At 52.0% G+C, this 142,257-nt stretch overlaps 2 protein-coding genes across 11 annotated transcripts; one reads left to right on the forward strand and one right to left on the reverse strand.

Moving 5' to 3' along the window:
* Positions 1-322: 322 nt before the first annotated feature.
* On the reverse strand, positions 323-64,388 carry NRBP2 (nuclear receptor binding protein 2). 10 transcript variants are annotated; one of them, XM_073329757.1, is made up of 18 exons: positions 63,934-64,387; positions 37,323-37,445; positions 36,767-36,868; positions 36,419-36,508; positions 35,284-35,324; positions 35,096-35,190; positions 32,147-32,170; positions 19,250-19,333; positions 18,920-18,975; positions 15,853-15,948; positions 10,413-10,545; positions 10,072-10,174; positions 9,820-9,870; positions 9,118-9,253; positions 4,777-4,830; positions 4,050-4,113; positions 2,971-3,026; positions 323-1,608 (listed from the first exon to the last, which is right to left on the reverse strand). In XM_073329757.1, exons 1-18 carry the CDS (start codon positions 64,042-64,044, stop codon positions 1,540-1,542), a joined length of 1,488 nt encoding a protein of 495 aa, XP_073185858.1. In that variant the 5' UTR covers positions 64,045-64,387; the 3' UTR covers positions 323-1,539. The 10 variants fall into 10 exon arrangements, with proteins under 10 accessions (XP_073185858.1, XP_073185857.1, XP_073185861.1 ...); XM_073329756.1 differs by having other exon boundaries at positions 2,971-3,044; XM_073329759.1 differs by lacking the exon at positions 323-1,608 and adding an exon at positions 1,686-1,817 and having other exon boundaries at positions 2,971-3,044; positions 63,934-64,388.
* Positions 41,939-46,680, forward strand: LOC140906225 (uncharacterized). The gene is made up of 2 exons (XM_073329766.1): positions 41,939-42,212; positions 42,731-46,680. The coding sequence occupies exon 2, from the start codon at positions 43,463-43,465 to the stop codon at positions 44,681-44,683; it is 1,221 nt and encodes a 406-aa protein (XP_073185867.1). The 5' UTR covers positions 41,939-42,212; positions 42,731-43,462; the 3' UTR covers positions 44,684-46,680.
* Positions 64,389-142,257: the final 77,869 nt, after the last annotated feature.

Consider the following 142,257-nt stretch of genomic DNA (forward strand, 5'->3'; position numbering starts at 1 on the left):
AAACCTAGGGGCTGAACTAAAGCTAATTGCTCCATCAGGGATATGAAGTAGGCACCGCACAAAGAAAGCTTTCAGCATTTCCATAGACTCAAGCCCAGACTTGCCCTGGCTTAAGTGGAAAGAGTGAGAAGCCCAGCTGAACTAAGCGTCCAGAGAAAGTTTCTCCATCTAATTTGTTCAGCGTTTCAGTGTACCTGACGTTCTGGATAAGCCACTTGGAACATAGAGGAAGCTACCTTACCCCTTCTTTGTGTAATGGGGAGAGCAGACAATCCACAACGACTCTGAATGGGTCACTCAGTCATCATGTTTCGCAATGGAGTTTGTTCTTTTCAATCCATTTATTGAAACGTCAGTGTCCACAAAGTTAGCACAATATCAGCGCTTGGAAAACTCACGTAATTAAACAGCCAGGACAGCGTGGCAAAGCAGCTTAGCATGGCAAGCCCAGCACACCAGGGTACAGTCTGCACTGCGTGGCAAAGCATACGCAGCCAGTACTAGACAGGGAATCAGGCACGGTGTAAAAAAGTCAGCATGGCCCGTATGGCACAGTGTGAACTGTACACTCAGAGCAGCGAGGTGCAGGCAGAGCAGCATGGCACAGCTTTTGATACACAATTCCTATTTGCATAATATTCCAATCTTGAACCTGACAAAGCAGCAGCTATATTTGCCCCCATTCTCCCATCTAATGATGGAAATTCCACAGGAGAAATGGAAGGAAGAGACATCGAGGCTTTTCCCTACGACATAGCAAAATTTTGGAAGGCTAAGAGACAAACTCTGAAATGACAGAGGCTGTGCTCAGCACCAGGGGTTCTTCTGTTTTTCCATATTTTATGAACCACCTGATGGTTCTGGATTCCTGCAATTTCTTCCCATGCCATGTCAGTCAAGCTCACAATGTCCTCTCCTCAGCCTAGCAGAGGGAGTCCAGTTCTTATAAGGCATTGCAATGGCTCCTTTGCCCTGGGAGAACCCAGCAGAGCAGGAGGAATCAGGCCTGGAAAAGGGGTGGAATGTGGCAGACAAGAAACTACTCAAGATCCTCCCAAACCTGCACTCCCCCCAACCCGACTCACTCCCTGCTGTGACCATTTCCAGCTGAGGAAGCGAAGTGATGGCCCACAGTGAAGGTGCTTCTTGCTCCCAGAGGTAAATTTACCGATTGTGAGCTCTTGCAGCAGCTTTGCATCTTCAAAAACCCGCCAGCCAGAAGCTTCCTGCATGATCCTCCACTCCTTAAACCACCTCACTGCTCGCCCTGGCTCCTTCAGAAGTGGGGACTAAAGAGCACGTTCTTGGCGGGTTCCTGGTAACAATGACGCATGTCTAATGCCTCATGTTTGCTGGTTCTTTCTCTTCTTGCCATTGTCTTTCTGAATCACAGGCCAGATGGACAGTAGAGATACAGACAGGAACAAATGGCGAGGTCACCTCTGCAGCAGAAAGTCTGATCAAGAGCCCCTTCTGGCCTGGGACAGTTCCCATCCTCCTTTGGGGGGCACCTGTCTGCCCAGAACTCATCGGGGTGACTCACAAGGGAGGAGACCGGTGCTTATGGAAAGCATTTTCTAGGAAGTTGGCCAGCATTTCACAGTCATCCTAGGAGAAAGGAATCAGCAGGTTAATTAGGCTTGGTGTAGCTGAGAGCACTCCCCACGTCTAACCCTCACCATCACCTCTCATGTCTCTGTGTTAGCAAGGAGAAGAGCAGGGCTGTGGAGATCCAGAGAGGCAAAGGTCAGATAGGCAGAGCAGCTGATGCTGTAGAGGGGTCATCAGTTTGCCAGGAGCCGCATAGTAACATTCTCCTACCCAAGCGAAGGAAGGGTTGGTTAATTTCCCTGCCGCGGAGGGTCACACACACCTCGACACCCACAAAATCTCCAGCTTGTGAAAGACATTTCTCTCTGCTTCTTAACAGAAAATTGTTTGACTTTGGAATCAACAGATTGTACCAGGAGCCATGTATTTTCCAGAAATGCTCTATCGGCGGGGACTCTTGTTCTCTCCCAAGTCTTCCCTGTTCATTTTGGCAGATGACCTCTGTGCTATATGGTCCATGTGCTTAAGAGGCCGTCCAGGAACGAAGTATAAATGCATCATCTTGTAAGTGCCCGGCAGTGAAAGCTGTTTGCCAAAGGAGCTGACTAACTGCTCGGGTAGGGTCAGGATTCAGCTTGAGGAATTCTCCCAGACTTCACTTACGGTTTCCAAATTCCCAACTCATGGCCAAAACGCGACACCGTTTTTTGGCAAAAATAAGTGTGTCCGCTTCCTCCTAGCCAGGCTTCCTCCAGGATGCTCTGCTACTCGAAGCATCTGCATTCCCCTGGCTCTGGACTGCTGAACTAGCTGGACCCTTCCTAGCTCTGGGGCCACTGAAGAGAAATGTGCTGTGCACAAGTTTGGTGGTGCGGGAACTAATTCCATCTTCTGGCCAGGTAGAAAGCTGCAGTGTAGGCCAGTGACTGCTTTTTGGGGCAGCAGCAGGCTTGGATGCTTCTCTGGGGGAGGCAGGAGGTGGCAGAGAGTCTCATCTGGGCTCTTTGATCTAGGCAGCTTTTCTGGTTTCATACTTCAGAATCATTTTTAAATTTGGTCCCACTCAGTGTGTGACTTGTGCCATGACAGTATGGCTACTCCTGTCATTGCAGCAGCCTGGGGCCAGGCCTGAGCGAAGCAGATAGGCAAAGAATGGCACCATGGTAAAAAGCAGTGGGTTCATCATGCAGCCATAAACTGGCCCTGTCTGACCCTGGCCACAGTCATCAGAAAAAGCTTCTTTAAATGGGACAGTAAGTGAGTGGACTCCCCAGGCCTAGGTGCGCCCCCTCGGCAGCCCTCATGCCCCTGAGGCTTAGGGTGTTGTGGAGAATTAGAGAGCCCTGTGTTAATGTATTGGCAGCAGATCCCTGCCCGAGGGAGTCATGCAGATTCTAAAGGAGAGGGGAGGAGGCTCACCTCATGGATGAATCCGTAGTGCACCAACTCTGAGGCCAAGCCCTTGGAACTGTCAGCTGCAGAAACAGGGTTAACTGTGAGAAAAGGAAATTCGTGCAGCTCGCATTCCCTCCAGAGAGCGCTGCTCCTGGCACACAGCCCAGCTGGAAGCTTTTGCTGACGCATTTGGCTTTGGGAACATAGATGGAGTGAGCCTAGGGCTGGCTGAGCACTAGCCCATGTGATTATGGGGCAGACAGAGCATGTAGGTGAGCACTGAGTGGGCCTCACGCCAAGGGCCGGGTGGAATGAGCTTTGCAAGGTTCCACTCCCAAACCAGGCAAAGTGTAGTCATCTCAGCAGAACGCCCTTCTGACATTCTTGGCTCATTTCGCCTCAGAAACCAAAAAGGGCCTTTTATGATACCAAGCCCTGTGCAGGGAGATCCCTGGCCCTGGGCTTTTTGGCTGTCTGTGAGGCTGGGTAAAGACCTCTGACTGCAGGGTGCTAGATAAAGATGGCTGCACTTTCCTCCAGAGGGCTCCTGTCTTCCCCATGAGTTAGGCTGGGACTGGGCGTGCTCTGAAGAGAACCACCTCTGGGCTCTGCAGCAGAGCCAGGATGAATGGCCAGGAACTTCCACACCCTGCAAGGGCAGCTCACTCAGCCATGGACTTTCCTTTACTAAAGCTGCAGAAAAAGGCTGCTGTCTCAGGGGAGAAACGACCTACTGCTTCCCCTTCTCTTGACAGGTGTCACAGTATTGGGGTGCAGGGGTGAAATTCTAATCAGGATAACGTGAACCTTCCTAATGGCCATTCCACTATGCTCCCAGAGGCTGTGAGCTCTGGACACCCACTGCTCTGGGGGCTCAGGTGGGCAGGACCCTACACCTGGCTGGCAGGGTTCAATCTGCCTCTTCCAGTACAGAGAGGAAAGGAAACCAGGTTGTAAACAGACTGTGAGCTCTTTGGAGTAAGGACCTCGTCCTCCTGTAAGTCTGAGCGTGGCCTTGTGCCATGGGGGCCCAACCCTGCTCAGGGCCCTCAAGCACGACTACTAGATCAATCATAGGTAATGGTAATTATAAATAAACTTACTTGGCAGCAGGTCATAGCTTAACTGTCGGTGCAGCTTGTCCTCCAGGGTTAGCAAGAGCGTGAGCTGCAGCAGGAAGAGAGAGCGTATTAGAAAAGAGCATCAGCTCCTCCTTAGGAAACAAAGGTGCAGCTCGCTCAGCCAGCACCAGAGGCTGCTCGGAGGAGCGGGCAGCCAGTCAGACGTGCCCTTTGAAGGCCCTGCCTGGAATGAATGTGCCCTTTCCTCTATCACGGCTAAAATGGTACATTACACTGGGAGAAGGGTAGGGTCGGAGGCACCCCACCCAGTGCAACAATCCCAAGTCTTTCCCTCTCCAGCCTCGCTCCAGGCTGCAGCGAGTGCTCTGGGAGTTCCCTGCAGAGGATAAAGGGCTCAGGATCCCTCCAAGGATCCCCCAGGAGAATGTTAGTCGAATTTATATGCTGGGGTTCATTTATAGAGCTACAAAGCCAAAAGCAAACATCTCTGTTTGTGAAACATTGATCTGTGTGGCTGTCTCCCTCCCCTCACACCCCATGGCCCAGCTGTCTTCCTAAAAATAGGGAGCTCTTTGGGGCACCCTGCTGCAACTCACTAGCTGGGACTGTTTCTGCACCACCCCACACCGTGGACCCCTGCCTGCTGCTGTAACAAACGTCCTACCGACCTTTGTTCTAGGGACAAGGGGAAGGACAGACCAAGAGGGTCAAGCTCTGGTACTGGCCCAGTGCTGGGCTCATGGCTTACATGCCACTGGGCCTTCTCTTCATTCATCTCCATGCTGCACTGCATCTGCACTACCTAGGAGAGACCAAGACAAACATCAGCCTGGGAGCAGCACTGGGGCACATGCAGTCTCCCCTCCTTCAGCTCGGCCGTATCCCTGGCCAGGCAGCTTGACTCCCCCCCTCTGACTTACATCCCACAACCCCAGCTGCCTATCTGCCACCTAAAACCTTTTCCCTTCCCTCCCCCATTTCTGTCCCATAGGAACTGCCAGACTGGGCCAGCCCAGGGTCCATCTGAGCTGGGCCCTGCACAAACACACCCAGTCATGGTTGTGGGCCTGGCCAAGGAGCCCACAGTTCCAGTGGTCCCCAGAGGTTGAGGGGAGAGGCGAACAACGATACAATATCTGTCAACACAGAGACACCGGCACATTTGTCCCCTCCTGACTGTTATAAAGCAGCTATAGGTGCTGACTCCGTGGGTGCTGCATCCCTGGAGCACCCACGGGAGAAAATTAGTGGGTGCTTAGCACCCACCGGCAGCCACGTTCCCACCCCCCAGCGCCTCCTGCCCACCGGTGGCCCCACGCTGACCAGCTCCTCCTCCTCCCGCCCAGCGCCTTCTGCCTGCCACAGATCAGCTGTTCCGTGGCATGCAGGAGGGGGAGGAGCGGGGATGGGGCGCACTTGGGGGAGGGCGTGGAACCGGGCGGGAAGAGGCAGGGTGGGGGCAGAGTGGGGATGGGAAAAGGTGGGGGTGGGGACTTGGGGGAAGGGGTGGAGTGGGGGCAGGGCCAGGGGTGGGGAGAGGAGGGTTGGAGGTGGGGGCTAGGTAAGGCCTGGGGCAGAGCAGGGTTTGGGGAAGGGGTGGAGCGGAGGCAGGAAGAGGCAAGGCAGAGGTGGAGGCTTGGGGGAAGGGGTCGGGTGGGGCAGGACCTGGGGTGGAGCAGGGGGTTGAGCACCCCTGGGGCGCGGAGGAAACCAGCGCTTAGTGAAAGCAGCAATTATTTAGGCCCTAAAACTCCGATTGACTCACCACCCACAAATTGTTCCAAGCTCTTAATCGTTCCCCCCCATCCCCGCCTCTCCTGCCTCCTTTCTCAATCGCTGTGGACAACACTTCCATCCTCCCCGTCACTCATGTCTGTAAGATGGGTGTCACCTTCCACTCAGCCCTCCCTCAGATCCTCACATCCAGGCCGGGTTCTAATCCTGCCACTTCTTTCTGCAAAACACCATTATGATCTGGCCTTTCCAGCTGCCCGATGCCCCATTCTCAGACAGGAAACAACGTTCAGCACCAGCTTATACTTGGGGCGGACTCCCACTCCTGACTGGGGTGTGACATGATGGCTGATCTCTTTGACCCACTTTGCTGTGGCCGCTCGTGCACTCCGGGACAAAAGCGCTACTGGCCCTTTGGCATGCATGGATGGTCCATGCCGCCAAGGAGCTGAAAACTATGTTCTTACACAATGGAAGCATCTGTGGGAAAGAGTCTGACGCCCTAGGGGCTTGTCTACACATGCAACACAGCAGTGGTGCAGTTGCGCCGCTGTAGGGCTTCAGTGTAGACACGAGCTATGCCAAGGGAACTCTATCTCCCAGAGAGGCAGTAGCTAGGCTGACGGCAGAATTCTCCCGGTCACCTAGCGCTGTCCACACCAGGAGGTAGGTCGGTTTAATTGCATCGCTCAGGGGTAGATTTTTTCACATCCCTCAGCAACGGTTATACTTTCCTAGTGTAGGCCGGGCCTAAATAAATTCAGGAATCCATGAGTGAACCTGCCTCCTTGTCCATAGACACTAGAGCAGGCTCAGTAGACTACTCTCTGGGTCGTTCACAGGTGCCGCGGCCGTAAGAAGGGCCATACTGGGTCAGACCAAAGGTCCAGACCAGACCGTGCATCGGCTTGGCCTGGTTTCCTCCCCATGCCGTGTCCCTGGGGCAACATCGCAGACAATAACCTGTGGTAGAAGAGTGCCCAACCTGACAACTGGAGTCTGGTGTACAATGTCTGGCCTCCCTCAGGACAGAGGCTATCCCCTGGTGGCTGAACTCCACATAGAAGAGGAGGCGGAGGCCTCTAATCTCTGCCCACACAGCTAAATCTCTCATCCAGGCCCTCATCATCTCACTTACCTGCCACCTCCTCTTCTCTGGCCTTGACAGATGCCGTCTAGACTCACTTGTAGCCCTTAAAAACACGGCTACTTAGATTGTCAGCTCTTTGAGGCCAGGCCCTCTCTCTGGTCTGTGTTTGTCCCATGCCTAACGCTGTTCTCAGTGGCTCGTAGGCAGGACGGCTTTACAAACAATAAGCACAGAAGTCCTCTTCCCGGCTTCTCGTTTTGATTCCCCGCTTTGTGTCCCTCTGCTAGTGCCTCTTCCACTTCAAAGACATGCACTATCTGTGCCTTCACTGCAGAGCAGCGGTGGGCAAACTACGGCCTGGGGGCCGCATCCGGGTCTTCAGACATTCTAATCAGGCCCTCAAGCTCCTGCCAGGGAGCAGGGTTCGGGGCTTGTCCTGCTCCAGCGCTTCAGCCAGGGAGCGAGGTTGGGGGCTTTCCCCGCCCCACGCGTGCCATGCCTCTGCACGGCTCCCAGAAGCAACAGCACGTCCCCCCTCCAGCTCCTACGTGTAGGGGCAGGCAGGGGGCTCCACACACTGCCCACAGCCCTGCCCCAAGCACCACCCCCGCCGCTCTGCAGTGAAGGCACATATAGTGCATGTGGCCGGGAACCATGGCCAATGGGAGCTGCAGGGGTGGCACCTGCGGACGGAGCCGTGCACAGAGCTGCCTGGCTGCGCCTCCGCATAGGAGCTGGAGGGCGGATGTGCCGCTGCTTCTGGGAGCTGCTTGAGGTAAGCGCCGCCCAGAGCCTGCACCCCCTGACCCCTCCCATGCCCCAACCCCCTGCCCGTGCCCCAGCCCTGATCCCCCTCCTGCCCTCCAAACCCCTTGGTCCCAGCCCGGAGCACCCTCCTGCACCCCCAACCCCTCATCTCCAGCCCCATCCCAGAGCCCGCACCCCCAGCCAGAGCCCTCACCCCCACCCCTGCACCCCAACCCCTCATCCCCAGCCCCATCCCAGAGCCCTCACCCCCACCCCTGCACCCCAACCCCCTGCCCCAGCCCGAAGCCCCCTCCCACATCCTGAACTCTTCATTTCTGGCTCCACCCCAGAGCCTGCCCTCCCAGCCAGAGCCCTCACCCCCTCCCACACCCCAACCCCCAATTTCATGAGGGGGCCCGCAATATAATTTCCATAGCCAGATGTGGCCCACCCCTGCTGTAGAGTCTTTGATGGCCTATCCCCACTTGCCCCATCTTTTTCATGTGCCATAGACATGTCGACTCCTTCATTCATTCAGGAAATGATGCCAGTCTTGATTGCCCATTTTAGCAATTTCCCCACAAGCCATCTCTCATTACACCCACTGTGCATGAGAGAAGCTCCCCAAAACACCTCTGCAAAGCCACCTCATTGTCCTCTTTCAAATCCCTCCTTAGCACTCCCCCTGCTGCCAGGCCCACAAAAACCTTAGCACTGCTTAGGCAGCTGGTGCGCTGTGACCTCTGCTTTTCATCCTGACCCGTATAGTCTCACTGTTTCCTTGTGCCTGCTCTGCCTGTTATATCCACCTACTGTCTACAGTCTTACACTTGGCCTGTAAGTGTTCTGGGGCAGGGGCTGTCTCTGTTACACATTTCTACAGCACCCAGTACAGCAGGGTCCTGGATCCAGAGCTACCGTAATACAAAGAATAGAGAGGAGTAAGAAAGAGAGTGTCTGTAACCATGCATCCACTCATGCTTGCCCCACTCCCCTTCTCCCTTCAACTGTTTGCTCTGCCCAGTTGGCAAGACTGTACCTTCCACTGGAGCATAAGCCATGTGGGGCAGGGATTTTTCTCCCTTTCTGTGCAGCACCCTGCACAACAGGGGCCTGATCTCAGCTGGGGTCTCACTGTAAAGTCAGTATCAAACAATAATCAATCCCTACCTCCCATCATGCCCTGGGCTTTAGTGCTGTCTGTGGACCTCCTGGGAAATGTACCGGAGACCAGCCCCAGCCCCAGCCCCAGCCTGGCTGCTCTGATGGGTCAAGGCTGAGAACAAAGTGCATTAGCTCGATCCCAAGTGGGGAGCCCACAGCACTCACTGTGGGCACTGGAAACGTCTCTCCCTTGCCGGCTGGAGACCTTGCAGCTGGGCTGGGGGACCGCGCCAGACCAGTGGGAGGGGAGTCCACAGGGCAAGAGCGTAGCAGAAAAGGGCACTGTCTGCCTAGTTCCAGCAGGGGGTGCTGTCCCCAGGGTGGCATTTGAAATGGTCCCACTTTTGCCCTTACCTTCCTCGTCTCCACATCGAAGGGCTCCGGGGTGGGGGTCTTGGCTTTCTGGGGGTCCTCCTGAGGCTGGGAGAGCGCACGCGGGAGCAGCAGGGGCCTGGTGGCCGCGAAGTTCATCAGGGGATAGATCCCGTTCCTGCCACAGAGAGACAGGTCAGGCGGAACAAGCCATGCCCAGGCCCAGCTAGCAAGGGGCGAGGGAGGGGTCATGGCCCCGGGGGAGCTGTGCTCTGCAGGGAGAGGAGAAGCCGGGCCCTGTTGATGTGGGGGAGGCAGCAGGGCACAAGCCCTTCCCCCTCACTCCAGACATGGCTGCCCTACGGCAGCCCAGGGCTTTAGCCTTGGGGGCCCCCGCAGTCCAGGGGCCGTGGACAGAACAGCAGCCAGCTCGGGTCGACCATGGGGAGGGGGACAAATCAGGAACTGACCCAGAAACCACTCAGCAGAAAGGAAACATTTCTGCAAAAGCTTCCCTGCAGTGTTCGAGAGGCTGGCAGCTCCATGCAGCCCAGGGACGAGGCATTGTCTGGCATCCAGGGGTCAGGACTGAACGAAACCAGCCACCCCACTGGTGCTTGCACTAGGGAGCCTGAGCTGAGGCCCTGTCTGTCCAAGCCTCGCTGGCAGCATGTTATCCACACAAGGAGCGTCTGAACAGGCCTGGGTGGTGTCCCACGGATCCCTCAGCCAACCCCAGCTCACCTGACGTCCTCCAGGAACTTATCTAGCTCCAGGAAGGAGACTTCTGAGTATCTGGAAGAGAAACAGGAGTGGAGAGGTTACTGGGGACAGTGGGGCAAGGAGGGGCAGAAAGAGGGGCTGGGGGAGAGGTGGGGCAGTGACACTAGGAGCACCAAGCCATGGTTGCTGGGTGTGGAGGTTGCAGGGTTTCCTGCCCATCCACACTCCCCGCTGCTGCTGCTGCCCCAAGATCCCCCTCCCCAGGGGTCTCACCTCCACTGCACTGCAGGCAGCCCCTCTCGCCGGATCTCCGCCATCACCATGTTCAGGTCCAGCTCCTTCGTCTTCTCCTCCACCACGTTCTCCGGCATCAGGTCTACAGCAAAGGCAAGAGAAGAACCTGTCAGCTGGGAGCACGGCACAAACTCTCCCCGCAGGTAGGGGCCAGAGACTGCCCCTTCCCCAAGGAGGGGCCCAGAGAGCCTCTCCCATGCCCTCGGCTGCGCTGGGGCAGGGATTTGGGTGGCTGCATCTGGTACCGCTCTGCTCAAGACTCAGCTGAGTGCCAGGGTGCTGCGGCTGAGCGTCCCCGTTCCTCGTCCCCGCTCACTCACATTGGCCGTTGATGAAGCAGTGCGCTGCCAGCAGTTTGAGGGAGTGGACCTCAAAGAGCACCTGGTGGAAGAGCAGGTTATGGGCTGTTGGCCGCTTGTCCGGGTTGAGGAGCAGGCACCCCAGAATGAAGTCCTGAGGGGCAAAACGGGGGGGGCATGAGTCCGCGGCAATGCAGAGATCTCCCCCCGCTGCAGCCCCACCACAGCGGCCCAGGAGAGGCAACGCATGCCCGTCCTCTGAGGGCTCCAGGAGCCTCGTGCCAGTTGGCAGCGACACCAGAGGGCTGTAGAGTGCGCAGACTTTGGTGCAATGATCGTGGGATTCGTGGTACCACCTTAAGGTGACGATGTTCCTGGGGGCCCTATTGCAACAGGAGTCTGGGCTCCCAGGAGCGCTGGCTCCTGGTGCTGCTGCGCAATGTGCAGGTGGAGGATGCAGGGGAAATTCAGCAAGCAGACTGCGAAAAGAGTGGGCGGGGGGTGTCTAACAGCCCGTCAGAATCAGCACCTGAGAGCCCTTCCTCTGCGCTCACAGGCTGGGAGACATCCTGGGGTTGGGACGAGAGGAGGATTCAAGACACAGCTGGACGGGGGAGCTGGAAACGCTTAATGGTGGCCTGCAGAGGGGAAAGGCTGGACGCGCGCCCTTTCCTGCTCCTCGGTGGAAAAGAAAGGCTGCGGAGGCGCTCTGCTCGGCGGCACTCTATGACCTCCCTGCTCTGCCCCTCTCCAGCTCCCCTCTCCCCAGAAACTTCTCTGCTGCTTTATCACCATAGGGAAGTCAGGAATGGCAGGTCCTACCTCCCGTTTCTGCTGGAGACCTGCGGGGAAGAGCAGGAGCAGGAGCTCTCAGCCCTAGGTGGAGGAGCATCTGAATCGCTCACAAAGAGCTTTGTACTGAACAGGTGTCAATAAAAGCCGATCAAAAACACCACCTTGAACTGAGCTCCACGGGGTGGCTCGGCGCTGCGTGAAGCAATGCTTCTGTTGGTTTGTTTTAAACCTGCTGCCTGCTCATGTCGCTGGGTGACCCCTGGCTCTTGTGTTCTGTGAAGGGGTAAATCACACTGCCCTGGTCACTTTCTCACCAGCAGTCATGATTGATAGACCCTCTGTCACATCCCCTGTTAATTGTCTCCTTTTTAAAATTGAAGTCCCAGTCTTTCAACTCTCTCCTTCTGCAGAAGCTGTTTCATACCCCTGTCATTGTCTGCACTTTTTCCCATTCTAATATATCTTTCTTGAGATGGGGCAACCAGAATGCACGCAGTATTCAAGGTGTGGGTGTACCATGAATTTATATAGTGGCATTATCATAGAACCATAGAAGATCAGGGTTGGAAGGAACCTCAGGAGGTCATCTCGTCCAACCCCTGCTCAAAGCAGGACCAAGCCCCAGTTTTTGCCCCAGATCTCTAAATGGCCCCCTCAAGGATTGAACTCACAACCCTGGGTTTAGCAGGCCAATGCTCAAACCACTGAGCTATCCCTCCCCCAATTATGATATTTTCTGTCTTATTATCTATCCCTTTCCTAATGGTTCCTAATATTCTTTTCACTTTTTTGACTGCCGCTGCACTAGGGTGACCAGATGTCCCGATTTTATAGGGACAGTCCTGATAGTCTGGGCTTTTTCTTATATAGATGCCTATTACCCCCCAGCCCAGTCCGGATTTTTCACATATGCTATCTGGTCACCCTATGCTGCACATTGCGTGGATGTTTTCAGAGAACTATCCACAATGACTGCAAGATCTCTTTCTTGAGGGGTAACAGCTAATTTCGACCTCATCATTTTATACGTATAGTTGGGATGATGTTTTCCAATGTGCGTTACTTTGCACCTATCAACACTGAATTTCATCTGCCATTTTGTTGCCCAGTTCCTGAGTATCCCTTTTGTGAGATCCCTTTGTAATTCTTCACATTCAGCTTTGGACTTAACTATCTTGAGTCGTTCTGTATCATCTGCAAACTTTATCACCTCACTGTTCACCCCCTTTTTTCAGATCATTTATGAATATGTTGAACAGCACTGGTCCCAGTATAGATCCTTGGGGAACCCTGGTATTTACCTCTCTCCATTTTGAAAACTAACCATTCATTCCTACCCTGTTTCCTATCTTTCAACCCATTACTGATCCATGAGAGGACCTTCCCTCTTATCCCTTGCTTTGCTTAGGAGCCTTTGGTGAGGGACCTTGTCAGAGGCTTTCTGAAAGTCCAAATACACTATATCCACTTGTCCACATGTGTGTTGAAACCCCCAAAGAATTCTAATAAATTGGTGAGGCAGGATTTCCCTTTACAAAAGCCGGGAAAAGCTGGCTCTTTCCCAACATACTGTGTTTATCTACACCTCTAATAATTCTGTTCTTTACTATAGTTTCAAGCAGTTACCTGGTACTGAAGTCAGGCTTACTGGCCTCTAATTCCCAGGAGCCTTTTTTTAAAAATTGGCTTCACAGTAGCTGCCCTCCAGTCACCTGGTCCAGAGGCTGATTTAAGTGATCGGTTACACCCCACCGTTAGTAAGTTCTGCAGTTTCATATCAGAGTTCCTGCAGAACTCTTGGATGAATCCCATCTGGTTCTGATGATAAATTAAACAGTAATAAGTCAATTTGCTCCCAAACCTCTTCTATTGAGACCTCAATCTGGGATAGTTCCTCAGACTGGCCACCTAAAAAGAATGGCTCAGGTGTGGGGATTTCCCCCATATCCTCTGCAGTGAAGACCAATGAAAAAAATTCACTTAGCTTCTCCACAATGACCTTATCTTTTCTGAGTGCATTTTTAGCTCCTCAATTGTCCAGTGGCTCCACTGACTGCTAGGCATGCTTCCTGCTTCTGATGTATTTAAAAAAAATTGCTGTTAATTTTTGTGTCCTTAGCTAGTTGCTCTTCACATTCTTTCTTGGCCTGCTTTATATACTTTTATACTTGCCTTGACAGAGTTTCTGCTCCTTTCTATCTTCCTCACTAGGATTTGACTTACAATTTTTGAAGGATGCCCTTTTACCTCTAACTGCCTCTTTTACTCTGCTGTTTAGCCATGGTGGCATTTTTTGGTCCTCTTACTGTTTTTATTTGGGGTACACATTTAGTTTGAGCTTCTATTATGTGTTTTAAATAATCTCCATGCAGTTTGCAGGCATTTCACCCTTGTGACTCTTCCTTTTAATCTCCATGTAACTAGCCTCCTCACTTTTGTATGGTTCTCCTTTTTGAAGTTAATGCTACCGTAGTGGGTTTCTTTGGCATTTCCCCCACCCTCCAAGGATGTTCAATTTAATTATGTTATGGTTGCTATTACCAAGCACTTCAGCTATATTCACCTCTTGGACCACATCTTTGATCTATTTAGGATTAAATCAAGAATTGCCTCTCCCCTTGTGGGTTCCAGGACAAGCTGCTTCAAGAAGTAGTAATTTATGCTGTCTAGAAAATTTATTTTTGCATCCCATCCTGAGGTGACATGTACCCAATCAATTTGAGGATGATTTATTAATTAATTATTATTATTATTATTATTATTGCATTTTCTCCCTTTGTAGACTTTCTGATCTCCCTGAGCATTTCACAATCACCCTCACCATTCTGGCCACGTAGTCAGTAGTATATTCCTTCTGCTATACTCTTATTATTCAAACACGGAATTTCTATCCATTGAGATTCTATGGTATAGTTTGATTCACTAAAGATTTTTACTAATTTGACTCCATGCTTTCTCCACGCCCCCACCAGCACAACCTACTCTGTCATTCCTGTATATTTTGTACCCTGGTATTACCGTGCTCAACTGGAATATTGTGTCCAGTTCTGGGCACCATATTTCAGGAAAGATGTGGCCAAACTGGAAAAAATCCAGAGAAGAAACAAAAATGACCACAGGTCTAGAAAACATGACCTATGACGGAACACTGAAAAAATTGGGTTTGTTTAGTCTGGAGAAAAGAAGACCGAGAGGGGACATGAGAACAGTTTTCAAGTACATAAAAGGTTGATATACGGAGGAGGGAGAAAAAATTGTTCTCCTTAACCTCTGAGAATAGGACAAGAAACAATGAGCTTAAATGCAGCAAGGTTGGACATTATGAAAAACTTTCTAACTGTCAGGGAAGTTAAGCACTGGAATAAATTGCCCAGGGAGCTTAGGGAATCTCCATCATGGGAGGTTTTTAAAAGCAGGTTAGACAGACGCCTGTCAGGGATGGTCTAGATAATACTTAATCCTGCCATGACTGTGGGGGACTGGACTAGATGACCTCTCGAGGTCCCTTCCAGTCCTGCGATTCTATGTCCAATGAAGTGGGTTTTAGCCCATGAAAGCTTATGCTCAAATACATTTGTTAGTCTCTGAGGTGCCACAAGTCCTCCTGTTCTTTTTGCGGATACGGACTAACACGGCTGTTACTCTGAAATATGTTCCATTGATTATCCTCATTCCACCAAGTTTCTGTGATGGCTTTTGTATCAATATTCTCATTTAATACCAGGCACTTTAGTTCACCCATCTTAGTATTTAGACTTCTACCATTTATATATTTTGTCAATATTCATGTGTTACATTTAAATGTGATACTTGTATGTTTGACTGTTCCTCACTAGCTCCTGCCTGGACTTTACCAACTTCTTTCCTATACTCTTTTCTAGGATACAGAGTTTCCCCTTTGATAAACTCATCCCTAAGAGATGTCTCTGCTTGAACTGCATGCTCCTCTGCGCCTATCAGCTTTCCTCCTGTCCTTAATTTAAAACATCCTCTCCAACCTTTTTAATTTTACGTGCCAGCAATCTGGTTCCATTTTGGTTTACGTGGAGCCCATCCTTCCTGTATAAGCTCCTCCTTTCCCAAAACGTTCCCCAGTTCCTAATAAACCTAAAACCCTCCTCCCTGCACCAATGTCTCATCCGTGCATTGAGACCCTGCAGTTCTGCCTGCCTAATGGCCCTGTGCGTGGAACTGGAAGCATTTCAGGTCCTGGGCTTTAATCTCTTATCTAGCATCCTAAAGTTGGTCTCCAGCATCTCTCTCCTAGCCTTCAGGACCTGCCGCACCGAGCTTGGGGACTCTATATATAATCTCCCTCCATTCAGAGGGTTGGGCTGTAGGGAGATTGGGGCAATGGGGGGACCTGAGCCCCATGGACCCTTAGAAGGAGACTGCAGTGGGGATTGGGAGCCCCATAGTTCCTGAGAGGGAGATTTGGACTGCGAGGGCATGTGGGGGATTCCCAAGCTCTGCAGAGCCTGAGAAGGAAACTGAAGTGGGGGGAGCCCCAAGTCCTGTATGTGTAAGATGGAGGGTTGGGGAGCCCCAAGCCCCATAACAGGTGACTGGGGGGAGCCCTGAGCCCATCAGCGTGTGGGGCGTTGTGGCCAGGACTCTTTGCAATGTCCTTGGTGTTCCCTGGTGGGGCTCAGCCCGCCTTGCTCACCCGCATGTTGGGATCATCCAAGGAGTGCCTTGCCCGAGCAATCGCCTCCTCTGAGACTCGGCTGTCCCCATTGGGCTGGATCTCCAGCACCGCCATCTGCCGGGGAGATCAGAGCTTAGCCCCCGCCCCAACACGGATCCCCAGCCAGACTGGCCAAGCCGCAGCCCCTCTGCTCTCACAAGGGAGCTCCTACTCAAGACATTCTCAGGGCAGGAGGACGGTGCTCTGGTGCCCCTCTGGTGGGATGGGAACAGGTGTCAGGCCAGGTCAGTGACGGTCTCTCAGGCTGGAAGTCTGGGTTCCCCCTAGCTCCACACAAGCTGTAGTCATAATGAACAGGTCGGATTATGAACAGGAGGCTGCCAGGCAGCTCTCCAACACCACATTCTACAGGCCACTATCCTCCAATCTCACTGAGGAGTACCAAAAGAAACTACACCATCTGCTCAAGAAACTCCCTGCTACAGCACGGGAACAAATCTACACAGACACACTCCCAGAGCCCCGACCAGGTGTATTCTGTCTGCTACCCAGGATCCATAAACCTGGAAACCCTGGGCGCCCCATCATCTCAGGCATTGGCACCCTGACAGCAGGATTATCTGGCTATTTGGACTCTCTCTTCAGACCCCACACTCCCAGCACTCCCAGCTATCTTCGAGACACCACAGACTTCCTGAGGCAACTACAATGCATCGGTGATCTTCCTGATAACACCATCCTGGCCACTGTGGATGTAGAAGCCCTCTGCACCAACATTCCACACAAAGATGGACTACAAGCCGTCAGGAACAGCATCCCCGATAATGTCACGGCAAACCTGGTGGCTGAACTTTGTGACTTTGTCCTCACCCATAACTATTTCACATTTGGGGACAATGTATCCCTTCAGATCAGCGGCACTGCTATGGGTACCCGCAGGGCCCCACAGTATGCCAACGTTTTTATGGCTGACTTAGAACAACGCTTCCTCAGCTCTCGTCCCCTAACGCCCCTACTCTACTTGCGCTACATTGATGACATCTTCATCATCTGGACCCATGGAAAAGAAGCCCTTGAGGAATTCCACCGGGATTTCAACAATTTCCACCACACCATCAACCTCAGACTGGACCACAGTGCAAATAAGTGATAGTCACATAAACACCACCCTATACCAGAAACCTACTGACCGCTCTACTTACCTACATGCCTCCAGCTTTCATCCAGGACACATCACATGATCCATTGTCTACAGCCAAGCTCTACGATACAACCGCATTTGCTCCAATCCCTCAGACAGAGATAAACACCTACAAGATCTCTATCAAGCATTCTTACAACTACAATACCTACCTGGGGAAGTGAGGAAACAGATTGACAGAACGAGATGGGCACCCAGAAGTAACCTACTACAAGTCAGGCCCAACAAGGAAAATAACAGAACACCACTGGCCATCACATACTGCCCCCAGCTAAAACCTCTCCAACACATTATCAACGATCTACAACCTATTCTGGAAAATGATCACTCACTCTCACAGTCCTTGGGAGACAGGCCAGTCCTCCCTTACAGGCAGCCCCCCAACCTGAAGCAAATACTCACCAGCAACCAAATACCACACCACAGAAACACTAACCCAGGAACAAATCCCTATAACAAACACCGTTGCCTACTCTGTCCCCATATCTACTCTAGTGACACCATCAGAGGACCCAACCACATCAGCCACACCAGCAGGGGCTCGTTCACCTGCACGTCTACTAATGTGAAGATGCCATCATGTGCCAGCAATGCCCCTCTGCCACGTACATTGGCCAAACCGGACAGTCTCTATGCAAAAGAATAAATGGGGACAAATCAGACATCAGGAATGGTAACATACAAAAGCCAGTCGGAGAACACTTCAATCTCCCTGGACATTCAATAGCAGATTGAAAAGTAGCCATCCTTCAACAAAAAAACTTCAAAAACAGACTTCAGAGAGAAACTGCAGAGCTACAATTCATTTGCAGACTTAACACCATCAATTTGGGCTTGACCAGGGACTGGGCGTGGCTGGCTCACTACAAACACAATTTTCCCTCTCTTGGTATTGACACCTCCTCATCAATTATTGGGAGTGGACCACATCCACCCTGACCGAATTGGCCCTGTCAATACTGGTTCTCCACTTGTAGGATAACTCCCTTCTCTTCATGTGTCCGTATATCTGTGCCTGCATCTGTAATTTTCACTCCATGCATCTGAAGAAGTGGGGTTTTACCCACGAAAGCTTATGCCCAAATAAATCTGTTAGTCTTAACGGTGCCACCGGACTCCTGGTTGTTTCTGTGGCTACAGACTAACACAGCGACCCCATAATACTATTTCCAGTCAGGGCTCCGGGTCCTCTCTCCACCCCATTGTGGGGAGGATGACGCGCTCGATCTGTTCCTGAAGCTGGTTTGTGGGGCCGGGGTCAGGGGGTGGGGCTGCAGTGGGAGGCATTTGCAGCCCTGCTCCCTGGGGCCCCGAGCTCACCAGTACAGGTTGCAGTGGACAGCCACTCCCTGGGTACATCCCCTGGTGGGTGCAGCAGTGCAAGTCCCCCTGGTGAGCAGCTTCTCCCACTGGCCAAGGGAAACCTCACACCCATGTGTGTAACAGGCCCTAAGGGGTAAGACCAGTATCAACCGTGCCCTCGGGCCAGGCAGGGCCTCAGTCTGGACAGAGATGGCTGAGGGAGGCGTCTCACTCTGAGAAGGGGAGTCATAAGTGGGTGGGGCCAGTTCTCCCACCGCTCCCCAGGGCGGGTAGCCGGGACAGCAGGAAATGGTCACCCCAGGAGCAGAGCCTCCATCACAGCCACGGGGGATGGCAGGTCCACAGAGCCTTCATCAGAGAAGAGAGGGCACAGAGCTGCCCTCACAGGGGCAAGTGGAGGGCACCCAGACTCCATTCGACAGGGAGCTCCTGGACTGAGCTGAGATCCCCTTCTTCCTGAAGGGTCAGGGGAATGAATTCACTCTGCCCCAAGCAAGGGAGGACTAGACAACCCTTCGGGGAGTTCCTGGGATCTGTAGGGGGGGTCTTCTGGCTCCTTACCTCCAGGGCGCACATTCCAAAGGAGAAAATGTCCACAGCTGTCCCATCAGCTACATCTGCAAAACCAAACCAGAAACAAACCAGACTGGTGTTCCAAGCCACCACCACTGCTGGGAACACCCCAATACACACCTGCCCTGTGCCCCACACACACACACATACCCCTGCCCCATGCATCAGCATGCCTCCCACATCTTCCCCATTTCCCCCTCCGCCATGAATCTGCCCCGTGGTCCCCTTTTTCACCCTACACACCTGTCCCATGCCCCTCCCCAATACCTACTCCATGCTACCCCTCTGCCCTCTGCTGCAGAGGGGATCTGAACTTACGGCCATACTCTGGGGGGAAGAAATGCAAGTTGCGCTGCTCCTCTCTCTCAATCCTGATGGGGCTTCGGAGGTCATCAGGGATGGCTGCATGAGGAGGACAGAGTGTTCGGCGTAAGAAACCCCTAGCCCACAGCTTGTCCCCCAAGCTGTATTCAAAGATCTAGATACAGGGAAAGAACAGGAGACTGCAGGGGTCTCTGCATTTGCTCCTCACTGCAGCCTGCCCAGCTCCCAGGCAGCCAGAGCCCCCATGGCTCCTGCTCCCTTGGAGAGATTCCTCTCCCGTATCTGCAGGGGCAGAAAGGTCCATGACAGAAAAACCAACTCTCACAAGGAAGAAGATCTTCCCCAAAGGCCTTCAGAGACGTCCCTCCACACACAGTATCAGTACAGGCCCCTCTTGTCTATTGTGCTTAATGGACCTAAATACTTAACCCCAATTGTAAGATCAAATGCAAAAGATACGTGCCAGTTCATAAAATGTCACAATAACCCACTGTGACATTCTATATCTTGGGGGAGCGTGCTGTAACCCCCATAGTCCTCATTTTCAAATAATCATGATCTTATGTATAAAGCAGGCCTTGTAAGGTCTCAGAGGAAAGGTTATGATCTGCTGGAAGTCATTTCTCTGTCCATAGATGTGTGTCATTCATGCATATTGTGACAGGGTCGGGCCGGGTGGCTACAGGAGAGTAATAGAAGGCAGATATATTAGCCCCAGGTTAAGTAGGTCCCTTTTCCCTTGGTAAGGTAACAGGGAAGGTTCCAGAACAATCAGGAACCTTCTGGAGACAAGACAGACAGGCTGATTAGAACACCTGCAGACAATCAAGAAGCTGCTAGAATCAATTAAGGCAGGCTAATCAGGGCACCTGGGTTTAGAAAGGAGCTCACTTCAGTTTGTGGTGCGCGTGTAAGGAGCTGGTAGCAAGAGGCACTAGGACCTAGAGTGAGAATGCGGACTGTTGGAGGACTGAGGTGTACAAGCATTATCAGACACCAGGAGGAAGGTCCTGTGGTGAGGATAAAGAAGGGGTTGGGAGGAGGCCATGGGGGAGGCCAGGGAGTTGTAGCTGTCACACAGCTGTTCCAGGAGGCACTCTAGACAGCTGCATTCCACAGGGCCCTGGGCTGGAACCCGGAGTAGAGAGCGGGCCCGGGTTCCCCCCAAACCTCCCAACTCCTGGTCAGACAGAGGAGGAGTCGACCTGGACTGTGGGTTCATGAAAACAGCCAAGCTGAGGGCTGCTGAGAATCTCCAAGGTGAGCAAATCCGCCAGTAAGTGCAAGACCCACCAAGGTAGAGGAGGAACTTTGTCACAATATGAAGTTATGAGATTGTGTTGTATGGTGGTCACTAAAACATGCTGTAAATTGGGGAATCAGGCAGATATTAGCTTCCCAGGGGCAACAGCAAGAAAAGTCACCAATACCTGGGCAGGGTGTCAATCAACCCACCAAGAGCCATTGTTCAGCAAGGGAGTGACAATGCAGTGACTCACCTGCGTAAGGTCACACCAGGGGAATTGCTCAACCTTGCTGGGAGAGACTCAGGCTACGTCTACACTAGAAACTTCAAAGCACAGTCACGGGAGCGCTCCCACAGCAGTGTTTTGAAGTATGAGTGTGGTCACACGCAAGCACTGGGAGAGAGCTCTCCCAGCGTGCCTGGTAATACACCTCCACGAGGGGAATAGCTCCCAGTACTCAGAGCTTATCCACACTAGCAATTTAAAGCGTTCCAACTTGCTGCACTCGGGCAGGGTGATTTTTCACACCCCTGAGCCAGCAAGTTAGAGCACTATAAAATTTAAGTGTAGACAAGTCCTAAGTAATGCTCACCTGACACTCAAGGGGCGGGGGTGGGCAAAGCCAAGAGGGAAGAAAGGACCTGATAAAAGGGAGAGACATTTGGCATCTTCTCTCTCTCTTCCACCTACATCTACAGATACCACATCAAGTGACTGAAGTGCTGATCAAAGGGGAGAATTGGAGTTGCAACTAGCAAGGGATGTAGATGTAGGTGGAAGAGAGAGAGAGAGGATGGCAAATGTCTCTCCCTTTTATCAGGTCCTTTCTTCCCTCTTGGCTTTGCCCACCCCCACATCAGTGTCAGGTGAGCATTACTTAGGACTTGTCTACACTTACATTTTATAGTGCTCTAACTTACTGGCCCTCAGCAAGTTTGCAGATGACAATAAACTGGGAGGAGTGGTAGATACACTGGAGGGTAAGGATAGGGGCCAAAGGGACTGAGACAAATTAGAGGATTGGGCCAAAAGAAATCTGATGAGGTTCAACAAGGACAAGTGCAGAGTCCTGCACTTAGGAACGGAAGAATCCCATGCACCGCTACAGACTAGGGACCGAGTGGCTCGGCAGCAGTTCTGCAAAAAAGGACCTAGGGGTTACAGTGGATGAGAAGCTGGATAGGAGTCAACAGTGTGCCCTTGTTGCCAAGAAGGCCAATGGCATTTTGAGCTGTATAAATAGGGGCATTGCCAGCAGATTGAGGGACGTGATTGTTCCCCTCTATTCGACATTGGTGAGGCCTCACCTGGAGTACTGTGTCCAGTTTTGGGCCCCACACTACAAGAAGGATGTGAAAAAATTGTAAAGCGTCCAGCGGAGGGCAACAAAAATGATTAGGGGACTGGAACACATGATTTAAGAGGAGAGGCTGAGGGAACTGGGATTATTTAGTCTGCAGAAGAGAAGAATGAGGGGGGATTTGATAGCTGCTTTCAACTACCTGAAAGGGGGTTCCAAAGAGGATGGATCTAGGCTGTTCTCAGTGGTAGCACATGACAGAACAAGAAGCAATTGTCTCAAGTTGCAGTGGGGGAGGTTTAGGTTGGATATTAGGAAAAACTTTTTCACTAGGAGGGTGGTGAAGCACTGGACTGGGTTACCTAGGGAGGTGGTAGAATCTCCTTCCTTTGAGGTTTTTAAGGTCAGGCTTGACAAAGCCCTGGCTGGGATGATTTAGTTGGGGATTGGTCCTGCTTTGAGCAGGGGGTTGGACTAGATGACCTCCTAAGGTCCCTTCCAACCCTGATATTCTATGATTCTATGATTCTAAGAGCAACCAGCCAGCCTGTGGTGGGAAGCATCGGAGTTTGTAAGGGCACTGAAAGTGTTACCATCAGCTTAGAATGCGTTTTGCTTTTATTTCAATTGACCAAATCTGACTTGTTGTGCTTTGACTTATAATCACTTAAAATCTATCTTTATAGTTAATAAATGTGTTTGTTTATTCTACCTGAAGCAGGGCATTTGGTTTGAAGTGTATCAGAGGTTCCCCTTGGGACAACAAGCCTGGTACATATCAATTTCTTTGTTAAATTGATTAACTCATATAAGCTTGCAGCATTCAGTGGGCATAACTGGACACTGCAAGATGGAGGTTCCTAGGGTTGTGTCTGGGACTGGAGATATTGGCTAGTGTCATTCGCTTGCAAGTAGCTGGGAGCAGCTTACATGACAGAGGCTGTGCGTGAACAGCCCAGGAGTGGAGGTTCTCACAGCAGTGCATGGTAAGGCTGGCTCCCAGAGTCAATGATTGGAGTGGCCTAGCAGATCACCGGTCCAGATAACACCAGAGGGGAACGTCACAGTGGCGCAGCGAGCAGGGTATATGTATGGCTTGTTACTCCAAGTGAAGTTCACACTTTAAGCACTGATATTTGTGATTGTAAGTGAGTCTTAAGTGCAGTGGCTAAGAACAGTCAGGAGGAGGTCACAGTTTTGTTATTTTCTGTTTGTGTATTTCGGGTGAGGGAAATAAGCATAAGAAAGCAGAAAAATGACTACCAGTGAGGCAGCTACAAAACTAGAGCTGGCCAGACTGGAAGCAGAAGAGAACGCAAAGGACCGCGAGTTTCAAATGTGGCAGGCAGAAATGAGGCTCAAAGAAGAGGAGGCTGCACACAGAAGAGCCATGGAAGAAAAAGAGCATGAAGAAAGAGTAAGAGAGCGGGAAGAAAGAAAGAGAGAGAGTGAAAACACCAACTGGACCTGCTAGACAAGCAGAACCAGAGCTCCCTGACCCCAATGACTCCCATCACTGCAAAAATCCACAAATGGGAACACTTATGTAGGGGCAAGGTTGCGGAAGATTGGCGAGGAGCTAAGTGGTGGACTGAGTATGTGACTGGATGTAAGCGGAGGATGCAGGCAGTTTCACTTAACTTTGTCCGACAGATCCTGCCAAAAGACATTGTAGCATAGCTCAGCATATTTTTGCCTGTAAACGAGTCAGTTTATGTAATAAGCATAAATCGTACATATAAGAATGTAGCCAGCTGTTGACCCCATGTAGCCCTGAGATAAGAGCAGAGAATATAGTGCTGCAGAGGACTCCCCCCCCGGCGGAGTCCTGCCTGGTCAGCTGTCCCGAACAGCCAGAGTCCCCTGCAGCCCCTCTGCGCATCCTAGGGGCTCCCCGCGCAGATTGGAGCGTAAGTTCTTCCTTCCTTCAATAAAGCATAGTTTACTATTCTTAGGCCTGAGTGTCCTCCTTTCACTGGTATCTTCCCCCCTAGCCCTTGCGGGCACAACTTATGTCCTGCATACAGTGAAGAGGATGTTGTTGCTGAATATCTGACCACCATCGAAAGGCTGTGTGTAATACATGAAATCCCTGATGATGAGAGAGTTCCTACCCTGATTGCGAAATTAACTGGTAAAGCTCAAAACGTATTCAATGGAATGCCTACTGAAGATGCTTTAGACTGTTGTAAATTTAAAGATACTGTTTTGCGAAGTTTTCAGTTTACCCGTTAATCATATCAAGTTAAATTTAGGAATCTTAAGCATATTGGTATCAGTAATGGGGAGTATGTAAACAAAATGAAAGATTTGTTGGGAAAACGGGTGAGGGGTAAAGAGGTGGCAGGTTTGAGGGAATGCTGGATCTTGTTGCTCAAGAGCATTTCCTAGGTGTGTGTCAGGTGGATGTGAAGCAGTGTCTGTGGGACAAAGATGTAAAGTCTGGGGATGAGCTGGCCCTTTTAGCTGACGCCTTTGAACAGAATCAGGCATCTATTGAGGGCAGGCCACGGAAAAAGGGGTTTAAAACTGGTGGGAAGGGAGAATCCCATTTTATCCCTGGGAAGAGAGAAGGGGGCTAGAAGCCTAAACATTCCCTTCCCAAAAACACTTTTCTACTGGTAACTCCTATCCCAAATCTCCTGTAAAAGCAGAAGAGCCCAACAGGTGCTATCAGTGTAATTCCATTGATCACCTGAGAATAAATGCCCTGTTCTAGGAGGAAGCAGGCAACCAATAGCTCATCTGAGTTCTGCTGCCCTCACCACAGAACCCCCCAGGCAATTGGAACCGATCATATTGGTTCGGTGAGGTTAGCCTTTGCAGAACCAGATATGGAGCATGTTAAGGCTGTCCAAATTAATGGCAGGGAGTACTTGGGGCAGAAGGGGCCCAGATCTCTCTGGTTAAGCAGAGTGTGGTCCCAAAGGCCAGTAAGTTGCCTGGCCAAATGGCAGAGATTGTGAGGCTGGGCGAAAGCAGATTCCTCATACCACTAGCTAAAATCCATGTGGTGTGGGAAGGTTTGGAAAGTGTTCTGACTGTGGGGGTAATGGAACATCTCCTATTCAACCTGCTCCTTGATTACGATTTTTTCCGTGTAGCTCAGGTTAAAGTATTTGCCTGCAGCAGGAGGGAGTTTTATGCTGGGACCCCCGAGGGAAAGGGGAAGGTCTCAGGAACTGCTAAGAGAATGGGAGGGAGTCTCCTTGATTCTTCTGCAGCTGGGCGAAGCCACACGCTTACAGGCGGGAGGGTGAGACCAACTCCTGCATTGCAGCTGGAGGCAACACCACATCAGGAAGGGACGGGGTGTGATGCCTGCCAGGGAGAGAACTACCCAGGTTAACTGCCAGCAGGTTGCAGCTGAACCAGAATTCTGCAGCTGAACAAAGGATAGAACCCTTCCCAGGGAGCACAGAGAAATGTGTCTTCGGAGGGAGCCCAGAGGAGGAAACTGTGGAAGGAATAGTGGGGGTACAGGAACGTCTCCTCCCTAGTCACTCGGGGCAGGATGCCCAGGACACTCGGAGGATGGCTGGCTCAGCGTCTGTGCACCCAGGCACTCAGCCTGTGACCCAGATTTTGAGAGGGAACTGTGTAACTGACCTCGTGGAGGGGAGCAGTCACACCGCTGACTTCTGAGGGACAGAGAAAGGGTGGCGGAGGGCGCCCCAATCCAGGTCCCATTTTTCAGGATGCTATTTCTGATAAGTTTTTGGAAAGTAACTGTGTCTCCTTACATCAAGATGCAGCTCCAATGCCTGTGATAACAGAGGAGTTGGGACCAGGAAGTTGCCAGGGGGTCGTTTGTGAGAATACAAATAGCCCAACTGAGGGGGGGGGGTGTTTTCCCACAGGCTGGTGAGAGGCAGGGAGCAGTTATGGGAAAGCTGCTGGGAAAAGGTGAATCTGATCAAAGGTTAAACACTCCTAGCCCAGAGAGCACAGATCACAGCTCTCTAGGGGGCGGGGAGGACTCAGTGCTGGGAGGCGGAAACACAGGGTAACCCCTAAAGGGGAGCTGGATTTCTACATTTGTACAGTCCTGGGGTTGGGAGACCACTCCCCAAAGGGCCAGACAATGTGCAAGATCCCCTGAACACCTACATTGCCGGACCCAGAGGCACCAAAATTCCAGAAACATGATTAAATTAAGAGCCCACACAGAGGGGAACACTCGGGGGAAGGAAAAGCCAGTGACTGATTAAATGGGAGAGAGTCAAAGGACACCATGGGTAATGAACAAACTAAACTCAAACTACACTATCTGAACAGAGGGCGTGGTATCATAAAGATACTTGTAAATGCACATCTGAGATAGACATTTTAGTATTAATGTTAAGTTTTGGGGATAAGAATTTTGACACGGATGTTCAACCTTATGATAATACTACTAGATCGCATGCCCTGATTCTCATGGGTGACTTTAATTTTCCTGATATCTGCTGGGAGAGCAATACAGCGGTGCATAGACAATCCAGGAAGTTTTTGGAAAGCGTAGGGGACAATTTCCTGGTGCAAGTGCTGGAGGAACCAACTGGGGGGGGGGGGCGCTTTTCTTGACCTGCTGCTCACAAACCGGGTAGAATTAGTGGGGGAAGCAAAAGTGGATGGGAATCTGGGAGGCAGTGACCATGAGTTGGTTGAGTTCAGGATCCTGACGCAGGGAAGAAAGGTAAGCAGCAGGATACGGACCCTGGACTTCAGGAAAGCAGACTTCGACTCCCTCAGGGAACGGATGGCCAGGATCCCCTGGGGACTAACTTGAAGGGGAAAGGAGTCCAGGAGAGCTGGCTGTATTTCAAGGAATCCCTGTTGAGGTTACAGGGACAAACCATCCCAATGAGTCGAAAGAATAGTAAATATGACAGGTGACCAGCTTGGCTTAATGGTGAAATCCTAGCGGATCTTAAGCATAAAAAAGAAGCTTACAAGAAGTGTAAGGTTGGACATATGACCAGGGAAGAGTATAAAAATATTGCTCGGGCATGTAGGAATGATATCAGGAGGGCCAAATCGCACCTGGAGCTGCAGCTAGCAAGAGATGTCAAGAGTAACAAGAAGGGTTTCTTCAGGTATGTTGGCAACAAGAAGAAAGCCAAGGAAAGTGTGGGCCCCTTACTGAATGAGGGAGGCAACCTAGTGACAGAGGATGTGGAAAAAGCTAATGTACTCAATGCTTTTTTTGCCTCTGTTTTCACTAACAAGGTCAGCTCCCAGACTGCTGCGCTGGGCATCACAAAATGGGGAAGAGATGGCCAGCCCTCTGTGGAGATAGAGGTGGTTAGGGACTATTTAGAAAAGCTGGACGTGCACAAGTCCATGGGGCCGGACGAGTTGCATCCGAGAGTGCTGAAGGAATTGGCGGCTGTGATTGCAGAGCCATTGGCCATTATCTTTGAAAACTCGTGGCGAACGGGGGAAGTCCTGGATGACTGGAAAAAGGCTAATGTAGTGCCAATCTTTAAAAAAGGGAAGAAGGAGGATCCTGGGAACTACAGGCCAGTCAGCCTCACCTCAGTCCCTGGAAAAATCATGGAGCAGGTCCTCAAAGAATCAATCCTGAAGCACTTGCATGAGAGGAAAGTGATCAGGAACAGCCAGCATGGATTCACCAAGGGAAGGTCATGCCTGACTAATCTAATCGCCTTTTATGATGAGATTACTGGTTCTGTGGATGAAGGGAAAGCAGTGGATGTATTGTTTCTTGACTTTAGCAAAGCTTTTGACACGGTCTCCCACAGTATTCTTGTCAGCAAGTTAAGGAAGTATGGGCTGGATGAATGCACTATAAGGTGGGTAAAAAGCTGGCTAGATTGTCGGGCTCAACGGGTAGTGATCAATGGCTCCATGTCTAGTTGGCAGCCGGTATCAAGTGGAGTGCCCCAAGGGTCGGTCCTGGGGCCGCTTTTGTTCAATATCTTCATAAATGATCTGGAGGATGGTGTGGATTGCACTCTCAGCAAATTTGCGGATGATACTAAACTGGGAGGAGTAGTAGATATGCTGGAGGGGAGGGATAGGATACAGAAGGACCTAGACAAATTGGAGGATTGGGCCAAAAGAAATCTGATGAGGTTCAATAAGGATAAGTGCAGGGTCCTGCACTTAGGATGGAAGAATCCAATGCACCGCTACAGACTAGGGACCGAATGGCTAGGCAGCAGTTCTGCGGAAAAGGACCTAGGGGTGACAGTGGACGAGAAGCTGGATATGAGTCAGCAGTGTGCCCTTGTTGCCAAGAAGGCCAATGGCATTTTGGGATGTATAAGTAGGGGCATAGCGAGCAGATCGAGGGACGTGATCGTTCCCCTCTATTCGACATTGGTGAGGCCTCATCTGGAGTACTGTGTCCAGTTTTGGGCCCCACACTACAAGAAGGATGTGGATAAATTGGAGAGAGTCCAGCGAAGGGCAACAAAAATGATTAGGGGTCTAGAACACATGACTTATGAGGAGAGGCTGAGGGAGCTGGGATGTTTAGCCTGCAGAAGAGAAGAATGAGGGGGGATTTGATAGCTGCTTTCAACTACCTGAAAGGGGGTTCCAAAGAGGATGGCTCTAGACTGTTCTCAATGGTAGCAGATGACAGAACGAGGAGTAATCGTCTCAAGTTGCAGTGGGGGAGGTTTAGATTGGATATTAGGAAAAACTTTTTCACTAAGAGGGTGGTGAAACACTGGAATGCGTTACCTAGGGAGGTGGTAGAATCTCCTTCCTTAGAGTTTTTTAAGGTCAGGCTTGACAAAGCCCTGGCTGGGATGATTTAACTGGGAATTGGTCCTGCTTCGAGCAGGGGGTTGGACTAGATGACCTTCAGGGGTCCCTTCCAACCCTGATATTCTATGATTCTATGATTCTACTTTTCAATTAATAGCTGTAAACAGGTTTAAAACTTATCATAGCAGAAAAACCTGGTTTGCTGTGTGTGAATGGGGAAACTGAGACATGCTGCCTCATGGCTTGATGGCTGGGTGCCTAGAGAACTATAACACAAACTGCCTTTGAGCTAGTCAGTGAGTAACCTGCTTCCAGTAAACTAAGGGGGGAGGTGTGACATTATATACCTTGGGGGAGCGTGCTGTAACCCCCATAGTGCTCATTTTCATATAATCATGATCTTACATATAAAGCATGCCTTGTAAGGGATCAGGGGAAAGGTTATGATCTGCTGGAAGTGATTTCTCTGTCCATAGATGTGTATATCTTTAGTGCATATGAAGTTACTAAAACATGCTGTAAGTTGGGGAAATCAGCCAGATATTAGCTCCCCAGAGGCAACAGCAAGGAAAGTAACCAACGCCCGGACAGGGTGTGAAACAACCCATCCACAGCCCTTGTCCAGCAACGGAGCGACAATGCAATGACTCACCTGCATGAGGCCACACCAGGGGAATTGCTCAACCTTGCTTGGAGAGACTCAGTAATGCTCACCTGACTCTGAAAGGGGGGGAGGGGCAAAGCCAAGAGGGAAGAAAAGACCTGATAAAAGGGAGAGACATTTGCCATCCTCTCTCTCTCTTCCACCTACATCTACAGCCACCACCACCAAGCGACTGAAGCGCTGATCAAAGGGAAGAGCCTGGCTGAAGAGCAACCAGCCAGCCTGTGGTGGGAAGCATCGGAGTTTGTAAGGGCACTGAAAGTGTTACCATCAGCTTAGAATGCGTTTTGCTTTTATTTCATTTGACCAAATCTGACTTGTTGTGCTTTGACTTATAATCACTTAAAATCTATCTTTATAGTTAATAAATGTGTTTGTTTATTCTACCTGAAGCAGGGCATTTGGTTTGAAGTGTATCAGAGGTTCCCCTTGGGACAACAAGCCTGGTACATATCAATTTCTTTGTTAAATTGATTAACTCATATAAGCTTGCAGCATTCAGTGGGCATAACTGGACACTGCAAGATGGAGGTTCCTAGGGTTGTGTCTGGGACTGGAGATATTGGCTAGTGTCATTTACTTGCAAGTAGCTGGGAACAGCTTACATGCCAGAGGCTGTGCGTGAACAGCCCAGGAGTGGAGGTTCTCACAGCAGAGCAGGTTAAGGCTGGCCCCAGAGTCAAGGATTGGAGTTGCCTAGCAGATCATCTGTCCAGATAACACCAGAGGGGAACGTGACATCCATCACTTTTTATCTACTTGGAAATTAACCATGGAAAACAAGTCGAATTGTTTTCAACAAATGAATGATATGAACAAGTGCAAGAGAATCAGACAGAAATTGGATTAGTCCAAACAAAAAGGACCCACTGATATGATTCAAGAACTGCTGAAATCATGCTTGCTAACAATAGAGGATGTGGAGCCAGAAATTAGCCTGCAGAAGAGAAGAATGAGGGGGGATTTGATAGCTGCTTTCAACTCCCTGAAAGGGGGTTCCAAAGAGGATGGCTCTAGACTGTTCTCAATGGTAGCAGATGACAGAACGAGGAGTAATGGTCTCAAGTTGCAGTGGGGGAGGTTTAGATTGGATATTAGGAAAAACTTTTTCACTAGGAGGGTGGTGAAACACTGGAATGCGTTACCTAGGGAGGTGGTAGAATCTCCTTCCTTAGAGGTTTTTAAGGTCAGGCTTGACAAAGCCCTGGCTGGGATGATTTAACTGGGAATGGGTCCTGCTTTGAGCAGGGGGTTGGACTAGATGACCTTCTGGGGTCCCTTCCAACCCTGATATTCTATGATTCTATTCTATGATTCTATGAAATTAATGAACCAGAATTGGTGTGGTGGATATTAGGCCTAATTGGTGAACAAAATAATGAGGGGATGGGCTATGCCACCCCCTTTTTCCCTTTGTGGGGTTCTTAAAAGGAGATTTTGAAAAAAAACCCAAAAACCTCATCGCCCATCCCACCTAGTATCCCAGCTCATCTTGTCTCACCTAGGGTTTCTATATTTCAGGTCCCCAAGGGTAAAACGGCCGCCCCCATTCCACCTCTTCCCCCAGTGACCCCGCACTCACCAGCAGCAGCGGGAATCGGAGCAACGCGGCCCCAGCCTGCTCCACTCCGCCAGCTCCCAGCCACGTCACTCCGCTTCCCGCCACCGGTGAGTGCAGGGAGGTTGGGGAAAGGATGCCCCCGGCACTCACCGGCGGCGGGAAGTGGAGCGCCGCAGCTGGGAGCTGGCGGAGTGGAGCGGGCTGGGGCCGGGCTGCTTTGCTTCCCGCCGCTGCTGGTGGGTGGGGGAGGGATCCCTTCCCCAAGCCCCCTCCCCCGAGCAACACAGCTGGGGCCAGGGCGAGGGAGGCGGAGCAGGCTGCTCCCGGTGCCCCGCTAATCCCCCGGGCCATTCTGGGCCTGTGGGGCCCCCAAAAGTGCCCCCTCACAGCTCCTGCCTCCCAGACCCTGGGCAGAGGGGAGGCCTTGGGCCCCACATAGCCCCCCAGCGAGGGAGGGGGCTGCATAGGGCACCCAAATGGCTAGGAACGGCCCTGGCCACAGCACTGTGTTGGCACCAAGCAATGACCTGTCCACCAGCCTGCCCTGGATCAGGAGAAAAGACCCAGCCAAATGACATTTCTGACTGGTGGGAACCAGGGTCCAAGCACCAGACTCTGTGGGCCACCCATGGCTGACCAGCCATCCCGAGTTAGTTCCACAGACATCAACAAAAGCCGGATTCCCCCCCTTTGCTATCATAGAATCATATCGAACCACAGGGTTAAAAGGGACTGCAGGGGTCACCCAGTCTAACCCCCTGCCACAGTGCAGCATTCGTTGGGTCTAAGCTATCCCAGACAGACGGCTCTCCAGCCTCCTTTTGAAAACCTCCAGCGAAAGAGCTTCCACAACCTCCCTTTCCTACTTCTCCTCCAACTTGTATCAGTCTGTCTGTTAGAAGCAGGAGAAGTGCATACCCTTCCCACATCAGGGCAGAGTAAAGTTAGCCCTTCCTTTTCATCAAGGAAAGATTATTCTGGAAATAAGACGCTCTGATATTTTACTTCCAAAAGGAGAGAGACATTTGATTGTTTTGCATAATCACTCAATTTCAGCTTCAATATGAAATGCTTGTTTAAATTTCTTGTTCTTTCTTGTGTTTGACCAAATAAATGTTCAACTTTAGAATGAACACTTTTGGGTGTTTGGCAAGCAGCCGAGTAAAACCAAAGCCTCCGTAGAACTCCTCCCCCAAACCTGAATATCACTATTTTCATGTTGGACAGTGAAAAAGTTCATAAACACCTCTAACTCTTCTGGCCCTTGAGATTAATACAACATGTCCCACCTGTGGGGTCATGCCCCATCGGGGGGTCAGATTTGAGAAGAGGGACACTCAGGATCTAAAGCTGAAGGGATGGACAGGCTAGGAGAGATGACAGGGGAGATACTCACCATTTGCAAATACCCTGTGCCAGACTGCAGGGTGGGAGCAGGTCCAGACCAGGAAGAGCAGAGAGATGGCAGGAGGGGAGACAGGCGGAAGGGAGATGTTAACTCCAAATAATATCATTCAGTGATGCACCCAGGTCACCCCCCTCACCCACCCAGGGTAGAGCCAGCCACCCACCCACCCTGCCTGCAGGTCACTCCCCTCACCCACCCGGGCCAGAGCCACCCACCCACCCTGCCTACAGGTCACTGCCTTCACCTGCCCAGGCCAGAGCCACCCACCCACCTGCCTGCAGGTCACTGCCTTCACCTGCCCAGGCCAGAGCCAGCCAGCCAGCCACCCAGCTGCCTATGGGTCACTCCCCCACCACCACCTGGGGCAGAGCCATCTAACACACCTGCCTACAGAACACCCCATGCACCCACCTACCCGGCTTCCTGCTGGTCACACACCCCCACTCCTACCCGGGCCAGAGGTCCCCCCCCGACCTGGCTCCCTGTGGGTCACCTGTGACGGGGTCGTCACCTCACACAAGCCAGAAAAGACCAATTTACCTCACATGCTGGAGATGAAGCCCAGGATTATTAAGCTGATGTGAAAGCGGTAGGCAGCTGCAGAAAGGGAGCTGGTCAGGAGGAAGGGGGAAGTCCAGGGGAGAGATAGCCCTGGCCTCATGCCTTGAACTAGAGCAGTGTTTCTCCACCGGGAGGCCTGGGGGTGGTGGGAGAGGTTTGAGGAGCGGAGTCGCAAGCAGGGCTGGCATTAGGGGGTAGGAAGCAGGGCAATTGCCAGGGGCCCCATGCCACAGGGGGCCCTGCAAAGCTAACTTACAGGTTTCAGCCCGAAGCCCCAAGCTTAAGGTAGGGGTAGCAATTTTTTTCTAGTAGGGGGTCACGAGTTTTTTTAAGTCCTCAGGGGGTCGCCAGCACAAAATGATGAGAAACACTGGACTAGAGAATCTGGCAAGAGGTTGAGAGGGGAGAAGTAGCCGCAGGGAGCAAGGGAAGCTGCAGTGGCAAACCCCGAGATAGACCAGGAGATAGAGAGGTGGGGTAGGAAGGAGCTCAGGGAAACAGCAAGAAGGACTGAGACTGAGCAGACCTGGATTGCTAGTCAAAGAGTCCTGGGGCTGGAACCTGGAGTTGTGGGTGGGCCCAGGTTCCCCTACCAGCCAATGGGATACAACTGAGGTCTGTAAAATCACAAACAGTATATGGAGAAAGTGAACAAGGAAGTCTTATTCACCCTTTCGCATAACACAAGAACCTGGGGTCACCCAGTAAAACTAACAGGTTTAAAAGAAACAAAGTGTTTCTTCACACACCACACAGTCAAGCTGTGGAATTCGCTGCCAGGGGATATTGTGAAGGCCAAAAGTATAACTGGGTTCAAAAGAGAATTAGATAAATTCATAGAGGACAGGTCCATCAATGGTTATTAGCCAAGATGGGCAGGGATGCAACCCCATGCTCTGGGGTCTCTAAACCTCTGACTCCTAGAACTTGGGACTGTACCACAGGGAACGGATCACGTGGTACATTGTTCTCTTCACTCCCTCTGAAGCATCTGGCACTGGGCACTGTCAAAAGAGAAGATACTGGGCTAGATGGACCATTTGTCTGACTCACTGTGGCTATTCTTATGTTCTTGCCCAATATTTGCAGATGGATCATCCGCTACACTGCAGAAAAAGCAGGAAGAGTAGAGACAGCGTATTGAGTACCAGAATTAGGAACTGGTGTATTTAAAAGAATATCTGACTTTATAGCTGCCACGGCAGCGGAACCAGTAGCAATAATGTTGGCATTAATTTGTACGTCCAGCAGCAGCAGCCGTTTTTCTGAGTAAGGGAATAAAAAGGATCAGAGGGGCAGCCGTGTTAGTCTGGGTCTGTAAAAGCGGCAAGAAGGGGGTGTTCACCCACGAAAGCTCCTGCTCCAATACGTCTGTTGGTCTAGAAGGTGCCACAGGACTCTCTGCCGGAATAAAAAGGGTGTCTCCGTATGTAGAAGTGATGTAATCAATTAAATGATATACACCATGTAGCACTAGCCTGGATCCCAGTGTATGTCGAGGGAACGGGATGAAATGGCAGACAAAAGAGCTAGGCAAGCATGGTAAAAAATGGAAGGATTGCCATAGAAATATCCTTGAATAAACAGGAATTTGAAAACTTAGGACAGGAAAAGTTAAAAGAGGAATGGCCAAAAATTTGGATCAATGGGAAAAAAAGGCATAAGACTTTCTGAGTTGTGCCCTAGAGTTGAGGATAACAACACGCCTCAGGGTCTGGGCAGGAAAAATGAAGTAATTTTGTTTAGGGCACTACCTGGCCATTCTGGTTTAAACAAAAAATTTTTTTGAATACATGAAACACAAAGATGGACTATGGGAGCACGGGAAGGGAGAGGAAACATCTGATCACCTGTTATGGTACGTCAGGGCTTTGAGAAAGAAAAGGAAAAGCTTTCTGAGAAATGTCAATGTCTTACAGAAAGAAGTTACATGAGGTTATTAAGTACAAATATCAGGAAATGGGGGGTAGCATGAGAAAGGCAGCGGACGGGGCGGAATGAGAGAATACAAACAGCTAGGTATTTAGTAACTGGAGTTGGTGGCAGCCAGTGACCACACAGCTAAGTCTGTTTCGCTGGCTGGGAAGCAGGGGCAGAGAAAGGAGGAAGCTGCAGAGAAGGGGCCTACAGGCACTTGCTAGGGAGAACAGGAGCTGTACAGGTACCAGGAGGAAGTCCAGGGTGAGTAAGCCATGGGGCCATGCCCTGGACTAGGGAGTCTGGCAAGAGGCCAGAGGGGTGAAGTAGCCACGGGGGCAAAGGTGCCTCAGAGCCACCCACTCAACCCCCTGAGTTCACATCTCTTAGCTGGGGGAAGCCTCTTCACAGTGACCATTCACCCTGGCAGCAGAGGGGAAGGGGCCCTCTGCCCGGTACCTGAGCCAATCTTTATGAGGCCATTGTGCTGGATGAAGATAGTGTCACTCGTCAGGTTGCCGTGGATGATGGGCGGATCACAGGAATGCAGGAAGCTGTAGAAAGAGCAGAGCCCCCCTGAAGTGTTACCAGTCTGCTGAGCACGAAGTGGCAAGCCAGGCAACAGCACGGGTGGGGAGGAGGCTCACCTGAGAGCAGAGAGGATCTGTGTGCACCAGCGCTTCCAGGCCTAGAGGAGAGATCAGAGCGCCCTGTCAGATAGGGAAGCCCCATCACAGCCTGCCTAGTACCCAGAGAGGAGAGCAGGATCATTCCCTACAATCTGCTCCACAGGGCTTTGTGTGAACATCCCCTGTGCAAGGCCCCCAGGCCCCTTCTCCCCCAGGGAGGGACCACTCACTAGCAGCAGGGTCCCAGATACGGTCCCTTTGGAGAAGGCCTGTTTCAATCAGGAGACCAGAGCACACAGATGGGCCACCTTAATCTCCCCTACAGCAGCTACCTGAAAAAATCCTAGCTAGGTTGAGAACCTAGCAGGCGTGATTCTTACCTGTAGGAACTGGGGGGCCTGGGACAGCACTCAGAGAAAACAAGGGGCTCAAAACCCATGTGACTTGGTTCTTCTTTGGCCCCATTGCCGGAGCATCACAGACCCCAGTGGATTTATCCTCACCCCTAGGGAGGTATTACCCCCATGTCGCAGGTTGGGAACTGAGGCACCGAGACAAGAGACTTGCCCATGCTCATGCAACAAGTCATTGCCACAGACGGAAACAGAACCCAGGGCTCCTGTGTCCCAGGCCAGTGCCATAACCACAAGCCGTTTTTCAGATTTGAAGGATTGGGGGTGGCCTCTTCCCTTTCCTGAAGTCTAAGGCTGTCTCCACGGGAAGGCTCCTGATTGAGAGTCCCCTCCCTATGGCATGACTCTGGGGTTGCTGAGTTCTGCTCTAGGAGGTGCCAGAGTTAGCAGTGGGTTGTCAGAGTCCTGGCTTTTATGGCTAGATCTTGCTCAGGTTGGACGATAATGCCCCTGGCTATGGGTCCAAAGACTTCACACTGATGAGAGCCACAGGTTCTGCTTAGGGACCCTGGATGTTCCTATCCCCAGATGCCCCTAGGGAAGCTCTGCTTTTAGTCCCCAGTTCTGATCAAGCTGCCACCCCCAGCAGCAAGCAGAGGGTTTGTGCTGCTCACAGGTTATCCCTACATGCCCATCTGTACCTGACGCCTGTTCCACAGAGGGGGTCTTCGCGTCAGGGGCCTGGGGCACTAAGCAACCCGCCCATTACAGACCCTCCCAGACAGGGTGAGGAATCCTACCCGAGCGTTCATGGCCTTGTGGTTTTTCTTGGTTTTCTTCAGGAACTGTTTCAGGCTCCCTGAGGACACGTATTCTGTGATGAAGATCACCTGGTGCAGGGGGAGGGAGGTGTCAGCTCAGCCACTGCCCCAGAGGGTCAGAACAGCCATTAGGTCCCAGGGCTTAAAAGCCGCACCCCTTGGCGCAGCGCTGCCCAGGGAAGAGAGCAGGAACCAGACCTGGATTTCCGTGCACCTCTGGGAAGGGGGAGGAGGAGAAGCACCTGAGCCAGGATCCCCGTCCGGCAGGGCACTGGCATCCCCGCCCTCGGGAAGCTCCCCTGCCCCCTCGCCCCGGTACCCCCTTACCCGGGCCTTGGAGTCCTTCACATCCAGCCAGTATTTATGCAACTTCACAATATTGGGATGATCCACAACCACCAGCTGCTCAAACATGGTATTGATCTTCTCCTGTGGACAGGGGGCAAGGTGAGCAAGGGGGCATCGGCTGGCATGTCGGGGTGGGGCAGAGGCCATGATGGGGAGTGAGCTTCAGGGCAGCAGTCTGGGGGTGCAGGGCACACCAGGACCTACCTGAGGGTGCACAGGGTACTATGGGGCTGTCTGCAAAGGATAAGGGGAGGAGGTACAGGGCACTGTCTCAGAGACAAGGGCAGGAGCGACAGGAGAGCTGTCTCTGAGCATGCAGGAGGCAAGGGGAGTGATCGCTGATGTTATGGAGGGACTGTCTTTTAGGGGAGGAGATGAGCAACATTTCAAGGAGAATGTACAGGCAGAAGGAACGTGAGCTGTAGCCAGCGGGGAGCTGCAGGTCTGGGGTTTCAGGGAACTGGTGAGTGGAGGAAGGGGCTTTTCCAGCCAGCTGTGTCCCCACAGGGCACGGGAGCAGGAAGGAGCCACTCACCTCGTGGGCCTTGAAGGCCTTCTTGTCTGTGAAGTGCAGCTCATTCCACACCACCTCTACGCCCTCCTCCGTGTCCATGGCCAGGAAGGTGCTCTGGATCCCCGGCATGTTCCCCTGGTTCACCTGCAAGGCACGCACAGGGGATGAGACAGCAAGAGGCACTAGCCAGGCCTTCAGGCCCCCAGCGTCTCGCCAGCACACAGAGCGAGCCGGGGAGAGGGGACGGGGGAGCTCGCAGGTCATGTGCAGGCCAGGGGAAGGATGCAGCCGGCCAAGCCCGGCAGTACAGAAAGCTTGTGCATCCCCAGCCAGCCTCCCGCTCCCTTTCCCGCACATGGCAGCCGCCGTGGTGCAGCTGCTCTGGCTCCCAGCTTTAAAACGGAACTGTTCTGCTGCCTCCGGTGGCTGGAACGCAGTGTCCATGGCACTAGGCCTCTATGGCCACAGCCCGAGGGGGGGCTACAGCCACAGCCCGGGGGCTACAGCCACACCCTGGGGCTACAGCCACAGCCCGAGGGCTACAGCCACAGCCCGGGGGCTACAGCCACACCCTGGGGCCACAGCCACAGCCCAGGGGGCCACAGCCACAGCCTGGGGGCTACAGCCACAGCCCGAGGGGGCTATAGCCACACCCTGGGGCTACAGCCACACCCTGGGTGCCACAGCCACAGCCCGGGGGCTACAGCCACAGCCCAGAGGCTACAGCCACACCCTGGGGCTACAGCCACAGCCCGGGGGCTACAGCCACACCCTGGGGGCTACAGCCACAGCCCGAGGGGGCTACAGCCACAGCCCGGGGGCTACAGCCACAGCCCAGAGGCTACAGCCACACCCTGGGGCTACAGCCACAGCCCAGGGGGCCACAGCCACAGCCCGGGGGCTACAGCCACACCCTGGGGCCACAGCCACAGCCCAGGGGGCCACAGCCACAGCCTGGGGGCTACAGCCACAGCCCGAGGGGGCTATAGCCACACCCTGGGGCTACAGCCACACCCTGGGTGCCACAGCCACAGCCCGGGGGCTACAGCCACAGCCCAGAGGCTACAGCCACACCCTGGGGCTACAGCCACAGCCCGGGGGCTACAGCCACACCCTGGGGCTACAGCCACAGCCCGGGGGCTACAGCCACAGCCCGAGGGGGCTACAGCCACAGCCCGGGGGCTACAGCCACAGCCCAGAGGCTACAGCCACACCCTGGGGCTACAGCCACAGCCCAGGGGGCCACAGCCACAGCCTGGGGCTACAGCCACAGCCCGGGGGCTACAGCCACAGCCCAGGGGCTACAGCCACAGCCCGAGGGGGCTACAGCCACAGCCCGGGGGCCACAGCCACAGCCCGAGGGGGCCACAGCCACAGCCTGGGTGCCACAGCCACAGCCCGGGGGGCTACAGCCACAGCCCGGGGGCTACAGACACAGCCCGAGGGGGCCACAGCCACAGCTCGAGGGGGCCACAGCCACAGCCTGGGTGCCACAGACACAGCCCGAGGGGGCCACAGCCACAGCCCAGGGGGCCACAGCCACAGCCCAAGGGGGGGCTACAGCCACAGCCCGAGGGGGGGCTACAGCCGCAGCCCGAGGGGGCTACAGCCACAGCCCAGGGGGCTACAGCCACACCCTGGGGCTACAGCCACAGCCTGGGGGCTACAGCCACAGCCCGAGGGGGCTACAGCCACAGCCCAGGGGGCCACAGCCACAGCCCAAGGGGGGGCTACAGCCACAGCCCGAGGGGGCTACAGCCACAGCCCGGGGGCTACAGCCACACCCTGGGGCTACAGCCACAGCCCGAGGGGGCTACAGCCACACCCTGGGGCTACAGCCACAGCCCAGGGGGCCACAGCCACAGCCCGGGGGCAACAGCCACACCCTGGGGCTACAGCCACACCCTGGGTGCCACAGCCACAGCCCGGGGGCTACAGCCACAGCCCAGAGGCTACAGCCACACCCTGGGGCTACAGCCACAGCCCGAGGGGGCTACAGCCACAGCCCGGGGGCTACAGCCACAGCCCAGGGGGCCACAGCCACACCCTGGGGCTACAGCCACACCCTGGGTGCCACAGCCACAGCCCGGGGGCTACAGCCACAGCCCAGAGGCTACAGCCACACCCTGGGGCTACAGCCACAGCCCGAGGGGGCTACAGCCACACCCTGGGGCTACAGCCACAGCCCAGGGGGCCACAGCCACACCCTGGGGCTACAGCCACACCCTGGGTGCCACAGCCACAGCCCGGGGGCTACAGCCACAGCCCAGAGGCTACAGCCACACCCTGGGGCTACAGCCACAGCCCGGGGGCTACAGCCACAGCCCGAGGGGGCTACAGCCACACCCAGGGGGCCACAGCCACAGCCCAGGGGCTACAGCCACAGCCCGGGGGCTACAGCCACAGCCCGGGGGGGGCAACAGCCACACCCTGGGGCTACAGCCACAGCCCGGGGGCTACCGCCACAGCCCGAGGGGGCTACAGCCACAGCCCGAGGGGGCTACAGCCACAGCCCGGGGGGCCACAGCCACAGCCCAGGGGGCCACAGCCACAGCCTGGGTGCCACAGACACAGCCCGGGGGGCTACAGCCACAGCCCGGGGGCTACAGACACAGCCCGAGGGGGCCACAGCCACAGCCCAGGGGGCCACAGCCACAGCCCGAGGGGGGGCTACAGCCACAGCCCGAGGGGGCTACAGCCACAGCCCAAGGGGGCTACAGCCACAGCCCAGGGCTACAGCCACAGCCCGGGGGGCTACAGCCACAGCCCGAGGGGGCTACAGCCACACCCTGGGGCTACAGCCACAGCCCAGGGGGCCACAGCCACAGCCTGGGTGCCACAGACACAGCCCGGGGGGCTACAGCCACAGCCCGAGGGGGCTACAGCCACAGCCCGGGGGCTACAGCCACACCCTGGGGCTACAGCCACAGCCCGGGGGCTACAGCCACACCCTGGGTGCCACAGCCACAACCCGAGGGGGCTACAGCCACACCCTGGGGCTACAGCCACAGCCCGGGTGCAGCCTCTGGCCAGCCTGTCCCCTGCAGAGGGAGATGCAGGCGCAGAAGGGAGGAATGACACAGCAGTCCTAGGAACTCATTAAGAAGGAACCATGGAGCTGGGCAGGCAGCCGATTGCCCCGCTCCCGCTACAGGCAGACAAAGCGCCTCTGTTATCCCCTAGGGTCTCACAGGCTCCATGTGCTTTACACAAAGACCAGCACAGAAACCCAGGAATGCCGCCAGTCAGCCTGGTCCCAGGGTCAGCTTCCTCCTCAGCCCACAGGCAGCAGGCAGAAGGGCACTGGAGAGCACAGCATGGAGGCTCCAAAACCTGGCAGGGGAAGGGTGGAGGATGCATGGACAGACACTGCCCTCTGGGCCTGAGCTGCTTGATCTAATCTCACGTCCTCCAACAGCAGCCAGAGCTCACTTGGAGGCTCAACCCCTGCTCTCCGCTGGGTGCTCTGGGTGATCGCAGAGGGTCAGCTCCCAGGGGAGTCACAGGGGTTCGGCTGGGAGCACTAGGGGGAATGGGCAGGATGCCCTGTCTAGGGAAAGGCGGCGGGGTGCTCTACATCATCAGCACCTCCCCTGACTCATTCGAGGTGCCACGTTCATTCATACATTTGAACCTGGGATGAATAAACACAGAGCAAGCGACTCCCAGAAAATGGGGACGATGCCGGGAAGTAACAAAGGGAGATGGATGGAGGTGGTGAGGAGCTGTTCAACAGGAGCCATGCAGACTCGTACCAGGCAGCTTCCATCTGCGGGGGCAGGAATCTCCCAGTATCCCCCCCCACACACACACACACACACCCCCCTTCCCAGCCAGTGCAGCTTGAGCAGCTTTGGGGATCCTAACAGAGGCTGTTCACAACTTGGGCTCAGAAAGTAAATGTGGGCCTGGCTCTGCCTGCATCCTAGCAGACAGCCCTCCCTCGGTGACGGGGCCTGTCACACCAGAGCTGGCTCTGCCCTCGTCCCAGTGTAAGCAGGGTCTGAAGGCGTTCTCCCCTGACAGCTAGCTGGGAGGGGGAGAGACTTCAGGAGCAAACGGTATTTACATGAACACACCTACTCTGCTTAGATATCCAACAGACAGAGCGGTGTTGGGTGTTGGGGCACAGATCACTTTAGTACCGAATGCAGGGGTAGTGACATGATGTTATCAATGTTGTTGTCTTTATTGTATGAATAAAGGGGAGCAGAACTGTGCTTAACATGGCCCAAATGAGGGGGTCACCCTCAGCTGGAAGGACCTTGTTAGGCCTGGGGCTCAAATGCCAGAGCCCAGAGAAAGTAAAAGGGGAGGGGACAGGTATCTCAGCTAGGTGGTATGGACTCTCCCTAGGGGTCCCTAGTCTGGTTCCTCTGCGCTGTCCAAAGATAGAGCTAAATGGAGCCTCATTAGGAGCCTTTTGTTATGTTAAGTGTTTAATAACAGCTGAAAACACTTGTGGTGGGGCAGGGTTTCTACCCAGCCTGCTGAGAGCTAAGAAATCACTGAGAGACTGATCTACAGCGGTAGCAGCAGAAGGTGACTGACGGGTGGCCAGCAGGAGCAGCCAGCAAAAGTGGTGAGCAGCAGCTGACAGGGCAGCCAGGTAGCAAGGAGCAGCGGCTGGCGGGGCGGCCGGGCGGCGAGGAGCAGCGGCTGGCGGGGCGGCCGGGCGGCGAGGAGCAGCGGCTGGCGGGGCGGCCGGGCGGCGAGGAGCAGCGGCTGGCGAGGAGCAGTGGCTGGCGGGGCACCGAACCAGAGCAAGTGCTCAGATGGTGGAGCAAGTCAGGTGCCTTCTTCCCCGTGTGGGAGGTGAACTCACACAGATGCACCTCTGCACCCTGGGTCCTCACTGACCAAGGACAGATACTGCGAGTGGGGTATGGTGAGAGAGCAGAGAGGGGCATGGTAAGGGAACTCAAGAACGTGAGGCAGAAGAAGACTCTGCCTCATGCTGTGACGAAGTGGGCCTGTTCTTAATGTTTCCTCCGAATAGTGTGGGGGTGCCTCAGTTTCCCCTAGGCAGTTCTTAAGTATCTAGGTGGTGGGGTAAGGGTGTATGATCATTGCAGAGCCCTAGAGGGCCGGTGTGTGCAGGAGTCTGGACACAGAGAATGGCCGACACCCTGTTTCCTGGTAACTGATGGCCTGGGCCCTTCCCCCCTGCGAGGTGAGAGCTAAAGGGTTGGAGAACAAAGGAATCAGGTGACCACCTGGCCCAGGAAAGGAACAAAGCCCAGAGGAGGAGGGGCTGGAGGGAGTTTCAGTTTGGGGCTGGCTGGGACATGGAGTGAAGTGCAGACGTGGTTGTCTGGCTCACTGCCCCCCAAAATGGACCCAGCTGAGGGGTCCCGTTCTCTGCACCTACAAGCTCTGTGTTAGACCATGTTCCTGTCGTCTAATAAACTTTCTGTTTTACTGGCTAGCTGAGAGTCACGTCTGACTGCGAAGTTGGGGTGCAGGACCCTCTGGCTTCCCCAGGAGCCCCACCTGAGTGGACTCGCTGGGGGGAAGCGCACGGAGGGGCAGAGGACGCTGAATGCTCCGAGGTCAGACGCAGGAAGGTGGAAGCTGTGTGAGCTGTGTGTCCTGCAGACAGGCTGCTCACAGAAAGGCGACTACCCCAGAGTCCTGACTGGCTTCATGGGGAGCAGTTCCAGAGCATCGCCCAGGGACTCCGTGACAACTGGTGGGAGCGGTGGGATGTACTGCACCCCGTGGATGGCACTTCCTGCAGTAAGTGACTGGGGAGCAGTAACACGAAGGGGGATTGCCGAGGACCAGGCCTGCTGAAGGCTCGGAGAGGAGCGGTTTCGGGGGGCGGTTAACCCCTGGGAGTGTGTGACCAGCGAGAAGGACTGTGCAGTAACAGGGTTCCCCTGGGGATTGCAGCGAGCGGTCCAAGGGGCGGAGGAGTCTGCAGCTCGACCCTGGCAAAGAGGTAGTGACCTCGAGAAGGGCTGGCACACGAGGGGTTCTCCCTGGAATCCGTGGGGAGCTGAGAGCACACAGGCCTGTGAGTCCACAACAACTTGGGAGGAGCGGAGTGATGGTCTGTCACCGTCTCCTTAAGAAGGACATTGTAACCCTGTGCAAAAAGAGAGGGTTGAGCATTGGGAAGTTCACCAAAGCAGAGTTCATCGTGCAGCTGGAGGAGGATGACCGCTCTAAGGGACAGATTCCTGACCCCCAATGGGGCTATAGCAGGATCTGGGAGCAGCTGGAGTGGGAGCCAGGCATCCCCAAGACTCCTGTCCCTGACCAGACGAGGTTCTTCACGATCGGGTTCCCCATCGGGGAATCGGAGACGGACGGGATTGGAGCTGAGTCCGAGAGAGCAAGAGGACTGTGAGAGACAGCGAGAGCCCGAGAAAGAGCTGCAGAAGCAGCAGCAGCATGAACTGGCGGTGGGGGAGCGGAGAGGCCTAGGGGACCTCCCCGGGGTGAGTGGGGATAGACCCCGGGGGGCCAGTTCCGCAGGGAACCTCGAGAGTAAATTGCTGCCCCTGGTTAAGGAGCGGGGGGGTGTAGATGCCCACCTCACTGCCTTTGAGCAGGCTGGCGATTTGAACCAAGGGGACCCTGCGGAAAAGCCCCGGTGTCTAGCTCCCTTGCTGGGTCCCAAGTCCATAGACTCCGTCAGCCAGATGGGTGGGGAGGTGGACAGGCTCCCACTCCTGACCCCAACCTATATGTCTGTGTGGAGTTTCCTGGGGCCAGGCCCCTCGGACCCCCAGTGGGAGCGGAAGGTGATGGTTAATGGGGAGACATTCCTGGGGTGGCGAGATCCTGGGACAGAGAGAACTGGTGTCAGACCCTGGGTGGTGCAGCCTCAGATGCTGAGGGGCTGTGTGAGCTGGGTGAGGGTCCCAGGGACGAAGCCCCTCGCCTTCCCTATGGTCCAGATCCCTGTGCAGACCCAGGAGGAGTGGGTCTGGCTGGTCGTTGGGGTGCCCCAGGACACCAGCTGCGAGACCCTGTTGTGGGGTGACTGTGTCTCTTTGGGACAGGATCCAGGCCCTGTTCCTGTAACTGCCAAGGGTTTGAATTTGAATCCAGGGAACCAATCGGCGGAGAGGGAAATGGTCAGTGAAAATGCAGATGACCTGGCTGGCAGCAGGGAGGAGCCGCTAGGCTCAGGATACCTGCCTGCCTGTAACCAGACCCCTGGGGTTGGGTGGGACAGAGAGATGCTCCCTGCCCCCTTGCACACAAGAGTGGGGACTCTCCCTGGCTCTGATGCATTGAGGAAAGCAGTGGCCTGCCCCACTGGGACAGCAAGGGCAGCGCTGAGCACAGTGGGAGCTGAGACCCCAGCAGAGTGGGGGGAGACACAGGCAGGGCAGGGCATCTGTGGGGAGTGGCAAGGTGCTTGGTAAGGAAAGTTTGGATGAGCCTAGGCAGCCTTGTGATCTGATGGCTGTGTCCAGTCAGCAGGGTGGGAAGGCGAGGAGAGCGGAAGATGAGAGTCCCTGGACCTTACCTGTTAGCTGGGTGGAGAATTGGGACAGTGAAGGAAATGGGTCTCTGTCTGTCAGGGGTATTGACTTGCCTATGGAGGGAGCTACCCTGATCTCCAAGCAGTTGTCTGTGACCAGCCTTGTGTGCTGGGACAAAGGGAAAGAGATCCCAACCTGGGTGTCTGGTAAAGGAGAAAGTGTGTCCGGCTCTTCTTGGTCTGTGGAGCAGAGAGAAGGGGCCTTTCAGCCTGTGATGGTTGAGGGTCGTGCAGTTGTCTCAGAGCTGGTTCTGGATTCAGCTAAAGCCCAGGAAGGGAAGGGTCCTAAGTTTCTGTCTGCTCGGGAGAATGGCCCTGTAACTAGGTCGCATCCAGTTAGGGTCTATGTAAAATCCCCGAGACCAGACAATTCTGGTGCTTGTATTTTGCCTGTTGCTAGTGTGTTGTTGGAAAGGGTGGAGCAACTCTGTCTAATCAGGGTGAGATCCTAGCTAGGGCACAAGGAGAGCATGAAGGTGTGTGATTGTGTTACCTACTGAGGGTGTGGAAACCTGTAGCAAGAAGGAAAAGATTCCTGAACTTGTGTGTGGCAAAGGGAAGGAGAATGCTTCTAACCTTTTTTCTAGGAAGTCTGTAAGTTTGCCTCAAAGGGGATTATGTAGGAATCCGCCTGATGGGCCAGAAATGATTCTGGATGTAAGGGAGACCCAGAAAGAGTCTGTTGTTGCTCAGGAAAGTGTTCCCCTAGAGCAAGCCCTAGGTGAAGAGGGTAAGAGCAGAATTTCTGGGAGGGGTGAATTGTTGCATAGAGAAGCCCTAGGGAAAGGAATCCTCATGGAGTCTTTGCAAGCAGTTTACTGCAACTGAAGGGTGTGAAAATGATTTAATCAAGAAAGTTTCAGTTCCTAACAGCCAGAAATTTTCTGTTGTGAATGGATCCACTGACTGTCCTGTTGAAAGATCCAGCGTGGATAGCTTTGAGAAGGTCTCAGATGGAGTGAAAGCTGTTAAGAAAGGTATACTGTCCTATAACCAAGTGGCTGTGTTTGGCCAGCTTGTTGGGGAGACATGGTTGTGGAGAAAGGGATGTCTCCATGCTAGTTCTGTAAGTGAACAGTATGTGGCCCAGGTCAAGATGGGGGCCCTTAACCAAGAGAGCCCGAATTGCAGCCCTCCAGACTGGAGCACTCGGAGAAAACCCAATCCCAGTTTGACCCCCTGGGGTTTTGGGGTGGCCAAAGGGCACGGGCTGCAGAAACCTTCCCACATGCAGCCTGCTAGTGCTATCGACCACCCCCGACCTAAGGGAGGGCGTGAAACGGGAAGGGCCTGGTGTAACTCCTACCAAGGAATGGGAGAGATGCTGGGGCATCCATGAGAACATTGGTGGCTTCGAACTTCCCCAGGTCACCGGGTAAAGTGACCCCGCTCAGTTCGATCTCGAAGGCGGGAGAGATGTGACGAAGTGGGCCTGTTCTTAATGTTTCCTCCGAATAGTGTGGGGGTGCCTCAGTTTCCCCTAGGCAGTTCTTAAGTATCTAGGTGGTGGGGTAAGGGTGTATGATCATTGCAGAGCCCTAGAGGGCCGGTGTGTGCAGGAGTCTGGACACAGAGAATGGCCGACACCCTGTTTCCTGGCAACTGATGGCCTGGGCCCTTCCCCCCTGCGAGGTGAGAGCTAAAGGGTTGGAGAACAAAGGAATCAGGTGACCTCCTGGCCCAGGAAAGGAACAAAGCCCAGAGGAGGAGGGGCTGGAGGGAGTTTCAGTTTGGGGCTGGCTGGGACATGGAGTGAAGTGCAGACGTGGTTGTCTGGCTCACTGCCCCCCAAAATGGACCCAGCTGAGGGGTCCCGTTCTCTGCACCTACAAGCTCTGTGTTAGACCATGTTCCTGTCGTCTAATAAACCTTCTGTTTTCCTGGCTGGCTGAGAGTCACGTCTGACTGCGAAGTTGGGGTGCAGGACCCTCTGGCTTCCCCAGGAGCCCCACCTGAGTGGACTCGCTGGGGGGAAGCACACGGAGGGGCAGAGGATGCTGAATGCTTCGAGGTCAGACGCAGGAAGGTGGAAGCTGTGTGAGCTGTGTGTCCTGCAGACAGGCTGCTCACAGAAAGGCGACTACCCCAGAGTCCTGACTGGCTTCATGGGGAGCAGTTCCAGAGCATCGCCCAGGGACTCCATGACACATGCACTCTGCGGTGGTCGTCCTGCTCACAGTTTATGTTTATGAGTCCTGCTTAATGTTGGGTGACATCTCTCCTTTCATGAATGTTTCTTTTGTATGCTCAGACTCTGCGCTTGCAAGTGGGGACGTACTGCCTCTCAGAGGCACCCAGGGGTGGTGTGTAATTTTCCCAGGTTCCTGGGTGGGGGCTCGAGCCAGTTCTGTGTTTTATCGATGGAAAGGAACCCCTAGTTACTGAACCCGGGCCTGGTTGCTGCTGGCTCCACCGGCAGAAGGGTTACACCAGCCTTCTGCCTCCCTCAGTGATGTGGAGGATGTGGAAGGATTGGAGAGAGTCCAGTGGAGGGCAACAAAAATGATTAGGGGATTGGAACACATGAGTTATGAGGAGAGGCTGAGGGAACTGGGATTGTTTAGTCTACGGAAGAGAAGAATGAGGGGGGATTTGATAGCTGCTTTCAACTACCTGAAAGGGGGTTCCACAGAGGATGGCTCTAGACTGTTCTCAATGGTAGCAGATGACAGAACGAGGAGTAATGGTCTCAAGTTGCAGTGGGGGAAGTTTAGGCTGGATATTAGGAAAAACTTTTTCACTAGGAGGGTGGTGAAACACTGGAATGCGTTGCCTAGGGAGGTGGTGGAATCTCCTTCCTTAGAAGTTTTTGAGGTCAGGCTTGATAAAGCCCTGGCTGGGATGATTTAATTGGGGATTGGTCCTGCTGTGAGCAGGGGGTTGGACTAAATGACCTGAGGTCCCTTCCAACCCTGATATTCTATGGGGCCTGTCACATCAGGGCTGGCTGTGCCCTCATCCCAGCCAGCCACTCTCCCCCTGCGACGGGGTCTGTCACTGTGGGGCTGGCTCTGCCCTCGTCCCAGCCAGCCGCCCTCCTTCGGCGACGGGACCTGTCGCACCAGGGCTGGATCTGCCCTCGTCCCAGCCAGCCACCCTCACTCAGCGATGGGGTCTGTCACGGTGGGGCTGTTGCTGCCCTCATCCCAGCCAGTCAGCCACCCTCCCTCAGTGACGGGGCCTGTCACTCTGGGGCTCACCTCAATGATCCGAGTGAACATTGGCAGAGCCAGGGATTTGTTATTGTCAGCAGCACGGAGCATTTCCAGCTCCCACAGGCTTCAGCTTTAGCTCTGGGGAATACTGTGACAAAGCTTGGCTGAGGGAGCTGGACCTGGGGCTCAGTAAAGTGACTCACAATATCTTAACTGGAAAATTAATTCTAAATGGCCTAGAGACAAGCAACGCCATCGGACGGAGAACTGGATACAAGGCTGTAAACAAGGGGCCTGGGTACACAGCAATACTGGCTCTGTGGGAGGTGTCAAGGGGTGCCCACAGGGATGGAGGCTAGAGCTGCTCTTATATAGCAGCCTCATTAATGGCATCATAGGTCATGTTTTCTAGACCTTTGGTCATTTTTGTTGATCTCCTTTGGACTTCTCCAATTTGTCACACTTTGGGAAAGAAGTGAGTGCCCAGAACGGACACAGTACTGCAGCTGAGGCCTCTCACCAGTGCTGCGTAGAGTGGAAGCAGCCGGGGAGCTACACACAGAGTAAGGATAAAACAAAATATTGAACAGCTGTCTCCTTCCAGGAGCACAGCCCGCCCTGTGCCCTGCTCCCAGAAACACTCAGTCTGTGACCATGAAGGGGGAAAAAATCGGTCTGTAATTTAAATACTGCGTCATGGCGCAGAAAGAAGGTTACAATGGTCATCTTTTTAATCTCATTTCCCAACATTTCAGGGCCTCACTTTGTAAGTTCACTGTTCTGCTAATATGCATTTTTATCTGGAATTAGAGATGCAGCCAGATTAATAGGCTTCACATTCCAGAGCAGGAGGTGGCGGGAGAGTCCCCTTGTTTACAGCTCTGGAAAGATCCTGGTTGGGAACTTGCATTCAGGTGTGAGCCTCTAATGCTGAGCAACTCCCTCGAGTCAAAAAGGGGTTTAAGAGCTCCTGTGGGCTCAGCCAGCCCTGACCCACTGCAACTGCAAGGCTTGTCAATGCTGGAGAAGGGCAGGTCCTCAGAAGGGGGATCTCAGCTCAAGCTGGGAGGCCTTCAGGAGCAAACAGCTAATTTGGAGCTCCCTGGCCCCAGGGACCAGGGGCTGCCTCCTGGGGAAGTGGCTTGAGAACACCAGCTAATTTGGAGCTCCCTGGCCCCAGGGACCAGGGGCTGCCTCCTGGGGAAGTGGCTTGAGAACACCAGCCAGCCAAGCTCTCTGAGGAAATGAAGGGACCTGCTTTTCTTTATTTTTCTTTTTGGAACGCTGGACTCAGGCTATGTCTACGCTACCGCGTAAGTCAACCTACGCTATGCAGCTCCAGCTGCATGAATTACGTAGCTGGAGTCGTCGTACCTTAGGTCGAGTTACTGCGGGGGGCAACGGGAGAGTCGTCTTACCTTACTCTTCTCATCGGGGGTAGAGTACAGGGGTCGACTGGAGAGCGATCTGCACTAGACCCACTAAATCTCACAGCCTCAATCCCTGCCATTGTGTAGACCTGCCCTGCCTTGGTAGTTTGGACACAAAAGTGATGAGGACCTCCACCCACTCCCACGGCCCTTGCTCTGCGTGAGACTGCAGAGTCAAGGCCCTGGAGGTATTTTTCCTTTTTCTGTTGGATTACTCTAACCACCCCCCCTCCCCCGTGACAGGTGCAGTCGTCATCCAGGGAGTAGGGTGGCCACTTGTATGTTCCCGGAATGCTGGTTCTGGGACTTCTGGAATTGGCGTGACTCTGCCCCTCTCAGTGTGACCTCACATACAGCATGCGGGCGAGGTGCACAGAGGGCACCATTTCGGAGATCACGCCGCTCTGTCCCCACCGGCGTGATCTCACGCTCCATCCAACACTACATAACACCATGTCTGCTTCTGTCTCAGGACCAGACAAGGGAGAAACCTCCCAAAAGGCAGGCTGTCCAGTTTATAACCAGACAAATGGCCTCCCTATTAGGGAGGGCGGCTGGCCGGGACGAGGGCAGAGCCAGCCCTGGTGTGACGGGCCCTGTCGCTGAGGGAGGGCAGCTGGCGGGGACGAGGGCAGAGCCAGCCCCGGTGTGACGGGCCCCGTCGCTGAGGGAGGGCTGCCTGTTAGGATGCAGGCAGAGCCAGGCCCATATTTAGTTTGTGCCTGTTTGCTGGTTGCAAACAGCCTCTGTTAGGATCCCCAAAGCTGCTCAAGCTGTGCTGGCCGGGACGGTGTGTGGGGGGGTGCGGGAGGAGAGGGCAATACTGGGAGTGGGAGCTGCCTGGTACGAGTCTGCATGGCTCCTGTTGAACAGCTCCTCACCACCTCCATCCATCTCCCTTTGTTACTTCCCGGCATCGTCCCCATTTTCTGGGAGTCGCTTGCTCTGTGTTTATTCATCCCAGGTTCAAATGTATGAATGAACGTGGCACCTCGAATGAGTCAGGGGAGGTGCTGATGATGTAGAGCACCCCTGCCGCCTTTCCCTAGACAGGGCATCCTGCCCATTCCCCGTAGTGCTCCCAGCCGCACCCCTGTGGCTCTCACTATTGCAACCCTCGGCTATTCTGCAGCAGCTTCAGCTGAGTGCAGCTGTGAGCCATCCAGGCAACCAGAGACCTAGAGGCCAGGACCATAAGCCAGGGACCCACACTCCTATCTGTGCTAGTGAAACTGACGAAGATGGGGCCAGGGAATGATCCCAAAGCCTTCTTCACCACCTCTGATCTGAGTCCCCTAGCCTGCAGGCAGGGCCAGGAAAAGCCACTAAAATTTAAAGTGACGGCCTACAATTTTAACACCATTTTCAGTACACCACGAAAGGAGCCCAGCATAACATCAGCATAGAAGCATTACAGCCTGGGAAAGGCAAGACCTGAAGGCACATGACCGTGGGGGAAAGGGTCTGTCAGTAACCTGGCTGCTGCAGGGTCAGCCTCTTGTGGATGTTGGGGGAGACAACAGGAGTACAGGGTATTAACGGGCCTTGGAGATACCGTGAACAGCTTTGAGGGAAAGCGAGGAAGTGTGAATGAGGAGTGGGAAGGTAGATCAAAAGTTTGGGAGAGTTTGACCCTGAACCTGTGTGTCCCCAGGCAGGGCAGGGAGGAGCAGGGCTGGAGAAGGGGGCCAAAGACCCACTGTGGCCCCAAAGCGGGTGCTGAGCTGGGAGAGAGGGAGTGCTGGAAAGCCCCCAGGCAAGCCTGAGAGCATGGTGGCTCTGATAAGCCTACAGAGCAACTCCACCCCAATCTTAGGCGAGACAAGAGGCAGTTCTCTGTACTGTCACATGAGCCCAGAAGCAGCCTGGTCTCTGCGATAACCCCCAGCTCCTGCCTCAGCCCATGGATGTGATGCTCCTTGACAGCTGTCTCCTGCCTCCCCCTCTGGCCGTGCTGCCAGGACTTGCTCCACCCCTCTGCAGTGAGCTCCGCTTCTATCAATGGCTCTGCAATAACCCCAGGACCTAGGTGCCTCTCTGTGAGGCTGCACAGCCCAGAGATAGGGCAGCCACTGCCAAATCCTAGAAACAGCCTCCAGGGGAGGGACTCTAGAGGGCCCAGCATGCCCTCCGGAGTAGCATGGAGGAAAAGGGGGTTTCACAGACATTCCACGCTGGAGCCCAAGGGAGAAAGCTAATCCATCAACCAGGAGAAGATGGAATTAATCCCTCCAGATGCCTCCCTGAGCAGCCTGTTGCTATGACATACGGGACCTTGACCTCAAACTGTTTCAGGAGACACTTCTGAGGCCTCATCAGCCTAGGCATGCAGCATGGTAAAGTCCCGTCAACACTACACATTACCAAGGTGTAAATGAGCAAATGAGGCACCCATTTTCCAAAAAAAAAAAGCATACGGGGACTGCCACACTAGGTCATATGCTGAGGTAATTCCCAACCTGCGCCTGCCCCGGCAACCAACAGTTCCAGCTGCTTCAAAGGAAGATGAAAATAACTCTGAAGTGGGCAGTTATGGAATAATCCTTTTCTGAATCCTGCCCAGCTCTGGGTCACAATTATACCTTGAGGCATAGAGTTCCACAGGCTAGCTAGAGACTGTTTAAAAAGATTGAGATTGATCTTGGTAATTACCACACGGTACGGCTACCTCCACCCCCTAGCAAAGCAACAGACCAAATCTGTAATGGCCATTGAGAAAGCAGAAACAAGCAGCAATATTAGCCAGGCTGGCCTGCTCTGTGTGGTCACATTACACAGTCAGCAGGCGAAGAGACAACACAAGAAGGAAAATATTTTGATTTCAGTGACGCATTTGATCCTGCATCTCATGAAAACATTCTCAGCAATAATTCAGATTGGCTTGGATACAGCATGGTCATGCAAGTGCAAGGTCCCAAATAAAGGGTAATAAAAACCAGCATAAAGAAAAGGAGTACTTGTGGCACCTTAGAGACTAACCAATTTATTTGAGCATGAGCTTTCGTGAGCTACAGCCCACTTCATCACATGCATAAAGTGGAAAATACAGTGAGGAGATTTATATACACACAGAGACCATGAAAAAATGGGTGTTTATCATACACATTGTAAGGAGAGGTTTCAGAGTAACAGCCGTGTTAGTCTGTATTCTCAAAAAGAAAAGGGGTACTTGTGGCACCTTAGAGACTAACCAATTTATTAGAGCATAAGCTTTCGTGAGCTACAGCTCACTTCCTCAGATGTGATCACTTAAGATGAGCTATTATCAGCAGGAGAGTGGGGTGGGAGGAGAGAAAACCTTTTGAAGTGATAATCAAGGTGGGCCGTTTCCAGCACATTTCCAGGAGTTAACAAGAACCTCTGAGGAACAGTGGGGGGAGGAGGAGGGGGAGGAATAAACAAGGGGAAATAGTTTCACTTTGTATAATGACTCAACCACTCCCAGTCTCTATTCAAGCCTAAGTTAACTGTACCCAATTTGCAAATTAATTCCAATTCAGCAGTCTCTTGTTGGAGTCTGTTTTCAAAGTTTTTTTGTTGAAGAATAGTCACTTTCAGATCAGAAATTGAGTGACCAGAGAGATTGAAGTGTTCTCCGACTGGTTTTTGAATGTCTGACGTCTGATTTGGGTCCATTTATTCTTTTACGTAGAGACTGTCCAGTTTGGCCAATGTACATGGCAGAGAGGCATTGCTGGCACATGATGGCATATATCACATTGGTGGATGTGCAGGTGAACGAGCCTCTGATAGTGTGGCTGATGTTATTAGGTCCAGTGATGGTGTCCCCTGAATAGATATGTGGACACAGTTGGCAACGGGCTTTGTTGCAAGGATAGGTTCCTGGGTTAGTGGTTCTGTTGTGTGGTTGCTGGTGAGTATTTGCTTCAGGTTGGGGGGCTGTCTGTAGGCAAAAAACCAGCACGGTATTGAGCTGAGGGGAGGTGTCTAATGGGGACCAGCAGGGATCGGAGTTAGCTCTGTTGTGATTTAACATCTCCACTAATGATCAGGAAGAAGAGGGGTAAACAGCCTGTTGGTGACATTCACACACAGGCAGTACAGAACTGGGAGGAGCAGCGAATCCAGTGAGGCCACCGAAATAGCAGGGTTAGAGCCAAGGCCAGGAAATAACAGGATGGGATTCAACCTTCAGCAACGCATCCCAAACACCAAGCACCCAAACTCCAGTGGGACAGAGACGCTGGAGAGCAGGAGAGTCCGAGAGAGGGAGCAGGGTGGGCCTATGCTGCAGTTAGACCCCCGTTGGCTCTGGCTCCCGGGGTTCAGGCTCAGTTGAACTGCAGTGTAGCGGGTTTGGGCTGCAGCCCGATCCTGGAACACTCCCCCTCAAAGGGTCTTTGAGCCTGGCCTCCAGCCCGAGTCTGAACAGCTACACTGCAATGAAACAGCCCCTTCGCCTGAGCTAGCAGGCACGGGCCAGCCGTGGGTGTCTAACTGCAGTGCAGACGTACCCCCGAAGGCCTTCCCTCTTGGGGCAGGGAGAAGTGCGTATCTGTCCGGCTCTGAGGAAACACCCCCACCCTAAAGCTCAGCTCCAGGCTATCAATCCGGAGCAGGGGGGCAGAGTCCCTCACTATCCAGTTTTGGGGAGCCCCCAAACCCCTCAATTTCCAGATGGGAAAGTAACATCCAGAGGCTGATGGGAAAGAGGAGCCATCTTCCAGTGGGGCTGGGGCAGCTCCCAGTGATAACCCCACTGCTCACCTCCATCCTTCCCCTTGGTGCAGAGTGGGAGGGCTGGGACCTTCCCTCTTTATATCCTTTCTCCCTGTGCCCCCAGCTGCCGCAGGAGACCTCTCTATTGCCTGGTGGCTGCTGGAGAAGGGGACTGCGCCTCACTCTCTCCCTTACTGGTGAAACACAGGGGGCATGGATTTGCCTGCTCTCCTCCCTTTCGCCTGCTGGTAAGGACCCATGAAGTGGAGGTGGTGTGAGGGGAAATGTTCCCCGTGCAGTGCAGTACAGCACAGCAGCCCCGGCTTTGGGACAAGGACTGGCCAGGGAGCCCCCAGCAGAGGCAACTGGGGTGGCTCCGGGGGCACTGCGAGGGATCTGGCATTGTGGAGACAGCTCTGGGATGGGTGTTGGGAGATGTGGTTAAACAGGGTCTGGGCCCAGCTAAGCACCGTCAGAATCCCAGCTCCCACCATAGAGCCAGGCCCAAGCGAGGAGCCTGCCAAGGGCCAAATCCTAGGGTGACCAGATGTCCCATTTTTAAAGGGACAGTCCTGTTTTTTGGGACTTTTTCTTGTATAGGAGCCTATTACCCCCCATCCCCTGTCCCGTTTTTTCACAGTTGCTGTCTAACCACCCTACCAAATCCCCTGGTGGGGAAGGATGATCCCACCTTGGGATGTCATAGAATCATAGAATATCAGGGTTGGAAGGGACCCCAGAAGGTCACCTAGTCCAACCCCCTGCTCGAAGCAGGACCAATTCCCAGTTAAATCATCCCAGCCAGGGCTTTGTCAAGCCTGACCTTAAAAACCTCTAAGGAAGGAGATTCTACCACCTCCCTAGGTAACGCATTCCAGTGTTTCACCACCCTCTTAGTGAAAAAGTTTTTCCTAATATCCAATCTAAACCTCCCCCACTGCAACTTGAGACCATTCCTCCTCGTTCTGTCATCTGCTACCATTGAAAACAGTCTAGAGCCATCCTCTTTGGAACCCCCTTTCAGGTAGTTGAAAGCAGCTATCAAATCCCCCCTCATTCTTCTCTTCTGCAGGCTAAACAATCCCAGCTCCCTCAGCCTCTCCTCATAAGTCATGTGTTCCAGACCCCTAATCATTTTTGTTGCCCTTCGCTGGACTCTCTCCAATTTATCCACATCCTTCTTGTAGTGTGGGGCCCAAAACTGGACACAGTACTCCAGATGAGGCCTCACCAATGTCGAATAGAGGGGAACGATCACGTCCCTCGATCTGCTCGCTATGCCCCTACTTATACATCCCAAAATGCCATTGGCCTTCTTGGCAACAAGGGCACACTGCTGACTCATATCCAGCTTCTCGTCCACTGTCACCCCTAGGTCCTTTTCCGCAGAACTGCTGCCTAGCCATTTGGTCCCTAGTCTGTAGCTGTGCATTGGGTTCTTCCGTCTTAAGTGCAGGACCCTGCACTTATCCTTATTGAACCTCCATCAGATTTCTTTTGGCCCAATCCTCCAATTTGTCTAGGTCCCTCTGTATCCTATCCCTGCCCTCCAGCGTATCTACCACTCCTCCCAGTTTAGTATCATCCGCAAATTTGCTGAGAGTGCAATCCACACCATCCTCCAGATCATTTATGAAGATATTGAACAAAAGCGGCCCCAGGACTGACCCTTGGGGCACTCCACTTGATACTGGCTGCCAACTAGACATGGAGCCATTGATCACTACCCGTTGAGCCTGACAATCTAGCCAACTTTCTACCCACCTTATAGTGCATTCATCCAGCCCGTACTTCTTTAACTTGCTGACAAGAATACTGTGGGAGACCGTGTCAAAAGCTTTGCTAAAGTCAAGAAACAATACATCCACTGCTTTCCCTTCATCCACAGAACCAGTAATCTCATCATAGAAGGCGATTAGATTAGTCAGGCATGACCTTCCCTTGGTGAATCCATGCTGGCTGTTCCTGATCACTTTCCTCTCATGTAAGTGCTTCAGGATTGATTCCTTGAGGACCTGCTCCATGATTTTTCCAGGGACTGAGGTGAGGCTGACTGGCCTGTAGTTCCCAGGATCCTCCTTCTTCCCTTTTTTAAAGATTGGCACTACATTAGCCTTTTTCCAGTCATCTGGGACTTCCCCTGTTCGTCACGAGTTTTCAAAGATAAAACTGGACTTTGGCTGCCTAGAGCCGACCACGTCTTGTGTGGCATGGAGCCCCTTTGAGCCTGTCCCTTACGCTCTAACTTTCCCTGGCTGTGTCAGCCAGGCTCCAAACATCCCGATCACACCCCAGTGTCGCAGGCCCCTTCTTCCACAGGGTCCCATCTCCCCTTTTCCTGCTGCTGCCCTGCAGGACTCCTGGCTTCCCCCCAGCTCAGAACTCTGCTGACAGGAGTTAGGGTGGCTGAGAGCTTCCCCGGCACGCTACAGCTGGGGAGCCTGTGCTGAAACCCATGCTGGCGAGGCACCCAGGATACAGGACGCAGGCCTGGGCACCAGGCACCAGAGGTGAGGACCTCCTGACCTGGCTCTGGGAAGGACAGCAACAAAGATTGGCCCAAGAGGTTAAGCGCTAATGGTATTTGGCAAACCAGAGGGGACCTGGGGGATTAGTGAGGCTGACACACAGGGGTAGGACGACTGTGGGGAGCCCTGCCAGAGCCTGAAGGATACACTGCTGGGAACGCTTCTGCCCATAGGCACCATCTCCATGGGTGCTCTGGGGCTGAAGCACCCATGGGGAAAAAATGGTGGGTCTGGAGCACCCACTGGCAGTCACAGAGCCAGAGACGACCAGGGTGGGCAGGGACCTCAGGAGGCATCTAGTTCAGCCCCCTGCTCAAAGCAGGACCAATCCCCAGTTTTTGCCCCAGATCCCTAAATGGCCCCCTCAAGGATTGAACTCGCAACCCTGGGTTTAGCAGGCCAATGCTCAAACCACTGAGCTATCCCCCCTCATCAGCTACCCCCAGCGCCTCCTACCCGCCAGCGGGCCCTGCGGATCAGTGCCTCCCCGTCCCTCCCCGTGCCGCCCACCCGCCACGATCAGCTGTTTCATGGCATGCAGGAAGCTGGGGGGGAGGGGGGAGAAGGGAGGACATGGCGCCCTCGGGGGAGGGGGCAGGAAGAGGCGGGGTGGGGCCTTGGGGCAGAGCCAGGGGTCGAGCACCCCCCAGCAGTTTGAAAACTTGGCGCCTGTGTTTCTGCCCTGACCCCGGGGCTGAGGAGATAGACCAGGCAGATCCTTATCCTCTCCTTTGAGAGGGGCCGTGCAGGGAGCCTGGGGCTGGCCAGACCCAGGATGGTGGGCGCTTTCCTGCTTTGCTGGAATGCGAGGTGTTTTCGTCTGAGGGAAAATCATAGTTTTAATCCCAGGTGTGGTTTATGTGGGCACCTGTGGCTCCCGCAGGAGCTGCCAGCCAGCCCCGCGATCAGGGGCAGTCTGAACAGCGCACAGCAGGGAGGTAAAGCCTGCAGAGAAACTGGGGAAGAACCAGGGCAGGGCTCAGTGCCTGGGAGAGGGGCAGGGCTCCAGGACGGTGCCTAGGGGAGGGTCAAAGTCCTTGCAACAGTGCCCAGCTGGGGAGAGCAGGCTCCTATGGTGCCCAGGGTGAGGTAGGCCCAGTGCCCAGGGAACAGCGCCCCTAGGACCATGCCCTGGGAAGCTGGGAATGAACCTGGATTCATTCTGTCCTCACTTTGGTACCAAAGCCTGTGTTTCACACCCTGGCAGAGTCTGCTGCATTAACAGACAGACAGACAGCAGCAGGCTCAGTCTGTCTGCCCCGGTACACAGACCTGCCCGAAACAGACTTTGCCAACGTGCTGATTAAAAGGCCATGCTGGCTAGAGCGTACTACTGCTCCACCGCTCCCCTCGGAGAGCAGCACCCACACTAGCAAAAGCAGCAAAGTCTGAGATAATCTGCCCATGTCTGCCCGGCCTCGGGATGAACACCCCTCTCAGGGACTGATAACGCCAGCCAAGGTCCTGCGGCATGACTACGCAGAGCACAAGGCAAACACCCCCTGCAGCCCCCTTATCGGAGCTGGAGCCAGCTGGGCTGGACAGGAGAGATCACAGGGCCAGCCGCAGGTACTGAGGGAGGGGACTCTGGAAGCCAGGCGAGCAGATCAGAGGGTGGCCAGGGTCAAGGAAACCCCAGGTGCTATTAGGGCATCTCACGGAACCCGCAGAACAGCTACCTCGCTTTGGGGTGAGCACTGGCTTACGGGCCTGCGTAAGGGAGGGGCACCACTTTCAGGGGGGAGCTGCCATTTTGCATTCCGTTTGCAGGCACGATGTTGGAGTCAGTCGCTGGGCACACCTGCTCACACGCACTCCTTTGGCGTCGTCGGTGCTGAGCGTGTTCAGGCCCCTCTATTAACCCCTTATGCTCCCTTTCATCCAACTCCTGTGCCAAACAACAGGCTTTATACATGCCCCCTTCCCCCACCACTGTTAGGGAAAGCTTCCCTTGTCCCGCACTCCAGTGCCATTTGCCTCTGCACAAACACGCCTCCTTCACTACACTGAAACCCTTACGTAAGGGGCCATGAAAGCAGACGCTCCCTTGTGAGGAGTTCTCTGGAAACACCTACTCAGTGTGCCATGGCAGTCAAAAAAAAAAAAAGCTAAGAGAATGTTAGGAACCATTAGGAAAGGAATGGATAATAAGACAGAACATATCGTAATGCCACTATATCAATCCATGGTACGCCCACACCTTGAATACTGTATGCTGTTCTGGTTGCCACATCTCAAAAAAAAAAAAAAAAGATTAGAATTGGAACAGGTATAAATAATGGCAACAACAATGATTAGGGTATGGAACAGCTTCATAGAATATCAGGGTTGGAAGGGACCTCAGGAGGTATCTAGTCCAACCCCCTGCTCAAAGCAGGACCAAACCCCAACTAAATCATCCCAGCCAGGGCTTTGTCAAGCAGGGCCTTAAAATCCTCTAAGGATGGAGATTCCACCACCTCCCTAGGAAACCCATTCCAGTGCTTCCATATGAGGAGAAATTAAAAGAGACAACTAACAGGGGGATATGATAGAGGGGTTGGCTCGCTTGATAATTGCCCTGTTCTGTTCACTTCCTCTAGGGCACCTGGCATTGGCCACTGTCGGCAGACAGGATACTGGGCTAGGTGGACCACTTGTCTGACCCACTATGGCCGTTCTTATATTCCCATCCTGTACCATAGAATCTCTATGGACAGAAAGTCCATGCTTGAATAATAAGAGTACAGCAGTGGGAATATGCTACTGACCACCTGCCCAGGATCATGACAGTGATTGTGAAATATAAGGGAGATTCCAGAGACTAATCCTGCATCTTGGCAGGGGTTAGAACAGATGACCCTGGTAGTCCCTTCTGACCCTATGGTTCCATGATTCTGTGACTACTAAACCAGCCAATGCAATAATAATGGGGGATTTCAACTACCCTCCTATTGACTGGGTACATGGCACCTCAGAGCACAAGGCAGACATACAATTTCTAGACACCATTCATGGCTGCTTCTTGGAGCAGCAAGTCCTGGAGCCCACAAGAAAAAGAGGCAATTCTTGGTTTAATCCTAAATGAAGCACAGGATCTGAGCCAAGAGATAACTACAGCTGAACTGCTCAGTAATAGTGACCATAATTAATTAAATCTGGCATCTTTTTTGGTGGGGGGATACCAAAAAAACTCACCACAATAACATTTAACTTTAAAAAGAGGAATTAACTCAAGAACGAGGATGCTAGTTAGACAGTAATTAACAAGAGCAGTCAAAGGTACAATGCCTGCAAACTGCCTGGAGACCGCTTAAAAACACCTCATAGAGGCTCAGACTAAACGTACATCCCAAATCAAAAAAAGAGGACCAAAAATGCCACCACGGCTAAACGGCGGAGTAATGGAGGCTGTTAGAGGCAAATAGGCATGCCTTAAAATTTGGAAGTCAAATCCTAATGACGAAAATAGAAAGGAGCAGAATCTCCGGTAAGTAAAATGTAAAAGTATAAGGTAGGCTAAAAAAGAATTTGAAAAGCAACTTGCTAAAGATAACAATAGTAAAAAAAATTGTATTTAAGTCCATCAGAAGCAGGAAGCCTGCCAAACAGCCAGTGGGGCCATTGGACGAGAAAGGTGGCAAGGGGGCACTCAAGGAAGTTAAGGCCATTGTAGGGCAGCTACCTGAACTCTTTGCATTGATACCCACATCTGAGCCATTCTTTTTCGGTGACCGATCTGAAGTACTGTCCCAAATTGCTGTCTCACTAGAAGAGGTTTTGAAACAACTTGATAAACTAAACAGTAATAAGTGACCAGGACCAGATGGGATTCACCCAAGAGTTCCAAAGGAACTCAGATATGAAATTGCAGAACTTCTAACTGTGGTATGTTACAAATCACTGGAAACAGCCTCAGTACCAGATGACTGGAAGGTAGCTACTGTGACACCAATTTTTCAAAAGGGCTCCAAACGCGATCCTGGCAATTACAGGCTAGTAAGCCTAATGTCAGTTCTGGGCAAATTGGTAGAAACTATAATAAAGACCAGAATTATCAGACACATAGATAAACATGATTTATAGGGGAAAAGTCGACATGGCTTTTGGAAAGGGAAATCATGCCTCACCAATCTCCTAGAATTCTTTGAAGGAGTCAACAAGCATGTGAATAAGAGGGATTCAGCTTATACAGTCTACTTGGATTTTCAGAAAATCTTTGACAAGGTCCCTCACCAAAGGCTCTTAAGCAAAGTAAGCTGTCATGGGATAAGAGGGAAGGTCCTTTCATGGATCAGGAACTGGTTGGAAGATAGGAAACAATGAGTAGGAATAAATTATCAGTTTTCACAATGGAGAGAGGGGAACAGGTGGGTCCCCCAAGAATCTGTACTGGGACCAGTGCTTTTCAACATAGTCATAGAATCATAGAATCTCAGGGTTGGAAGGGACCCCAGAAGGTCATCTAGTCCAACCCCCTGCTCAAAAGCAGGACCCATACCCAATTAAATCATCCCAGCCAAAGCTTTGTCAGGCCTGAACTTAAAAACCTCTAAGGAAGGAGATTCCACCACCTCCCTAGGTAACCCACTCCAGTGTTTCACCACCCTCCTAGTGAAAAAGTTTTTCCTAATATCCAAACTGAACCTCCCCCACTGCAACTTGAGACCATTACTCCTTGTCCTGTCCTCTTCCACCACTGAGAACAGTCTAGAACCATCCTCTCTGGAACTACCTCTCAGGTAGTTGAAAGCAGCTATCAAATCCCCCCTCATTCTTCTCTTCTGCAGGCTAAACAATCCCAGCTCCCTCAGCCTCTCCTCATAAGTCATGTGTTCCAGACCCCTAATCATTTTTGTTGCCCTTCGCTGGACTCTCTCCAATTTATCCACATCCTTCTTGTAGTGTGGGGCCCAAAACTGGACACAGTACTCCAGATGAGGCCTCACCAATGTCAAATAGAGGGGGACGATCACGTCCCTCGATCTGCTCGCTATGCCCCTACTTATACATCCCAAAATGCCATTGGCCTTCTTGGCAACAAGGGCACACTGCTGGCTCATATCCAGCTTCTCGTCCACTGTCACTCCTAGGTCCTTTTCCGCAGAACTGCTGCCTAGCCATTCGGTCCCTAGTCTGTAGCTGTGCATTGGGTTCTTCCGTCCTACGTGCAGGACCCTGCACTTATCCTTATTGAACCTCATCAGATTTCTTTTGGCCCAATCCTCCAATTTGTCTAGGTCCCTCTGTATCCTATCCCTGCCCTCCAGCGTATCTACCACTCCTCCCAGTTTAGTATCATCCGCAAATTTGCTGAGAGTTCAATCCACACCATCCTCCAGATTATTTATGAAGATATTGAACAAAACCGGCCCCAGGACCGACCCTTGGGGCACTCCACTTGATACCGGCTGCCAACTAGACATGGAGCCATTGATCACTACCCGTTGAGCTCGACAATCTAGCCAGCTTTCTATCCACTATAGTCCATTCATCCAGCTCATACTTCTTTAACTTACTGCCAAGAATACTGTGGGAGACCGTGTCAAAAGCTTTGCTAAAGTCAAGGAATAACACGTCCACTGCTAGTTATCCCTAGCCTGATTCTTGCTTGCATATTTATACCTGCCTCTGGAAATTTCCACTACACACATCCGATGAAGTGGGTATTCACCCACGAAAGCTTATGCTCCAATATGTCTGTTAGTTTAGAAGGTGCCACAGGACTCTTTGCCGCTTTTACAGATGCCGACTAACACGGCTACCGCTCTGATACTTGAAAATGGCAGATGAAATTCAATGTTGATAAATACAACGTAATGCACTTTGGAAAACATAATCCCAACTATACATATAAAATGATGGGGTCTGAATTAGGCGTTACCACTCAAGGAAGAGATCTTGGTATCACAGTTTAGAGTTCTCTGAAAACTTCCACTGCGTGTGCAGAAGCAGTCAGAAAGGCTAACTGTATATCAGGAACTATTAAAAAGGGATAAAAATGAGAACAAATATAATGCCACTGTATAAAGTCATGGTGTGTCCACATGAATCACCACATGGTATGTCGGGTCACCCCATCTCAAAAAGGATATAGTGGAGCTGGAAAAGGTTCAGCGAAGGGCAACAAAGATGATCAAGGTCATGGAACAACTTCCACATGAGGAGAGACTAAAAAGATTAGGGCTGTTCATCTTAGAGGAGAGACAACTCAGGGGAATATGACAGAAGTCTACAAACTGGTGAATGATGTGGGAGAAGGGTTGTTTACAGAGGCCTGCAAATCCGCAAATATCCGCTTTATATCCGCGGACCATTTTTGCAGATCATGATCAGTTGCAGATTCAGATTCTGGACCCATGAAGGGCTCTAGTTATTTACCTCTTCACAAATACAAAAGCCAAGAGTCACTCAATGAAATTAACAAGCAGCCGGTTTAATATAAACAAAAGGAAATATTTTTTCCGCTGAATGCACAACTAACCTGTGGATCTCATTCCCAGGGGATGCTGTCATCGCCAAAAGTATAACTGGTTCAAAAAAGAACTGGCTAACTTAAGGGAGGCTAGGGCCATCAATGGACATTAGCCAGGATGGGCAGGGATGCAGACCATGCTCTGGGTGTCCCTAAATCTCTGACTGCCAGAAGCTGGGAGTGGAAAACAGGGGTGGGCCACTCCATAATTGCTCTGTTCTGTTCACTCATCCTGAAGCTCTAGGTACCAGCCACTGTCAAAGGCAGGATACTGGGCCACATGGACCAGGGTCTGACCCAGGACAACAGCTCTTACGATCTTATCCTCCTGGCTCTCCCGTTTTCACAGCCAGCCCTCCTCACCAGACGGCTTATTCTCCCCCGGCCGCTCCCGGACCCCAGACCTGCCCCTTTGGCCTAGATGAATGCATGCGACTGGGGGAGGGCAAGAAGGAGCCAAGTCTCCCTGGGCAGAGCGCGCAGCGCCCCGGCCGAGTGGCAGAGCAGGAGGCCCGGCGCAGCGGGAAGGAGCCGCGCCCCGGCCATCTCCATCAGCGGGGGCAGCAGCCGGGCCAGCCCGTAACCCCGCGTGCTGGGGCCCCGCGCTCCCCAGCCCGGCTCGGTGCGGGATGCGCCCCGCGCTCCCCAGCCCGGCTCGGTGCGGGATGGGCCCCGCGCTCCCCAGCCCGGCTCGGTGCGGGATGCGCCCCGCGCTCCCCAGCCCGGCTCGGTGCGGGATGGGCCCCGCGCTCCCCAGCCCGGCTCGGTGCGGGATGCGCCCCGCGCTCCCCAGCCCGGCTCGGTGCGGGATGGGCCCCGCGCTCCCCAGCCCGGCTCCCGGCTCAGCCCCGCGCCCCGGCCGGCCCCGCAGCCCCCGCGCCCACCTGCTCCCGCCGCTTCTGCCAGCGCCCGCAGGGGCTCTCCTCCAGCACCTCGCTCTCCTCCTCGCTCTCCTCCTCCTTCTCCGCCGGCAGCGCAGCCTCCAGCCCCGACATGCCCGGCTGCGGCTCCCTCCCCAAGCCCGCCCGCGGACGGCCCGCAGCGCCGAGCGCCCCAGTCCCGCTTCCCCGGCTCCAGGGCCGGCGGCGCAGGGCAGAGCCCGGGCGTACCTGGCACGCCCCGGGGGCCGGCCCGGGCCGCCCCCCGGCCGCCTCCGGGGGCCCCGCACCGCTCGGGAGGCTGGACTCGGAGCCGCCTTCGCGGGCTCCCGGGGCCCTCCCGCCGCAGCCCGAGCCCCCGGGGCGCTCGCACGCGGCGCCAGGCGGCTTCCCGGGGAGCTGGGCTCCAGCCGCCGCCTTCCCAGCCGCCCGGAGTCCTGCGTGTGGCTCTCAGCCGCCTGCTCTCAGGCCTGCCCTGCAGCAGCGCTGGGCGTGTGAACACACACGCTGCCCCTTGGCGGGTGAGGGATCCCCTGCCCCTGCCCCCAGGCCCGGGGCTGCGGGGAAGTGGGCACCGCGCTCCTGTCTTCTCGGGCCCCCAGTCTGCGAAGGGCCGGGCGGAGGCGAGAGCAAGGGAGGGCACGGGGTACCGGAGACTCCCGGCCAAGGAGGGAGAGAGCCTGCCCCGGAGGGACCCAACGGTGTCAGCAGGGAACAGGACAAAGATCCGGTGTCCCTTTCTCTCCCTGGCAGGCAGCACCCACCGTGAAGTCACAGACCACCCCTAAGGCTAGAATGAGGATTTTACTGTTCGTTAAGGAAGGGATTTGCAGGGGAGAGGTGGTGTATTGGAACCAGCGCTCAAGGTGCAGAGCTATCCATTTAAATGTCAGGGGTTCTCCTGTCTGGCTTGCAGCCGAGGCACCTCTGTTGGGAAAGATGCCCTCTGGGCCCAGAAGCAGGCTGCCTGGAAAGAGCCGGCCGGGAACAAGGTGGGGTGAGCTGGGCATCGCTGCCTTTAGGGAGCCGCCTTCTCTGTCTGTTCACCCTCATTGAAACAAAATCTTAAGAACAAAACCCCAAAGTTACAGTCACGGTTGGTTTCGGATCAGCAGCCGTGTGAGTCTGTATCCGCAAAAAGAACAGGAGGACTTGTGGCCCCTTAGAGACGAACCAATTTATTTGAGCATCAGCTTTTGTGAGCTACAGCTCACTGCATCGGATTATTCACAGATACAAACCAAAACCATCCGAACCCTCCTGCCCTGGACTCTTTGTCCTGAAAACTAGGAGGTCAGCCCGGTATGGGGAGCCCCGCTAGGGCCCACCGCTCCCCCGAACTCATTCATGTTCCTCTGCCATCGCCAGCAGCTGAACAACTGCACAACCTGTGCGGCCCTCATTGTCTCTCTCGGTGTCTTTGGGTCCCTGTGTGGTAAGGGTCTGGATTTTAAGAAATAAAGTAGCGTTACATTGTAACCATCCAGAAAGAGTCATTCAGGGCATCTCCACTTGACCAAATTAAATCCGACTAATTTCCATCCGCACCCAGCCGCCGTAGCAACTACGTCACTGCTGCACGCCCCTACCTCGCTCCTTGTGTTCGTGGTGCGCTCCCGCACCAGGAACATTGCACCGAACATACCATCAGTGAGGAGCATTGCATGAAGCCTTCCTGACACTTTTCCTCAATGGCCTCTGAAGCCTCTTTCCTCTTTGCAGCTGGTAAATGGCGAGCTGGCTGCATAATGGGCCACATTCCCCCAGTGTCAGTCTTATGCTGGACCAGTGCAGGACAGCCAATGTATTTAGTGGATCAAGTGCCACTCTCGATTCCTAACCAGAAAAGTCTTAGCCTATCCTGCTGTTCCTCACTTAAATATACAGCACTGTGCTGGGGCAGCTCCAGCTGAAACTCGGGAAGCTCACTTTCACTCTCTTGCTTAGGCCTTGTCTATATGAGCACTTCCTGCATAGCAGGCGGGGGTGTAAATCTGCCTTGGACTAGCCTGCCACCCACTGACTGCCAGTGTCCCTGCATTAGAAGTTCCCTTGGCCCTTTGATCTGCTCCCATTTCAAAGTGCAGTAGATCAAAGCTCACAAGGAACTTTCAGTGGGGGGCAGGAGGAAGCACACAGATAGTAAGCGCGCTTCAGGCTAGCGGGAGGTGGGCTGTTCGGCTAAACTAGCCCCTGTAGTTTTCTCCTTTACCAACATGTGCAAAATGGGAACTACTGGATCTAGTAACTGTGATTGCTCTTTGTCCTCTCTGCAGTCTGTAAGAAACATTCAGCAAACGAACAAAGTCTATCCCTACTTCAGATCCACAAGCACTTTAACAGATTTAATAATTTTATTAAGATGATGTTAAAATTAAAAAAAAATGGTACAGATTTTAAGCGTAGAAGTTTCTGGTAGCTAATTCCCCCGAGACCCTGAGTCTCAAAGTAGGTCTCAGCCTCTCCCCACCTTTCCCTTGCTGGAGAGCAATCGCAGCCTGTTGCTGTTCTGGTTTTTGCCCCTGGAGGCAAGTGCTGCAAACCAATTGACAAGAAATAATTTGTTTCACCTGGGCCATGTCTTTAAATTGAATTTCTACAGACTGAATTTGTAAGACACCTTCATTACTTAGTTGTTAGCCTTAAAGAAATCCAGACTGGTTATTAGCTCATCCACTTTCTCGGTTAGCCGGACCTTCCTGCCTGAAATCCAGAGGCCCAATTTCCAAACCCCGTTTTTCCAATTTGGAGGCATTTGCATATTCTCCAGAGTGTCTCCATTTGAGACTAATTAGGGGATTCCTTTTTCAGTCCCTTATTCCCCAGCAGCATCAGCATGGCCGGGCTAATCACTGTTGTTTGAGCCCGAGTCCACTGTTCTTGTGCAGCTCCCCTTACACATTCAATAGCCAACTCCTGTGTTTGCTGATTAACTGCCCAGGTCTGAACTAAACCTGTCAGGCTGCTCCTTGTGCTTCCAGGCTGTGCCCCTGCTGCGCTGTGCCCCTCTCCTGTTTCCTGAACTTGATGAGGGACTTTTATAGATTCCAAGGCCAGAGGGGACCATTGTGATCATCTGCTCTGACCTCCTGTGTCACACAGGCCAGAGAACTCCCCCAAAATAATTCCTAGAGTAGAGCTTTTAGAAAGACATTCAATCTTGATCTGACAATTGTCAGTGATGGAGAATCCACCATGACCCTGGGTAAATTGTGCCAATTGTTGATTACTTTCACCATTAAAATTTAGCATTATTTCCTGTCCGAATCTGTGTAGCTCCAACTTCCAGCCATTGGATTATGTTAGACCTTCCTCTGCTACATTGAAGAGCCCTTTATTAAATATTTGTTCCCCACATAGATACTGACAGACTGTGATCAAGCCACCCCTTAACCTTCTCTTTGTTAAGCTAAGTAGATACAGCTCCTTGAGTCTACCACTGTACGGTAGATTTTAACAATCTGTTCCAGTCACTCAAACAGGTCGTGAACCAGATTAGATTTCCCTTTTGCATCATGCATATTACCACAGAGCTCAGAGTAACAGCCGTGTTAGTCTGTATTCGCAAAAAGAAAAGGAGGACTTGTGGCACCTTAGAGACTAACCAATTTATTTGAGCATGAGCTTTCGTGAGCTACAGCTCACTTCATCGGATGCATTCAGTGGAAAGTACAGAAGATCTTTTTATATACACACAAAGCATGAAAAAATACCTCCTCCCACCCCACTCTCCTGCTGGTAATAGCTTATCTAAAGTGATCACTCTCCTTACAATGTGTATGATAATCAAGTTGGGCCATTTCCAGCACAAATCCAGGGTTTAACAAGAACGTCTGGGGGGATGGGGGGGGGTAGGAAAAAACAAGGGGAAATAGGTTACCTTGCATAATGACTTAGCCACTCCCAGTCTCTATTCAAGCCTAAGTTAATTGTATCAAATTTGCAAATGAATTCCAATTCAACAGTTTCTCGCTGGAGTCTGGATTTGTCTCTCTCAAACCAGAGAGATTGAATGTACATTGGTCAAACTGGACAGTCTCTACGTAAAAGAATAAATGGACACAAATCAGATGTCAAGAATGATAACATTCACAAACCAGTTGGAGAACTGGTTCTCCCTCAGGGAACGGATGGGTAGGATCCCCTGGGGGACTAACATGAAGGGGAAAGGAGTCCAGGAGAGCTGGCTGTATTTCAAGGAATCCCTGTTGAGGTTACAGGGACAAACTGATGTGTCGAAAGAATAGTAAATATGGCTGGCGACCAGCTTGGCTTAATGGTGAAATCCTAGCGGATCTTAAGCATAAAAAAGAAGCTTACAAGAAGTGGAAGGTTGGACATATGACCAGGGAAGAGTATAAAAATATTGCTCGGGCATGTAGGAATGAAATTAGGAGGGCCAAATCGCACCTGGAGCTGCAGCTAGTGAGAGATGTTAAGAGTAACAAGAAGGGTTTCTTCAGGTATGTTGGCAACAAGAAGAAAGCCAAGGAAAGTGTGGGCCCCTTAATGAATGAGGGAGGCAACCTAGTGACAGAGGATGTGGAAAAAGCTAATGTACTCAATGCTTTTTTTGCCTCTGTCTTCACGAACAAGGTCAGCTCCCAGACTGCTGTGCTGGGCATCACAACATTAAGTTGTGATGTTGTGCTGGGCATCACAACTTAATGGTCTCAAGTTGCAGTGGGGGAGGTTCAGTTTGGATATTAGGAAAAACTTTTTCACTAGGAGGATGGTGAAACACTGGAATGCGTTGCCTAGGGAGGTGGTGGAATCTCCTTCCTTAGAAGTTTTTAAGGTCAGGCTTGACAAAGCCCTGGCTGGGATGATTTAATTGGATATGGGTCCTGCTTTTGAGCAGGGGGTTGGCCAGCCCTCTGTGGAGAAAGAGGTGGTTAGGGACTATTTAGAAAAGCTGGACGTGCACAAGTCCATGGGGCCGGACGAGTTGCACCCGAGAGTGCTGAAGGAATTGGCGGCTGTGATTGCAGAGCCATTGGCCATTATCTTTGAAAACTCGTGGCAAACGGGGGAAGTCCCGGATGACTGGAAAAAGGCTAATGTAGTGCCAATCTTTAAAAAAGGGAAGAAGGAGGATCCTGGGAACTACAGGCCAGTCAGCCTAACTTCAGTCCCCGGAAAAATCATGGAGCAGGTCTTCAAAGAATCAATCCTGAAGCACTTACATGAGAGGAAAGTGATCAGGAATAGTCAGCATGGATTCACCAAGGGAAGGTCATGCCTGACTAATCTAATCGCCTTCTATGATGAGATTACTGGTTCTGTGGATGAAGGGAAAGCAGTGGATGTATTGTATCTTGACTTTAGCAAAGCTTTTGACACGGTCTCCCACAGTATTCTTGTCAGCAAGTTAAGGAAGTATGGGCTGGATGAATGCACCATAAGGTGGGTAGAAAGTTGGCTAGATTGTCGGGCTCAACGGGTAGTGATCAATGGCTCCATGTCTAGTTGGTAGCCGGTGTCAAGTGGAGTGCCCCAGGGGTCGGTCCTGGGGCCGGTTTTGTTCAATATCTTCATAAATGATCTGGAGGATGGTGTGGATTGAACTCTCAGCAAATTTGCGGATGATACTAAACTGGGAGGAGTGGTAGATACGCTGGAGGGCAGGGATAGGATACAGAGGGACCTAGACAAATTGGAGGATTGGGCCAAAAGAAATCTGATGAGGTTCAATAAGGATAAGTGCAGGGTCCTGCACGTAGGACGGAAGAACCCAATGCACAGCTACAGACTAGGGACCGAATGGCTAGGCAGCAGTTCTGCGGAAAAGGACCTAGGAGTGACAGTGGACGAGAAGCTGGATATGAGCCAGCAGTGTGCCCTTGTTGCCAAGAAGGCCAATGGCATTTTGGGATGTATAAGTAGGGGCATAGCGAGCAGATCGAGGGACGTGATCGTTCCCCTCTATTCGACATTGGTGAGGCCTCATCTGGAGTACTGTGTCCAGTTTTGGGCCCCACACTACAAGAAGGATGTGGATAAATTGGAGAGAGTCCAGCGAAGGGCAACAAAAATGATTAGGGGTCTGGAACACATGACTTATGAGGAGAGGCTGAGGGAGCTGGGATTGTTTAGTCTGCAGAAGAGAAGAATGAGGGGGGATTTGATAGCTGCTTTCAACTACCTGAGAGGTAGTTCCAGAGAGGATGGTTCTAGACTGTTCTCAGTGGTGGAAGAGGACAGGACAAGGAGTAATGGTCTCAAGTTGCAGTGGGGGAGGTTCAGTTTGGATATTAGGAAAAACTTTTTCACTAGGAGGGTGGTGAAACACTGGAATGCGTTGCCTAGGGAGGTGGTGGAATCTCCTTCCTTAGAATTTTTTAAGGTCAGGCTTGACAAAGCCCTGGCTGGGATGATTTAATTGGATATGGGTCCTGCTTTTGAGCAGGGGGTTGGACTAGATGACCTCCTGAGGACCCTTCCAACCCTGATATTCTATGATTCTATGATTCTAACACTTCAATCTCTCTGGTCAAGCGATTACAGACATGAAAGTTGTGATATTACAACAAAAAAACTTCAAATCCAGACTCCAGAGAGAAACTGTTGAATTGGAATTCATTTGCAAATTGGATACAATTAACTTAGGCTTGAATAGAGACTGGGAGTGGCTAAGTCATTATGCAAGGTAACCTATTTCCCCTTGTTTTTTCCTAACCCCCCCCCACCCCCAGACGTTCTTGTTAAACCCTGGATTTGTGCTGGAAATGGCCCACCTTGATTATCATACACATTGTAAGGAGAGTGATCACTTTAAATAAGCTATTACCAGCAGGAGAGTGGGGTGGGAGGAGGTATTTTTTCATGCTTTGTGTGTATATAAAAAGATCTTCTGTACTTTCCACAGTATGCATCCGATGAAGTGAGCTGTAGCTCAGGAAAGCTTATGCTCAAATAAATTGGTTAGTCTCTAAGGTAGCACAGAGTTGTATTTACAAGGTATTGCAGGGACCTCTGCTCATGGCTAGGGCCGCCTCCTCCTTGCCACTTGGGGGGGGATTAGCTCTTTCAGCCTGACACCCTCTTCTTGTTGTTCGTTGGCCCATTGTCCTGCTCTGCCACCCCTCTCTTACTCCTCAGGAGCTGCAGCACCTTGTCTTCATGGCTTAGCCCTCTGGCCAAGTCATGGCATCCCTCCCCTTCCAGGGCACTATCAAAGTCCTCCACGCTCTCCCAGACATTTCTTAAATCCACTGCCCTGGCTAAGCCAGTCCCTCAGTGACTGGAGCAAACGGTCCCAGACAGTCTTCAAGTTCACTGCCCAGATTGTGCCACTCACTCAGTGGCTGGAAGGGGAACATACTTCTCAGTCTCAATTCATATGGGAAGATCCCCTAAAACACACGCACAGGCCAGCCCTATGTAACACCTCTATCTCAACAATCACTACCCCCACATTTAACCAAGGAGACTCTATCTATCTATCTATCTATCTATCTATCTATCTATCTATCTATCTATCTATCTATCTATCTATCTATCTATCTATCTATCTATCCCCAGACACCCCCCCACTATCTCTCTACCTTCCTTTGGCACACGTATGTCCCCCTTACTGTAGTATCCACCCACCTGACAATCTTTAATGTATTTATCCTCTCACATGCCTGAGAGGCGGGGCTGTTACCCCTATTTTACAGGAGGGGATGGAGGAGCAGAGAGACTCAGACTTTGCCTTCACTGCAAAAAGGTAGGTTTTTCCATGGGGATAGGTGTCTCCAGGTAAAATCCTCCTGGAGAAAAGACACAGATAGCTTTTGCCTTGATGTAGTTAGTCAATGGCGACTCTGTACCCCACACCTGGTGTTTACCCAGGAGACAGCTGCATTCAGTTCAAAATACGCCTTTTTTGCAGCAGTATCCTGCCCAAACCGCACAGAGAGTGCTGCAGCAGGGGATTGAATCTGCATCACCTAAGTCCTAGACTCACAACCACATCACGGGGCCATCCTTCCTCCCGGATCGCCAGCCACTGCTAAAGCGTAGCAGGGAGACGCAGCCCTCAGGTCCCTGTCAAATGGACAGGGCTGCGCTCCCTGTGCAGGGTTTGGTTGCTGGGTGCGCTCCTGCTCCCTGCGCAGGCCGCTCACCCTGTGAGGCCGTCTCTCCCCAAACGCAGGCTGAGCAAAGCTTCCCTCATCACTTTTCCATGGAAAGTCTCTTATTCTGACTTCTTCTCCCCTGGCTCTCTGCAGTAACAAATGACCCTCTGTCACCATCGCTGCTCCTTCCCGTAGGCCACACAGTGGTTCCTTTCAGGGTCTGTGCTTGGCTTTGTGTCTTGCCTTTTCCACCACTAATTGGTGGTCACAGATTCTGTGTTTGGGGACCGTGTGCCCTGGCTTTGCCCAGGTTGCTGTGGTGAGGGCTCTGTGAGCGGGGCAGGTCTGGAGCCATCCAGCCAGTTGCTAGCTTTGATCTCTTCTCCCCAGGGACTTGTGGAGTGGTGCTTTAAGCGTTGCAACATCTCGGGTTGTTTGCTGCCCTGTCTGGGAGGTTGCAGGGACTGAGCCCAGGCAGTACTGCTGTAGGTGTGGCTCATGCTTTCTTTTGGACTTGATTTTTGATCCCCTAGTGTCTGTGGTGCAGGGAGCTTTGATGGAGGAAGCACTAGGCACTGAATGTTCTTTTCTGCCTGTTGATGAACAGAGGACATGCCAGCTCTGCTCGCTCCCTGTCAGCGCCGTGGTTCATGGGCACACAGGGACCTGTCTGTGAGGGGCTGGGTTTCCTACCTCGGTCAGTGTAATCAGTTAAAGATGGGCCCGGACTTCACCCCCACTAGCAGACTGGGCTGGATTATACCATCAGAGGGTTGGCAATAGCTTGATTGGAGTGGGGGTTGTATCTCTCTCAGGATTTCTTTGTGGTGTAGAGATTCTTAGCCAGCCTGCCGTGGCCCATGGGCAGCCCCTGGCACTTATCACAGAATCACAGAATCTCAGGGTTGGAAGGGACCTCAGGAGGTATCTAGTCCAACCCCCTGCTCAAAGTAAGACCAACCCCCAACTTGCCGCAGGACCCCAGTTGCACATCTGGCGGGGGAAGTGTTTGATTTATCACGCCCCATGCAGGCTCCGGGGCGGCCGAGGAGGCCGTATGTGCTACTCAGCTTCCCGACTCTCTGGACTCCCGGGAGATGACTGATGAACCCAGGAAGCTGAGTAGCAGAATCTGCCTCCGCAACTGCCCGCAACCTGCATGGGGCAGAGCAAAAGCAGGTTCCTCTTCAGGAAGAGTCGCTCTCACACTGCGGCTTTTCCCGGGTGGCTTGGGGTCTTGGGAGGCGCAGCGGCTGGCCTGGGGCTCCTCCGAGCAGGTGTGTGTGGGGGGGGTCTCAGGGCTCCTCCCAGCAGGGGGGGGGCTCTGTGTCCGGGGCTTTGGCCAGCCTGTGGCTTCTCTGGGTGGGGATCACAGGGCTCCAGGAGTGGGGGGACTCATTGCTCCAGCTGTGGGGGAGAGCAGGGGGGCTCACGGCTCCTGCTATGGGGGGGCCTGGGGGCTCATTGCTCTGGCCAAGGGGGGATGGTTTGAGGCTCCAGCAGCGGGGGGGCTTGGGGCTCCAGCAGTGGGGGGCTCAGGGCTCCGGCTGTGGGGGGGCAGGGGGACTCAGGGCTCCTGCTCTGGGGAGGCCTGGGGGCTCAGGGGGAGGTGGGGCTCCAGGGGTGGGGGGACTCATTGCTCTGGCCACTGGGGGGGGTGGCTTGGGGCTCCAGCAGTGGGGGGCTCAGGGCTCTGGCTGAGGGAGGAGGTGTGGGGCCTTGGGGCTCTAGCTGCTGGGGGAGGGATAAGGGGGCTCGGGGCTCCATCTGGGGTGGGTGTAGGCGGAAGGGGCAGAGCTGCGGGCTAGCCTCCCCAAAGGGGGGCTCCACCCTCCGCCCATGTGCAGTGCCTTGCTGTGTTTGGTACAAAGTCTGTATATTTACAGTGGGATTGATCTCCATGCCTCTAGAATGAAAGCGAGTGTCTTGTGGTTGGTCTGTGGCTCTTTCTGCAACCTCTTGTTCAGGCCCTTTCCAGGGCGCCTGTTGCAGCAGGGCTCTCCGCCGTGAGCAGGACACCAGCAGAATCAGGGCCTTGTTTTCAGTCTGGGGATTGCTGCGGGGGCTGGAAGTCACTTATGTTTATGGCACAGAGGCTTGGGCTGAGTCTCCTTTTGGCCTGTAGTTTATTTGTTTTCTGCATCTGAGGGGTAGGAGCAGGGATTTAGTGACGTCATATGTTTTGACACCAAGCTGCGTGCACTTTGTCACAGTTTGTGTCAGCACGGCTGGGTGCCAGACTGTGTCAAATGCTCTGAAACTCTACAAACCAGGCAAACACCCTCCCCTGTGGGTTTGTTAGTGAGCGTCTGCAGGGTAAACACGTGATCGGGGCAGTTTCTCGTGAGTCTGTTTCAGTCTCATGGGTATGGTCTGAGTCTCCATCCTGCAAACACGTATGCATGTGCCCCACCTTCCACCATGAATAAGCGTGTGTGTGTGTGTCTAGGGGCAGGATGGGGCCTTATTGAGGATGGTACAGTACACTCTGCTCAAGCTGCTAACATAGATACCTCTGGAGTTCTAGAACTAAGGGGATGTTGTTAGGGGGCTTATTTCTTTGAGTAATGGTGTCTCAAAGGCAAAGTAATGCAGCTTTGACTTGAAGTAATCCCAGGCCTCCTCTGCCTTTAGATCCACAAGATTTTCAGTCCAATCCACTTCCCTAACCAATTTCCTTAATTTTTTAAAGTCAGCCCTTTTGAAATCAAAAACCCTAGTCACAGATCTGTTTTTGTTTATCCTTCCATTTAGTTTGAACTGAATTACCTCATGATCACTTGAACCAAGGTTGTCCCCTACAACCATTTTTTCTATGAGGTTCTCACTGCTCACCAAAACCAAATCTTAAATGGTTGGTCATGGGTTCTGAGCAGAAGGGATGAGTGCTGGGTCGGTGAACTGAAGGCAGTGGGGGTCGATGGGGTAGGGGGGCTGAAATGATGGGGGCTGGGGGCTGAGCTGCTGGGGGGTTGAACTGAGGGGGATTGGGTGGGAACAGAATTGATGGGGGACTGGAGAACAGGATTAATTGCTGGTCAGGTGATGGGCAGATGTGGGGGTGAGAGCTCCTGCTGCGGGGGCCAGTACATGTGAGGAGCGGGACCACAAATTGTCACACGCACACATCCAATTAAAACACACCGAGCGGATTTCAGCTATGAACATGCCCTGCCATCGCGTTGGCATGCCAACAGCCCGAAGCCGTCCAGTCCGTACCAGGCCATTGGTGCCACCTTGCCTGGTTTTATGAAGAATTTTATGTAACAGGCTGAGCGGGACTTTTGCTGCTTTGGACAACTTAGAGCCCAGGCCTCTGCCCAGTGGCCCCTGGGGCTGGTGTCGGCCTGGGTGGGGAGGGAGGGCCGGCTGCACCCGCAGGTGCTTCGCGGGGAGCAGTGTGTAGCCATGTCACGGGGCAAGCGCGCCCCATCACATGCCAACACACAGGTTGCCCCCAGGCTTCGCCCCGACACGCTGCTGTGTGCTGTGGCCGCCGTCACCGGTAAGAACACGTCTCTCCGGCGAGGGGGAGCCGCAGAGGGGAGGAGTGGCTCTGGGGAGGTGTGGCTGCTGTGGGAAGGGCAGGCAGGCGCTGTGTGGGATTGAAGGGGTGGCTGTTTCTGGAGGGGGGTGTTGTGGTTACTGGGAGGGGGATTGGCTTCTGTGGAGAGCAGACATGGAATGGCTGGCCCTGGGGTGGCCGCGGGCTGTGCCAGATGTTGCTAGGGGGAGGGAGGTGTTACTGGGGCCGGGGAGGGGTGTAGTTGCTGCTGTTGGGTGTTGTTCTGCAGGGGTGGGTGAGGGTTGTTACCAGAGGGGTGGATGCGGGTTGTTCCTGGGGGGATGGCGGTTGTTATGGAGGTTGTTACAGGGGGGGTTGTTCCTGGGGGGACATGGGGGTTGTTCCTGGGGGGGTGGATGAGGATTGTTACTGGGGGGGATTGGGGTTGTTATGGGGGTGTGGATAGAGGTTGTGACTGGGGGGTGGATGAGGGTTGTTACCAGAGGGGTGGATGAGAGTTTTTCCTGGGGGGTGGATGGGGGTTGTTCCTGGTGGGGTGTGTTGGGGACACTGGGGCATGGCCACTAGGTAACTCGAGGGGATAAAAGACCACGAGTGTCGATGAAGCCCCCTCGCACTAGGCCCAGGTGTCCTTGGCCCCCCCTCCCGCCTGGAGGCACTCGCAGCAGCTCTGCGTACTAGGCCCAAGTGTCCTTGGCCCCCCCACCCGGAGGCACACACAGCAGTTATGCTGAGGATCTGCAACAATATGCTGCGAAGTCAGACTGCCTAAAACTAAGCAAAGCCAAACAAAGCAAATATAAAAAAACAATGCTAAGTAAAGCAGTGTTGGGAACACTGGGGCATGGCCACTAGGTAACTCGAGGGGATGGAAGACCACGAGTGTCGATGAAGCCCCCTCGCACTAGGCCCCTGTGTCCTTGGGCCCCCCCCTCCTGCCTGGAGGCACTCGCAGCAGCTCTGTGTGCTAGGCCCAAGTGTCCTTGGCCCCCCCGCCTGGAGGCACACACAGCAGTTATGCTGAGAATCTGCAACAGTATGCTGCAGAGTCAGACTGCCTGAAACTAAGCAAGGCCAAACAGGGGAGATATGGAAGAACAATGCTGAATAAAGCAGCTTTATGTATAGTTTAACAAATGATACAGAGAATCAGGGAACTAGCTGGGAACTGGATTGGCTGGCTATATGGATACTTGGAGCAGCTTGCTATTGGATAAGTATGCTGGGAAAAAGGATGTATAAAAGCCTGTGTAACTTCCTGCTCTGTGTACAGGATTTGAGATTCAAATCTCCCTGTACCTTTTTGAAGCTTCAAATAAACTTTTCTGCTTCTCCACCCCGTTGTGATTATTGGGTGCAGCACACCGGGTAACGAACCAACTCAAGCTGTTGTTCAGCCTCTCGGCACTGGGTGCCGGCAACAGCTTTTGGCGTCCCTGGGTGGGCTCGAGGCTGCAATTTAGCCTTGTCCGGACCCCTCCTGGAGGTCGAGGATTGCGGCGAGAACCGACGCCCAGCGCGTACCGGTGAGTTCATCGGGGGCCTCGGAGGAGACGCGATTTGATCGACCCCAGAGGGCACAACGGTGCAACGCACTCATATAGTGGAGAAGCTGTTGTGGACCACGGTGAAGAACCGGTCCCTTAGACGTGGGGGAGGAGCAGCTGCAGGCCACGGTGAAGAACTGGTCCCTTGGATCAGGTAGGATCCTTTTAAAATCCGGATTATATGCTCTGTTGGAACCTGGGGACGCCCAGAGTTACCCTGTAGGTATGGGACAGGGACAGAGCTCAGAGGTTAGGGCACGGTGTACGCCCCTAGAGTGCATTCTAGCAAACTGGAAGGTATTTGGTGCGGATCCGATGACTAAGAGCCAATTAAAACGATTCTGTACAGTTGACTGGCCTCAATATCAACTAGAGGACCAGGAGTGGTGGCCACCAGGAGGGTCAATTAATTACAACACGATCCTTCAGTTACTCCTGTTCTGTCAGAGAACAAGGAAATGGAATGAACATATGTATGCGCATTTGTTTCTGACTTTATGTACTCGACCAGATATTTTACAGCGCTGTAATCTGACTCCGACTGGTTCGGTAGCAGCTAATGTTAGTTCCCAGACCCCCACCCCCACTGTAATGGCAGAGCCAGTGTCCCCTTCGGCCCCCACACTCCCACCTTATAAGGGTAGGATGCCTCGGGTTACAGAGATTGCCCCCTCGGTGGTACTCTATCCTTTGCTTACCGAGACGGTTGTGGCTTGCCCAGGGGCAGACGGACGTCAGGCTACCACTATGCAAGTTTATACCCATGTGCCATTCAATCCAATAGACTTAGCAGCTTTTAAAACACAGGCTGGGGAATTCTCAACAAACGCAAGCAGGTTTATTTCAGTCTTTAAGGGGTGCCTCAGTAGTCACAAGCCGATTGAGACGACTGTAATATCCTCCTGAAAACCCTGTTGTCTGAGGTGGAGAGGGATCAGGTTACAGCTAAGGCAAGGGGAGCGTCAGCTTTCAAGCGAAAGAAAGGAAGCTATCTGTCAAGTTCCTACCCCAAGTAACCGTAAGCGGCTCAGGGCATTTCTGGGTATGGCAGGCTTTTGCAGGATATGGATCCCAGAGTTTGGACTGTGGGCTAAACCCCTGTACGACTGTGTAAAAGGAGCAGATCATGACCCCTTCTATTGAATCCCAGAGGCTGACAGGGCATTTAAAATCCTGAAAAAAAAATTGATGGAAGCCCCGGCTCTGGGCCTGCCAGATCTCTCTAAGCCGTTTCAGTTGTATGTACATGAACGAAGCGGGGTGGCCCTAGGAGTGCTTACACAGCTGTTAGGAGCATGGAAGCGTCCTGTGGCTTATTTTTCTAAGCAATTGGATCAGGTTGCAAAGGGTTGGCCGGCATGTTTACAGGCGGTCGCAGCTACTGCCCTAGTGCTTAAAAAAGCCAAGAAGCTAACATTGGAAGGGGTTATGCAAATCTATACTCCCCATATGGTCCGAGCCTTATTGGCTGCAAAGGGAGGGCTTTGGCTCACCCAGGCTCGGATTGCTCGGTACCAGGCTAAGCTGTTAGAGAACTCTGAAGTCACCCTACAGCCTTGCCCCTCCCTTAACCCAGCCACTCTCTTGCCAGAAACAGAGGAACAGGGACAGGACTGTTTAGAGATCATAGATGCCCAGTACTCCAGCCGTCCGGATTTAAAGGATGCACCCGTCCCAAATGCAGATTATGAGTGGTACACTGATGGTAGCAGTACTGTAATAGATGGGCAAAGGAGGGCGGGTTATGCTGTTGTGACCCTCCATGACACTGTGGAAGCTGAAGGTTTGCCTGCTGGGACCTCTGCCCAGCTTGCCGAACTAATAGCCCTGACCCGTGCACTTGAACTGTCAAAAGGAAAGCGGGTCAACATTTTTACTGATTCAAAGTATGCTTTTGGTGTGCTGCATGCTCATGCTGGCCTATGGAAGCAAAGGGGAATGCTGACAGCCCAAGGCTCCCCAGTCAAGTATGGGCCCCAAATCCTCCGGCTCCTAGAAGCCGTACAACTCCCCTCGGAAGTGGCGGTGGTACACTGTACAGCCCATCAAAGGGAGGATCAAGATGTGGCCAGAGGTAACGCCCGGGCAGATAGAGAGGCTAAGCATGCTGCCACCCTGCCATCCCCTCAGGCTGAGAACGCCCATATGCATGCCCTTATCCCATCAGGAGGGGAGCTTCCAACCCCTCAGTACTCTGGGGAGGAGAGACAGCTAACCGACAAACTCAGTCTCCGGGAAAAGGAGGGATGGCTCCATTCCCCAGAAGGGAAGGTCCTCTTACCAAAGGGCCTGATCCGGCCAGTGCTGCAGAAACTACATCAAACCACTCATGCTGGCAGGGAAGCACTTATCCAGCTAATGGGAAAATACTTTATCACTTCCGGACTCCGACCCCTGGCTGCCCAGGTACAGGCGAACTGCTTAGTCTGCCCGGGGACATCCGACCGGGACATCCTGTGCCACCAGCTGCCCTAGAACCCACTCCGGGCCCCGGACAAGTGAGGCGAATAGACTTTACTGAGTTTCCCCGGACCCAAGGGTTCAAATATCTCCTTGTTATAGTGGATCGGTTCAGCGGATGGCCAGAAGCCTTCCCATGCCGTAACTGCACTGCCAGGACAGTGGCCCTCAAGTTTGTTAAGGAGATCATTCCTCGCTTTGGACTCCCCCTGTGGATGGAATCTGACAACGGGACACACTTCACGTCAAAAATCATTCAAAGCATCTCACATGCCTTACAGATCCCCTGGAAACTCCGTACGCCCTGGAGACCGCAAGCCAGTGGGGTCGTGGAGCGTACCAATCAGACCCTTAAACGGCATCTCTCAAAAGTGTGCCAAGAAGCCTCACTGCGATGGCCTGATGCTTTGCCCCTCGTCCTACTCCGTATCCGCGTTCTCCCAAAGGGTAGATTAGGGCTCAGTCCCTTTGAAATTATGTTTGGAAGGGCATGGCCCATGAATGGCACCCCGGTTCTGTCAGGGAAATGGGAGTTGGGTAATGGTTTTTTGTCACAGTATATGTGTTCCCTGTCTGCTGTTCTCTTGTCTCTTCACAGGTATACCAAGGATTCCCAGCCTCTCCCCTTGGACTCTCCCGTTCACTCCTTACAGCCCGGTGACTCTGTGCTTGTTCGCACCTGGAAAGACGAGCCTCTCCAGAAAAAGTAAAAAGGACCCTATACCGTCCTGCTGATCTCCCATACAGCGGCAAAAATCGAGGGACACAAGAACTGGATCCATCACTCTCGTCTGAAGGCAGTACCTGCCCCCTCGTCAGCAGAACCGTGGACCATCCAACCTGCTGACTCCTCATCCAGTGAGATCTTGGGCTAAAGCTACTGTTTAAAAGACACAAATAGCGGGCACCTTAATGCTAAAATGGGCCCACCCAGGTACTGGAGACCCTGGGTTGGAAAAACTCTGGTAATAATTAATTGGGTAACATTATTATTCTTTGTATTGGTATTTCCAAATTGTGCATATCAGGAGCATAACTCCTTTGTTTTGCTTGCGCACCATGTTGCTACTTTAACAAACCAGACTGATTGCTGGGTGTGTGCTCCAACTCCACTGTCCCCCAAAACGGGAATGCCCCTTGACATGCTGCCCTTGACCCTAGCAGAATTAGCCACCACCAAAGAGCAAAAAAGAACGAACTCACCGTTCTGAAACAAGACCTCTTTACAGCAAGCCACCTATCAGGACCAGAAGTATTCAGTTGCAGTACTCACTAAGAAAGTGTTATGTTTTACCCAAAACCAATCTGATCCCTATGGGCATCCTGTGAAAAAAAGCTCCTGTGTTATTACACAGTGGGCTAATGGGTATTGGATAAAAACCAACAGGGGAGGCCAACGGTGTGGGTGTAATGGTTCCTCCCCTTTTAGGGAAACACTTACAAATAATCTTACCACAAAAAAGGGGTTTGAAAATGTAACTTGCCGTCCAGTTAATATCTCCAATGTAGCAAGCCCAAGTAATAAACTCAGAGCCAAGGCTGTTGAGTGTTCTCAAAGGGGGGAGTTGTTGGGAACACTGGGGCATGGCCACTAGGTAACTCGAGGGGATGGAAGACCACGAGTGTCGATGAAGCCCCCTCGCACTAGGCCCCTGTGTCCTTGGGCCCCCACCCTCCTGCCTGGAGGCACTCGCAGCAGCTCTGTGTGCTAGGCCCCTGTGTCCTTGGCCCCCCCGCCTGGAGGCACACACAGCAGTTATGCTGAGAATCTGCAACAGTATACTGCAGAGTCAGACGCCTGAAACTAAGCAAGGCCAAACAGGGGAGATATGGAAGAACAATGCTGAATAAAGCAGCTTTATGTATAGTTTAACAAATGATACAAAGAATCATGGAACTAGCTGGGAACTGGATTGGCTGGCTATATGGATACTTGGAGCAGCTTGCTATTGAATAAGTATGCTGGGAAAAAGGATGTATAAAAGCCTGTGTAACTTCCTGCTCTGTTGTACAGGATTTGAGATTCAAATCTCCCTGTACCTTTTTGAAGCTTCAAATAAACTTTTCTGCTTCTCCACCCCGTTGTGATTATTGGGTGTAGCACACCGGGTAACGAACCAACTCAAGCTGTTGTTCAGCCTCTCGGCACTGGGTGCCGGCAACAGCAGCTTTATGTATAATTTAACAAATAATACAAAGAATCAAGGAACTAGCTAAAAACTAGATTGGCTGGCTATATAAATACTTGAAGCAGCTTGCTATTAAATAAATATGCTAAAAAAAATATATATATATATAAAAGCCTGTGTAACTTCCTGCTCTGTGTGCAAAATTTAAGATTTTATTCTCCCTGTACCTTTTTGCAGCTGCAAATAAACTTTTCTGCTTCTCCATCCCGTTGTAATTATTGGGTGTAGCACACCGAGTAACAAACCAACTCAAGCTGTTGTTCAGCCTCTCGGCACTGGGTGCCAGCAACAGCTTTTGGCGTCCCTGGGTGGGCGACGAGGCTGCAATTTAGCCTTGCCCGGACCCTTCCTGGAGGTTGAGGATTGCGGCAAGAACCGACGCCCAGCGCGCACCGGTGAGTTCATCGGGGGCTCGGAGGAGACGCGATTTGATCGACCCCAGAGGGCACAACGGTGCAACGCACTCATATAGTGGAGAAGCAGTTGTGGACGGCGGTGAAGAACCGGTCCCTTGGATAAGGTAGGAACCTTTTAAAATCCGGATTATATGCTCTGTTGGAACCTGGGGACGCCCAGAGTTACCCTGTAGGTATGGGACAGGGACAGAGCTCAGGGGTTAGGTCATGGTGTACGGCCCTAGAGTGCATTCTAGCAAACTGGAAGGTATTTGGTGCGGATCCAATAACTAAAAGCCAATTAAAACAATTCTGTACAGTTGACTGGCCTCAATATCAACTAGAGGACCAGGAGTGGTGGTCACCAGGAGGGTCAATTAATTACAACACAATCCTTCAGTTACTCCTGTTCTGTCAGAAAACAAGAAAATGAAATAAACATATGTATGCACATTTGTTTCTGACTTTATGTACTCGACCAGACATTTTACAGCGCTGTAATCTGACTCCGACTGCTTCGGTAGCAGCTAATGTTAGTCCCCAGACCCCCACCCCCACTATAATGGCAGAGCTGGTGTCCCCTTCGGCCCCTATACCCACACCTTGTAAGTCTCCAATGGTTGGCCTATACCCCTTAATCACCGAAACTAAAGTCGCCCGGTCTGGATCAGACAGGCGTCCAGCCACAACTATGCAGGTTTATACTCATGTGCCCTTTAATCCTGTGGATTTGGCTGCTTTCAAACCACAGGCAGGAAAGTTTTCCACCAACCCAAGCAGGTTTATTTCAGTCTTTGAGGGGTGCCTCAGTAGTCACAAGCCGAATTAAAATGACTGTAATATCCTCCTGAGAACCCTGTTGTCTAAAATAAAAAAAATCAGGTTACAGCTAAGGCAAGGGGAGCGTCAACATTCAAGCAAAAAAAAAAAAAAAAATCTATCTGTCAAGTTCCTCTCCAAGTAATTGTAAGCGGCTCAGGGAATTTCTGGGTATGGCAGGCTTTTGCAAAATATGAATCCCAAAGTTTGGACTGTGGGCTAAACCCCTGTACAACTGTGTAAAAAAAGCAGATCATGACCCCTTCTGTTGGACCCCAAAGGCTGACAGGGCATTTAAAATCCTAAAAAAGAAATTAATGAAAGCCCCGGCTCTGGGCCTGCTGGATCTCTCTAAGCCGTTTCAGTTGTATGTACATGAACGAAGGGGGGTGGCGCTAGGAGTGCTCACACAGCTGTTAGGAGCATGGAGACGTCCCGTGGCTAATTTTTCTAAGCAATTGAATCAGGTTGCAAAGGGTTGGCCGGCATGGGCGGTCGCAGCTACTGCCCTATTGCTTAAGAAAGCCAAGAAGCTAACATTGGGAGGGGTTATGCAAATCTATACTCCCCATATGGTCCGAGCCTTATTAGATGCAAAGGGAGGGCTTTGGCTCACCCAGGCTCGGATTGCTCGGTACCAGGCTAAGCTGTTAGAGAACTTTGAAGTCACCCTACAGCCTTGCCCCTCCCTTAACCCCGGACCCAAGGGTTCAAATATCTCCTTGTCTTAGTGGATCGGTTCAGCGGATGGCCAGAAGCCTTCCCATGCCGTAATTGCACTGCCAGGACAGTGGCCCTCAAGTTTGTTAAGGAGATCATTCCTCGCTTTGGACTCCCCCTGTGGATGGAATCTGACAACGGGACACACTTCACGTCAAAAATCATTCAAAGCATCTCACATGCCTTACAGATCCCCTGGAAACTCCATACGCCCTGGAGACCGCAAGCCAGTGGGGTAGTGAAGCGGACCAATCAGACCCTTGAACGGCATCTCTCAAAAGTGTGCCAAGAAGCCTCACTGCGATGGCCTGATGCTTTGCCCCTCGTCCTACTCCGTATCCGCGTTCTTCCAAAGGGTAGATTAGGGCTCAGTCCCTTTAAAATTATGTTTAAAAGGGCATGGCCTATGAATGGCACCCCGGTTCTGTCAAAAAAATGGAAGTTGGGTAATGGTTTTTTGTCACAGTATATGTGTTCCCTGTCTGCTGTTCTCTTGTCTCTTCACAGGTATACCAAGGATTCACAGCCTCTCCCCTTGGACACTCCCGTCCACTCCTTACAGCCTGGTGACTCTGTGCTTGTTCACACCTGGAAAGACGAGCCTCTCCAAAAAAAGTGAAAAGGACCCTATACCGTCCTGCTAATCTCCCATACAGCGGCAAAAATCAAGAGACACAAGAACTGGATCCATCACTCTCGTCCGAAGGCAGTACCCGCCCCCTCGTCAGCAGAACAGTGGACCATCCAACCTGCTGACTCCTCATCTAGTGACGATCTCAGGCTAAAGCTACTGTTTAAAAAACACAAATAGCGGGCACCTTAATGCTAAAATGGGCCCACCCTGGTACTGGAGACCCTGGATTAAAAAAACTCTGGTAATAATTAATTGGGTAACATTGTTATTCTCTGTATTGGTATTTCCAAACTGTGCATATCGGGAGCATAACTCCTTTGTTTCGCTTGCACACCATGTTGCTACTTTAACAAACCAGACTGATTGCTGGGTGTGTGCTCCGACTCCCCTGTCCCCCAAAAACGGGAATGCCCCTTGACATGCTGCCCCTAACCCTAGCAGAATTAGCCACCACCAAAGAGCAGGAAGGAACGGACTCGCCATTCTGGAATAAAACCTCTTTACAGCAAGCCACCTATCAGGACCAGGAGTATTCAGTTGCAGTACTCACTAAAAAAGTATTATGTTTTACCCGAAACCAATCTAATCACTATGGGTGTCCTGTAAAAAAAAAAGCTCCTATGTTATTACACAGTGGGCTAATAAATATTAAATAAAAACCAAAAAAAAAAGCCAGCAGTGTGGGTATAATGGTTCCTCCCCTTTTAGGGAAACTCTTACAAATAATCTTGCCACAAGAAAGGGGTTTAAAAATGTAACTTGCCGTCCAGTTAATATCTCCAACATAGCAAGCCAATGGTAGGTTTGTAGTGGTCCCTATAGCAAGTGTAATTTAAACGGCACAATTAGAAATGCCCCCACTTGTACCCAATCAAAAAAATAAAATGCCCCCCTAGGGGCATATAAACTGTTTAAAAAAGCAGCCTTAAATATCCCAAAAATCCCCTTAAAAAACAGTCCTTACTGGGCCCTACAGGGTCACTATTTTGAATGTGGCCGAAAGGCTTACAAGGTGCTACCAGCCAACTGGACAGGTAGCTGTTATATAGCTCATAAAGTTCCTCATCTTTCCATAACTGCCACACTGCCCAAAAATAAAAAATTAAAAATGCCCAAGACACCTCTGTTAAGTCACAAAAAAAACCCCTGCGGCAACTGACTAAGGCATTAAAGGGCAATATAAAAAATCCCCTCACAACCAAGAAGCTTGTAAGATGCTCTGTACTGAAAATAGCGCCACTAATTTCCAGACCAGCCATGGCATGCATAGGCCGTTATACTATAAAGCTGCAAATAGTACTTAAAAAGGTATCCTTAAAATTAAAAAACTCAGTAATTTAAAATCAGCAATAAAAACATTAAATAAAAAGGTACAGCAGCTCAAAATGTTTTCCCTCCAAAACAGGTTGGCTTTAAACTATCTCTTGGCATCCCAAAAAGGGGTTTGTGCCCTCATCGGGCCCCAATGTTATATATATGTAAATGATAGCAGTTATAAAATCTATAAAAAGATGGTACAGGCTAAGGCCCATGCCCGAGCTGAAGCACAGGTTGCCTATACTGCCCCAAAAAACAATTAGTTGCAAACCTTGTTTTCAGGCTGGGGTTTGTCGTCTTGGCTTGGTGGTTTATTTAGCCTGCTATTAAAAATTCTCTTTCCTGTATTGCTTGTATTACTGGTATTGTGCTGTGCAGTCTCATGTGTTAGGGCCCTTTTGCAAAAATTAATAAGTCACTCTCTTCAGGGTTATCACAAAGTGCTTATGCAAAGTCCTATTGTAAAAAAATAAATAGCCCAAATAAAAAAACTCAAAGCCAAGGTTGTTAAATGTTCTCAAAGGGGGGAGTTGTTGGGGACACTGCGGCATGGCCACTAGGTAACTCGAGGGAATAAAAGACCACGAGTGTCGATGAAGCCCCCTCGCACTAGGCCCAGGTGTCCTTGGCCCCCCCTCCCGCCTGGAGGCACTCGCAGCAGCTCTGCATACTAGGCCCAAGTGTCCTTGGCCCCCCCGCCTGGAGGCACACACAGCAGTTATACTGAGGATCTGCAACAATATGCTGCGAAGTCAGACTGCCTAAAACTAAGCAAAGCCAAACAAAGCAAATATAAAAAAACAATGCTAAATAAAGCAGCTTTATGTATAATTTAACAAATAATACAAAGAATCAAGGAACTAGCTAAAAACTAGATTGACTGGCTATATAAATACTTGAAGCAGCTTGCTATTAAATAAATATGCTAAAAAAAATATATATATATATATATAAAAGCCTGTGTAACTTCCTGCTCTGTGTGCAAAATTTAAGATTTTATTCTCTCTGTACCTTTTTGCAGCTGCAAATAAACTTTTCTGCTTCTCCACCCCGTTGTAATTATTGGGTGTAGCACACCGAGTAACAAACCAACTTAAGCTGTTGTTCAGTCTCTCGGCACTGGGTGCCGGCAACAGGTGGATGGAGGTTGTTACGGGGGGGTTGTGATTGGGGAGATGGGGGTTGTGACTGGGGGGGGTGGATGAGCATTGTTACTGGGGGGGATGGGAGTTGTTATGGGGGTGGATGGAGGTTGTTACAGGGGGGGTTATGACTGGGGGGGACATGGGGGCTGTGACTGGGGGGGTGGATGAGGATTGTTACTGGGGGGGATGGGGGTTGTTATGGGGGGTGGATGGAGGTTGCTACACGGGGGGTTGTGACTGGGGGAACATGGGGGTTGTGCCTGGGAGGGTGGATGAAGATTGTTACTGGGGGGATGGGGATTGTTATGGGGGGTGAATGGAGGTTGTTACGGGGGGGTTGTGACTGGGGGATGGGGGTTGTGACTGGGGGGGTGGATGAGGATTGTTACTGGGGGGATGGGGATTGTTACGGGGGGTTGTAACTGGGGGGAATGGGGGTTGTGACTGGGGGGTGGATGAGGATTGTTACTGGGGGGGATGGGGGTTGTTGTGGGGGGGGTGGATGGAGGTTGTTACAGGGGGGGTTATGACTGGGGGGGACATGGGGGCTGTGACTGGGGGGATGGGGGTTGTGACTGGGGGGTGGATGAGGATTGTGACTGGGGGGGATGGGGATTGTGACTGGGGAGGTGGATGGGGGTTGTGACTGGGGGGTGGATGGAGGTTGTGATTGGGGGGAATGGGGGTTGTGACTGGGGGGTGGATGAGGATTGTGACTGGGGGGGTGGATGAGGATTGTGACTGGGGGGTGGATGGGGGTTGTGATTGGGGAGGTGGATGGGGGTTGTGACTGCGGGGTGGATGAGGATTGTGACTGGGGGGTGGATGAGGATTGTTACTGGGGGGGATGGGGGTTGTGACTGGGGGGTGGATGGGGGTTGTGACTGGGGGGGATGGGGATTGTGACTGGGGGGTGGATGGGGGTTGTGACTGGGGGGTGGATGGGGGTTGTGACGGGGGGGTGGATGAGGATTGTGACTGGGGGGTGGATGGGGGTTGTGACTGGGGGGGGGTGGATGAGGATTGTGACTGGGGGGATGGGGATTGTGACTGGGGGGGATGGGGATTGTGACTGGGGGGTGGATGGGGGTTGTGACTGGGGGGGATGGGGATTGTGACTGGGGGGTGGATGGGGGTTGTGACTGGGGGGATGGGGGTTGTGACTGGGGGGTGGATGGGGATTGTGACTGGGGGGGATGGGGGTTGTGACTGGGGGGTGGATGGGGGTTGTGACTGGGGGGGGATGGGGGTTGTGACTGGGGGGGATGGGGGTTGTGACTGGGGGGTGGATGGGGGTTGTGAGTGGGGGGGATGGGGGTTGTGACTGGGGGGTGGATGGGGGTTGTGAGTGGGGGGGATGGGGGTTGTGACTGGGGGGGGGTGGACAGGGGCTGTCTGCTGCTCCAGGGTGTTCGGGTCAGCCTCTTGCTGCTGCTCTCCAGCTGCGGTTGCCTTCAGGGGGGTCTCTCCCAGCTCCCCCAGGGCTGGCGCCCCAGCTCTGGTCGTCGGGCATTGTTCACCCTGTGCCTGCTGCCCAGCAAGCCCCAGCCATTGCGGGGCTGCCACCTGACGTCCTGGCTGGGCTCCGCTTGCAGGCCTCAGGGCTCTCCCTGGGCGCGCCCAGCCTCTGCCCTGAGCTGGTACCTTCTCTCTCCTACCCCACCCCGCTGGCGCTCTCCGGCGGGGAGCAACCAGGCAGAGATCCCGGAGTGGCAGCCAGACCTGTTAAAATCATGCCCGGAGAACAAACACAGTGTGGAACCAAGAATCAATGAACCCAAACTGATGTGTCAGAAATACAGTCCAATCGCTGGAGAAAGTAACGAGGAGCTGGACTGTTCCGCCCATCACTCCCTTTTGGGGTCTGTGGCAGGGTGAACTCGGCTCAGAGGTCTTGCAGTCCTACCACACCCCGCCCCCAAAAAGAACAGTAGAGATGGGTCCCCCCCCCAGTTGCCTAGGGAGGCTGTGGGGGAAGCCGCCCATCAGAGCCCGGCAGGCTCCTGTTAAAGGAGTTGCTGGACAGAGCCGTTCGGTTGCTGGTGGAGCCAGGGGAGCAAGGCTGGTGCTCCTGGCTGGCTGCTGGGACTCGAGCAGGACATCAGCCCGAGGGAAGGGTGAAGCTGAACCTGCTGGGGCCAGGAAACAGCAGCAGCAACAAGTTAGTGGAAAGGAGGCAGCAAGTGGCTACTTATAGGGTCCCTGGGTTGGGACCAGAGCAGTGGGTGGGCCTGGGTCCCCCACACCAGCCACTGTTGGGGGCAGAGGGGCTTAAGCCCCGAGCAAGGAAGCAGTGCTGGGAAGGGGCTGACGTCCCGGAAGAGGGCCAGCATTTGCTGAACTTTGCTATCGCCCCTGGAAGGGGAGCGAACTGAATGGTGACAGTGACTCAATGGGCACAGTGTCCAGGGAGGAAGCCCTGAGTGCACCGCTCCTTTCCAGAGCAGGGACGATGAGAGAGAGCCCAGTAGGAGCTGAGAGACTGCTGAGGAAGCAAGTCCAGGAGGGGCTAGAATCAGGGTACTGTAATCGGACCTGCTGGGCTGTTTAAGGACTGAGCTCCAGATAGAGACCAACATGGGTCCTGAGACAGGCCCTGCTGGATGGTTTCCCCCAGAAACCTGTGTGAGAGTCGGCCGGAGGGCTCAGTCACTGAAGACCCACCTGAAAAGACAAATTGCCAGAGTGAGCAGGCACCCGGGAGGGGTGCTCACGTGCGGTGAGTGGCCACCCATTACAGGGGCTTTAAAAGGAAAAGAAAACTCTGGGAGGTAAAAATTATCGGAGGAAAAATGCTGCTGACCAGAACAAGAAAGGGAGACCGGCTGCCACCCCTGCTGTCTCCTGGCCCCCCAAATGTTCTTCAGCTGGAAGCTGTCCTGGCCAGACTGGGCCAGAGCGAGGAACCCAGAGATACCACCTCCACTGGCTCTGGCTGAATCCCAACCCGGCATGAGAGACTTTGTCAGCTCAGCTCCCCGCGTGGCCTTTTCCTTTCCTCCCTTACTTCTTTTCTCTCCTCTCCTTTTTCCTCTGTCTCGGTCTGGCTGCGACCCTCTGTTTGGCAGCACTGCTATGAGCCTGTAACCAAAATGGCAGTGAAATGCAGTGCCCTAAACTGCTCGCTGCTGGTGTGAATTTGCCAGGTCTCAAATTGGCTAACAAGGCCATGTGCTGGGCCTGTGTTTTTCCAGCAGTGTAAAAGTAAAACACCAAAACCAAGAGCTGCATTTTCTACCTTTGTTCTTTTCTCTTCCCTCTTATGTGTCTTTAGTCTTTAAAAAAGATAAAATTAAACTGCAATGACAGCAGCTCCAGCCCATGTCAGCGAACCTCTTTTCATCCCCCCAGTACATACCATCTTTAATACTGCCTCAAACCACTGTCCGACAAGGGGCTTTTTTCTTCTAAAAACTCTCTTCAGCTTAAAAAAAGAGTGAGACACCAGTATGTTGTTCGAATAAAACCCTTCCTTAATTTCAATACTGTTGGGGACACTGGGGCATGGCCACTAGGTAACTCGAGGGGATGGAAGACCACGAGTGTCGATGAAGCCCCCTCGCACTAGGCCCCGTGTCCTTGCCCCCCCCCCCCCTGCCTGGAGGCACTCGCAGCAGCTCTGCGTACTAGGCCCAAGTGTCCTTGGCCCCCCCGCCTGGAGGCACACACAGCAGTTATGCTGAGAATCTGCAACAATATGCTGCAGAGTCAGACTGCCTGAAACTAAGCAAGGCCAAACAGGGGAGATATGGAAGAACAATGCTGAATAAAGCAGCTTTATGTATAGTTTAACAAATGATACAGAGAATCAGGAAACTAGCTGGGAACTGGATTGGCTGGCTATATGGATACTTGGGGCAGCTTGCTATTGGATAAGTATGCTGGGAAAAAGGATGTATAAAAGCCTGTGTAACTTCCTGCTCTGTGTGCAGGATTTGAGATTTTATTCTCCCTGTACCTTTTTGCAGCTGCAAATAAACTTTTCTGCTTCTCCACCCCGTTGTGATTATTGGGTGTAGCACACCGGGTAACGAACCACTCAAGCTGTTGTTCAGCCTCTCGGCACTGGGTGCCGGCAACAATACCCTCATTTCAAATGTTTAACTATTTTTCTGGTTTCAGAGTAGCAGCCGTGTTAGTCTGTATTCGCAAAAAGAACAGGAGTACTTGTGGCACCTTAGAGACTAACCAATTTATCTGACCATAAGCTTTCGTGAGCTACAGCTCACTTCATCACATGCATAAAGTGGAAAATACAGTGAGGAGATTTTATATACACAGAGAACATGAAACAATGGGTGTTACCTTACACACTAAAAAGAAAAGGAGTACTTGTGGCACCTTAGAGACTAACCAATTTAACCAGAGTGATCACTTAAGGTGAGCTATTACCAGCAGGAGAGTGGGGGTGAGGGGCTGGGAGGGGAACCTTTTGTAGTGATAATCAAGGGGGGCCATTTCCAGCAGTTGACAAGAATGTCTGAGGAACAGTGGGGGTGGGGGGGGATAAACATGGGGAAATAGTTTTACTTTTTGCAATGACCCATCCACTCCCAGTCTCTATTCAAGCCTAAGTTAATTGTATCCAGTTTGCAAATTAATTCCAATTCAGCAGTCTCTCGTTGGAGTCTGTTTCTGAAGTTGTTTTTGTTGAAGAATTGCCACTTTTAGGTCTGTAATCGAGTGACCACAGAGGCTGAAGTGTTCTGTTCTCCTACCAGTTTTTGAATGTTATGATTCCTGCTGTCAGATTTGTCCCCATTTATTCTTTTGCGTAGAGACTGTCCGGTTTGGCCAATGTACATGGCAGAGGGGCATTGCTGGCACATGATGGCATCTATCACATTGGTGGATGTGCAGGTGAACGAGCCTCTGACAGTGTGACTGCTGTGATTAGGCTGATGTGATTAGCCTCTGACAGTGTGGCTGCTGTGATTAGGCCCTGTGACGGTGTCCCCTGAATAGATATGTGAGCACAGTTGGTGCTTTGGAAAACAGGCTGCAGGGGCCCATCCTGCACTGGGGCTGGACTCAAGAGCATTTTCCTCTCAATGTCTATAAAACCTTCAGCCACCCATTCTGCAATTCAGATTGAAACCAGAGCGATCTGGTTCAACAGGGTTCAAAAAAGAGCTCAATAAGTTCATGGAGCATAGGTCCATTAATGGCTATTACCTGGGAATGGGTGACAGGGGATGGATCACTTGATTCCCTGTTCTGTTCATCCCTCTGGGGCACCTGGGATTGGCCACTGTTGGACGACAGGATACTGGGCTAGATGGACCTTTGGTCTGACTTAGTATGTCTGTTCTTATGATCTCTTCTGGGAAGCCTGGTGTGTTTTTCTTTTGTGGGGAGCGGGGGAGAATCGCCTTTTCCCCTCCCCACACTGTTTATTGCTCTGACCCCACTGCCTTGTAGCCACTTTGAATTTCAGGGACCTGAATGCGGCGCCATGGTGCATGCACGTCGGGCAGATTTGCTCCTGGCCCCCAGCGGGTCACGCAGCAGAGCAGCCACTCGCAGAGTGACTCCCCTCGAGGCCCTTGCACACGTCACATGCACAGAGGTTAAGGCAGGAAGTGACCATTAGATTGTGACTTCCTGTGTCGCAGAGGCTGGAGAATTGAAGCCAGTGACTCCTGTACTGAGTGAGCCCAGAAACTTGTGTCTAGCTAAAGCCTCAGCCAGAAAGGCATTTTCAGCCCTGAATGTTTGTGACCTCTCTGCTCTGCCCCAGCTCTCAAGTGGTGCCCGTAACTAGTATCTAGCAGCTGCTGCGAGCCCTTGGCCAGCAGTAAAAGCTGAGCGGCAGCTCAAAGGGTCTGACCAGCCTGGGAGGCTCCACCCTGCAGCGGGCTCTGGGTGTGAATCCCTGGGGCTCCTCGGCGGGAGCAGCAGCCTGGGGTCTAGGGGCAGCATCCTCACCGCATGGTGCTTCCGTGGAGTGTGCCGCCATCTAGTGGAGGAAACACCACGTGGGCTGCCCGGGCCAAGGTCATTCCCTGGCTGCAAGATGTCAGCCCAGCTCCCCACTCTTGCTATCTGTATGTGCTTGGCTGGCCAGCCCCCTGTCTCCCCTGCCACCATAGTACTGAGCAGCTGAGCTCCAGGTGGCTGGTCTTTGCACCTGGGTGTATTACTGCAGGGCCCCTGCATGCTGGGTCATGCATGGATTCCGTGAGAGACAGGCCCTCTCCTGAAGAGCTCACAGGGCCGTCCTTACCCATACGCAAAGTACGCAGCTGTGTCGGCCTGTAGGGCACCAGGAAATTTGGGGCACCATATTTCCTGGTGCCCAACGCAACTGCGTGCTGCTCCAGCCCATGCTCCGGCTCTTCCCCAGGGCCCCATCCCGCCCCCACTCCCCTGAGGACTCCAGAAGCTGTCGGCCTGCACTCACCAGAAAGAAGAGCGACCCGGCCCCAGCCTGCTCTGCTCCCCTGGTTCCCAGCCGGGCCACCGGCGAGTGCTGGGGGGTGGTTCCCTCCTCCCCCCCAGCCTGGGAGCCAGGGGAGCAGAGCAGGCTGGGTCCGGGTCACCCCACTTCCTGCAGGAAAGGCCCTGAAAGAACCAGCCACACACAGGGACTCAGCCAGGCTAGCCACTCCTGTGTATCCTCTTCCATGCCCCCGGGGCCCACCGCTTGCTCATGGCCTGCTGCAGAGATGGCAGGAAGCTGAGCTCCAGGGATCAGGCCCCACGCTGCGCTGCGAATGGCAGGAGTTCCTGGGATGCTGGAACAAGCGCTGGTAACCCCACAGGCAGGAAAGGGGACCAAGTCAGGGATTTCCCTAGACTACCCCCCAGGGGGAGTATATAACCCGCCCTGAATTTCCACAACCCTTCTCCCCCCCCTTCCCCTAGTTACATGCAGCCTTGCCAGTTTAGTCATTGGTTGGAAATTTGAATTGAAACATTAATACACAATTTAAAAGCATATACAGTATATGAGAAAATACTTGTACCTGAGAAAGCATAATGGGTTTGAAAAGTATGAACAAAGACTAGCTTCCTCATACAGCTATTATTTATGACAATGTCGGCACATTTGTTTCGGCTATATTGGCCGACCTAATCATTTCAAATGATTACTTTATAAGCAAGATCTGAATGAGCTCTCCCTTGACAGCTAGTGATGAGCCAGGGGTGGGTGGAAAGGCTTCAGGACCAGACTGTATTTACATGAACACGCCCACTCTGCCTAGGTATCCGACAGATAAAGCTGTGCTGCCCATGTGATCAATTTTGGCTGGTGTTGGGTTACAAATCCCTGTAGTATTCAATGTGGGGGTCATGAAATGTTGTTATCCTGATTGTAACCCTTCTGCCCATCAGAGTTGGCAGCAACAAGGGCCGGGTTCAGTATCTAGGGGATCCATTCCAATAACACAATGCGAACCGGCTCGAGCCCCCACCCAGTGACGTGGGACAAATATATACCACCCCCGCTGGGCGCCTCCAAGAGGCGATACTTCCCCTCTCGCAAGCACATAGTCTGAGTGTAGCAAAAAGCCTTTTAATAACAGAGAGAAACAATGTGGCATTATGTTGGGGAAACAACACGAACAGGATTCATAACGCAACCCATGAGCAAAAAAACCCACCCCAAGCAAATTGGGGCGTGCCCTTTCCCTTTGGTTCTTGAGTCCAGCAACCCAAAATCACCCAAAGTCCCAAAAGTCCAATGCCCCAAAAGTCTCTGTCCCTGGTCAGGGCAGCCCCCGAGTTCAAAAGTTTATCTGCAGAGTTTTACCGCCCAACCTGGGTGGAGATGGGGGGTGAGGGCGGGGTTAAGGGGCACCTTATGTGGTCCAAAGCTGATGGCCCCACTTCTTTATGGGGCTCCGCTCTGCCAGCCACCCCATGAGCTGCTCTAGGCATCCGACAAGCAACTCTGCTCTGTGTCCCGCAAACTGCTCCACCATATATCTTCAGGCTCCCCCACTACTTAACACAACGCTCAGTGATTTCAGCTCTGCATCCGATGCAGTGAGCTACTGCAGCTCACGAAAGCTTATGCTCTAATAAATTGGTTAGTCTCTAAGGTGCCACAAGTCCTCCTTTTCTTTTTGCGAACATTAGCTCTGACATTCCACAGTGGAGAGAGGAGGAAGTGCAATTAGCATGTAAGGCCCTCACAAGTGGGCCCACACCACCAAGTATTAATACCTGTCCCCAGCCTCTCTCAATTCACAGAGTTTTGGAACCCATGTCCCTTGCCTAGCGAGTGCTACTGAGTTGATGGCGAGTCCCTCCATCATAACAAAAGGCCAAGTGCAGTTCCACTGTCCTTGATTCCCATAATCAGGGTAATAACAATTTATTCTTCCTGCCCCAATAACAGAGAAACTGGGGATCCCACAGCAGCCAAAGTGACCATTTGGGCAGCTATGGGCTCATTCTAGGCGGGTGGGTGTGCCTATGCAAATGAGATCAGCCCCTGAAGTTCTTTTCCACAACTTGCCACACCTCACCACCAGGTGTCAGGGTGGAGCTCATCCTGACTCTACTTACATCATTGTAGGAGTAAAGGGCAGCAGAACTGTATTTAGCCTGACTGAATGAGGGGGTCTCCCTCATTAATTCATGTCAGAGCTTGCCAGAGTTGAGCCCCAGCACCTCTAGGCTTGGCAGTTCAGAGCCTGGGGACCTCTGAGCTTGTCACATCAGTTATGAAAGTAACAAACTTGCTTGAGCCCCGGCACCTCTTTCAATACAAATTAAGCACTGGTCACTCTCAGCTGAACAGCACTCTCGAAGCAGGAGGTTTGGATGCCAGAGCCACCCTCTCTCTTTTCACTAGGGGCATGGGTGTTTTGCTGGGTGCTGTGGGCTCTGCCTAAGTCACAGGCACTATTGGACCTGCCCCTCTCTCCTGTTTAGGAGGAGGAGATGATTCGGCTTCACAGAGTCTTTTGGTTTGTTAAATGACCTCTAGAGCTGATGTCACTGATAATCAGGTCTAAGTGCTTAGACTGGCTGTGGGATGATGTTTCTGTGGAGGAGACAGCCCAGCCTACACTAGCAGTGAGGTTCCTGCCCTGAGAGTTGAAATTGCTGAGAGCCCGTGGAACTGCAAGAGACCGACTCACAGAGGTCACAGTGGCAGGTGGCAGCACAGGGCTATTGGGGACGGAGCATTGGACTATGATTTAGTGACTTTGCTCCAGGTGCTAGATTTGTGACTGGCAAACTTATACAAATATACATTTCCTAGTAGGCCAAGATTTTTAAAATGCATTATTTGCCAAGGTCATTATCTCACATCATCGTTATCTCAAGAGGTCATTATCTTGGAGTTTCTGTACTAAACTTTATTATAATTTTTTTATGTAAGAACGGCCATTTTGGGTGAGACCAATGGTCCATCTATCCCAGTGTCCTGTCTTCCGACAGTGACTATTCCAGGTGCTTCAGAGGGAATGAACAGAACAGGGAATCATCGAGTGATCCACCCCCTGTCGTCCCTTCCCAGCTTCCGGCAAACAGAGGCTAGGGACACTCAGAGCATGGTGTTGCATCCCTGCCCATCCTGGCTAATAGCCATTGATGGACCTAACCTCCATGAACTTGCCTACTTTTTTTTTTAACCCTGTTATAATTTTGGCCTTCACAACATCCCTGGCAAAGTTCCATGGGTGACTGTGCATTGTGGGAAGAAATACTTCCTTTTGTTTTAAACTTGCTGCCTATTAATTTCATTGGGTGACCCCTGGTTCTTGTGTTAAGTGAAGGGGTAAATAACACTTCCTTCTTCACTTTCTCCACACCAGTCAAGTTTTATAGGCCTTTATTATATCCCCTCTTAGTTGTCTCTTTTCCAATCTGGAAAGTCCCAGTCTTATTAATCTCTCCTCATATGGAATCTGTTCCACACCCCTAATAATTTTTGTTGCCCCTCTCTGAACCTGTTCCAATTCCAGTATATCTTTTTTGAGATGGGGTGACCAGAACTGCATGCAGTATTCAAGATGTGGGCATATCATGGCTTTATAAGAGATATCCATTGAAAATGTACTGGAAGAAACAAAAGCTTCAGTCCAGATGTTGACTAATGAAGGTACTTATATTGACTCCTTTAGTGAAGAGGGCAAGAAGAGTTTGTTAAGCCAGCTGAAAAAGTACACAGACTTGATTCTTACAAATCTACAATAGCAATTTCTGGATTCTACTCAACCCCCATGTAGCTTTTACAGATGCCTGTCTTATAAAACACGGACAGTTGAGTGGAGTGAGGTACGACCAGCAATAGGGCTGCTATGTGATCAGGACAGACTAGACAATTTTGAACACAGACTGGAATATCATACGACAAACAAATGAAGATTTAATTTCAACTTCTTTATCATCACGAGTGATTCGACCCGATCTTTGTGTTGTTTCCTGGGATGAAAGAAGTAGGAATTCACCTCTTGCTACTCCCAGTCACAACAGCTACAGTTGAGCGTTTTCCCCCCTCATTGACTAGAATTTTGTGTTCTGAAAGAAGTTAGTTGCCTTCTGCCTGATCATGAGCATGAGCATATCAGGAAGGACTGGACGTCACAGACACACAAGAAGACACCAAAGAGTGCAAAATTACACCAAGAAACCAAGAAGGAGGTAGACATAGTGCTTGATAGTAGGCTTGATAGCCAACTTTAATTTCTGTGATTTTAAAGCATGAGTTAAATCTAATAAAATGGTTGTGAAACATTTTTCAGTTTTTTACTATGGTGCCATACAGCCCACCTTCACCCTCACAGTCTCAACCCTCATTGGCCTACCCCCCATCCCCCCACATATTAGACTAATAGACTTTAAGGTCAGAAGGGACCATTATGATTGTCTAGTCTGACCTCTTGCACAACGCAGGCCACAGAATCTCATCCACCCACTCCTGTGAAAAACCTCTCACCTATGTCTGAGCTATTGAAGTCCTCAAATCGTGGTTTAAAGACTTTGAGGTGCAGAGAATCCTCCAGCAAGTGACCTGTGTCCCATGCTACAGAGGAAGGCGAAAAATCCCTAGGGCCTCTGCCAATCTGCCCTGGAGGAAAATTCCTTCCTGACCCCAAATATGGCGGTCAGCTAAACCCGGAGCATGTGGGCAAGACTCACCAGCCAGACACCCAGGAAAGAATTCGCTGTAGTAACTCAGATCCTACCCCATCTAACGTCCCATCACAGGCCATTGGGCATATCTACCGCTAATAGTTGAGGATCAATTAATTGCCAAAATTAGGCTATTCCATCATATTATCCCTTCCATAAACTTATCAAGCTTAGTCTTGAAGCCAGATATGTCTTTTTGCCCCCACTGCTTCCCTTGGAAGGCTGTTCCAGAACTTCACTCCTCTGATGGTTAGAAACCTTCATCTAATTTCAAGGCTAAACTTCCTGATGGCCAGTTTATATCCATTTGTTCTTGTGTCCACATTGGTACTGAGCTTAAATAGTTCCTCTCCCTCCGTGGTATTTACCCCTCTGGTATATTTATAGATATCAATCCTATCTCCCCTGAACCTTCTTTTGGTTAGGCTAAACAAACTAAACTCTTTGAGTCTCCTTTCATAAGACAGGTTTTCCATTCCTTGATCATCCTAGTAACCCTTCTCTGCACCTGTTCCAGTTTGAATTCATCCTTCTTAAACATGGGAGACCAGAACTGCACACAATGTTCCAAATGAGGTCTCACCAGTGCCTTGTATAACGGTACTAAAACCTCCTTATCCCTACTGGAAATACCTCGCCTGATGCATCCCAAGACCGCATTAGCTTTTTTCACGGCCATATCACATTGGCGGCTCATAGTCATCCTGTGGTCAACCAATACTCCGAGGTCCTTCTCCTCCTCTGTTATTTCCAAGTGATGCGTCCCCAGTTTATAACAGAAATTCTCGTTATTAATCCCTAAATGCATGACCTTGCACTTTTCACTATTAAATTTCATCCTATTACGATTACTCTAGTTTACAAAGTCATCCAGATCTTCCTGTATGATATCCTGGTCCTTCTCTGCATTGGCAATACCTCCCAGCTTCGTGTCATCCACAAACTTTATTAGCACATTCCTGCTTTTTGTGCCAAGGTCAGTAATAAGATTGGTGCCAAAACCGATCCCTGAGGAACTCCTCTAGTAACCTCCTTCCAGCCTGACAGTTCACCTTTCAGTGTGACCCACTGTAGTCTACCCTTTAACCAGTTCCTTATCCACCTTTCAATTTTCATATTGATCCCCATCTTATCCAATTTAGCTAATAATTCCCCATGTGGAACCATATCAAATGCCTTATTGAAATCGAGGTAAATTAGATCCACTGCGTTCCCTTTGTCTAAAAAATCTGTTACCTTCTCAAAGAAGGAGATCAGCTTGGTTTGACATGATCTACCTTTTGTAAAACCATGTTGTATTTTGTCCCAATTACCATTGACCTCAGTGTCCTTCACTACTTTCTCCTTCAAAATTTTTTCCAAGTCCTTGCATACTACAGATGTCAAACTAACAGGCCTGTAGTTACCCGGATCACCTTTTTTCCCTTTCTTAAAAATAGGAACTATGTTAGCAATTCTCCAGTCATACGGTACAACCCCTGAGTTTACAGATTGATTAACATTTTTTGCTAACGGGCTTGCAATTTCATGTTCCAGTTGCTTTAATATTCTTGGATGAAGATTATCTGGGCCCCCCGATTTAGTCCCATTAAGCTGTTCGAGTTTGGCTTCTACCTCGGATGTGGTAATATCTACCTCCATCTCCTCATTCCCATTTGTCGTTCTACCATTATCCCTCCGCTCCTCATTAAAGACTGAGGCAAAGTATTTGTTTAGATATTGGGCCATGCCTAGATTATCTTTAACCTCCACTCCATCCTCAGTGTTTAGCGGTCCCACTTCTTCTTTCTAACACACCCCCGACTTTCAATTCCTGGGGAAAAGACTGGACCAAGGGAAAGCAAGCACATGTCTGTACCTCTCCCCTCAGTGCAGGGCCTGAGCTCCCCCAGCACTGAAGCGTTGGAATCTGGTGGGGGGAACAGGGGCAAGCACAGCAGGGCCAAAGGAGAGAGAAGAGGGAACAAAGAATGGAAAGCTAATGCACATCTTAGATGTTGCTAATGCAAGAAGTACAGGGAATAGACAGAACCAGAAATGCCAGTGAATAACCACAATTACAAGATCCCTGGTGTCATGGAGTGTGGGGGAGTCCAGGCCCTGCACCCCTCTTCCTGGGATTCACTGAGACTCTCAGCCAGCCAGTAAAACAGAAGCTTTATTGGACAACAGGAACACAGTCCAAACCAGAGCTTGTGGGTACAACCAGGACCCCTCAGTCAAGTCCTTCTGGGGGAGCAGGGAGCTTAGACCCCAGCCCTGGGGTTCCCTGTGTTCCTCCACCCAGCCCCAAACTGAAACTAAACCCCCCACAGCAGGCTCTATCCTGCCGCCTCTGTTCCCATTCCTGGGAGAGGTGTTACCTCCCCCTCCCCCTCCTGGCTCAGGTGACAGGCTCTCAGGTCTCCCATCCCCAGGGCACATTCCCAGGTCAACATTCCCCCCTCCCTGCTGCGTCACATCCTCACATCTCTCCCCCCTTTGAGACTGAACTGAGCGGGGTCACGCTGACCAGTGACCTGGGGAAGTTCAGGGCCCCCTCTCCGGGACATGGGCTGGATGAATGGTATGGGCTGGATGAATGCACTATAAGGTGGGTAGAAAGCTGGCTAGATTGTTGGGCTCAACGGGTAGTGATCAATGGCTCCATGTCTAGTTGGCAGCCGGTGTCAAGTGGAGTGCCCCAGGGGTCGGTCCTGGGGCCGGTTTTGTTCAATATCTTCATAAATGATCTGGAGGATGGTGTGGATTGCACTCTCAGCAAATTTGCGGATGATACTAAACTAGGAGGAGTGGTAGATACGGTGGCAGGTAGGGTTAGGATACAGAGAGACCAAGACAAATTGGAGGATTGGGCCAAAAGAAATCTGATGAGGTTCAATAAGGATAAGTGCAGGGTCCTGCACTTAGGACGGAAGAACCCAATGCACCGCTACAGACTAGGGACCGAATGGCTCGGCAGCAGTTCTGCGGAAAAGGACCTAGGGGTGACAGTGGACGAGAAGCTGGATATGAGTCAGCAGTGTGCCCTTGTTGCCAAGAAGGCCAATGGCATTTTGGGATGTATATGTAGGGGCATAGCGAGCAGATCGAGGGACGTGATCGTTCCCCTCTATTCGACATTGGTGAGGCCTCATCTGGAGTACTGTGTCCAGTTTTGGGCCCCACACTACAAGAAGGATGTGGATAAATTGGAGAGAGTCCAGCGAAGGGCAACAAAAATGATTAGTGGTTTGGAACACATGACTTATGAGGAGAGGCTGAGAGAACTGGGATTGTTTAGTCTGCAGAAGAGAAGAATGAGGGGGGATTTGATAGCTGCTTTCAACTACCTGAGAGGTGGTTCCAGAGAGGATGGTTCTAGACTATTCTCAGTGGTAGGAGAGGACAGGACAAGGAGTAATGGTCTCAAGTTGCAGTGGGGGACGTTTAGGTTGGATATTAGGAAAAACTTTTTCACTAGGAGGGTGGTGAAACACTGGAATGCGTTACCTAGGGAGGTGGTAGAATCTCCTTCCTTAGAAGTTTTTAAGGTCAGGCTTGACAAAGCCCTGGCTGGGATGATTTAATTGGGGATTGGTCCTGCTTTGAGCAGGGGGTTGGACTAGATGACCTTCAGGGGTCCCTTCCAACCCTGATATTCTATGAGTCTATGATTCTATGACAGCGCATCTGCTATCATATTGACACTTCCCTTCACGTGGATCATGTCCATGTCGTAATCCTGCAGGAGCAGGCTCCACCTCAGGAGCTTGGCGTTGGCTCCTTTCATCTGGTGCAGCCAGGTCAGGGGAGAGTGGTCGGTGTAGACGGTGAAGTGTCGCCCGAAGAGATAGGGCTCTAGTTTCTTGAGGGCCCACACCATGGCCAGGCACTCCTTCTCGATGGCCGCGTAGTTCTGCTCCCGGGGTAGCAACTTCTTGCTCAGGTACATGATAGGGTGTCTCTCCCCCTTTTCATCCTCCTGCATTAACACCGCCCCCAGTCCCGTGTCGGAGGTGTCGGTGAACACCACAAAGGGCTTGTCAAAGTCTGGGTTTGCCAGAACTGGGCCTGACCAGAGCCTCCTTCAGCGCCCGGAAAGCCTCCTGGCACTGCTCGGTCCAGACCACCTTGTCTGGCTTCCCCTTCTTGCATAGCTCCGTGATGGGGGTGGCAATGGCGCTAAAGCGGGGCACAAACCTTCGGTAGTATCCTGCCATCCCAATAAAGGCTTGGACCTGCTTTTTGGTGTGGGGAGCGGGCCAGTCTCTGATCACCTCCACCTTGGCTGGTTCCAGTTTTAGGCAGCCACTCCCCACCCGATGGCCCAGGTAAGATACTTCCGCCATCCCCACCTTGCACTTCTCCGCTTTTACAGTCAGCCCAGCCCCCTGGAGTCGGTCCAGCACTTGTCTAACCTGGGACACGCGGTCCTCCCAGGTCTGGCTAAAGACACAGATGTCATCAATATATGCCACGGCAAAACTCTCCATCCCCCTCAGTAGCTGGTCCACCAGGCGCTGGAAGGTGGCCGGCGCTCCCTTGAGGCCGACAGGCAGGGTCAGGAACTCCTAGAGCCCCAGAGGGGTGATAAAGGCCGATTTCAGCCAGGCATCTGCATCCAGCGGCACTTGCCAGTAGCCCTTTGTAAGGTCCATGGTGGTAAGGTACCGAGCTCCTCCCAGCTTGTCTAGGAGCTCGTCCGGCCTGGGCATGGGGTAGGCATCAGATACAGTGATGGCATTGAGCTTCCGATAGTCCACACAGAACCGGACCGACCCGTCCTTTTTGGGGACCAGCACCACCGGCGAGGCCCAAGGGCTGGCAGAGGGCTGGATCACCCCCAAAGCCAGCATGTCCCGGACCTCTCTTTCCAGGTCCTGAGCAGTTTTCCCTGTGACTCGGAAGGGGGAGCATCTTATCGGCGGGTGCGACCCTGTCTGCACCCGGTGGACAGTCAGATTAGGGCGTCCAGGCTGGCTGGAAAACAGCTGTTGATACGGATGCGGCACCTCCCTGACCTCAGCTTGCTGGGCAGGGGTTAGCTGATCCGAGAGGGGAATTGTTTCCAGGGGGGAACCAGCTCTGGTCCCAGGGAATAGATCTACTAAAGGGTCATCTCCCTGCTCTTCCCACTGTCCACACACGGCCAACACCACATTCCCCCTGGCATAATATGGCTTCATCATATTCACATGGTACACCCGGCGGTGGTGCGCCCGGTTCGACAGCTCCACCACATAGTTTACCTCATTGAGCTGCTTGACAACCTTGAAAGGGCCCTCCCAGGCGGCCTGTAGTTTGTTATTTCTCACGGGGATGAGAACCATCACCTGATCCCCGGTGGTGTAGGCACGGGCCTGTACCGTGCGGTCATACCAGACCTTCTCCTTCCTCTGGGCTCTGGCCAGATTCTCCCTGGCCAGGCCCATGAGTTCAGCCAGTCTCTCTTGGAAGATCAGGACATACTCCACCACTGACTCTCCATCGGGAGTGGCCTTCCCCTCCCACTCGTCTCTCATCAGGTCCAGGGGGCCCCTCACCCTCCTGCCATATAACAGTTCGAAAGGCGAAAATCCGGTAGACTCCTGGGGTACCTCCCTGTACGCGAACAGCAGGTAGGTAAGTACTTGTCCCAATCCTGCGGGTGCTGGTTCATAAAGGTTTTCAGCATCATCTTTAGCGTCCCATTGAACCTCTCCACCAGCCCTTTGGACTGGGGGTGATAAGCTGAGGCCCAGTCGTGCCGGACCCCACATTTCTCCCACAAGCACCGGAGCAGGGCCGACATGAAGTTGGAGCCTTGGTCTGTCAAGACTTCCTTGGGGAACCCCACTCGGCTGAAAATGGTCAGGAGCGCGTCGGCCACGGTGTCGGCTTCAATGGAAGCTAAGGGCACTGCCTTGGGGTAGCGGGTGGCGAAATCTACCACCCCCAGAATGTATTTCTTCCCCGACCGGGTCGTCCTGCTGAGAGGCCCCACGATGTCCATGGCCACCTTCTGGAAAGGCTCCTCTATGATGGGCAAAGGTCTCAAAGCCGCTTTCCCCTTGTCCCGGGCCTTCCCCACCCTCTGACAGGGGTCACAGGATCGGCAATACTGCCGGACCGTGGTAAAGACCCCGGGCCAGTAAAAGTTCTGTAGCAACCTCTGCCGGGTGCGCCGGATTCCCTGGTGCCCTGCGAGGGGGATGTCATGGGCCAGGGACAGGAGCCTGCGGCGATACTTCTGGGGGACCACCAGCTGCCTCCTGATCCCACAGGACTCTACTTCCCTTGTGGGAGCCCATTCTCGGTCCAGGAACCCCTTCTCCCACAGGAACCTCTCCTGGCAGCCTCTCCTCATGGTCCGTCCCACACTGAGGTCGGCCAGGTCCCTGAGCTTCCGCAAGGAGGGATCTTTCCTCAACTCGGCCTGGAACTCAGCGGCTGGGGAAAGGATGGGGCCCGGTTCCCTCTCATTGGCCGGGTCTGACGCCACAGCCTTTCTGAGCCGTGCCCCTCGGCGCTCCCTCCCCACCAGGGTAGGGTCCTGCACCTCCGGTGTGGTACCCTCCCCGAGGTTGGGGAGCAGTGCCCCTCGCCGGCTCTGGCTACGCGTCACAACCAGGGCGGTCTGGGGCTTGCTTGGCCAGTCCTCTAAGTCTCCTCCCATCAAAACCTCAGTGGGCAAATGGTGGTGTACCCCCACATCCTTGCGGCCCTCCTTGGCCCCCCATTTCAGGTGTACCCTTGCCACGGGCACCTTAAATGGGGTCCCGCCCACCCCTGTCAGGGTCAGGTAGGTGTTGGGCACCACCTGATCTGGGGCCACCACCTCAGGCCAGGCCAGCGTCACCTCCACGCCTGTATCCCAGTATCCATTGACCTTCCTCCCATCCACCTCCAGGGGTACAAGGCACTCTCTCCGGAGGGACAGCCCCGCGCCCACCCTGTAAACCGAGCACCCTGAGTCCAGAGCCTCCAGCCCTCTGGCGGAGCTGGCCTGGGGTACTCTTCCCTCCTGAGCAGGTGGTAAGCTGGCAGCCCCCCTTTCCTGGGCCGTCTGCCCCTCGTCCAGCTGGGTCCCTACCCAGTTAACCCTGGGTAGGTTGGGTCTGCTCAGTTTGTCCCTGAGCCCGGTGCACTGGGTCCGTACGTGGCCTCTCTGGCCACAGTGATAGCAGCTCAGGTCACGTTGGTCCCCTCGAGCGGGTCGGAGGGGCCCGACGCCAGGCGTTCCCCTTGGGAGGGGGTTCTCTCTATTTCCCCGCTGGGAGGCCCCCTGGTGACTCTCTCTCTGCATCGGGGGGGGGCCTGTTCTTTTGGGACTCCTCCCGGCTACCCCCTGACCGACTGTTCACAAACTCGTCGGCCAGCTGCCCTGCGTGCTGGGGGTTCTCGAGCTTTTTGTCCACCAGCCACAGCCTCAGGTCGGAAGGGCACTGATCATACAGTTGCTCCAGTACGATTAGGTCAAGCAGGTCCTCTTTAGCTTGGGCCCCAGCTGTCCACTTGCGGGCATACCCCTGCATCCGGTTGACCAGTTGTAGGTAGGTGACCTCAGGCGTTTTACGCTGACTCCGGAACCTTCTCCGGTACATCTCGGGGGTCAGCCCAAACTCACGGAGCAGGGCCTGTTTGAACAGTTCATAGTCCCCTGCCTCCGCCCCTGTCATTCGGCTGTACACCTCCGCGGCTTTGGGGTCCAGTAAGGGGGTGAGAAACTGGAGCCTGTCTGCAGGGTCAATCCTGTGCATCTCGCAGGCATTCTCAAAGGCCATCAGGAAGCTATCTATGACCTCCCCCTCCTTCCGCTGGGCCAGGAAGCACTTATCAAAGCTCCTTGCAGTCTTGGGTCCCCACGCACTCACCGCAGCTGGGGTCTCACTGCTCCTCAGCCTGGCCAGCTCCAGTTCATGCTGTCTTTGTTTCTCCTTCTCCTGACGCTCCCTCTCCTTCTCCTCCTGCTCATGTTCACGTTGTTTCTCCTTCTCCTCCTGCTCATGTTGATGATGTTTCTCCTTCTCCTCCTGCTCATGCCTACATCGCCTCTCCTTCTCCTGACGTTCCCGCTGCTTCTCCTCCTGCTCATGTTGATGTTGTTTTTCATGATCCTCCAGCTCCCTCATTTTCATCTCCCTCTCCCATTCCAGCCGCCTCCGCTCCAGGGATGGGGAGCTCCGCCGGGAGGATCCCCTGCTGGCTGCCGGGGTCAGGGTGCCCTCGGTATTCACTGGGCTTCCCCCAACCCCTCCCCCAGGCCTAGGTAGGAAGGGTCTCGGGATGTCCTCGGCAGCAGTCTGACCCCTCCCAGCCCGGTCAGGCCCCAGGGCCCACACTGCGTCCGCCGGGCGGCTTCCCTCAGGGACAGGGATCGGGTCATCCAAGCGATCCCTCTCCTCCAACTGGGCAATCAGCTGTTCCTTGGTGGACCTCCCGATGCGCAGCCCCCTCTGCCTGCACAGCTCCACCAGGTCGCTCTTCAGGCGTTTAGCGTACATCTCCCTGCTGGCCACTCGCAGGCCGGGCAGCTTCCCACGGTTTCCAGGAAAAACCCCTCGTGTGCCAGTCCTTCTTGAGGTCACCGACTCTTTGCCAGGGTCGAGCTGCAGATTCCTCCGCCCCTGGGACCGCTCGCTGCAATCCCCCGGGGACCCTGTTACTGCAAAAGTCCTTCTCTCTGGTCACACACTCCCAGGTGTTAACTGCCCCCTGAAACTATCTCTCTCTGAATCTTCAGCACACCTGGTCCCCGTCAATTCCCCTTCGTTTTACTGTTCCCCAGTCACTTACTGCAGGAAGCGCCGTTCACGGGGTGCAGTACATCCCACCGCTGCCACCAGTTGTCACGGAGTGTGGGGGAGTCCAGGCCCTGCACCCCTCTTCCTGGGATCCACTGAGACTCTCAGCCAGCCAGTAAAACAGAAGGTTTATTGGACAACAGGAACACAGTCCACAACAGAGCTTGTGGGTACAACCAGGACCCCTCAGTCAATTCCTTCTGGGGGAGCAGGGAGCTTAGACCCCAGCCCTGGGGTTCCCTGCGTTCCTCCACCCAGCCCCAAACTGAAAACTAACCCTCCCCCCCCAGCAGGCTCTCTCCTGCAGCCTGTCTTCACATTCCTGGGCAGAGGTGTTACCTCCCTCTCCCCCTCCTGGCTCAGGTGACAGGCTCTCAGGTCTCCCATCCCCAGGGCACATTCCCAGGTCAACGCTCCCCCCTCCCTGCTGTGTCACATCATCACACCTGGTGTCACAGAGACTTGGGTGGGATAATTCCCATGGCTGGAATGTTGGTCTGGAAGGGTATCATAGAATCATAGAATATCAGGGTTGGAAGGGACCTCAGGAGGTCATCTAGTCCAGCCCCCTGCTCAAAGCAGGATCAATCCCCAATTTTTGCCCCAGATCCCTAAATGGCCCCCTCAAGGATTGAACTCACAACCCTGGGGTTAGCAGGCCAATGCTCAAACCACTGAGCTATCCCTCCCCCTATACAGCTTGTTCAGGAGGCAATGGCAGAGAAAAGGGGGAGGAGGTGTTGCCTTGTATCTCAGAGATGTACACACTGCAGTGAGGTTGAGATAGACGGAGGCAGGGAGGCAGACCTGTTGACAGTCTCTGGGTAAGGATGAAAGGGATGAAAAACCAAGGGTGATGTCGTAGCAGGTGTCCACTCTACACCACCTCACCAGGGAAGAGGTGGGGGTGGCTTTTTTTGAAATCACTAACCAAATTATCCGAAGCACAGGGCTTGGTGGTGATGGGGGACTTCAGCTACCCAGACAGCAGTTGGGAAAACAACACAGCAGGGCACAGATCATCCAGCAAGTTCTTGGAATGCTCTGGAGACAACTGTTTATTACCAAAGGTGGAGAAAGCGACTAGGGGACAGGCTGTTCTGGATTTGATTCTGACAAACAGGGAAGAACTGGTTGAGAATTTGAAGGTGGAAGGCAGCTTGAGTGAAAGTGATCATGAAATGACAGAGTTCATGATTCTAAGGAATGGTTGTAAGTGGGAAAACAGCAGACTAAGGACAATGGACTGCCAGAAGGCAGACTTTAGCAAACTCAGAGAACTGGTAGGTAGGACCTCATGGGAAGGAAGTCTAAAGGAAAAAAGAGTTCAGGAGACTTGTCTCCTTTAAAAAATTGCTGTTTTTAAGGGCACAAGAGCAAACTATCCCAGTGCATAGGAAAGATCAGAAGTATGGTAAGAGACCACCTTGGCTTAACCAGGAGATCAACAGCCCGAAACTCAAAAAAAGAGTCATACAAAAAGTGGAAAGTAGGTCAAATTATGGAAGGATGCATCTAAAAACACGCATGCGTGTAGGGACAAAATTAGAAAGGCACAAAATGAGGAGATAAGGGGTAACAAGAAAAGTTTTTTACAAATACATTAGAACAAAGAGAAAGAGCAAGGACAGGGTAAGCCCATTACTCAAGGAGGAAGGAAAGATAATAGAAGAAAATGCAGCAATGACCAAAGTGTTAGATGCCTTTTTTGTTTCAGTTTTCACCAAAAAAAGTTAGCAGTGATCAGGCTACTAACACGATGAACATCAGCATAAATGGGGTAGGGTCTGAGGGTAAAATAGGGAAAAAACAAGTTAAGAATTGCTTGGGCAAGTTAGCTGTCTTCAAGTGGTCAGGGCCTGATGAAATACATCCTAGTGTAAGCGGGGCAATGGTCTTGCTATAGTGCGGAACTTTCCTGGCTTATACACTACCCTGGTGAAATGGGTTAGTGAAAGGATCTGAGTCTTCACTCCCACTTCCTTTACCCAGAGGCCTGCCTGACCTCGAGGGCTCCCCTTCCACTCTCCGGTGCGGCAGAGTCCTCGTAACCCCAACAAGGCTGGGCCCAGGATTCCTGGGGGGCTTGACTCCCAACCATGTCATGGTCACTTAGGGCAGGGGCTAGGGTGTCCCTACTCCGGAGTACTCTCTCTGCACTGGATGCTTCCCTGACCCACTGATCATTACATACAGTTCAAAGCAAATACAATTTATTAAACAGCAATCAATTAAAAAAAATAAGGAAAAAACAGGAAAGGTGACAGGAAAACCCATCACTCCACTCTGTGGCACGGGGATGTCACAACCAGTATCTCTGGGATGTCAAGGCAGTTCACAGACTGTTCCTCATGAGTCCCAGGCCCCTGCCCAGGCCCTGGCTGTGCTGCAGGGATGCTGCGGGTCAGACGCTTGGTCTGACGGTGGCCACACGCTCTCAGGCTCTAGGTGGCAGGACCTTTCTTCCCTGCATCACCACCGCCCCGTCAGGGCTACAATTCTCCTCCAAGTCTGGCCTGCAAGGCCTCTTGGCTGGGGGTGGCTGTTGGGGCTTACTGCAAGTTACCTTTGGCTGATGCTACAGAATGGTTTGGGGGGATCTAGTAGTGAACTGGCTTTGACTGCCTGAGCTGGCTTGCAGCCACTTGACTAAATAAATAAGTAAAAAAATAAGAAAGGCCCGAGACTGTAAAGTGTGGGAATAAAAATCAACTGTGTTTTCTGCCAGAGCCTGCTTGTAGGTAAATAAGCCCCCCCTTAAAAGGAGGTGATAATTAAAAGCAGCTCTGAGAATGGCTTTCGACAAACAGTCTCCCCTGCGGACCTCTGCCTTGTGGGTGCCCGGGAATTCCCCATGCTGGAGCAGCACCTGCTACGAGCCCTCAAGGACAAGGCTGGAGGGTCCGGGACTGTCCGTAGCAGAAGGGGCGTGCGCATTGATTCTTGCTTGCTGGAAAGCACGTATTCAGTAATGCGTAGGGCCGTCCATACCCCTACGCAAAGTATGCAGCTGTGTAGGGCACCAGGAAACTTGGGGCACCACATTTCCTGGTGCCCTCCAGCCCCTGCTCCGGCTCTTCCCCAGGCCCCCGACCGCACTCCCCTGAGCTCTGCAGCAGGGCTGGGGCTGCACTCACCGGCAGCAGGAGTGCAGCGACCCAGGCCCAGCTGCACCGCCGGTGACTCCTGTGGGGTGGTTCCCCTCTGCCCCCCAAGCCAGCCCCCCCATGGAGACCTGGGGTCAGCCCCCCCGCTCCTCCCCCGCAGAGGCCTGGGGCCAGCCCCCCCACACTTTACCCCCCTGCAGAGGCCTGGGACCCCACACGCACCCCTCGCAGGGGGGCTGCGTAGGGTCCCAGAATGGCTAGGGACAGCCCTGGTAACATGTGAAAGCTGGGAGGCTTATTACTTTATCCACACCGTTATGCGGCAGGCCACCTTGCTTCACCGTGTCACCCTTGACGACACCAGCACCGGATTCTATGTGGCCTGGAGATGGCTCACCTCCTGGCTGCCAGACTTGGGGGCTTGGGGAAGGCGTATTTTGAACCTCATTCTTATGGCTGTTTCTGTTTTTGTATCATTCTTTGTATGCCTACAATGCTGTAGTATGTGCTGCCGGCAAATTTGAATCTTGCATCGAGGTTATTCTGCCCCGGTATAGTTTACTGACTTACGTCAGAAAAGGAGGGACTGTCAGGGGAAATCAACCTAGTTAGCACATGTGACTCCATTTTGGGTTTCCTCTCAGCCATTGACTAGAAGCAAGCACATCACGTACCAAGGAAGGAAGGATCCTTCAGGGTGGGCAGCTGGACAGTTTCAAGAAAAGAAACAAACCTGGTGTGACAAAGTGGGACTGTTCTTAATGTTTCCTCTGAATAGTGTGGGGGTGCCTCAGTTTCCTCTAGGCAGTTCTTAAGTATCTAGGGGGTGGGATAAGGGTGCATGATCATTGCAGAGCCCTAGAGGGCAGGTGTGTGCAGGGGTCTGGACACAGAGAACGGCCGACACCCTGTTTCCTGGCAACTGATGGCCTGGGCCCTTCCCTTCTGCAAGGTGAGAGCTAAAGGATTGGAGAACAAAGGAATCAGGTGGCCTCCTGGCCCGGGAAAGGGACAAAGCCCAGAGGAGGAGAGGCTGGAGGGAGTTTCAGTTTGGGGCTGGCTGGGACATGGAGTGAAGGGCAAACGTGGTTGTCTGGCTCACTGCCCCCCAAAATGGACCCAGCTGAGGGGTCCTGTTCTCTGCACCTACAAGCTCTGTTTTAGACCATGTTCCTGTCATTTAATAAACCTTCTGTTTTACTGGCTGGCTGAGAGTCCCGTCTGACTGCGGAGTTGGGGGGCAGGACCCTCTGGCTTCCCCAGGACCCTGCCTAGGCAGACTGGCTGTGGGAAGCGCACGGAGGGGCAGAGGATGCTGAATGCTCCGAGGTCAGACCCAGGAAGGTGGAAGCTGTGTGAGCTGTGTGTCCTGCAGACAGGCTGCTCACAGGAAGGCGACTGCCCCAGAGTCCTGACTGGCTTCATGGGGAGCAGTTCCAGAGCATCGCCTGGGGACTCCGTGACACCTGGAGACAGGGACCAGCCGACATGACTGAAACAGTTGCCACTTCAGCGTTTTTGCAGGGGGAAGGTGGCTGCAGGGGCTTGGCGATCGAGAAGGAGAAGGCCTGTTTAGTGCCCCCCGAGGCGCACAGGCAGGGTGCTTTGCCCACCGTGTATAATCTGTGTGTCGCCTGTAATCAGGGTCCCGTTCTGCTTAACAGAGTGGTACCACGCTCGAGCGGAATAAACCTACAAACTTTGAGACACGCTGCAGTTTGTCTTTATTTGGTTGCCTCAGCCTAGAAACGAACTGTACGTGTCCTAACTGGAATAATTTGTAACGTGGATTGGTAACTGGTTAAAAGACAGGAAACAAAGGGTGGGAATAAATGGTCAGTTTTCAGAATGGAGAGAGGTAGGTAAATAGTGGTGTCCCCCAGGGGTCTGTACTATTTTAACATATTCATAAATGATCTGGGAAAAGGGGTGAACAGTGAGGTGGCAAAATTTGCAGATGATACAAAACTACTCAAGATAGTTAACTCCCAAGCAGACTGCAAAGAGCTAAAAAGGATCTCTCAAAACTGGGTGACTGGGCAACAAAATGGCAGATGAAATTCAATGTTGATAAATGCAAAGTAATGCACATTGGAAAACATAATCCCAACTATACATACAAAATAGTGGGGTCTATATTAACTATTACCACTCAAGAAAGCGAACAGAATGCTGGGAATCTTCAAGAAAGGGATAGATAATAAGACAGAAAATATCCTATTGCCTCTATATAAATCCATGGTACGCCCACAGCTTGAATACTGCGTGCACATCTGATTGCCCCATCTCAAAAAAGATATATTGGAATAGGAAAAGGTACAGGAAAGGGCAACAAAAAGGATGAGGGGTATGAAACGGCTTCCATATGAGGAGAGATTAATAAGACTGGGACTTTTCAGCTTGGAAAAGAGACGACTAAGGGGGGATAAGATAGAGGTCTATACAATCATGACTGGTGCGGAGAAGGTAAATAAGGAAGTATTCTTTACTCCTTCCCATAACACAAGAACCAGGGGTCCCCCAATGAAATGAACAGGCAGCAGGTTTATAACAAACCAAAGGAAGTATTTTTTTCACACAACGCACAGTCAACCTGTGGAGCTCTTTGCCAGAGCCACCAAACGGGGTCACTGCTTAGCGTTGTGTTCCTGGCTGGCGCTGCAGCTTGTCGACTCTTTGGGGCACAGACAGTGGCTTTTGGGGGTGTCTGTACAGGGCCAGGCGAAGAGCTGGAGCTGTAGATATGTTTAGTAAACAAGAAGAGTGGAACCCCTGTGCTGCTCCTGTTAAACCACAGACTGTAACTATAATGCTCAGTACGGTAACCACCCACGGGGACCAGGACGGGACACTGACTCCCATTCTCTGCACACCTCATTGCTGGGTTAAGACTTCCTGCTCTCCTATTCCCTGCTGCGAACTGTAGAAAATGGGAAGAGCCAGCTGAGCTCTTTGCAGGTGTCCATCTTGTGTCCTTCTGGGAAGGGGCAGCCCCAGCCTTATGCCACCTCCTGGCTAGGGCTATTCACCGTTCCTGGCAGCCCCTTTCTTACCCTCTGATCCTGTAATGACGGTGGTGGTGATTGTAATGTCATTAACAGCTAACCTCCCTGCATTGTATGTATCCAAGTGCACCTCTCGATTGTACTGGGAGACACATTTAGAGGAGAGAAGCTCCCAGACAGAAACCCTTTGGTCCTGGAACTGACCAACTGTCACATAGGATACCTCCGATTGTAGGAGATTCAATATTTGTTGGTTATCTGGAGAGAGACCCTCCTCCAGAGTGTGTGAGATGATGGTGGTGAGGCTGGTTATCATTTTCTCAGTGGTGAGCATCCCTGCTCTGTGTTTCTCTAGAAGCTCTTGTCTTGTTTCCTTAGGGACGTATTTGGAGAAGAGCAGATCCCACACAGAGACCTTTGGCCCTTGGAACTTGCCCACCGGCCCAACTGTTGTGGACTTTAAAGCCATTTCCTGATTTTCATTTCTCTCTGAATAGGCAGTGTCAGCTTCCCTCTCTGCACTTGGACTGTGCACATTTGTTGCTAGTTTTCTCCTTGTTACTCCTATTTTGGTTACAATACTGGTGATGACAGTTATCACCTGGTCCATGGTTAATATCCCAGCCCTGTACAGCTCCAGGAGCTCCTGTCTCTTCTCTTCAGGGATGTAGTTAGAGAAGAGCAGGTCCCACACCGAGATCTTTTGCTCATGGAACTCACCAGTCGGCACATCAACCATGGTAGACTTTAAGGCCTTTTCCAGTTTTTTATCTTCATGTAATTCAACGTCCTCAGCTTCCTCTAAGGTCATCTTGTCTTTGCTGGGAGTTTTCACATTAATCACAAATTTCCTGCTTGTAGCTTCTTTTTTCTTAATGAGGGTGGTGACCACTGTTATCACCTGGTCCATGGTTAATATCCCAGCTCTGTACAGCTCCAGGAGCTCCTGTCTCTTCTCTTCAGGGATGTAGTTAGAGAAGAGCAGGTCCCACACCGAGACCTTTTGCTCATGGAACTCACCAGTCGGCACATCAACCATGGTAGACTTTAAGGCCTTTTCCAGTTTTTTATCTTCATGTAATTCAACGTCCTCAGCTTCCTCTAAGGTCATCGTGTCTTTGCTGGGAGTTTTCACATTAATCACAAATTTCCTGCTTGTAGCTTCTTTTTTCTTAATGAGGGTGGTGACCACTGTTATCACCTGGTCCATGGTTAATATCCCAGCTCTGTACAGCTCCAGGAGCTCCTGCCTCTTCTCTTCAGGGATGTAGTTAGAGAAGAGCAGGTCCCACACCGAGACCTTTTGCTCATGGAACTCACCAGTCGGCACATCAACCATGGTAGACTTTAAGGCCTTTTCCAGTTTTTTATCTTCATGTAATTCAACGTCCTCAGCTTCCTCTAAGGTCATCGTGTCTTTGCTGGGAGTATTCACATTAATTACAAATTTCCTGCTTGTAGCTTCTTTTTTCTTAATGAGGGTGGTGACCACTGTTATCACCTGGTCCATGGTTAATATCCCAGCCCTGTACAGCTCCAGAAGCTCCTGTCTCTTCTCTTCAGGGATGTAGTTAGAGAAGAGCAGGTCCCACACCGCGACCTTTTGCTCATGGAACTCGCTGACAGGTCCATCTATGGTTGTAGCTTTTAAGATGTTGTCCAGTTGTGTATCTTGTGGAGAATGGGCAGCTACGGCTTCCTGCAAAGTTATCTCCTCTCTGTTTGGACTTTTGACACTTGTCATGGGTTGCCTACTTGTAGCTTCTGTTTTTGTTATGATGCTAGTGATGATGGGTATCATCTGTTCAATGGATAAAACTCTTGCTCTATACAAGGCCAGGAGCTCCTGCCTCTTCTCTTGAAGGATGTATTTGGAGAAGAGAAGATCTAACAAGGAGATATTTTGCCCTTGGAATTCACCAGCAGTCACATAGATGGTCACACGCTTTAAGGACTTTCTCATGTGTTGCTCTTGTGAATGGGCATCCTCAGCCTTGTCTGATATTACCCCCCCTTCACTGGCAGCTTTTGTGTTTATACATAGATTCCTGCTCCCCGTTTCCACCTCAGTGATGCTGGTGGTGAGGATGGTTATCATTTCCTGAGTGGTTAGCATCCCTGCTCTGTACTTCTTCAGGAGCTCCTGTCTTTTGGTATCAGAGATGTAGCTAGAGAAGAGAAGCTCCCACAGGGAAACTTCCTGCCATTTGAATTCTCCGACAGGAATGTCAACAGTCTCTGACCGCAAAGCTTTTTCCAAATGTTTGTCACGGGGTGAGGGGGGAGTCTCAGCTTTCTCTGATGTTGTTGTCTCCGCACTGGGACTTTCCCTATGTCCTGGTAGATGGTGACTTTCCTCCTCTGTTTTGCTTACGATGGTGGTGATGATGGTTTTCATTTGGTCCGTGGTTAATATCCCAGCTCTGTGCAACTCCAGGAGCTCCTTCCTCTTCTCTTTGGGGATGTATTTGGAGAAGAGCAGATCCCACACAGAGACTTTTTGCCCATGGAACTCACCCGCCGGCACCTCCACAAGGGTAGACTTCAAGGCCTTTTCTGTTTCTTGTTCTTCATGGGAGGGGGCATCTTTGTCTTTCTCAGATGGCTTCCTCGTCTCTTTGCTGGGGGTTTTCCTAGTTGTGGGGAGTTTTCTGCTTTTCTCTTCGGCCTCAGTAATGCTGGTGGTGAGGATGGTTATCATTTCTTGAATGGTTAGCGTCCCTGCTCTGTACTTCTTCAGAAGTGCCTGTCTTTTGGTATCAGAGATGTAGCTAGAGAAGAGAAGCTCCCACAGGGAAACTTCCTGCCATTTGAATTCTCCGACAGGAATGTCGACAGTCTCCGACCGCAAAGCTTTTTCCAAATGTTTGTCACGGGGTGAGGGGGGAGTCTCAGCTTCCTCTGATGTTGTTGTCTCCGCACTGGGACTTTCCCCATGTCCTGGTAGATGGTGACTTTCCTCCTCTGTTTTGCTTATGATGGTGGTGACGATGGTTTTCATTTGGTCCGTGGTTAATATCCCAGCTCTGTGCAACTCCAGGAGTTCCTTCCTCTTCTCTTTGGGGATGTATTTGGAGAAGAGCAGATCCCACACAGAGACTTTTTGCCTGTGGAACTCTCCTGCCGGCACCTCCACAAGGGTAGACTTTAAGACCTTTTCTGATTCTTGCTCTTCATGGGAGGAGGCATCTTTGTCTTTCTCAGATGACGTCCTCATCTCTTTGCTGGGGGTTTTCCTAGTTGTGGGGAGTTTTCTGCTTTTCCCTTCAGCCTCAGTAATGCTGGTGGTGAGGATGGTTATCATTTCTTGAATGGCAAGTGTCCCTGCTTTGTACTTCTTTAGAAGCTCTTGTCTTTTCTCTTCAAGGACATATTTGGAGAAGAGCAGATCCCTCATAGAGACCTTTCGCCCTTGGAACTCGCCCACTGGCCCATCGACTGTCATAGTCTTTAAGGCCTTTTCCCATTTCTCATCTCTCTGCGAATGGGCAACCTCGGCTTTCTGTGACGTTACCCTTTGTGTGCTCAGACTTTTCACGTTCCTGGGCTCCCTGTTGCTCTTTTGCTCTGCCTCGGTGATGAGGGAGGTGATGATGGTTGTCATTTCCTGAATGGTTAGCATCCCCGCTTTGTACTTCTTCAGAAGCTCCTGCCTTTTTTGGTCAGGGACATATCTGGAGAAGAGAAGCTCCCACACGGTCACGTTCTGCCCCTGGAAGAGTCCCACGCTGACGGTGGCAGGGGCAGACTGTAAGGAGATTCGTGTTTGTTCATCTAGCTGGAAGAGCACGGAGCCTTTGTGCATCAGCTGAAGCATAAGGAGCCCCGTGTCTGGGTCTGGGACGCATCTGCTGAGGAGCTGCATGTAGGTGAGGTTCTCGTGAGTGTTGGGGTCGAAACAGCTTCTGCTGTGTTTTTGGGGGTCAGAGAGGATCCGGTTCATCTCTTCGTCGAAGTAGCCCCGCTTGTAAGCCACCTCCACGGGGAGGCGGTGACTGTGCACGGGGTCGATGATGCCGCCGGTGGCGATCTGGGCCTCCAGCAGGCGGATGCCGTGGTCTTTGACGAGCAGGTCTTTCTTCATGGCCTGGAAGAGGGAGATCTTGTTGCCTGTGTAGGGGTCAGTGTATCCGGTCACTGCTCTCTCTGCAGAGAGCAGCTTCCCGTAATAATCTCCACCAGTCAGCCCAGCAGCGAGTGCGTCTCTCACCGGCACCTTCTTGTTCTTCACTGGGTCAATGATGAACCCTATGGCAGCCTGCGCCTCCAGCAACACCAGTGCGGTGCCCTGTGTCAGGACGCCTCTCATCATGGCCCGGTAGATGCTCATCTTCTCCTTGCTGGACTGAACAAGGACTCCAGCGATGGCATTAACCCCTCCCGGACCCATTTCTCCAGAGGCAGTCGCTGCCTGCCAGCTCTCCATCCGTCTGTCTAGTTGCACAGGATTAACCGTTTGGGAAGCTGTCTCCTCACGCTTTGCTGCTTCGGTAGTGGGCAGATCCTCTCCTATCTCCTGGGGCAGTGCGCGGCTCTGCAGGGAGAGAGAGGGCTCCGTGAGACACAGGCATTGGTACAAAGTGGAAAAGAGAACTATCTGCCCAGAGAAAACAGCAAACGTTCAGATAGAGACAGGGAGCCGCGCACTGCTGCCCCTGCTGTGATCAGCTTTCTCTGAAGAACATGCACCAGCCAAGCACTCCCCCTCTTCCCCACCGCCCCCCCATGCCAGTGCCTTCTGCAGGAGTGTCTCCTGGGAACACTTGCCCCTGGGCTCCTCGGACAACAGGACACAGCCAGGCTCAGGCAGGTTTATTACACCGCCCTGTGGCCGACATCATCTGTGGGGTTCCTGTCAAAAGCTAAGAATTGGCTGATTGTCGTGGTTATTGCAAGATGTTTGTAGGGGAAACAGTTTTAGAGCTCCGTAAAGTGTAGAGTATCATGTTCTAAATGTGTTGGGAGAGACGCCTATATCACCTGAGGAGGGAAAGTCTGAGAGCTGACCCAGTCAGACTGAGAACAATGGATGTCCCTTGACTGAGCCGGTTTGTGTTTCCAGCCTGGGCCACATGCAGCCTTCACTATTTACAAACCCAAAGACCTGCAATAAACGTCTCTGCCCTGGGGACCTCTGGGTTGTCGTGGGACAATAGTCTGTAAGCAAGAGAACTGGATACTCCTGGGGGAATTCTGCGCACCAAAATTAAAAATTCTGTGCACAATATTTTAAAATTATGCAAATGTTATTTGTCAGAATAGCACTGTATAATCACACCAGTTTCAATTATTTTGATAATTTTATTTCAAAATACCTATCAGCAAGTATGTCTGTAACAATACAGAGACAAACATTTCCCCAGGAATAGAGAGTTACAGAAATTCATATGACAACCCAGTTCCTGCTTCTCCGCCCCCTCCCCCCAGAGCCCAGCCATGTCCCCCCCAGCCCAGACATTCGTACCGCCTCCCCACCAGACCCCAGCCGTGGCACCTCCCAGCCCAGACACTCACAGCCCCTCCCCCAGAGCCCAGCTATGCCCCGCCCCGCTCAGACAATCTCACCTCCTCCCTCACAGAGGCAAGACAGGGGGCCAGACACTCCCCCGCCCGAGACCAGCCACGCCTCCCCACCTGGACACTCACACCCCTACCCCCCAGAGCCCAGCTGCACCCCCCGCCCAGCCCAGGCACTCACAGACCCTAACATGCCAGAGTCCAGGGATCCAGAGGGAGAAACAGCCTGATGCTGGGTCCCGGGCTTGCATGAAGTTTCCTGCGCGCTGCCACCTCCTTCAGGGCATGCGGGAAACTGCAGCTGCTGGGAACCCTCCAATTGTCTTTCCCTCCCCCTGGCCTTGTCGTCTATTTGCGAGCTGGGCTCTGCCAGGTCCAGCGACCCCTAGTGGCAGCCAACATCTCTGCAGTCTATTTCTATGGAGGGGAAAGGAAATTCTGCATGGCCAACATTAATTTCTGCAAAATTCTGCATTGCGCAGTGGTGCAGAATTCCCCCAGGAGTAAACTAGGAGGCATCCATTACAAAAGAGTAACTCTGCCAGCAGGAGCTGTCTCATGATGGGGGGAGCCCAACTTGCCAGACGGGGCCAGCTATGTAGAACTGATTTACATAAGAACATAAGAACGGCCATACTGGGTCAGACCAAAGGTTCATCTAGCCCAATATCCTGTCTTCCGACAGTGGCCAATGCCAGGTGCCCCAGAGGGAATGAACAGAACAGGAATCATCAAATCATCCATGCCCTGTCACCCATTCCCAGCTTCTGGCAAACAGAGGCTAGGGACACCATCCCTGCCCATCCTGGCTAATAGCCATTGATAGACCTATCCTCCATGAACTTATCTAGTTCTTTTTTGAACCCTGTTATGGTCTTGGCCTTCACAACATCCTCTGGCAAGGAGTTCCACAGGTTGACTGTGCATTGTGTGAAGAAATACTTTCTTTTTTTTGTTTTAAACCTGATACCTATTCATTTCATTTGGTGACTGCTTGCTCTTGTGTTATGAGAAGTAGTAAACATCCTTATCAACTTTCCTTATCAACTTTCTCTACACCGGTCATGATTTTATAGACCTCAATCATATCCGCCCTTAGCCATCTCTTTTCCAAGCTGAAAAGTCCCAGTCTTATTAATCTCTCCTCATATGGAAGCCGTTCTATAACCCTAATCATTTTTGTTGCCCTTTTCTGAACCTTTTCCAATTCCAATATATCTTTTTTGAGATGGGGTGACCACATCTGCACACAGTATTCAAGGCGTGGGCGTACCATGGACTTCCATAGAGGCAACGTGATATTTTCTGTCTTATTCTCTATCCCTTTCTTAATGATTCCCAGCATTCTGCTCGCTTTTTTGGCTGCCGCTGCACATTGAGTGGATGTTTTCAGGGAACTATCCACAATGACTCCAAGATCTCTTTCTTGAATGGTAACAGCTAATTTAGACCCCATCATTTTGTATGTATAGTTGGGATTATGTTTTCCAATATACATTACTTTGAATTTATCAACATTGAATTTCATCTGCCATTTTGTTGCCCAGCCACCCAGTTTTGAGAGATCCCTTTGTAGCTCTTTGCAGTCTGCCTGGGACTTAACTGTCTTGAGTAGTTTTGTATCATCTGGAAATTTTGCCACCTCACTGTTTACCCCTTTTTCCAGATCGTTTATGAATATGTTGAATAGGCCTGGTCCCAATACAGATCCCTGGGGGACACCACTATTTACCTCTCTCCATTCTGAAAATGGACCATTTGTGCCTACCCTTTGTTTCCTGTCTTTTAACCAGTTACCAAGCCATAAGAGCACCAGTCCATGAGAGCATTTGGGGTAGATATAGCGAATGAGACAGGAAAGGAACTTGTTAATGAGTAGAGGCCATCGAGTGCGTCTTCGGTTTGTCTTTCACCTCCAATATTATGTTTCCAAATCCTTTTACTTGTCCTTAGTTTGAGTCCTTATCTCAAGCGCTGTTAAATCAACTTCAGGTTGCTTTTTCTAGAGACATGTCTAAGTGCCTTGGAGCTTATGACACTGAGGTGCAGCCACGGACCGGGGGTGCCCTGCCTCCACAGAGGCAGCAGATCGATGTGCGCTGCAGGTGTCCAGAAGGAAGGGACTGGGGACTTGAATGTAACAAAGTGGGGTGTATAAATCACTAGCCTGCAGGGGGAAAGAGCAGGGCTCGGGGGTCAGAGCACAGCACCTGTGTTGGCAGCACCTGGTGGCTGAGGAGAGCGTCCCCTGCTGGGCACAGCCAGGGCTCCCTTTCACTGCGGGCAGGTGGAAGCGATGCAGCCCAGACACCTCTGTAACCCCCAAGGCAGTAGCAGAGGGAGGCTGGGAGGGCACTTGGCTCCCTCCTAGTGGCAGAGCGGGTTCCTGACATTCCCATAGGGCTGTAGCTTTGCAAAGAAGGACCTAAGGACCTAGGGGTGACAGTGGACGAGAAGCTGGATATGAGCCAGCAGTGTGCCCTTGTTGCCAAGAAGGCCAATGGCATTTTGGGATGTATAAGTAGGGGCATAGCGAGCAGATCGAGGGACGTGATCGTTCCCCTCTATTCGACATTGGTGAGGCCTCATCTGGAGTACTGTGTCCAGTTTTGGGCCCCACACTACAAGAAGGATGTGGATAAATTGGAGAGAGTCCAGCGAAGGGCAACAAAAATGATTAGGGGACTGGAACACATGACTTATGAGGAGAGGCTGAGGGAGCTGGGATTGTTTAGCCTGCAGAAGAGAAGAATGAGGGGGGATTTGATAGCTGCTTTCAACTACCTGAGAGGTAGTTCCAGAGAGGATGGTTCTAGACTATTCTCAGTGGTAGAAGAGGACAGAACGAGGAGTAATGGTCTCAAGTTGCAGTGGGGGAGGTTTAGGTTGGATATTAGGAAAAACTTTTTCACTAGGAGGGTGGTGAAACACTGGAATGCGTTACCTAGGGAGGTGGTAGAATCTCCTTCCTTAGAAGTTTTTAAGGTCTGGCTTGACAAAGCCCTGGCTGGGATGATTTAGTTGGGGATTGGTCCTGCTTTTGAGCAGGGGGTTGGACTAGATGACCTCCTGAGGTCCCTTCCAACCCTGATATTCTATGATTCTATGATAAGAAATGTCCAAAGGTGTCATAGCATCGCCAGTGGCAGAGTTATTATGTGTTTGTTCCTGGTAGTGCAGGGGGCACTTTTCCAATAGATGAGAAGACCTGAGGCCTGCCCTGACGAGCTGAAGACAGAGAAGCAGAGAGCTGGACTGTGGCCAGGGAGGGAGTGGCAAACCAGTGAGGCGGCCCTGCGGGACTCCCCACCTCATGCACTTGCAGTCAGGCAGAGGCATGGATGGCAGCTGCTCCACATCCCAGGCAGTGAGCAGTGTCATTCATGTGCGTGTGTGCATGCTGTTTATGAGATGATCGCACTGTCACATTCCAGGGTGCAACCCAGACAGGTGAGGGGCTGTGTCACCTCCTGCCCCATAACCCTGGGGGCCTCCCAGGGCTTTGCTATTGTAGCTCCCAGCCTGGGCAGCTCACAGCCAGCCAGCCAGCCAGTCACAGCCAGCCAGCCTGAGTGTGTAGCCACAGCCCTGGGCCAGCAGCTCTGATCCCAAAGTCCATTGGCAAACACCAGCCACACGCTGGCTCCCACCAGCCTCGGTTACTGCCTGCAGGGTGATCCCAGCACACTCCCCATCCCAACTTTCCCCAGCCCATCTCTGCAGCCTCCTCCCTAATTCCTCCCCCAACCCTGCCGCCTCCTCCCCAGCTCCTTCCCCGCCCCCATCTCTGCAACCTGCTCCCTAGGTTTTTTGCCTCTGTCTTCATGAACAAGGTCAGCTGCCAGACTGCTGCACTGGGCAGCACAGCATGGGGAGGAGGTGACCAGCCCTCTATGGAGAAAGAAGTGGTTTGAGACTATTTAGAAAAGCTGGACGAGCACAAGTCCATGGGGCTGGATGTGCTGCATCCGAGAGTGCTAAAGGAGTTGGTGGATGTGATTGCAGAGCCATTGGCCATTATCTTTGAAAACTCATGGCGATCCGGGGAAGTCCAGGACAACTGGAAAAAGGCTAATGTAGTGCCCATCTTTAAACAAGGGAAGGAGGAGGATCCAGGGAACTACAGGCCAGTCAGCCTCACCTCAATCCCTAGAAAAATCATGGAGCAGGTCCTCAAGGAATCAATTCTGAAACACTTCGAGGAGAGGAAAGTGATCAGGAACAGATAGTATGGATTCACCAAGGGCAAGTCATGCCTGACTAATTTAATTGCCTTCTAGGATGAGATAACTGGCTCTGTGGATGAGGGGAAAGCAGTGGGCGTGTTGTTCCTTGACTTTAGCAAAGCCTTGGACATGGTCTCCCACAGTGTTCTTCCCAGCAAGTTAAAGAAGTATGGGCTGAATGAATGGACTATAATGTGGATAGAAAGCTGGCTAGATTGTCAGGCTCAACGGGTAGTGATCAATTGCTCCATGTCTAGTTGGCAGCCGGTATCAAGCGTAGTGCCCCAAGGGTTGGTCCTGGGGCCGGTTTTGTTCAATATCTTCATTAATGATCTGGAGGATGGCGTAGATTGCACCCTCAGCTAGTTTGCGGATGACACTAAACTGGGAGGAGAGGTAGATACGCTGGAGGGTAGGGATAGGATACAGAGGGCCCTAGACAAATTAAAGGATTGGGCCAAAAGAAATCTGATGAGGTTCAACAAGGACAAGTGCAGAGTCCTGCACTTAGGATGGAAGAATCCCATGCACCGCTACAGACTAGGGACCGAATGGCTTGGCAGCAGTTCTGCAGAAAAGGACCTAGGGGTGACAGTGGACGAGAAGCTGGATAGGAGTCAACAGTGTGCCCTTGTTGCCAAGAAGGCCAATGGCATTTTGGGATGTATAAGTAGGGGCATAGCCAGCAGATCGAGGGACGTGATCGTTCCCCTCTATTCGACATTGGTGAGGCCTCATCTGGAGAACTGTGTCCAGTTTTGGGCCCCACACTACAAGAAGGATGTGGAAAAATTGGAAAACGTCCAGCGGAGGGCAACAAAAATGATTAGGGGACTGGAACACATGACTTATGAGAAGAGGTTGAGGGAACTGGGATTGTTTAGTTTGCGGAAGAGAAGAATGAGGGGGGATTTGATAGCTGCTTTCAACTACCTGAAAGGGGGTTCCAAAGAGGATGGCTCTAGACTGTTCTCAGTGGTAGCAGATGACAGAACGAGGAGTAATGGTCTCAAATTGCAGTGGGGGAGGTTTAGGTTGGATATTCGGAAAAAGCTTTTTCACTAGGAGGGTGGTGAAGCACTGGAATGCGTTACCTAGGGAGGTGGTGGAATCTCCTTCCTTTGAGATTTTTAAGGCCCGGCTTGACAAAGCCCTGGCTGGGATGATTTAGTTGGGGATTGGTCCTGCTTTGAGCAGGGGGTTGGACTAGATGACCTCCTGAGGTCCCTTCCAGCCCTGATCTTCTATGATTCTATGATCACTGCAGCATTCTCTCCTTTCACTTCCGTCTGCCTGTCACTGCAGGCTCCCCGCCTCTCACCTCAGCACTGAACCAGTGAGTGTATCTGGAACAGTCCTGCCCAAAGCCCTGATGTGAGTGTTGCTCAAAACCTCTGCCCACAGGACCAACTAGAAAAAGAACTGGTGGTACTAGCCTGGTTGCACCCACTCCCGGCTCTACCAGGAGCCGCCGCTCCCAGACGATTGTGCCAATCATCACAGTATGACCCTCCCTCTTGTTTGGAAATTGTTACGTGGCCATTTAATTTGTCCCACTTAGGAGTCAGAGCTAACGTCCCCCAGAGACGGTCTCCCTGAGCTGTTGTTTCAGGCTCCCTACAGACTCAGGCAGACACCAGACATCACAACATCGGTTACACTTGGGGTGAACAGTCTGAAGGTTTCTTCACTTCCATAAGGACTAGAGATGTAACTTTTTAATGAAAGTTGAGATTCCAGAGCACAAGATAGCATCTCCCAAGGAAAGGTACCGTCTCATGAAGTAGCTCCCCTCATCCCCGCCCTGGGGGCTGGTGTATGTGAGACCCCATGGCACAATGGGAAAATGGCAGACGCTCTGTTCTCCCAATCCCCTTGGCCTTGTCAGTCTTCTCCCTCCCACTGCAAGGTTCAGGGGAAGAGGCAGCAGGGCGAGGTCAATGCCAGCTTCTTCACCTGCCCCCATAACTACGCAAACACCCTTCACCAGGCACAGTGCTGTCCCCAGCCCCTTGTCCCCACTCTGCTGGGTGCTGTCCTACCTGCGAGTGTGTGGAGATGCTCTCAGTCCTGCTGCTGCTGTGTCTCTGCCAGGCTGAGCCACGGGGACAGAGCCTAATTTAAACCCATCCCTTCCCCGCCCCGGGGATGACACGTCAGCCCAGCCCGAGCCCTGAACACAATTCTAAATCCAGATGACCTGACAAGCTGCGCGGCTGGGCTAATGAGCGGGGTTGTGCCAGGAGCCAGTGTGTGCCGGGCTCTTTGCAAAGCAAACAGCCAGGTACAGCCCGTGCCCAGGGAGCTCCCAGCCTGGTCCGCTGGGAGGGGCCAGGCTCGGTAGAGGATGGGGCTGGCAGGGTGGGGGTGCTAAGCCTACAAAAGATGGGGGTCAGGTGAGGCCTGTGCACAGCCTGGTGGATCTTTGGCTAATGAGGACGTGGAGGTGGAGAACCGTGAGGGGGTTTCCAGAAGCCCCCCCCACGGTGGGTACTCAATGTCTCTTCCCTGGCCGATGCATGATGTTGCTGTCACTGACACTTGTGTCCTGCCTGTGGCCCCCTCCCTGGTCCTCTCTCTGACTCTCATCCTCCCCACTGACTCCTGCCGCTCAGTGCAAGCTGGCCTGGGTCTCCATGGGACCTCACCCACTCCTCCCGTCGCCTCCCAGCTCACTGCACACGCCCTCTCCAAGCATTGCCTCCCGGGCAGGGCCGGCTCTAGGGGCTTTGCTGCCCCAAGCTGAGGTGGGGCTGGGGCTCGCGGATGGCGCTGGAACGGGAGGGAGTGACGTCACCTTCCCCCCTGCCCGGCCGCGCAGAGAAGCCCCGAGATAAGGGGTGGCACAAGGCAGCGCATCAGCCAGGGCGCAGGTGAGATGGCAGGACTCACCCTCTCCTCCCCAGGGAGCGGCTGGGCCCTGGCAGCTCCGCACCCCGAGGCTGGGGCTTCCCCTTCCTGTTGCGGCCGGGGGCGCGGTGCCCTCGCCCCGTCTAAGTGGTGCAGCTCTGAGAGCGCCACTGTCCCGAAAAAATAGGCCGGCCGGAACGCCGCCCCTGGAAACGTGCCACCCCCAGCACGTGCCCGCTTTGCTCGTGCCTCGAGTCAGTCCTGCTCCCGCGCCTGAATCCCTGCACTCTGCCCCCACTCCACTGGCATGATGCTCGCTAAAGGCCCTGCTGGCCTCTTCCCAGCCAGCCTCAGGGCCTTTCCCCCATGACTGACTAATCTAATCGCCTTCTATGATGAGATTACTGGTTCTGTGGATGAAGGGAAAGCAGTGGATGTATTGTTTCTTGACTTTAGCAAAGCTTTTGACACGGTCTCCCACAGTATTCTTGTCAGCAAGTTAAGGAAGTATGGGCTGGATGAATGGACTATAAGGTGGGTAGAAAGCTGGCTAGATTGTCGGGCTCAACGGGTAGTGATCAATGGCTCCATGTCTAGTTGGCAGCCGGTGTCAAGTGGAGTGCCCCAGGGGTCGGTCCTGGGGCCGCTTTTGTTCAATATCTTCATAAATGATCTGGAGGATGGTGTGGATTGCACTCTCAGCAAATTTGCGGATGATACTAAACTGGGAGGAGAGGTAGATACGCTGGAGGGGAGGGATAGGATACAGAAGGACCTAGACAAATTGGAGGATTGGGCCAAAAGAAATCTGATGAGGTTCAATAAGGATAAGTGCAGGGTCCTGCACTTAGGACGGAAGAACCCAATGCACAGCTACAGACTAGGGACCGAATGGCTAGGCAGCAGTTCTGCGGAAAAGGACCTAGGGGTGACAGTGGACGAGAAGCTCCATATGAGTCAGCAGTGTGCCCTTGTTGCCAAGAAGGCCAATGGCATTTTGGGATGTATAAGTAGGGGCATTGCCAGCAGATCGAGGGACGTGATCGTTCCCCTCTATTCGACATTGGTGAGGCCTCATCTGGAGTACTGTGTCCAGTTTTGGGCCCCACACTTCAAGAAGGATGTGGATAAATTGGAGAGAGTCCAGCGAAGGGCAACAAAAATGATTAGGGGTCTAGAACACATGACTTATGAGGAGAGGCTGAGGGAGCTGGGATTGTTTAGCCTGCAGAAGAGAAGACTGACGGGGGATTTGATAGCTGCTTTCAACTACCTGAAAGGGGGTTCCAAAGAGGATGGCTCTAGACTGTTCTCAATGGTAGCAGATGACAGAACGAGGAGTAATGGTCTCAAGTTGCAGTGGGGGAGGTTTAGATTGGATATTAGGAAAAACTTTTTCACTAAGAGGGTGGTGAAACACTGGAATGCGTTACCTAGGGAGGTGGTAGAATCTCCTTCCTTAGAGGTTTTTAAGGTCAGGCTTGACAAAGCCCTGGCTGGGATGATTTAACTGGGAATTGGTCCTGCTTCGAGCAGGGGGTTGGACTAGATGAGCTTCAGGGGTCCCTTCCAACCCTGATATTCTATGATTCTATGACTGGATGTGTTGCTCCAAATCGCTTCCTTCCCCTGTGTGGGGTGAGCAGCCTCCGTCTCTACACTCGCCGGCCCCGAGTGTCTGGCACAGCTCTGCCTTGCTCTGGGTTTGTGGCTCCTCCTTTCCACATGGGATCTGTGCCCGAGGAAGACGCAGCTGTGCAAATGTCACCGCGGTGAGAGCTCTGCCTGTGGGCTGGTTCTGGGCGGGTAGCTGGAGCCAGCCAGCTTGCTGTTGTCTTTGATCGGCCGTCCCAGTGACTCGTCTGTTGACCCTGTAGGTGTTGGTCTCCCGTCTTTGGTTGGGGGTGGGGTTGTTGGCCCCGCTGCTCAGGAGGCTGGAGGAGTCATTGTGACCAAAGTGGGATGCTACATAGGAGTGAAGTGTGCTTTCATTTGGCTGCGATGTTTGATCCCCTAGGAGGTGTTTGCTGCTTCCATTGAAGTGGCACCAGGAGTTAAATGGTCTTCTCTAGCTGTTGCTCACTGCGGAGAACTGGCCCAGTCCAGCTGCCATGTGGGAGTTCCTGGGTGCGTAGGGAATTTGCTTGCAAAGTGCTAGCAGTGTGGGATTTGTACGGGGGCTTTGTCCCAGGTCGGGTAACAGAGCCCCTGGCTTTGCTCCTGGGTGGCAGAAAGGGCTGGATTGGATTGGTGAATAGTTTTATTGCTAGGGAATGGGAATTTAGTGTTCTACGGCCTGGAAAGCCAGCTGAGCCAGTCTCTGCTTTTCAGAGCAGGCTCCATTGCCTTGCTTCCAGAACAAAAGGTGACTTTGTTTTGGTGTCCAAGGCTCTGTGTGTGGCTCTGTGTATCTGCGTAATTGTGTGTGCTTGTCGAAGATCATATGCAGTGTTGTTGTCGCCATGGTGGTCCCAGGATATTAGAGAGACCAGGTGGGTGAGATATGTCTATTATTGGACCAACTTCTGTTGCTTACAGACCTACAGAAATTGGTCCAATAAAAGCTATTACCTGCCGCACCTTGTCTCTCCTGATGTTTGTCTTTTCCAAGGTGACCTATAGGACGCACCCATGCAGGAGCTTTTCTAGCAGGTGAACACGCCACCCTGCGAGGGTGACAGCATGACCCGATCCCAGTACATGGCAGGCACGTCAACGGATTGCTTAGCAGTTGGGACTGCAGGGTTGGAAGGTCACTAATGTTTCTGGTGCAGAGGACAGGCTGAGGCTCATCACAACGGCCACTTTGGGTCAGACCCATGGTCTAGGCCAGTGTCCTGACAGTGGCCAGTGCCCGATGCTCCAAAGGGAATGAACAGAAGAGGTTTCAGAGTAGCAGCCGTGTTAGTCTGTATCCATAAAAAGAACAGGAGGACTTGTGGCACCTTAGAGACTAACATTTATTTGAGCATAAGCTTTTGTGAGCTACAGCTCACTTCATCGGATGCATTCAGTGGAAAATACAGTGGGGAGATTTATATACACAGAGAACATGAAACAATGGGTGTTACCTTACACACTGTAACGAGAGTGATCAGGTAAGGTGAGCTATTAAAATCATAGAATCATAGAATCTCAGGGTTGGAAGGGACCCCAGAAGGTCATCTTGTCCAACCCCCTGCTCGAAGCAGGACCAATTCCCAGTTAAATCATCCCAGCCAGGGCTTTGTCAAGCCTGACCTTAAAAACCTCTAAGGAAGGAGATTCTACCACCTCCCTAGGTAACGCATTCCAGTGTTTCACCACCCTCTTAGTGAAAAAGTTTTTCCTAATATCCAACCTAAACCTCCCCCACTGCAACTTGAGACCATTACTCCTCGTTCTGTCATCTGCTACCACTGAGAACAGTCTAGAGCCATCCTCTTTGGAACCCCCTTTCAGGTAGTTGAAAGCAGCTATCAAATCCCCCCTCAGTCTTCTCTTCTGCAGGTTAAACAATCCCAGCTCCCTCAGCCTCTCCTCATAAGTCATGTGTTCTAGACCCCTAATCATTTTTGTTGCCCTTCGCTGGACTCTCTCCAATTTATCCACATCCTTCTTGAAGTGTGGGGCCCAAAACTGGACACAGTACTCCAGATGAGGCCTCACCAATGTCGAATAGAGGGGAACGATCACGTCCCTCGATCTGCTGGCAATGCCCCTACTTATACATCCCAAAATGCCATTGGCCTTCTTGGCAACAAGGGCACACTGCTGACTCATATGGAGCTTCTCGTCCACTGTCACCCCTAGGTCCTTTTCCGCAGAACTGCTGCCTAGCCATTCGGTCCCTAGTCTGTAGCTGTGCATTGGGTTCTTCCGTCCTAAGTGCAGGACCCTGCACTTATCCTTATTGAACCTCATCAGATTTCTTTTGGCCCAATCCTCCAATTTGTCTAGGTCCCTCTGTATCCTATCCCTGCCCTCCAGCGTATCTACCACTCCTCCCAGTTTAGTATCATCCGCAAATTTGCTGAGAGTGCAATCCACACCATCCTCCAGATCATTTATGAAGATATTGAACAAAAGCGGCCCCAGGACCGACCCCTGGGGCACTCCACTTGATACCGGCTGCCAACTAGATATGGAGCCATTGATCACTACCCGTTGAGCCTGACAATCTAGCCAGCTTTCTACCCACCTTATAGTGCATTCATCCAGCCCATACTTCCTTAACTTGCTGACAAGAATACTGTGGGAGACCGTGTCAAAAGCTTTGCTAAAGTCAAGAAACAATACATCCACTGCTTTCCCTTCATCCACAGAACCAGTAATCTCATCATAAAAGGCGATTAGATTAGTCAGGCATGACCTTCCCTTGGTGAATCCATGCTGACTGTTCCTGATCACTTTCCTCTCATGCAAGTGCTTCAGGATTGATTCTTTGAGGACCTGCTCCATGATTTTTCCGGGGACTGAGGTGAGGCTGACTGGCCTGTAGTTCCCAGGATCCTCCTTCTTCCCTTTTTTAAAGATTGGCACTACATTAGCCTTTTTCCAGTCATCCGGGACTTCCCCGGTTCGCCACGAGTTTTCAAAGATAATGGCCAATGGCTCTGCACTCACAGCTGCCAATTCCTTCAGCACTCTCGGATGCAACTCGTCCGGCCCCATGGACTTGTGCACGTCCAGCTTTTTTAAATAGTCCCTAACCACCTCTATCTCCACAGAGGTAATCTCCATTACCAGCAGGAGAGCGGGGGGAGGGGGGAACCTTTCGTAGTGATGATCAAGGGGGGCCATTTCCAGCAGTTGACAAGAACGTCTGAGGAACAGTGGGGGGTGGAGGTGGGGAAATAAACATGGGGAAATAGTTTTACTTTGTGTAATGACCCATCCACTCCCAGTCTCTATTCTAGCCTAAGTTAATTGTGTCCAGGTGATTTCAAGTGATCCATCCCCAATCATCCAGTCCCAGCCTCTCTTTGCCTGCAGTTTATTTGTGTCCTGCAGTTGATGGGTTGGGGCAGGGGTTTAATGACCTCATACGTTGTTCTACTAAGCGCACTTTGTTGCATTTAAGGTTCAGTCCTGGACTCGGGCAGAGTCAAATGCTGGCCGAGGGCCAGACCCTGAGGCCTGGAGACAGAAGCTTGATGCAGGACTTGCTGGGCAAGGTCCTCTGGCTTGTGGCACATGGGAAGCCAGACTAGTTGGTTGTGATGACCCTGTCTATTACTATGATCTTTAGTACTCTGCATTCTGGTCCTTACCCAGGCCAGGCCTTTGTGGCTGGAGGCCCAGAAAAGCAGCTCGTAGGAACATAGGAAGGGCCGGACTGGATCAGAGCAGCTCACCCTCCTCTTTCTTTCCAGTGCCAGGTGCTTCAGAGCACAGGGTGAAGAGCCCTGCAGCAACGGCGGTGCCATGATCTGCATCCCACGCTAGATCTCACGCCATCACCTTTTGTTAGAGACAGGCTCGCGCTGTGAAGCAGGAGGTTGGAGAGCCCTTCCAAAATCTGGGCCAGCAGTAACCATTCTAACTCTTGCTGTCCACAAAGATGTCCAATCCCTTGCTAAAGTCTTGGCCTCACCGACTCTCTGTGGCAGCGAGTTCCATAGACCAATCACGGACTGTGTGAAGTGTTTCCTGGCATTGGTTCTGAATTGCCCACCTTTAATGTGATAGATTCTCCCCTTGTTCTTGTGTTATGAGACAAAGAGAACCAAAGTTCTTCAGCCAGACCATTCATCCTTCTCTAGGCCAGTCATTACTCTGTAGACTTTTATCATGTCTCCTCTTATTGGTCTCTCTCTGTAAGGGAACAATCCCAGTCTTTACAATCTCTTCAGATGAGAGCTTTTCCAGCGACGGATCTTCCCTGTTGTCCTGTTTTGACCTCCTCTAGTTAAGCGATGCCCTTCCTGGATGACCAGTACTGCACAGGGTCCTGATGAGGCTGCACCAGTGATGATAAGAGGCATTGCACTGTGCTCTGCAGTGTTCACCGTCCCATTCCTTATGCTGGCTCACTTCTTGTTACCGTTCTGGCTGCACACTGAGCCGAGGTCTCCATAGAGCTTCTGCAGTGTTGCCCACGTCCCTTCTTGAGTTGATGCAGTTTATTTAGAACCTTAAACGGGTTGAGTAATTCATCTGTCCCCCACCATGGGGCATTACTTTGTATGTATCAACACTGAATTTAATTTCTGAGCCTGTGCCCATTCACCTAGCTTGGGTAGGGCTCTCTGAAGGGCCTAGCAGCCCTCTCTGGTCCTGCCTGAGACCTGGTCTACACCAGGCATTTACATTAGCACAGCTGTGTCTCTCTGGTGTGAAAAACCTGAGTCATGGCCACTGACCTAGCCCCTGGTGTAGACAGCGCTAGATCGATGGGAGAATTCTTCCATCCACCTAGCTACCGCCTGCCGGGGAGGTGGAGCGCCCGTGCCGACAGGGGAATTCCTCCCCCGGCACAGGCGGTGTCTGCACTGAAGCACCGCAGCAATGCGTCTGCAGGGCCGGAGCGCTTGAAGCGTGGACACACCCTAACTTACACAGTGGTGTGTCTCCTGCGGAGTTTTGCTATCTCCGTGCACCTCCCGGTCCCAGCTCCTTCCTACACCGAGACCAAGGGGGGATCCTGCGGCTCCCCTGTTAGCATCTGGCCATGAGAAAAGTGGCCCATTCGTCCCAACTCTGTGTTTTCTATCTCCTAGCCAGACACTTCGCCTCTCACCCCATGACAACTTAGCTTTTCTAGTAGCCTCTTGTGCAGGACCCTGTCAGGGACCTTTAGAAAGGCTGAATAACGTGTATTATTTGCAGTGATGTTGTAGCCATGTTGGTCCCAGGATATTAGAACGACAAGGTGGGGGTGGTAATATCTGGTACTGAACCAGCATCTGTTGGTGAGAGACAGGAGCTTTCGAGCTACACAGAGCTCTGCTTCATGCTCGGAAAGGTACTCAGAGGGTCCCAGCTCAGTACATGGTGGAACAGATTGTTTGCATAAGTAGTTAAAATGCATTGTAAGAGACAATTGAAGGTGAAGTGGCCCATTAACACCCCTGGAGTCAGATGGCAAAAAAAGGGGGGGTTAATGGGTTAGTGGATTATTGTAATGAGACATGAAGCCAGTATCTTTATTAAGACCATGATTTTTGGTGCCTAGGAAAGTCTGAATTTAAGTTCCCTGGCTCGTCTTTGGAAGGTGTGCGGTTTCCCTTTGAGGATAAGGACAGAGAGGTCAGATGCGGAGTGATCACTTTGTGAAGTGTGTTCACCCCCGGGTGAGAGGGTGTTTTTGTCTTTTGTCATTTTTCTGTATAGGTTCATTCAAGAGCATAGTGATTATCTGGTTTCACTCGCTTGGTTGTTGTTGGGGTATTAAGTGCACTGGATGAGGTACACTACATGTGAGAGGTATGTGTAGGATCCATGGATCTTGAAAGCATGTTGCGTGTGAGGGGATTAATCATTGTATCACTAGAAATATGTCTGTAGGTTTTGCATCTGTTGTTCTGGCAGGATCTGGTGCCGCTTTGAGTTTGTCTGTGGGTCTGTGGGGAGCTTGCTTCTGATGATGAGCTTGATGAGATTGGGGCATTGTGTGAAGGCCAGAAGAAGGGGTTGGGAAAGATTTCTTTCAGGCTGTGGTCTCCATCGAGTATGGGTTGTAATTGTTTGATGATTCCCTGTCTGGGTTCCAGTGTGGGGTGGTGGGTAACTACTAGGGGTGTGCGGTCGGAGGGTTTTTGTTTGTTTTCCTCTACTGAAGCAGGTTCTCTCATGGGTGGCCCCATGTGGATCACATCATGGCTGAGTTTTCTTGTTTGGTGAAGGCAGTTTTAAGTGTTTTTAAAGAGTGTATCCTGGACTTTCTCCTCCTCTGTGGTGTCTCAGAGCCAGGAGGTAGATGACAGATTTTTTTGGTGTGGTTACCAGATCTGTGGAGGTAAGTGTGGTGATCTGCAGGTTCCTGTATATGGTTGTATGTAGGGTCCCACTGTTGTAGCTGATCATGGTGCCCGGGAAGTCCATGCTGGTGTGGGATGGTTCTAGAGAGAGTTTGGTGGACGGGTGGTGGTTGCTGAAGTTGTGGTGGAAGTCGGTGAGGGAGTTTAGGCCATCTGTCGAGAGGATGAACATATCCTCGATGTATCATCATTTCTGTGCTGCATTTGTCCAGAAATTCTTCTTCCAGTGGCCCATGAAGAGGCTGGCACATTGGGGAGCCGTCCTAGTGCCCAGGGCTGTTCCCGTGGTTTGGGGAAGGTGTTTGTTGAATGTAAAATTCTTATGGGTCTGAATACAATGATGTCAGCCATGCTCTGCTTCAGCCGCTGCTAATGCCATGGGCTCCAAAGGCCTGTGTGGATGGGGCCGCCAGGTGGACGCACCTCTGTGGCTCCTGACCCCGCTGGCTCCTCCAGCAGGAGCTGCAGCAGCCGGCAGTGCTCAAGCTCCAGAGCCGCGGTAGCCTTCCCCCTTTGGGCATGCTCCTCCAGAGGGCCAGCTGTGGCCGCTGCGGGCCAGGGCATCTTCACCTAGCTCCTGCCCAGCCCCACAACGGGCCCAGGGCTACAGGGACAAGCCTCCAGACTCCACCCAGTGCCTGCCATGATAACACCTGTCCCTCCCTACCAGCAACTCTCCTTGTGAGCTGTTGGGTAGGTCGCAAAAGCCCCTCATCCAAAAGCACGTCCTGCCCCCTCTGCCTGCCTTCCAGGGCTCTGCCACTGGTAACTGACGGCATCACCACTCTCCACAGGTGGGCTGGCCCTTTAACAGGGCTGGGACCCAGCGGTACCCTGGGCCAGACTCAGCCCACCTCCCCAGGGGAAGGGGCAAGGCCTGGGGTCAAATGGTAGAAGACCGGTGACTCAGACCCAGGCCTGCTGGGATGTAAAGGGCAGGGCAGAGGAGGGAAACAAAGAAATCTCTGGCAGGTGGTGAGGTAGGACAGGCCTGCAGGGAGCCAGTCTGCAGAGAGACTCTTGGTAATGCCTCGGGGTGCCATTTCGGATTGGGGTGGGGGGACTTTAACTGTGATTCCCGGGGCTACTGGGACACCTGAAAACTCTTGGGGTTTTTTTGTTTTTTATTTTTATTTTGAAGATAAAAACTTAGCAATTAGCTGGCAGGAGCATTGCATCTAATTCCTGTAGAAAGAAAATTAAATAAATAATAGACCCTCTCAGCTCCAATACTAACATGTTCTGACATCTTCTGTCAAGTCAGTTTAGGGACACTGGTTAGGTTTAAAATTTTAATGGATGTTCTTACTAACTCTTGAATACAACAATTGAAACAACTGTAGAAAAATCTAGACGACTTCCGGTCACTTTTTTGCAGTTCCCCAAGCCTGGACTAGATCCTTCAGCCTTTGGAAACATCCTACTAGGACAAGGCCCCGTGAGTTTATGCTGCACCTGCCTGGGCGCTCTAGGGGTGTTGCCCCACTGCAAATTATAGAGCAGAAACCGGCTTTCAACAGGAGTGAAACTGGCACTTTCAGGTCACTGTCACAGCACGGCCAACCCCAAATGATCAAAAATCCTGAGTCAGGGTCACCAGAAATCATGAGATGGGCTTCAAAATCACGAGATTATGTACTGTGAGGGGTTCGCTCACATTGCCCCCCCCCGTGGGGCTGCCCCCTCTGAGCCCGTTTTCCCGGCCAGCCTGGGCCGCCGGACCCCTGCCTTGTCCAGCCAGACACGCCAGCCTGCTGCAACCCGGACCCAGGGTCTGAACCATGCTCCCAAAGCCGCAGACTAAACCACAAACAGCTCAGAAAGTGCTCCTGTCTCCAGCACCCAGACCCCCAGCTCCCAATGGGATCCAAACCCCAAGTCAATCCGGTTTACTCTGTATGAAGCTTATACAGGGTAAACTCATAGATTGTCCACCCTCTTGAACACTGATAGAGAGAGATGCACAGCTGTTTGCTCCCCCAGGTATTAATTACTTACTCTGGGTTTACTAATAAACAAAAGTGATATTATAAAGTGTAAAAAGTAGGATTTAAGTGGTTTCAAGTAATAACAGACCAAACAAAGTAAGTTACCAAGCAAAATAAAACAAAACATGCAAGTCTAAGCCTAATACATTTAAGAAACTGAATACAGGTCAATCTCACCCTTAGAGATGTTCCAATAAGCTTTTCTCACAGACTAGACTCCTTCCTAGTCTGGGCCCAATCCTTTCGCCTGGTACCAACCTTGTTAGTTCCAGCAGGTATCTTAGGTGAAAAGCAGGGGATTCCACATGACTGGGACCATCTTTGTTCTGTTCCACCCCCTTTAATAGCTTTGGCACAAGGTGAGAATCTCTCTGGGTTCCCACCCCTCCTTCTAAATGGAAAAGCACCAGGTTAAAGATGGATTCCAGTTCAGGTTACATGATCACATGTCCTTTGAGACTTCATTATCCATTACCCACTTGCTGGGACACATGTATACAGGAAGTCTTACAAGTAAACAGCCATTTACAACCAATTGTCCTGGATAATGGGAGCCATCAAGATTCCAAACCACCATTTATGGCCCACACTTTGCATAATTACAATAGGACCTCAGAGTTATATTTTGTATTCCTAGTTTAAGATACAAGAACGATACATTCATAAATTAGGATGACCACACGCAGTTGATTATAAGCTTTGTAATGATACCTTACAAGAGACCTTTTTCATTAAGCATATTCCAGTTACATGATATCCACTTATAAACATATTTTTATATGAGCCTTTTTGAGCCTTTCAGGTGCACTGGGGTCACATTTTGAAGCTTTCTCCACAGCCACAAGGGCTAGAAACTTACTTTTTCTTTAAGAATGAAGGTTGAAATCATCACATATCACTTGCCTCCAGGAGCTGGGGCTTTAAGCAAAACAATAGTTACCATGAGACTCATGACAAAATCATGAAAGTTGGCAACATGGCTTTCACTTCTGTGTAAAGGCGAATGACTCCCCGGAAGGCTCTTAAACACAACACTCCAGTGACTTGCAGTTCTCACAGGAGAATATTTAAAACCAAACACCAAGAAAATTCCACAATTTAAAGTTGAGAAAAAAATTGAGACTTCTGAGGTACCTCAGGGCCACTGCAGGCAGGAGAGAAAACAAACAGGCACAGGAGCTTGGGGCACCTCTTCCTCTTGAAAGGAAGTTGGAGGGTTAAATCTTCTAGTCTTTAATCAGGTAAAACGTCTATTGCCATCAGCACCTCCACTCACACATATTAACATGTGCTCAATAACTAAACACCGCACAGAGGGATTCCTGTTTTACAGGCTCATCTAATGACAGGTTTCAGAGTAACAGCCGTGTTAGTCTGTATTCGCAAAAAGAAAAGGAGTACTTGTGGCACCTTAGAGACTAACCAATTTATTTGAGCATAAGCTTTCATGCATGCATCCGATGAAGTGAGCTGTAGCTCATGAAAGCTTATGCTCAAATAAATTGGTTAGTCTCTAAGGTGCCAGAAGTACTCCTTTTCTTTAGGCTCATCTAAGGACATCGAGATCCTTAATTTAATTAGAAGCTCTTTCTTATCTTAATCACCCTGCCTCTGTTTGTAAACAAAATACTGACTCCCTGCCCCAGAGCACAAGCTGGGAGGAGGACCTCTCCTCTACAGACCTCTCATTCCACACTCATACTGTGCAGTTAAGACTCCACTTGGGAGCACACCTCCTGTATGATACTCCAGGGGGAGAGGGCAGAGCCCCCACTTCTTCCCCCTAAATGGCGCCCCTGGTAATGCCCAGGCAGAGGGCCAGGGGAGCTAGATGCACAGGGAGTCGCTAGGTTCCTGCAGGAGACCCCAGGGCAGGGGAGAGGCCCTGGTTCAGGGCCTGCCTACAGTTCATGTGTCCACATTTTAAAAGGATGTTGGAAAATTGGAGAGGGGCAGAGAAGAGCCACAGAAATGATTGGCAAAAAGTAAAGGAGGACTTGTGGCACCTTAGAGACTAACCAATTTATTTGAGCATAAGCTTTCGTGAGCTACAGCTCACTGCATCGGACGATGCATCCGATGAAGTGAGCTGTAGCTCACGAAAGCTTCTGCTCAAATAAATTGTTAGTCTCTAAGGTGCCACAAGTCCTCCTTTTCTTTTTGCGAATACAGACTAACACGGCTGCTACTCTGAAACCAGAAATGATTGGAGGGCTGGAGAAAATGGCTGACAGTGAGCAGCGTAAGCTGCTCCCGCTGTTAGCTTGTCGGAACGCAGACCGAGGGGAGCTGTCACTGCAGTGTCTAGGTACCGTCCCGGGGAGCACACACTGCTTACCAAAGGCTCTGTGATCTAGCCAAGTCAAGCAGAGCAAGAACCAGTGGCTGGAAGCTGAAGCCAGACCCATTCAAATCAGAAGTAAATTTCCAGAAGGGAGGGTGATTAACCATTGGCACAAACGTCCAAGGAGCAGGGTTGATTTCAGCTCCAGGCTGGCTGCTGGCTGGAAGACACTTTGGCCAAGCAGAAGTGACTGGGCTCTGTTCAGTGTTGGGGTGAGTCTTTAGTGTGTGCCATACAGGGGGTCTGACCAGGTGATCTAACGGTCGCCTCGGGCCTGTGACACCTTGGTTCACACGTGGAAACAGTTGAGCTGTTTTATTCTGGAAGATGAAAGCTCAGCCCTGAAGACAAGGGGCTGAAAGCAGCTGTTCTGGGTGTGGGTTTTATACACAGGCTGATACATTGGTCCACGAGCATCTTTCAACTCACTGTGTGTCCCTATAGGGCTCCACGGCCCACCCTCCTCCCCTTTACTTCGGAGTTCGAATAGTTGACTCTGCAGTAGGGAAGGAACTGAGGAGGGATTGCATGCTGGTTAGCCTTGTGGCAGGCGGGGAGCAGCCAGGGGTGAAATTAACTTAAAGGACTTACTGGAACCCTGGAGTCCTGAGCGGGGGGGGGGTTTGCCTCAACTGGAAGGGGCGTGGCCTCAACCGGAAGAGGCGGGGCCTTTAGTGTCTCGGATATTTAAAGGGCCCGGGGCAGTATCGGTGGCTGGAGCCCTGGGCCCTTTAAATCATCCCTGGAGCCCTGCTGCCAGTGCCCTGGGGAGGCAGCGGTGGGGCTCCAGCGGCGATTTAAAGGGCCGGAGCGGTAGCAGCAGGGTGAACCCTTATTGTTCACCCTTCTAGGAAAATGACTTTATTACAGAGCTTTGGAGCAACAAGCCAGGACAATCACACCCACTTTTGAGGAGTCCACTTGGTACAACCTCTGGTGTCCAATAGCTTTCCTCCCTCCCCAGCCCTCTGGCTAGAAATGTGAGGTAGCCAGAAGGATCTCTTGTATAATATGGGGAGTGGGTTAACCTTTCATGTCATTGCTTCCAAAGACTGTTGGTGTGCAAATTTTAACAACAATTTTTTTCAATTAAAAGATCTGGCCAATGAAATTTTTTTTTTTACTTAAGCAAATGTATTAAACTTTAGTATATCACATTTTTCTGATATTATCCAAACACTTTGTATTCCAAGTTGAATAAAACAAGTATCTGCATTTTGATTTAACCCTTCTATTTAGTTTTAAACTAAACTGTCCTATGAAAAATTAAACACAGCAATTCTGGCCACAAGACAAACACCACAAGACAGGACACATAGAACACAGAACAGAATTCCTATTGTGCAAGTAAATTCATGAGATGTTGAATTGCTTTTTAGCTGGTATCAGTTTTCTCTGATTTTCTGAAAGACAAAAAGAACATGGATCTACCCCTTCTGGGCAGTCAGTCATTGCTTAAAATATTTTCTTTTTATACAAATACACTTGTTAATTGCAGGCAAAACAGAGGAATTACACATATTTTCTTATTTATTTGAGCATAAGCTTTCGTGAGCTACACGAAAGCTTATCCTCAAATAAATTGGTTAGTCTCTAAGGTGCCACAAGTCCTCCTTTTCTTTTTGCGAATACAGACTAACATGGTTGTTACTCTGAAACATATTTTCTTGTATTTGTTTCATAGGCAGCCCAGGTTTTAGTGGCTTCTACCTTATTAGTTAGGTAATTTACATTAAAACAAATGCTTTCCAGCTTGCTTTTGGATCCACAGCTTAAAAATTCTTACTTTAAAAAGTGCACAATAAACTTTACAAGACTTTTGATTGCCTTTTACTTTTAACTCCTGCTGTCAAACACACAGCAACCTGAAAAGGAAGATACCACCTATTTTAGCCCCTTGGAGCCTAATAAGATATTAATTAAGTAGCACTGTATAATTGCATTCCTTTGGAAAAGGGCCCATTTTCCTCAAAATGGCTGCAAAGAAACCAAGAATTCTTTTTTTTTCCCAGTATTTTACAAAGTTCAACTGCTTAATTCTTTCCAGCAACTACAGAGTTAACTTCTCACTTTTCTTTCTTAAATCACTTGCTTATCTCCCAAAACGACACCCAATTAACTTAGATTTTACTATTCCAAGTATTATTCCGGGATTTACGTTTCCCATTCCGGTAATTATTTACTCCTCTTTTTTCACTATGACCTCCAAGTTTTCAACCTGTTTTCCAATCTCTCTATCTGTTGCCTGCCCGCTTGGGCCCGATCCTGTTTTTTTTCTCTGAACTGTCCCTTCCATGAGCACCAGCTTTGTTTCACTACCAATCTAACAAGGAGGATGGGCTTCTTAACTAGCACCCAGCCCTCCTGGTCTCTTCTCTTAAATATTCTCACTCACAAAGGCTACCCGAGTCCTCCCCCGTGAGGCTTGTCACCTGGACAGAACGCACGGCCAATTGGCAAGCAAGGAGGTGACAGGCATAAGTCAGAAAGCCGAGGGTAAGCCGGAGGAGGGGCAGAAGCAGGCATAGCACAGAGCGGGGCTGGAGACCCCTGAGATGAATAAGAAAAGAAGGAGGAAAGAGGACGTCCTTTCGCATGCGCATAAGCCCAGTTGTCCCATACATACCAATAATCCATCTGGGCTGGTGCTTTGTTCTCCAGCCTTTTTCTAAGCGCTGTTAATTTTTCCCCAGCAAAGAAACCATCCAGTGGCCATTCGAAAGGTGTTTGAGTTGTTAATGCTGGCCACTCAACCTTGAACAAGATTACAGCTTTTTTTTTTTTTTTAACCTAACCCATAGGTACCAGAAAGATTCCCTCAATTCTCGAGAATTTCAGCCAAAGGGGTCTCCTTACTTACACGCTGCCCAGACCCATAATGGGCTACCAAAAGGACACCAAATGTGCCACCTTATCGCCTAAGCGACGGTTCACACCCCCCCTCCTCGGAGTTCTCAAAGGTGAACTCACCCTGTGCTGGCTGGAGCTGTCCGAGAGGAGGAGTGTAGTCTCGCTTGTTGGGGCGAGCCTAGAGTCCCTTCGTGGTCGCCAAAATTGTTACGAATTACACCTGAGAGGACACGCACACAACTGCTGCGAATTACACCTGGTAGGACACGCACACAAATGCTGCGAATTACACCTGATAGGTCACACACAGTTCGAATCTAGGCTGAGGCACATAAACAAAGTCCACAACTGCAGAGTTCCCAAAAAACACCAAGTTTATTATGCTCGAGTGTGGTGCCCCCCTGCTAGCCAGGAGGGGACCCCGAACACAGATTATACAAAGGTTATATACCTCTTAGCAAAGCATGTTGCCCTCATGCATCGGAAACCTTAGCCAATAAACAAACCCTTTTCTTATCTACCACCTATCCCTGCTTGGTGCATTCCTCGTGCTAAAGTAGTATGTTAATGACACAGCATGGTCCTAAAGCCATGCATCAGTAACTTTTATTATCAGGATGGGAGGCCTCACATCAAAGGCCAGGAGATAGGGAGTTAGAGACAGACAAAGAACAGATACCGGGAGTCAAGGCAGGCTGGAGACAAGGAGGAGGATTTTCACAGGAATGCAGTATCTAAGGAACACTCCTCCTGGTGCATGATGTGCTTGCTTTTAGACAATGGTGGGCCCCAAACCAAAATGGAGTCACATGTGCTAACTTTTCCTTAACACTAGCTAGTGGATCTGAACATTCAGACTTGAGGATATATGCACTGTGGCCTTGACCCCACCCAGTTTTTGTTAATCTACTGTGATAAAGAACTTCAAAGGTTGGGTCGTCTGTATTTACCTTGAGGAGCTTTTTGCCTGTTTTGTTTCATGGTGTTAACAGTTAAAAGACAACTCCTGTGGTACACCTCGTCCTGAGCAGTGCCTGCCGTCCTGGTTCATCCCACACCCTTCAGCGGCTGGGCCCTGGTGGCACTGAAGCACCTGGATTCCTCCAATGCCTCTTGGAAGGCTGCTTGTCTCTGTACACCTTGCTCAAGTGCCTTTGAGAGGGACCTTCCCTCCCCTCCCTGGGCCTGCTCTATTTGGACGCACTTATGTGCAAATCAAGGAAAGGATGAGAACCAGCTGAAGACTTTTCTATTGGAATTGGTCTTACATATTCAGTATTCAGTTTCTCATGTCCCTAGGCAAAGCACCTGCTTGACACAAACTCTGTTTTGAAGTTCCTGAGGCAGAAGTGCACAGCCACTTTGAGATGCCAATCTGACTGAAGGCTGGCTTCAATCTACATTCCTCTCCACCCCATACCCCTGACTATAGACTCTCCAGATTTGAGTAATAGGAGACACCATGGATCCATCTGGTCATTTACTGATCCAGAGGGGCACAGGGTCGTTTTGGGCTAGGTCTGCACTGCACAGCTTTTAGCAACATGGCTGTCTCGCCACTACCATGCCAGTAAAGGTCACGCAGCGTAGCTGCTGTTTGTCGGCTCTCCTGCCGACAAAAAACGTCCACCCACAATGAGCGATGCGCTGTTCACACTGGCACTTGTCGTGGCAGGGCTTTTGTATTTCAGGGTGTTTTTTTTTTAACACCTCTGAGGGACGGGAGTTTTGTCGTTCAATTGCCAGAGTAGACACGGCCTTAGTGACTAGTGACTCTCTGTTTAGTAATTCTTCTCCACCTGCCA

The sequence above is a fragment of the Lepidochelys kempii genome, chromosome 2 (assembly GCF_965140265.1).
Source record: "Lepidochelys kempii isolate rLepKem1 chromosome 2, rLepKem1.hap2, whole genome shotgun sequence".
NCBI lineage: Eukaryota > Metazoa > Chordata > Testudines > Cheloniidae > Lepidochelys > Lepidochelys kempii.

Coding starts and splice junctions, on each gene's coding strand:
- NRBP2 (XM_073329756.1), bottom strand. CDS start 64,044: ATGTCGGGGCTGGAGGCTGCGCTGCCGGCGGAGAAGGAGGAGGAGAGC. Junction 10,546..15,852: donor TGGATGATCCCAACATGCGG/GTGAGCAAGGCG, acceptor TTTGCCCCTCAG/GACTTCATTCTGGGGTGCCT. Junction 1,609..2,970: donor ACTACGGATTCATCCATGAG/GTGAGCCTCCTC, acceptor CCTTTCTCCTAG/GATGACTGTGAAATGCTGGC.
- LOC140906225 (XM_073329766.1), top strand. CDS start 43,463: ATGACCGCTCTAAGGGACAGATTCCTGACCCCCAATGGGGCTATAGCA.